This window comes from Oncorhynchus masou, chromosome 5, assembly GCF_036934945.1.
Source record: "Oncorhynchus masou masou isolate Uvic2021 chromosome 5, UVic_Omas_1.1, whole genome shotgun sequence".
NCBI classification, from domain to species: domain Eukaryota; kingdom Metazoa; phylum Chordata; class Actinopteri; order Salmoniformes; family Salmonidae; genus Oncorhynchus; species Oncorhynchus masou.
In genome coordinates this window covers 58,728,285-58,848,916 of record NC_088216.1, presented here as the reverse complement: position 1 = coordinate 58,848,916, position 120,632 = coordinate 58,728,285, and the positions used below count along the sequence as shown (strand labels likewise).

The 120,632-nt window shown below is 45.7% G+C and overlaps 1 protein-coding gene and 2 pseudogenes across 1 annotated transcript; 2 read left to right on the top strand and 1 right to left on the bottom strand.

Annotated features, from left to right (window-relative positions):
* Window positions 1-11,639: 11,639 nt before the first annotated feature.
* Window positions 11,640-29,496, top strand: LOC135539964 (scm-like with four MBT domains protein 1; annotated as a pseudogene).
* Window positions 29,497-40,193: 10,697 nt separating this feature from the next.
* On the bottom strand, window positions 40,194-48,260 carry LOC135539963 (ruvB-like 1). The gene is made up of 11 exons (XM_064966241.1): window positions 47,946-48,260; window positions 47,687-47,773; window positions 47,275-47,407; window positions 46,054-46,205; window positions 45,762-45,851; window positions 41,872-42,021; window positions 41,532-41,595; window positions 41,139-41,337; window positions 40,907-41,009; window positions 40,713-40,804; window positions 40,194-40,624 (listed from the first exon to the last, which is right to left on the bottom strand). Exons 1-11 carry the CDS (start codon window positions 48,084-48,086, stop codon window positions 40,465-40,467), a joined length of 1,371 nt encoding a protein of 456 aa, XP_064822313.1. The 5' UTR covers window positions 48,087-48,260; the 3' UTR covers window positions 40,194-40,464.
* Window positions 48,261-53,686: 5,426 nt separating this feature from the next.
* Window positions 53,687-99,843, top strand: LOC135529498 (selenocysteine-specific elongation factor-like; annotated as a pseudogene).
* Window positions 99,844-120,632: the final 20,789 nt, after the last annotated feature.

Sequence of the window (120,632 nt, the reverse complement as noted above, 5' to 3'; positions counted from 1 at the left end):
TACAAAGGCAAGTCCCTGTTTTTTGATAAATGGTTCCTAAACAATCTCCTATTGGTGAGTCAACTGTTTGTTCAATGATAAAGGTGTTTTCTTTTATTATGTCAAATTGTTTAGCTTTTCATAAGATACTGATAACTCCAAAGGAATTTACTGTAGTTTTTTATGCAATCCCCTCTGTAGTTATTTAACTTTTTAAGGATGTATCCAAATCTATGCCCTCTTCTTTACCTCTTTATCTCTTGATCGAGCTGACTCACCAGCAGGCAAGATATGTTTCTCTCCTACTGTTTTTAACAACGTTAGGAAAATACACGCCTTATTTTAATGTAATATTGTTTCAGTCCCATACGTCATGTCTTTCTGGAATGGGCCTTTTAGGAAATATTAATTTAAAAAAATGTCTCTCAGAAGTTTATTTTAACTAATAAGATGACATACGTTTCATATAAATTAGTCCACAAGTGCTACCCTACTAAACATGATCTTGAAAAGTTAGAAAAATACATTAATATTTATTGTACCTTCAATAATTAACAACCGGAGACTTTTTTACATTTAGTTTGGCTTTGCTCTTATACCCAAAAGATGTGGCAAGATACAGTATCTGTACATTTCTTTTAGATATATACATGTTAATTTTTCTCTTCTCCTTAAAAATGTGATATTTTGTTTTACAATGTAAACCAAAGTCTATGCAAAGCCTTTCTTTTTAATCCAAGTCATTGTTATTTTAGCTAAATTCCATATTCACAAATGTAAATGTAAGCGTCAAAAGCCTCTGTTATTTTTGAGAATGAAATTGAACAATATATAAACACAATTTCTTCTTTCATAACATAAAAGAAATAAAAACTTTGAATGTTTGTAATTTTTACAAGGTCTTTATATAATGTATTGACTTTATTCCCTTGACTGTTGTTTGTAATGTGTGTATACTCTGTTGAATACTATTTAAGAAAATGTATCTTCTTAAAATGTGATTTTAAACCTTAACCACACTTCTAACCTTATGTCTACCCCTATCCTTAAATGAAAAAAAATAAAAATTCAATTGTTTTCATACATTTTGACGATATAAGTTAACTGCGCTATGTAGTGAAATCAACGTAATGACGTTCCATGTATACGGATGTTGGTTGCATGAAGCAGAAATCTCTCTAACTAGCTGTTGTCAGATATGTTCAAACCAACCACCAGAAAAGACCAATGGCACTAAAAAAGCTACAGATTTTAACTGTCCATATCTTTGATTATGACCCTTTTCACGGTCCACTCTCAGGAGAAACCTCATCATACAGGCAAGTAAGGAGGAGGACTAGTTAACTGCAAGATGAGTTCCCAAGATGTGCTGAAATGTCTTGCTTCGGGTAATGTAATTATTATATTTAGCTATGATGTCAAACTAATTTTTGCACTTGATGACAGCCATCTAGTGTCCTTGCTGAAATTCCTTATATCCACTCCCTCAGAGTAATGTGTGGAGGACAGTTTTAAGTGCTTTGTAGAAGAAAGATTCGGCTTGTGTAGCTACTTTTTCTGAATGCCTTTCTGCTGAACGTGTTCACGCTGCGCTTTATGTCCAAAGAGCTGATTGGCGTGGTTAACGTCAGGAAAGACTGGTTTACTACACCTGGGGTGTATTCATTACTCGGTTTCCGTTGCAAAACGTTTGGCAAGGGAAACTGTTTACTCCAAACAGAACACATTTTACAACGAAAACGAGAGTTTCTATAGGACAAATTTCAGGGAGGTCCCTCCCCGTTTAGTTCGTTTGCTCTTTTTGCTTCCATTTGTTTCTTTAACAGTTACCATGTTACCATGATGAATACACTCCTGTTGCAGTATGAGCTGCTGTGAACCTGCATTGAAACAAATACTAACACCACAGTGTGTGTGTGTGTGTGTGTGTGTGTGTGTGTGTGTGTGTGTGTGTGTGTGTGTGTGTGTGTGTGTGTGTGTGTGTGTGTGTGTGTGTGTGTGTGTGTGTGTGTGTGCGCACAGGTTGACTCTGCTGTACTCCATGCTGGTCCTCTTATCCAGAGAAGCCTTCAGGAGAGCCTGTTTGTGTGGCGGAACAGATCACAACTGGAGACACGTCATCAACCTGCTATGGCTGCCACGAGTGGGACTATAGGGGAGCTACTGCTGCAGTGTTGTTGGCTCTTTCATCAGCACTATCTGCTCTACATCTTCTCTGCTGCTCAGGTACAGGTTGGATGATGCTGCCTCATCCCCTACACACTGATCTCATGTCAGTTTTGTCTACATTAGGATTTTGGGTAGTGTAATCGGATCCATCTTTGAGCACTCAGGTACAGAGTAGGAGGGACAGGGAAAGAGGATAGGTGCAGAGGGTGTAGTCAGAGGAAGCTGTAGACAGTGAAAGAGAATATATACAGTACCAGTCAAAAGTTTGGACACACCTACTGATTCAATGGTTTTTCTTTATTTTTACTATTTTTCTACATTGTAGAATAATAGTGAAGACATCGCACCTATGAAATAACACATATGGGATCATATAGTAACCAAAAAAGTGTTAAACAAATCAAAATATATTTTATATTTGAGATTGTTCAAAGTAGCCACCCTTTGCCTTGATGACAGCTTTGCACATTCATGACATTCTCTCAACCAGCTTCATGAGGTAAACCCCTACAACTCATCCAGAACGCCGCAGCCCGTCTGGTGTTCAACCTTCCCAAGTTCTCTCACGTCACCCCGCTCCTCCGCTCTCTCCACTGGCTTCCAGTTGAAGCTCGCATCCGCTACAAGACCATGGTGCTTGCCTACGGAGCTGTGAGGGGAACGGCACCGCAGTACCTCCAGGCTCTGATCAGGCCCTACACCCAAACAAGGGCACTGCGTTCATCCACCTCTGGCCTGCTCGCCTCCCTACCACTGAGGAAGTACAGTTCCCGCTCAGCCCAGTCAAAACTGTTCGCTGCTCTGGCCCCCCAATGGTGGAACAAACTCCCTCACGACGCCAGGACAGCGGAGTCAATCACCACCTTCCGGAGACACCTGAAACCCCACCTCTTCAAGGAATACCTAGGATAGGATAAAGCAATCCTTCTCACCCCCCTTAAATGATTTAGATGCACTATTGTAAAGTGGCTGTTCCACTGATGTCAGAAGGTGAATTCACCAATTTGTAAGTCGCTCTGGATAAGAGTGTCTGCTAAATGACTTAAATGTAAAATGTAATGTAAATGGAGTCACCTGGAATGCATTTCAATTAACAGGTGTGCCTTGTTAAAAGTTAATTTGTGGAATTTCTTTTCTTCTTAATGCGCTTAAGCCAATCAGTTGGGTTGTGACATAGTAAGGGTGGTAAAAGGAAGATAGCCCTATTTGTTAAAATACCAAATCCATAGTATGGCAAGAACAGCTCAAATAAGCAAAGAGAAACAACAGTCCATTACTTTAAGACATGAAGGTCAGTCAAGCCGGACATTTTCAAGAACTTTGAACGTTTCTTCAAGTGCAGTCACAAAAATCATCAAGCGCTATGATGAAACTGGTTCTCATTCGTGGAGCAGGCCTTCATGGTCCAATTGCTGCAAAGATACCACTACTGAAGGACACCAATAAGAAGAGACTTTCTTGGGCGAAGAAACACGAGCAATGGACATTAGACCGGTAGAAATCTGTCCTTTCGGTCTGATGAGTCCAAATTTTAGATTCCAACCCCTGTGTCATTGTGAGACGCAGAGTAGGTGAACGGATGATCTCTGCATGTGTTTGGCCCACCGTGAAACATGGTGGAAGAGGTGTGGTTGTGCTTTGCTGGTGACACTGTGATTTATTTAGAATTCAAGGTACACCTAACCAGTATGGCTACCACAGCATTCTGCAGTGATATGCCATCCCATCTGTTTTGCATTTAGTGGGACAATCATTTGTATTTCAACAGGACAATGACCAAACACACCTCCAGGCTGTGTAAGGGCTATTTGACCAATTAGGAGAGTGGTGGAGGGCTGCATCAGATGACCTGGCCTCCACCCAATTGAGATGGTTTGGGATGAGTTGGACCGCAGAGTGAAGGAAAAGTAGCCAACAAGTGCTGAGCATATGTGGGAACTCCTTCATGCTAGTTGGAAAAGCATTCCTCGTGTAGCTTGTTGACAGAATTTTGGGGTGTGCAGAACTGTCATCAAGGCAAAGGGTGGCTACTTTGAAGAATCTCAAATATAAAATATATTTTGATTTGTTTAACACTTTTCTTGATTACTACATGATTCCATATGTGTCAATTCATAGTGTTGATGTAAGGTTTTTCCTCTGGTGAAGGGGACCAAAATGCAGCATGGTGGTTATTCATGTCCTTTAATAAAAGGAACTAGACATGAAATAACAAAACAATGACTGACCGAAAACCTAAACAGTCCTATCTGGTGCAGAGACAGGAACAATCACCCACAAACACACAGTGAAACCCAGACTACCTAAATATGGTTCCCAATCAGAGACAATGACTAACACCTGCCTCTGATTGAGAACCATATCAGGGCAGACATAGAAATAGACAAACAAGACATCCAACATAGAATGCCCACTCAGATCACACCCTGACCAACCAAAACATAGAAACATACAAAGCAAACTATGGTCAGGGTGTGACAGTTGATGTCTTCTCTATTATTCTACAATGTAGAAAATAGTACAAATAAAGAAAAACCCTTGAATCAGTAAGGGTGTCCAAACCTTTGACTGGTACTGTATTTTAATTTTTTTTAATGCTTTGTTTATTGACTTTTCAGCACCAGCATTTAGAAAATAATTGCCCTTGTAAGTTATTTGGTAGTAGTATAAAACAACACATCAAAGACAACAATACAGCAGAACATAGAGAGACAGACATTTAAAATATATATATATATTAAAACGGGTTCTCAGAGTAAAATAAAAATAATAAGGACAAATATATATTTTGATACAGTTGTTATAGGTCAACTAGTACAGATAATACCGTCCTTAACATCTGAGATGTCGTGTATGCACATACCAGGCCTCTTACCTCACCAATATATAAATATACATCACTCTGGAACAGCAGGGAAATGTATTCGTATAAAAAAAGAAGGGAGCCCATATTGCATAGAATTTGTTTACAGACCCATTGAGTGTGCGTTGAATTTTTTCCAACTTTATGCAATTCAAAACAGATTATATTTTTGGTGAAGGAGGAGTAAGGGCCTGTAATGGAGGAGTGAGCGAGGGAAGACAATGATGCCAGTATAGACGAGGCAGCCTCCATTCTCTTGCCAAATTGGGGGTGGGAATATCTCTCTGCTCTGCAACCAGTAGTGAATGATCCTAAGGTTAGCGGCCCAATAATAGATTCTGAAATCCGGTAGAGCTAGACCGCAGTCTGGTTTGGGCCTCTGCAAAAGCTGTTTTCGCATCCTGGGAGGCTTTTTGTCCCATATAAAGGGTAGTATTAGGCCGTCAATCTTTTTGAAAAATGTATTGGGAAGAAAAATCGGAAGGCATTGATAGAGATATAAGAATTTTGGGAGAGTATTCATTTTAATATAATTAATTATTGCGACTAAGGAGAGTTGTAGCAAAGACCAGTGTTCCAAATCGTCCTTAGTATGGGTTAAAAGAGGAGCAAAGTTGGCTTGAAAAAGGTTTTCAAATCTGATTGAGACATGTACCCCGAGATAAATAAAACTACTGTGAGCAATTTTAAATGGCAAGTTATGTAAAGGGGAATTTTTTTGCGGCCATATTCAGCAGCATCAATTCGCTTTTACTGAGATTCAGTTTATACCCTGATAAGTGACCAAAGGATGTGAAAGTGGCAAGGGCAGCAGGAACAGAGACAGAAAGGTTGGACGTGTATAATAATAAATCATCTGCATGTAAAGACAGTTTGTGTTTGTGTCCGTATCTGACTATACCTTTGATGAGGGGGTTGGAGCGAAGTGTTATTGCAAGTGGTTCTATGGCGATAGCAAACAGTAATGGACTTGAAGGGCAACCCTGGAGTGTCGATCGTTGCAAAGGGAAGCAGTCTGATTGTGTGTTATTAGTCCTGTCAGAGGCTTGAGGGGATGAGTACAGAAGTCTTATCCAAGCCATGAATTTGGAATCAAAGCCAAATTTATTTAGAGTGTAAAAATGGTATTTCCATTCCACTCAAACGCTTTCTCCGCATCCAGAGATATTATGGCTTCAGAGGTATTGACGACAGAAAGATTATATAAAATATTAAATAATCGTCAAAGATTGAAGAATGAGTTTTTAATAAATCCTGTTTGATCCGGTAATTAATGGGAGGACTGTTTCCAGAAGCGTTGCTAGAATTTTATAGTCAATATTTAGCAGGCTAATTGGATGGTATGATGCACAGTCAAGAGGGTCTTTGTTTTTTTAAAGAATAAGACAAATGGTTGCCTGAGTGAGAGTCTGTGGGAGAGCACCATTTACAAATGCTTCATTGTACATTTCAATTAGAATAGGGGCTATTTTGGAGATAAACTTTTTATAAAACTCTGCCGAGTAGCCGTCAGGCCCTGAGCTTCTCCCAGATTGAAGGGATTTGACAGCATTAGACAATTCTTCAACAGTGATTGGCTGCTCTAATTTTTTAACCAAATCCCGGCTGACAGAAGGCACAGGAAGTGAGTGGAAGAAATCATCCAATCCCAATGTATCTGCTTTACATTCTGAAGTATATAGAGACTGGTAAAATCTCTTGAACTCATCATTGATCCCTCTAGGATCTAATGATATCCCAGATGATGCACGAATTTTAGGAATCTGAAATGATGATGATAGTTGACGTAACTTGTGAGCTAATAATTTACTGGCTTGTTCTCCTTGTTCATAGTAAGTGCTTCTCGCCTTGACAAGCAGTTCAGTAACCTGGTCTGTTAATGTGTCAAATTCTGCTTGCAGAGTCATGTCATCTAATTGGGCAATACAGTGTGTTAACATAGATAGCCTATACCTTTTCAGTTTGTTCTCATGTGCGGTGTAGGAAATAATTTCACCTCTGATATAAGCTTTCAAAGTTTCCCAGAGAGTAGACGCAGAGATGTTCGGGGTTCTATTTGTAATCATGAAAAAGTCGATTTGACTCAAAACAAAATTGACAAAGTGTTCATTGCTGAGCAGTTGGCTATTTAGCCACCAAGGCCGTCGCAGATTGTCAACATTTTGAAAGGCTACTTCCATAGTAACCGGGGCGTGGTCAGATACAACAATTGGATTATATGATCATGAAGATATGGAATGGAGGAGCCTGTCATCTACAAGGAAGTAGTCTATGCTCGTAAAAGTGTGGTGAACCGATGAGAAAAAAAAGTATGCTTTTCCAGCTGGATTAAACATTCTCCAAGGACCTGAAACTGCGAATTCAGACAAAGGTTCAGATTCAGGTTCAGCTCTAGCTGAGGTTGACAAGGTAGTAGGTTTAGTGGAGGATCGATCCAAATGTGGGTCTAACCAACAGTTAAAGTCACCATCTAAGATCAACATATGGGAAGACAGAGAAGTTTCTGGGAGTGTAGAGAAAACCGATTTAGAAAACAAATCACCATTGTCCCAATTAGGAGCATAAATATTAAGAAGTACCTTTGTATTGAGCAGCCTACCACTGACAATTATGTATCTACTATGGGGATCTGCGATCACATTGAAACATGTAAAAAGGTATGAAGTAAAATAGCCACCCCTCTTGCCTTTGAAATGAGTAGTGGAACACCTGACCCACCCATCTGCACCTAAGACTTGAGTGTTGTGATACCTTCAGATGAGTTTCTTGGAGAAAGATGTAAGCTTTCAATTGATGAAGGTGCTGTAGCACGTTACTACGTTTAACTGGGTTATTTATGCCCCTGCAGTTTCAAGTGAGAAAATTAAAGCCATTCCCTCCAGCTGGATGGGCTACACTAGGCTGAGTCATGTCTTAAGAGAGAAATGACATGTAAAGGACAAGGTACAATGTAAACTGAAGATCTGAGTAGAACCTAAAAGAGCAAATTTAGAAAACAAAGACAAGCGACGAGGCACAAAAGACAAACTAGATACGGTCACGATCGTCGTAATGAGTGGACCAAGGCGCAGCGTTGGTTAATAAAGTTCCACATCTTTATTTCTGTGAAATTTTAAACAAAAACAATAAACCAATAACGAAACGTGAAGAAGTGGTGCACATGCAAACACAAAACAATATCCCACAAACACAGGTGGGAAAAATGGCTACCTAAATATGATCCCCAATTAGAGGCATTGATTACCAGCTGCCTCCAATTGGGAACCATACAAAACACCAATATAGACATTTTGAACTAGAACCCACAAAGGTGCAGACTCCGGCCGCAAAACCCGAAACCAAATGGGGGGGGTTAGGGTGGGTGACTAGTGTCGGTGGCTGCTCCTGTGCGGGTCGTAGCCCCCCCCCCCGCCCCCTGACCCCAGATCCGACCTTGGCGCCGGGCTGAACGCCGCCCTCTGCGCTGTGGACTGGGCACCGGGGCAGAGGGCTCCGGCCCTGGACCTGGGTTGGACGCCGTGCCTGGATTGGGAATCGGCGCAGAGGAAGGCTCCGGCTTTGGAGCTGGACTGCACACCGTGCCTGGACTGGGCACCGGCGCAGAGGAAGGCTCCGGCCTTGGAGCTGGTACTGGAAGTACCTGGCTGGGGAGATGCACTGGAGGCGTGGTGCGTGGAGCTGGCACAGGTGGCATTTTTGGAAGGGTGGGGAGAACTGGCACAGGACTCACCAGACTGCTGACAGGCTCTTCTGGTCGGATGCCATGCAGAACACACCTACATAACATTTCTCTCATCTCTCTCCCAACTTCTCCATCGCCTCCCTGACGGTCTCTGGCTCTTCACGGTGAGTACGGGGAGCTGGCACAGATGGCACCAGACTGATGACCCACTCTTCCACTCACCGCTGCTCCGCCGACCACCTCTCGTGCCACCCCCCCCAAACAATCTTGGGGTTTCTGTGGCCGCGGTCCCCGGCGTCGGCGCTGTCCTTCCACCTTCCTTGGTGTCTCCTTCCAAGGAAGGGTCTCACAATCTCCCATAATTTCTTCCCAGGTCCAAAACTCCTTTACCTCCATCACACACTGCTTGGTCCTTGTTTGGCGGGATATTCTGTCACGATCGTTATGAGAGACGGACCAAGGCGCAGCGTGTGTATAGTTCCACGTCTTTATTTCGGTGAAACTTTAAACAATAAACCAATAACAAAACGTGAAAAAGTGGTGCACAAACACAAAACAATATCCCACAAAGACAGGTGGGAAAAATGGCTACCTAAATATGATCCCCAATTAGAGCAACGATTACCAACACCCTCTATTTGGGAACCATACAAAACACCAACATAGAAATGTTGAATTAGAACACCCCCTAGTCACGTGACAGATACAAATAAAGAGGGGAAAAAACCCTTCCCTCACACCCGCCCTTGCGTAAGCATCACCCCAACTGAGATGCAAGCCAACCTCTAAATACATTTGTTTTTTAGAGCAAAGCAACTCTTACTCTGTGCTACCTGTAATTTGTGACCATTTAACTAGAGTAAGCCAAGCATACATAGATTGGTCCCCAACAGAGTCTAAGGAAACCTAACCTCGGTTAAGAGAGGTTTAACAGCAATACAGATGGTAAAAATTCAAAAAAATTAATAATAATAATGGTATGGGAATAATAATGCATTTTATTTTGTAATGGGGTTTCTTGCATCAAACAACACATTTTCAGTGACCTTGTCTGAAGGACATTTGGATAAACAGGTTAATGTCAAGTCCTGCATGTTTTTAAAAGTCTTGTAGACTGAATGACAGAAAAACAATTTCCATGTTCAAATGTTATGGTATGCATTTTATCCATTGTTTTTGATGGAAGACAACTCTGATAGGCCTACAGTATGATCAAGTAGGCTACTTCACCACTGACTGACACTGTAACTTAAAACTGGTACAGCCTGTGTTCACAGCAAACGTGTACTGGAAGTTGCACAGACCTGACATTTGATCAGTGGTAAAAACAATATGAGGGAACATTGGATGTGACCACATACTTCCACGAGAAGGTGGAAAACGCTGTCTCAGGCGCTCCAGAATCTCCCATAAGTGTTCAATCGGGTTGAGATCTCATACACACCCCCTTTTGAGACCCCTCTTTCAAAGTCACTGAGATCTGCTCTTTCAGCCATGGTAGCCAAAATATTCGGTAACTGGGCATTTTTATGCATGACCCGAAGCATGATGGGATTGCTTATTTAACTCAGGAACCACACCTGTGTAGAAGCACCTGCTTTCAATATAATTTGTATCCCTCATTTACGTGTTTCCTTTATTTTGGCAGTTACCTGTATGTGAGCAAGTCTACAGTCATTGGAGCAAGCATTAAAAACACTGTTTCACCTGCACGTTTTGTAATGCTTCAGAGGTATTTTTGTATTTAATTTACTTTTATTTAACTAGGCAAGTCAGTTAAGAACAAATTATTATTTACAATGACGGCCTACAGGTGGATTTTGGCTGATTGTTTTGTTGTAGCCTAGGCCAGATAAGATACTAGTGCATTACGGCATCTTGTCGTCCCATATTGTTGTTGAAAACATAGCAAAATAGTACATTTTTAGTTTTGTAGAACGCGCATGTAATATAATGGATCTACCAATTTACTCTGCATGATGGCAGGGAATATTGTCTAGTATAAATAATGGAAATTTAATGGAAGTATTTGCATCGAGTTTCCCACCACCCCACATCTGTCCTTTAGTGAGTCTCTTGGTGCTGTTGCCATGGAAACGGAGCAGACCTAATTACTGCTTGAGTCTCCACCCTGCGAGAGAAAAAAAAGTCTATAGTCATATGGGAAAAAAAGTATATAATCCTACCTGCCGAGTCGAAACCAACGTTGTCTTTTGGCCTACAGAAATATACCATACAAATGAAAAGTTGCCTTTAGTCTTTAGAGAATTCGATGCAGACAAGTCAAAATATAGGGTATTGAATTGCATTGTTGATATATCTACTGGTCTGAATAAATATAGATAGCAAGACAGATGCACAGCACTGTAAATACAGAAAGCTAAAACATACATGGCTAAATATACGCACAATGCACAAGACAGCACTTTGCAATCCATATTGCGTTTCATACAGTTAGTGTGCTGTATAATTTATTGCCGGCACAGCCAGAAGAGGACTGGCCACCCCTCAGAGCCTGGTTCCTCTCTTGGTTTCTTCCTAGGTTCTGGCCTTTCTAGGGAGTTTTTCCTAGCCACCGTGCTTCTACACCTGCATTGCTTGCTGTTTGGGGTCTTAGGCTGGGTTTCTGTACAGCACATTGTGACATCGGCTGATGTAGAAAGGGCTTTATAAATACATTTGATTGCATGGCTCACGACGACAGCCTGTGTAGGCCTATTTTCTTTTGCTTATCCTTGACCGCGTGTCTTTGATTTTTAATTGATTTAGACATGCTGTTGTAATTTAAACAAAGACATCACAAAGTTTAGGGCAGAGTATGTTCATATTTTTCCTCTAATCGCTGAATTATATGACCAAGTCCATCGGTGCGGGACGCCTTTTCCTCTTGACAGCCCCAGTTTGAGAAAGTGAATGATCGAGCATGCGCAGTTGAGGTTTGTGACATATTGCAAGGAAGCAGAGAACAAGAGAGGCTTGCGAGGGAGATGTTTTAAATTTACTTGGAAAAACTAAGAAACGGTGAAATTCACGTAAGTTTATAAAATACTTAGCCAATATTTACAATGTACTAACGGGCAAACGTATTTTCAGCTGCCTTAGTGGCTCACGTGTGTTTTTTCCTGGTGTCAAAGAAGCTGTGTTGTGCTCTATTGAGTACGCAGCGCCATACTAATACTTGACATTTCAGCTGCAAACTTGCTCGTGGACAGTGAGAACGGCGTGCAAGCTTCGCGCACCCGATCATTTTCATTGCACAGATTGATATCCACGATCTCTTTTCAATGCTGTGAATTCAATTTTGATCACGACCACAATATAGAATTTAAAGTTGAGCTGGGCGCATGACGCCTTTGCCTGCAATATTGTGTCAACAGATTGTCATATTGCTGATGCTGACACAACCTTTCCCTGAAAAGTCTGACTAGTTTTTTTTGTAGTCAATATGTTTTATTTCATGGTTGTTTAGCTTGCGATGTATCATTGCAAGTGTCTAATGTAACATTTTAAATAATATACAGTGTAGACGATTACACCGTTCCACGCTATTCTGTGGCAAAATGTGACCTATACTGTTTATTGCAACCAAACATAAACAAAGTATCAACATATGTGTAGGCAGGCTTTAGCATTTTTGTGCTGGTTTTGCGACGCCATGGTCAACCTACCCCTTTTCTGAGATGGGACGTCGTTAACCTACTGGCGGGAACACCTGTCACTGCAGGCGGGAGGCAGAGTATGATATATATATTAGTGCAGTTTATAACCTTAAAAGTGCACACTCATCGTTTGATATCACTGCTTTGTCACATTGACGTTATCGGAGGATATCAGGCAGGGATTTCTCAGGATGAGTTCAGTTAATGACTTCTTAAATTAATAAAGATGTCAACAACTCATAGGCTGATCGAAGGCTGTGTGTGTGGTAGGAATGGGTCTAGGCCAGACAGCCTGCTTTAAGCAGGGCTCTAATTCTTCCTGAGACTGATCACCCCTGACAGAGAAGGGAGAGAGATGGACAGTCTATTGAATTGAAAGAAAGCTTAAAGGCAGGGCCGATCCTTGACGTTGAAAAGACGTATAAAATATTTTCCAGTTTAGGTTCTGAATTATGGGGGAAAAGTAAGTATTTTCCAGGACGTTGAAAAAGCATGAAAGACATTGAAAAATACATATATTCCGGATGTTGAAGTCAGGTTCATTTTTGGTTATAAATGAAAGTTTAAAATACGTGTTTCCGTATGTTGAAAATACCCATTTTCCAGACTTTTAAAATATATATTTTCCGCACGTTGAAATCCGGACCAAAAATCAATGTCCGTTGATGTTGAAATCAAGGCTGGTCTGGACCACACCAAATCTGAACCAAACATAGACGTCTATGATTGGTTCATATTTGGTCCGGACCAAATTCAATGTCCGTGGAAATCAAGGCCGGTCCAGACTGCAACAATTAAAACGACCTCCAAAAGGCGACGGCTAAGTGGTAAGCCTACAGTTTGTAAAACACCCCAAAAAATACGTCGGTTCCTGTTTACTTGGGTGTGGACTACCAAGTCTGCCCGCAATGGAATTCAATGAAGGCCCATCCATGTGGTAGGCCCACCATTTGTAAAACAGGCCGTTGCATTGACTGTATTAGTCCTTATTCCTGTGTTAAATCAATTTGACTATTTTAAGCTCTGAATATCAGCTACCCAACTTTTTAGGAGTTATGGTGAGCCTATTTGCAATGTGTTTACACAGCAGGACCAGCTTGTCAAAAATGTACAGATACCAACTTGAAACCACTGATCATGACAATGGGGTGAAACTCCTGGACAACAGTTGTGAATGGCCATTCCATATTGTCCGTTTTACTTTGACCTGGCCTGTTTTTAGGATATTTTTGTTCACATATCTTTTATTTGATTGGGCAGCATTTAGGTTAAGCTATTTGATTGGAGAAACCTGCATGATGTAAAAAGTGTCAGTCTCAATACATTCATACAGTCGATCTCCAGCCTGTAGGCTACAGAAAAGGCCATAAACCTTCCCGTAGCACGCGCTCCAGCAGGTATATTTCACTGGTCACCCCCAAAGCCAATTGCCTTTCCTTCCAGTTCTCTGCTGCCAATGACTGGAACGAATTGCAAAAATCACTGAAGCTGGAGACTCGTATCTCCCTCTCTAACTTTAAGCACCAGCTGTCAGAGCAGCTCACAGATCACTGCACCTGTACATAGCCCATCTGTAAATAGCTCATCCAACTACCTCATCCCCATACTGTTATTTGTTTTCTCTCCTTTGCACCCCAGTATCTCTACTTGCACATTCATCTTCTGAACATCGATCACTCCAGTGTTTTAATTGCTAAATTGTAATTATTTTGCCACTATGGCCTATTTATTGCCTTACCTCCCTTATCTTACCTCATTTGTACACACTGTATATAGACTTTTCTATTGTGTTATTGACTGTACGTTTGTTTATTCCATATGTAATTCTGTTGTTTGTGTCGCACTGCTTTGCTTTATGTTGGTCAGGTTGCAGTTGTAAATGAGAACTTGTTCTCAACTAGCCTACCTGGTTCAATAAAAGTGAAATACAATTTTGGGGTGGAGCACCGCAGCGATGTGTCTCTCCAACAGCATCCTGGAGGGGCGCGCTGGGAATGGACAAGCAACATATTTTGCACCCCAGCCTTTGACAAAGTGGGCACTGCTTATCACAGGGCGGCATCAATCCTCACCTAAAAAGCCCATATGCCACTGGTTGAGAGAAATTGTCATTGTTTTGGGGCAGAATTATGTTTTGTTGTTGGAGGTGCGTCTTGGTCAGTTTAGCTCAGAAAATGGCGCCCTTGTCAATCTGCCGCCATAGGCAGATGCCTCATGAGCAGGCCGGCCGTGCCTAAAGGTCCCACATTCAAAACGGACAGCTTTCCTATTGCAACTCTCCTCTCAACCTACCTAAATCTTCATGAGTGCTAACCTTTTTTTTGTCTTGGAAGTGGAACTGTATAAGTGTGTTGTAGTTACTGAGTACCAGGCACTAAACACATACATGTTTATTTAATGTCGTCTTTGTATCTTTTTCAGTTGGATCCAAAGTGGTTTTAGCTACTGCTAATAGTCTTCTGGGTGGTGTTGGGAACACAGTGGGGGCATCATGAACCCAGAGGCACAGGAATCTGGTGAGTCTCACAATGGTTCAATGGCAGTGGTGTATTTTTCTGTTTTTATAAATGAGTTTGTGTGTCTTTCAGCAGGGGGCTCTGACCTGGAGTCTGACTTCAACTGGGATGAATATCTGGAGGAGAATGGAGTATTGGCTGTTCCACATCACGCCTTCAAACATGTATGTCTTATTTCACTGCATCAGGGCCCATTTGCAGATATGGTACTTATAGTTAGGGCCCAGTGTTTTTCCTGGTCAGGGCCCTATTTATTGTATATCCACTCACACATGAATTATAGTTGTCTTTCCCCTTCCCTCCCTGTCAGGTGGACCGTAGCCTGCAGACAGGGCTGGCCCCTGGGATGATGCTGGAGGTGTCTGTGCGTTCAGAACCTGACCAACCCTACTGGGTGGCTACCATCATCACTGCCTGTGGCCAACTGCTGCTGCTGCGCTATGAGGGTTACCACGACGACCGACAAGCAGACTTCTGGTCTGACATCATGACCTCTGACCTCCACCCTCTGGGGTGGGGTAGGCAGCAGGGGCGACCAATGAGACCACCCAATGGTGAGGGGGTGACATAGGGGTTAATGGCAATATAAGTTTGTGTTGCTGTAGACCAGTTGGGCCCTGTGCTCAAATAAATGTATTGGAATACACAGTTTTTCATATACAGTTGAAGTCGGAAGTTTACTTACACCTTAACCAAATGCATTTAAACTCAGTTTTTCACAATTCCTGACATTTAATCCAAGTAGAAATTACCTGTTTTAGGCCAGTTGGCATTACCACTTTATTTTAAGAATGTGAAATGTCAGAATAATAGTAGAGCATTATTTATTTATTTCATCACATTCCCAGTGGGTCACAAGTTTACATACACTCATTTAGTATTTGGTAGCATTGCCTTTAAATTGTTTAACTTGGGTCAAACGTTTCAGTTAGCCTTCCACAAGCTTCCCACAATACAGTGGGTGAATTTTGCCCCATTCCTCCTGACAGAGCTGGTGTAACAGTCAGGTTTGTAGGCCTCCTTGCTCACACACGCTTTTTCAGTTCTGCCCACAAATTTTCTATAGGATTGAGGTCAGGGCTTTGTGATGGCCACTCCAATACCTTGACTTTGTTGTCCTTAATCCTTTTTTTCCACAACTTTGGAAGTATGCTTGGGGTCATTGTCCATTTGGAAGATCCATTTGTGACCAAGCTTTAAAACCTCTTGAAGCTAGGGGGCACTATTTTTATTTTTGGAAAAATAACGTTCCCAAAGTAAACAACCTATTTGTCAGGACCAGATGCTAGAATATGCATATAATTGACAGCTTAGGATAGAAAACACTCTAAAGTTTCCAAAACTGTAAAAATATTGTCTGTGAGTATAACAGAACTGATATCACAGGTGAAAGCCTGATAAAAATCCAATCAGGAAGTTACTCTTATTTTGAAAGCTCTGTGTTCCTATGCATCCCTATTGACCATTGAAAGGGATATCAACCAGATTCCTTTTTCTATGGCTTCCCCAAGGTGTCTACAGCCTTTAGACATAGTTTCAGGCCTTTATTTTGAAGAATGAGCGTGAACGACCACAATACGTAAGTGGTCAGGTGGGGGCTCTCCAAGTGATTTATGCTCAAAAGAGAGAGGCAGCCATTGTTCCTCCCGGTCCTAGTGAAAAGCCAACTGTCCCGGTTGATATATTATCGAATAGATACTTGAAAAATACCTTGAGGATTGATTATAAAAAATGTTTGACATGTTCCTGTCGACATTATGGATATAATTTGGAATTTTTGTCTGCGTTGCCGTGACCGCTATTTCCGGTGGATTCCTGGGCATAACGCACCAAACTAACGGAGGTATTTGGATATAAAAAATATCTTTATGGAACAAAAGGAACATTTGCTGTCTAACTGGGAGTCTCGTGAGTGAAAACATCCGAAGATCATCAAAGGTAAACGGTTAATTTGATTGCTTTTCTGATTATCGTGACCAAGCTTCCTGATGCAAAGTGTACATAATGCTATGCTAGGCTATCGATAAACTTTCACTGTAAAGCATCATTTCAAAATCTGAGACGACAGGGTAATTAACAACAGGCTAAGTAAGCTATGTTTCGCTATTTTTCACTTGTGATTTCATGAATATGAATATTTTTTGACTGTTGCGCTATGCTATTCAGTGTTGCTGATGACAAATATACCGGATCCGGGATATGTAGTTCGAAGAGGTTTTTAACTTCCTGACTGATGTCTTGAGATGTTGCTTCAATATAATTTCCACATAATTTTCCTACCTCATGATGCCATCTATTTTGTGAAGTGCACCAGTCCCTCCTTCAGCAAAGCACCCCTACAACATGATGCTGCCACCCCCGTGCTTTACGGTTGGGATGGTGTTCTTCGGCTTGCAAGCCTCCCCCTTTTTACTCCAAACATAACGATGGTCATTATGGCCAAACAGTTCTATTTTTCTTTCATCAGACCAGAGGACATTTCTCCAAAAAGTACGATCTTTGTCCCCATGTGCAGTTGCAAACCGTAGTCTGGCTTTTTTTAACGCGGTTTTGGAGCAGTGGCTTCTTCCTCGCTGAGCGGCCTTTCAGCTTATGTCAATATTTGACTTGTTTTACTGTGGGAGTGGATAATTTTGTACCTGTTTTCTCCAGCATCTCCACAAGGTCCCCTCAATGTTATTCTGGGTTTGATTTGCAGTTTTCGCACCAAAGTACGTTCATCTCTAGTAGACAGAACGTGTCTCCTTCCTGAGCGGTATGACGGCTGCGTGGTCCTGTGATGTTTAGAATTGTGTGCTACAGATGAACGTGGTACCTTCAGGCATTTGGAACTTGCTCCCAAGGATGAACCAGATTGTGGAGGTCTATTCTGAGGTCTTGGCTGATTTCTTTTGATTTTCCTATGATGTAAAGCAAATCGGCACTGAGTTGGAAGGTAGGCCTTGAAATACATTCACAGGTACACCTCCAATTGACTCAAATGATGTCAATTAGGGCACAGTCAACTTAGTGTATGTAAACTTCTGACCCACTGGAATTGTGATAGAGTGAATTATAAATGAAATAATCTCTCTGTAAACAATTGTTGGAAAAATGACTTGTGTTTCATGCACAAAGTAGATGTCCTAACCGACTTGCCAAAACTATAGTTTGTGAACAAGAAATTTGTGGAGTGGTTGAAAAACGAGTTTTAATGACTTCAAGTATGGGAACTTCTGACTTCAACTGTATACAGGAATTAACAGTTTAAAGATGCACACAATTTATGAATGTGATGTGGGTCCAGGTGTCCGTGAGAAACATGGTGACTGGGAGGCTGTCCTAGAGGAGGCTCTGGCTCAGGGAGGTAGTGCACCAGCACACCTGCTGCAGGGGGTGAGTCTGGGGGAGGGAGGAGTGGGGACACCAGGACCATAACTATAGCTAGGACCTATTCAACATCACCTCTCATGTCAGAAAAGCTTGATTATTTTTTACATTTATTTTTCAGTATTTTTTAAATAAAAAAATGTCAACATGTCCAGGCTCAGGCAGGGGGAGACCCAGCAGACCTGTTTCCCATGGGGTGGTGTGTGGAACTGCAGGACAGTATGGACCCAGGGGTGGCCTGGGGGCGCAGGTGGAGGACAACATAGGGGGCCGTCTGTGTCTGCGCTACGCTGGGACAGAGGGGCTCACCCAGTCACTGGCCAGGCGATGGGTATTCTACCTGGACCCCCTCCTGCACCCACCTGGCTGGGCTGAGGAGAACAGCTGCTCTCTCACCCCACCTGCTGGTAAGGAACAGAACTGCCTCTGCACCTTGAGATGCTGTTGACCAACCCTGGTCCTTGAATAAGGTGTATTAATGCTGGGCTGGTTGCCTGCTGACCACTATTGCCTGCTGACCACTGTTTGTATTTGTTTGGATGCTTTGTGTATGTTTAAGTAGTAATGAGAGTTACTTAGTGATAATGTCACTGCTGTGTTTCAGTGCTGTGTGGTTTGCGCAGTGAAGCAGAGTGGGAGGAGGTGAGAAAGACCATCAGACAGCCTAAAGAAGAAGCCTTCAATCGAGACTTCTTTAAGGTATGCTTTATATCTCCCCCTCTCTGCCCTCTCTGTCTCCCTCTGACATATCTTCTGTGTGTTTGTAGGACAGGCCAGTCCTCTCCCCTCACTGCTTCTCTGAGGGGATGAAGTTGGAGGCGGTGAACCCCGCTGCCCCCTTCAACATCAGCCCAGCTACTGTCACCAAGGTAATGCCCCCATGTCACCAATGGACGTTAAACACTTTTTTGCATTGAAGTGTGTAGACTACCACTGTAAGCAGTAGACCTACTGTAGACAATGTTTCAGAATTTGTGGGCAGAGCAGCATATTTAGGTTTGGGGAAAAGTATATACAAAATATTATTGATATATCAAACAATCTTTTTACTGGTCTTCAACAATTTCCAATTGGTTTTGTCTTTCTGACATGTTCAGACACAGCAAAAGCTGAAAAACATTCTGCCAACCTCTCCAAAGACAATTGATTAAGTTCGCCTTGCATTACTATTTCCTTAGAAACTGTCTTGGCCTAATTCCAATACTTCCAAAGTATACAGCAAATAAGGGCATTATTGTCACCATAGAAGGTGAATGATGGGCATTTTTCATGTGGAGTTATAATGCTCGTTCACGCATACAGTTTCACCACAGGTCTGATTTATAACGGGAAACGTGTGGTGTGCTCCCAAGTTTATAAATCTCAATATTTTTGTGCGTGCAGTCTTTTCAGAAGTGGCACTCAGCTATTTAGTGTTACATTTACACAATGGTTATAAATGGTGTCACCAAAGTAACACCCCCACCGCACCCACACAGCTTCTTCCGTGTTTATCAATTACGTATAGTGTGTGATAGGTTGCACCTAGTTGTATGGGGCTGCAACAGTGATGTCGTCATTGTGTTCCCCAGGTGTTGAATGAACAGTACTTCCTGGTGCAGATGGACAGTCTACAGGGAGACAGTGAGGGGGCGGGGCCTGGCTCATCATTCCTCTGTCACCATGGAAGCACTGAAATCTTCCCTGTCCAGTGGAGCCTTAAAAATGGGGTACCCCTCAGTCCCCCTCCAGGTGAGGCAGAATAAACCAGAGGTGTGGACTCGAGTCACATGACTTGATAGAAAATAAAGTAACTTCAGACTTGGAGCATCAAGACTCGTGACTCGACTTTGACTTGAGACTGAACTTATCTGGCCAGGGTTTTGTCACTAATTTTGTTGCAGAGAGTCTCCGGATATTCAATGTCTGCTTTTTATTTTATTTTTACCCATCTAGCAATAGGTGCTCTTTGTTGCGAGGCATTGGAAAACCTTCCTGGTCTTTGTGGTTGAATATGTGTTTGAAAATCACTGATCGACTGAAGGACCTTACAATTATCTGTATGTGTGGGTTACAGAGATGAGGTAGTCATTCAAAAATCATGTTAAACAATATTATTCCACACATACAGAGTGAGTCCATGCAGCTTTTTAAAATGTATTTATTAGGGAAGTCATTTAAGAACAAATTCTTATTTACAATGAAGGCCTACCCCGGGCTAAACCAGGACTACGCTGGGCCAATTGTGCGCTGCCCTATGGGACTCCCAATCACGGCCCGGGTGTAATACTGCCTGGAATCGAACCGGGTACTGTAGGGACGCCTCTTGCACTGAGATGCAGCACCTTAGACTGCTGCGCCACTCGGGAGCCCGTTATGTGACTTGTTAAGCAAATGTTTATTCCTGAACGTATTAAGGCTTGCCATAACAAAGGTGTTGAATACTTATTGGCTCAAGACATTTCAGCATTTTCATTTTTAATTAATTTGCCAAAATGTCTAAACGTAATTACACTTTGACAGTACGGGGTATTGTGTGTGTAAGCCAGAGACACAATCTCAATTTAATCCATTTTAAATTCAGGCTATAACACAGCAAAGTGAGACAAGTCAAGAGGTGTGAATACTTTCTGAAGGCTCTGTATAGCCTACCATTTGGATTTAATATGTATTCCTTTGTTTATCCACTAACATAGCTAACTAACATACCTACGGCATTGCACAAAATTCTTCTTTCAAAAACATCTCATCTGTACTTCAGAACCAAAAAGTGGCGCATCTTGACTGTTGACCAGTCATCAGCATTGGCGCGCAAAGACGGGCTCACATATCCAGATTAATGACCAGACAAGACAGCACTTTAATTTTCTCAGGTTTTGCCTGGCACTTTTTTTTTCTTCATATAAAATACCATTTAGCAATCTGCTACTCACGCATCTTTACCAGAACAAAAGACTAGCTGGATATTTCAGATGGGACTAGTTTGGATGGGTTAGTTATATAGCTCAGTGGTGGGTAGGACTTCTGACTACAGATAGTTCTAACCTCAATACTCATGGGATGAAGATGCAACATATTCTGGCTAACTAATTATGATATTTGTGAGGAAGAAAAAGTCTACAGACAAACCATGCTTTCCAACCGATCCTGCAACCATCGCTGGATACAGGCACGATATCCCAAGTGGATATTGAATGCTAACGTGAATGACTTTCAGCTCCAAGTGCAGGTGTCTTGTGTTTTTTGAAAATGCAGCACCGTTTATATCTGAAATGACAGGCGACATCTGAACAGAAATTGTGTGCACGTGCGTGCACGGGGCTTTGAAACACTCCGTTTGAGAAACACTAAGCTAGCGAACAGATGGCTGATTTCCTGGCCAGCTGAAGGATCGGGTGCAGCACAAACTGCACTTTGTAGGGAGAGCGGTTTGCCATAAATAAATATGCAGCTCCAAAAATAGTTTGGTGATCAAGAATATTAACGGTTTACTTTGCAAGCTCACCAGTAATAATGGGGCATCAATCAACAATGACTAACATAGGTCTGCTGGTCTTTTGGTATGTCAAAATTGCTTGAAATTGATCAATGAAAAGGGCTGCCTGGTTGCTTAAACATTTTTTTAATAAAGGTTTGTTTTTTTTACTTGTGACTTGACTTGCCCTTAGATTGCACAACTTGGACTTGACTCTGCTGGTTCTCGACTTGAGACTCGGACCTTGTGACTTAATAATAGTGACTTGGTCCCACCTGTGGAATACACTCATCTCATGCACTGTACTGCAGTTACCAGTGAAATGTTACTGTGTTCCTGGGTATGTGGGTGTGTAGGTTACCAGGGTCAGGACTTTGACTGGGCGTATTACCTGAAACAGTGTGGCGCAGAGGGAGCGCCAGAGAGCTGTTTTCCTGTGGTGAGACATGCGCACACACACACACACACACACATATATATATTATACCACTGACTGATGACAGGTGTTTTTTCTCCAGGAGCAGAGTGATCATGACTTTGTTGAGTTCATGAGGCTGGAGGCGGTGAATCCCATCTCTCCTAAATACATCCACATGGCAACTGTAACCAGGGTCAGAGGTCAGCACATCTGGCTAGGTCTAGAAGGTGAGAACAGAACAGCTGTAGAAGGGAGAGAAAGTGCTGGGTTGGAGCGATGTAAGGGTTTTGGGGGAAGGATGTTGATCTTGTGAATATTATCACTACGACCAAGTCAGTTTTGTGTGGTAATTTCAGCTACCTGAATTCTCAGTGTTCTATTTACAGTGTTTACGTGTTCCGCCACTCATAACCTCCTCCCTCTGGTCTGTGTGTTCTCTCCAGGGTTGAAGCAGACTCTGCCTGACGTCATCACGCATGTGGACTCCCTGGACATCTTTCCAGTCAGCTGGTGTGAGAGTAACGGCTACACCCTCCAACACCCCTCCAAAGCTACAGGTCAGGGTTCAAACAAGACCCTCCTGTCCATTCTGGGGATTGGTCTATGTCAGTGTTTTTATCTGTCAGTTACTGTCAAATGTAGTTTGACTTTTGACCTCTTCTGTTGCAGCTCCGAGGAAGAGCTGTGTGGCCGTGGTGCAACCAGAGAAGCAGTGAGTTTTTGCAGACTGCACATTACTGAGAGAGAGTGGGAATCGAAATGAAAAAGCTGAACCTATTCCTCTACTCTTACCCAACTTTGACTTGTCAGTTTTTATTTCTAACTGTATGTGTATTTGGGTTTGATCCGATGGCAGATCTCAACTTAAAGCCACGCCCCATGCAGCGACGCAGCAGGATCTGAGCCAATCAGAGAGCGGTGAGTGTAATACCTTGTGAAATATAATTTGTGCAAAAATAATGCGTATGAGAATCTCACATCTGTGTCTGTCAGCAGCTCAGGGGAACGGAAAGTACAGCTGCCCAAAGATCTTCTTCAACCACCTCTGTTTCTCTGGCCCCTACCTGAACAAGGGCCGCATCGCAGAGCTGCCCCAGAGCATCGGCCCCGGAAACTGTGTCCTGGTGCTGAAAGAGGTGAGCGAGACAGCAGCACACATCGACAAGCTCCTCTCAATCTAAAAATATCAGGCCAACATCCAATCTCCCCTTCCTCTCCAAGGTTTTAGAAAAAGTGGCTGCTGTACAGCTACAGGACCATCTCAGTCTGAACAACCTACAGTATTTGAGAAGTTCCAGTCAGGTTTCTGGCCGGCCCACAGCACTGAAACGGCCCTACTCAGTCACCAACGACCTGCTGGTGCAGGCTCCCCCTGTCCCCTGATCCCCCTGGACTTGAGTGCAGGATTTGACACTGTCGCCCACCCCATCCTACTTGAACGCTTCCTGGACGCCACCGGACTGTCTGGACCAGCTCTGAGCTGGTTCCACTCCTACCTCTCACAGGACTGAGTATGTGTTGCTAGGTGGGCCCAGGTCCCGGACCCACCACGTCACCTGCGGTGTACCACAAGGATCTGTTCTTGGACGCATCCTGTTCGTCCTGTACATGTTCCCCCTTGTGTCATTACCCGGCATGGAATCTCATTCCATTGTTATGCTGATGAACACATGCCTTGAGTGGATGGATGAAGGAAAACGTCCTTCAACTGAACAGCAGCAAAACCGAGGCCCGACATGTTGGCACCCCCCTCCAGGTCCAGCACTCACCAATAACACACCTCAACATTGCAGGACAGCACATCCCTCTCTCTCCCTCAGTTTCCAATCTGGGTGTAAAGCTTGATTTCTCCCTGACCTTTGACAGCCACGTAAAGCGTCATTCTATCACCTCAAGAACATTGCCCAACTCCGTCCCACCCTCACTCAGTAAGATGCAGAGAAGCTCATCCATGCCTTTATCTCCTCAGGGCTGGACTACTGCAACACACTCTTCATCAGGAGCCCTGGCAGGAGTCTTCAGAAGCCCCAATACATCCTGAACAGTGCTGCCAGGATCCTGGTCAGTGTGTGGAAACACCATCACATCACCCCCATCATGGCATCTCTGCACTCGCTCCCCGTCTCATTCCGGATTGAATTTCCGGTGTATTCGTGGCAATACCCCTCCTTATCTCAAAGAACTGCTCTCCCTCCAAAACCTCACCCGCTCCCTCAGGTCAAGACATAGCCTGCTCCGACACGCCCCCAGGATTAATCTACGCTCCTTGGGGGATTAGGCTTTCATCTCGACCTCCCCCAGCCTCTATAATGCCCACCCGGACAACCTGTAGGCACACTTTTTAAAAGGGGCCTAAAGAACTTTCTCTTTAGGAAGAAATTCAGTTGATAGCTGTGCTTCTTGGTGTCCGTGTCTCTTGTAGCATCAGCTGTGTTCTTTGTGTCAGTTTCCCTGTCTAGTTGTGTCTTTTTTTTATTCATTTGGTTCATTTTTTAAAATTGTTTTGCACTTTTAGATGATTCTGTATAATGAAAAGAGCTTTTCAAATGTAATGAATTATTAACACACGCACTCCTGTAGATGACTTCTCACTGATATCACCATACAGATACATAATCCACTCTAGTATCCTGTTTAATTCTGTGCTGTATCCTACAGTGTGTACTTCTAACCCCCTGTATCCTCCTGCCCTGTGGTCCAGGTGTTGACGCTGCTGATCAGCTCGGCCTACAAGCCCAGCCGGGTGCTGAGGGAGCTGCAGCAGGACCCAGAGCTGAGGCGGCACGGCCAGGGAGAGACTCTCAAGGCCAAGTCAGTCTACCCAACCAATAGACAGACCACAGTATACACCATAACAACGCTAACATGATAGTGATACCATGACGGTTTAGATTGTACAGTATTAGGATAAAATGAGAAATGGTAGAGAAACTGAGTTTTCTGTACGAGGTAGATTTGCTCTGTTCTGGGTCACTATGTAATCACGATAACGCCACTGTATATCAATTCAAATTTTATTGGTCACATTTAGCAGATGTTATTGTGGGTGTAGCGAAATGCTTGTATATGGTAGTAGTCACGTGACACTGAGGATATACGTTCTCTCTGCTCCATGAACATCATACTGGATGCAGGAACTGGGAGAGATGCTCTCTGCCACATTGGTCTCTGACAGACCGTATTAATGGGTGTACCTATCCTGCTCTGGACGGTGGTGTGTAGGTACAAAGGGAAGAGTTACCGGGCCACTGTGGGGATTTCCCGTACGGCTGACCAGGTGGCTGAGTTCTGCAGGAAGACATGTGTGAGGCTGGAGTGCTGCCCCAACCTGATCACACCTCACATGGTGTTGGAACACTGCTCAGAGAACTGTTCCCTGCTCACCAAGACTAAATACAGTACGTGCTACCTTACATACACGTATGCATGTATAGACAGACACACACCAATTTGTATTTACAATGTACTTATCAATATTTAGCTATACAGTCATGAATACCACTCCTGTTATTATTTTTCTAAGATAGTTTCCTTGGTGTCTGTCTATGTACTCTATAGCTCATCACTACGGTAAGAAGAAGACCAAGCGTATTGGCCGTCCCCCTGGCGGTCACACTAACCTGGATATCAGCACCAAAGAGGGGAGCAGGAGGAAGAAGAGGAAGCCCCTGTCTGTCTGCAAAAAACGCCTGTTTACCTCTGTGGACAGCACCCCTGCTTGCTCCCCACTGGTACTGCATATACTGACATTCAACACATTAAAGTAACTGTTCAGTGAAAATCTCACTTTGAAAAGACTATTCTGTTGACCAGTGGCGTTGATGCTGTTTAAAGTTTTTTTCATGCCCCTTTTTTTCAATTACAGCATATTGGCTGACTGTCATTCATATTCCAGTTACCCAGTTCAGCGATCGGTTTAGGTTACTACATGAAACTCTAATTTTTCCCTATACCCATCATGAGGTTGCTACAACCTTGCCTAAGAATGAAAGTTTACAACGTAGGCGCACACAGGTCGAGAGACAAATTTGAGGTGACATTAAATACTGCCTTGCACACTCTTGCCTGCATCTAGCTGATATAGGGTGTAATTGTTAGTCCAACGGTTGCAAACAAGTTTCTGTTGGACAAATCCAGTTTTGGTTATACCTGTTTCGTTCTGTGTGCTTCTGTTTGAGAAACGTTTTTACAACAGAATTGGCGGAATGAATACATCCCTGATCACACGTGAACATAGTTCACTTTCATAGCAGCCACGTTGTAATCCTTCTCACTTCTATGCGCTCTCCTCCTCTCACCTTGTCCTTTTGCTTGTGGACTTCATTGCGCAACGCTGTATGTGACCAGGCGTGAACCTTTCCAAGCCAAACCATATTAGAACCGCTACACACAGCCGACATTGTTGTCACCATACTAGCTAAGGTAACGTCATAATCACCATAGCTAATGACGCATTAGTAAACCCACTACAATCATGCAGTAATTTTAGTGTACAGTCATTAAGCAGTTTAGCAGTTACAGCAGCGGGCCCCGGTGGCAATAAATCAGTAAAACCAAAAGCTTACCTTGACTTGGAAGAGTTCCAGTGTTGTATTGGATAGTCATAGCATCCCTCTGTTTGAGCCTGGTGTTTGAGTAGGCTAAACTAGCTAGCTGCATTTGCTAACTAAGTAAGTGAAACTTAAATAGATTTTTTTTCTTGAAATATCTCTCTCGACATCTCTTGCTTCTCCTTCATTTTTGAAGAAATTAATTTGTTCAAAACTCTGAGTCAACTAATCACCACATTTTATGCAGTGCTAGCTAGCTGTAGCTTGTGCTTTCAGTACTAGATTCATTTTCTGATCTTTTGATTGGGTGAATAACATGTCAGTTCATGCTGTAAGAGTTCTGATAGGTTGGAGGACGTCCTCCGGAAGTTGTCATAATTACTGTGTAAGTCTATGGAAGGGAGTGAGAACCATGGGCTTCCTAGGTTTTGTAGCTGTCTTAGCTGTACATTTCTGGAAGAGAAGCTAGAAGTTTAGTTTCCCTCAACCACTGGTCCAAGGTCAGATCTTTGAATAGTTAAGGTTAGGATTTGGGGTAGGACGCAGTGCGATCTGATTCTACATCTGATTTTATGGGCAACTTTTACATGGAAAGTAATCAAACAGGTAGCCTAGTGGTTAGAGCGTTGGACTAGTAACCGCAAGGTTGCAAGTTCAAACCCCCCGAGCTGACAAGGTACAAATCTGTCGTTCTGCCCCTGAACAGGCAGTTAACCCACTGTTCCTAGGCCGTCATTGAAAATAAGAATTTGTTCTTAACTGACTTGCCTAGTTAAATAAAGGTAAAAAAAATAAAAAAAATAACTGTACTCTTTCTTTGCACCCCAGGGTAGTGGAGAGGAGGAGGAGGACCTGGATGAGGACTACTCTCTGAGTGAGGAGGATTCGGGCTCAGAGCAGCAGGGTGACTCTGAGGTGTTAGAGAGGAAGTCCCAGCCCGCCTCTCCCTGTCCCACCCCTCCAGAACCTCGCCCTCGGGAAGGACCCCAATTAACCTCCTACTCAGATGATGATAACCAGCCCCCCTCACCTATGGTAGTGGCTGTTGCATAATTACACACACACACACACACACACTGATCCTAGAACTATATATGTGGAACTCCTTGTTTTTGTGTTCTGTCTCAGAGTGTGCGGGTGGAGGTGCAGGAGAAGCTGCATCTGGACAGCAGTCCTCTGGGCTGGAGCATCACTGACGTGACTCACTTCATCAGAACCACTGACTGTTCCCCGCTGGCGCGCATATTCAGGGACCAAGTAGGAGTGACACACACACACACACACACACTTCGGTGTGGAGAAGGCAATACACATGTATACACACGCACAGTGCACTGAGCCATGTTGTTGTGTGTGTTGACAGGAGATAGATGGTCAGGCCCTGCTGTTGCTGAGCCTGCCCACAGTACAGGAGTGTATGGGGCTGAAGCTGGGCCCTGCCATCAAACTGTGTCACCTTATAGAGAGGATCAAACTGGCCTTTTACCAGCACTTTGCCAGCTGATGAGTGTGTGTCTGTGCGTATGCATTATGTACACTGTTGTTTTCAATTATGTGTATAAACCCTGGATGACTGATAGCTGTGGGGTGGCTTCAATACAACGCCCCCTATCTCTGTACATCTCCATTGTAAAAAAAAGATGTTGGAAGCTATATAATCATTTTTGACATGAGGCCAATACATAGCATCAGCAATCCAGGGTTTATATACATCATCGGTTGTTATGTACATTATATGCTGCTCCAGGATGGACACAGCTTATAGCCTCAGCTGTTCACCCCTGGAATATGTGACTGAATTCTGTATCTTTCAGGGATTTCATGTTTGTTTATCATTTGTTTGTACACAGTGGATGGGAATTGAAAAGCACAAGATAATTGAACAAAGTCATGATGGAATTATTTTCCATCCATTCATCACTTAAGCCTTTGGTTGAAATGAAAACCCAAGGTAAAGCATATAAACAAAATAGATCTGGATACCTGTTTAGGTACTAGTTTACCTCTTATTAATGCAAAGCCCCCTCATTGTGAAACCCTAGACATGGTGAATCTGTAATCTGAATAACAGCACCTTATGTGGGGAGACATATTTGCACGATCATCACCAGGTTTTTACATCGGTCTACAAGGTTAGGGTAATCAATTTCACTGACTTCAGACTTTTGGGGCTGGTTTTCCACACAGATTAAGCCTGGTCCTGGACTAAAAACCATCTTCAGTGGAGATTCCAGGAATAGTCTTAATCTCTGTCTGTGAAATGAATCTTAAATGCATCCTATTAGATTCTCAATGGGTTAGGCTGTTTCTCAATGGGTTAGGCTGTTTCTCAATGGGTTAGGCTGTTTCTCAATGGGTTAGGCTGTTCTTTACCTTTTTGTCTATGATGACTATGATCACTTTAGTTGTTTACTATAGTAAGTCAATCACTGGTTATGGGTGTTCATGGAGTGGTCGACAGGGTTATAAGATGGTCCTGACAATTATGGACGTCTCCGATCAAAAAGTATTTTATTATTGAGGACCTGTTTGGCCTCATTTTACCTCTTGTATATTGCAGCTTGATCAAAGTATAAACTGAACAATTTTTAAAGTATTTGTAAAGATTGAATGTCAACTATGTTTAAAAGCGTTTTGCAGATTGCTTTGAGTAAAACATTTATTGATTTATATAAAATAATGTAGGATAATACTCACACTATCTCTAAAAAATGAACTGTACTCAAGGCAAAACTGTTCCATGTTTGAGACATTCCCTGTTATTTATGCTCATTATCACCTTCCACATCAGCTTGTGATTTCATTCAGGGCTGTCATTGAAAGTCTTCATGTTTCTATTCCCGTTCACTTTATCGATTACTTGATTTTACATTCCTGTTGCTCATGTTGAAAATAAGTTCTGGTAGTTAAGTCAACTAAATGGGTTTCTCATGAAACAATGTAAATGGTTTGTGGATGTTTCCAATGTGAATATGTTTCCAGAATGATTATTGCTTTTAAAAGTAATAAGATGTGGTCTAGGGCACTGGATCGCAGTGCTAGCTGTGCCACCAGAGACTCTGGGTTCGCGCCTAGGCTCTGTCGCAGCCGGCCGCGACCGGGAGGTCCGTGGGGCGACGCACAATTGCGTCGTCCGAGTTAGGAAGGGTTTGGCCGGTAGGGATATCCTTGTCTCATCACGCACTAGCGACTCCTGTGGCGGGCCGGACGCAGTGCACGCTAACCAGGTCGCCAGGTGCACGGTGTTTCCTCCGACACATTGGTGCGGCTGGCTTCCGTGTTGGATGCGCGCTGTGCTAAGAAGCAGTGCGGCTTGGTTGGGTTGTTTTGGAGGTTGCATGGCTTTCGACCTTCGTCTCTCCCGAGCCCGTACGGGAGTTGTAGCGATGAGACAAGATAGTAACTACTAACAATTGGATACCATGAAATTGTGGAGAAAGGGGGGTAAAATTCAACAACAAAAAAAGTAATAAGATGATAAAATTGCAGTTTTTCTTACCAGTGTAGTTTTTTTCTTCCCAGGAAGAAATCTTCTTCACTGAATGATCTCATTCATATTTAGTGAAATTAGGGTCCACCGTCAAACCATTTCCTAGCAGCACTGAATGATAACATGAAGATTGTATTGGCTCTCAGATGTAAGGTGGAAAATGTCTACTGTCGCTCCAGCTGTTCTCTCCATGATTTAGTGTTAAAGGTCTTACCTACCAGGTTTTATATTGGACTTCTCTCAGCCACACTCATCCAAAATCCAGAGGAACAGAATAATAACAGAACCGGGGGGGGGGGGGGGTGTATGACACATCTCCGTTGCCATGTAAGTGACTTGTTTGCCCATTGAATGACTGTCGAGTGTTGAGCGTAACCATTAGATTGGTCCCTTCAGTTGTTACTGTTGTGGACAGAAAGATGCGTCTTGAACTCATTTCATTTTTGGCCTAGTGACAAGTAGAGGACGAGGAGGGCCATGAAAGAATGTGATCATAGTTGAGGAGTTGAGTTTTAGACTTTGATTTGTGATATTTTATTAGTCTGTGAAGAGTTACTTTAAAAGAATGCAAGACCATTCCAACTGTAGACAAGGTCACGTCATTCACTCCCCAATGATCATCCCCACATGCTTCACTGTGGGGATAGGGTTCTTGGGGTGATGAGGTGTTGGGTTTGCGCCAGACATTGTTTTCCTTGGTCAAAAAGCTCAGTTTTAGTTTCATCTGACCGGAGTACCATTCTTCCATATGTTTGGAGAGTCTCCCACGTGCCTTTTGGCGAACACCAAATGTTTGCTTATTTACTTCAATCTCCGCTGTGGAGGTTTGCAGCTCCTTCAGTGTTATCTTTAGTCTCTTTGTTGCCTCTCTGATTAATGCTCTTCTTGGCTGGTCCGTGAGTGTTGGTGGGCGGCCCTCTCTTGGCAGGTTTGTTGTGGTGCCATATTCTTTCCATTTTTTTTAAATAATGGATTTAATAGTGCTCTGTGGGATGTTCAAAATTGTGGATATTTTTTTACAACTCAACCCTGATCTGTACTTCTCCAACTTTGTCCCTGACCTGTTTGGAGAGCTCCATATATATATATATTTGGTTGCATCATATCTTATTTAGGGGCTTCATAGCAAAGGGGGTAAATACATATGCATGCACCACTTTCCCATTTTTTAAATTTCTGACACGTAATTTTTTTCACTTCACCAATTTGGAAATATGTCCATTACATGAAATCCAAACAAATCTATTTAAATTAGGTTGTAATGCATAAAAAGGAATAACACCAAGGTGGATGAAAGTATTTGTAAAGCCCTTCTTACAGCTGATATATCAAAGTGCTGTACAGAAACCAAGCCTAAAACCCCAAACAGCAAGCAATGCAGGTGTAGAAGCACGGTGGCTAGAAACTCCCTAGAAAGGCCAGAACCTAGGAAGAAACCTGGAGAGGAACCAGGCTACGAGGGTTCACCAGTCCTCTTCTGGCTGTGCGGGATGGAGATTATAACAGAACAGGGCAGAGATTTTCAAATGTTCATAGATGACCAGCAGGGTCAAATAATAATCAGTGATTGTCGAGGGTGTAACAGGTCAGCACCTCAGGAGTAAATGTCAGTTGGCTTTTCATAGCCGATCATTCAGAGTATCTCTACCACTACATTTACATTACATTTAAGTCATTTGGCAGACGCTCTTATCCAGAGCGACTTACAAATTGGTGAATTCACCTTATGACATCCAGTGGAACAGCCACTTTACAATAGTGCATCTAAATCATTTAAGGGGTGGGGGGTGAGAAGGATTACTTTATCCTATCCTAGGTATTCCTTAAAGAGGTGGGGTTTCAGGTGTCTCCGGAAGGTGGTGATTGACTCCGCTGTCCTGGCGTCGTGAGGGAGTTTGTTCCACCATTGGGGGCCAGAGCAGCGAACAGTTTTGACTGGGCTGAGCGGGAACTGTACTTCCTCAGTGGTAGGGAGGCGAGCAGGCCAGAGGTGGATGAACGCAGTGCCCTTGTTTGGGTGTAGGGCCTGATCAGAGCCTGGAGGTACTGCGGTGCCGTTCCCCTCACAGCTCCGTAGGCAAGCACCATGGTCTTGTAGCGGATGCGAGCTTCAACTGGAAGCCAGTGGAGAGAGCGGAGGAGCGGGGTGACGTGAGAGAACTTGGGAAGGTTGAACACCAGACGGGCTGCGGCGTTCTGGATGAGTTGTAGGGGTTTAATGGCACAGGCAGGGAGCCCAGCCAACAGCGAGTTGCAGTAATCCAGACGGGAGATGACAAGTGCCTGGATTAGGACCTGCGCCGCTTCCTGTGTGAGGCAGGGTCGTACTCTGCGGATGTTGTAGAGCATGAACCTACAGGAACGGGCCACCGCCTTGATGTTAGTTGAGAACGACAGGGTGTTGTCCAGGATCACGCCAAGGTTCTTAGCGCTCTGGGAGGAGGACACAATGGAGTTGTCAACCGTGATGGCGAGATCATGGAACGGGCAGTCCTTCCCCGGGAGGAAGAGCAGCTCTGTCTTGCCGAGGTTCAGCTTGAGGTGGTGATCCGTCATCCACACTGATATGTCTGCCAGACATGCAGAGATGCGATTCGCCACCTGGTCATCAGAAGGGGAAAGGAGAAGGTTAATTGTGTGTCGTCTGCATAGCAATGATAGGAGAGACCATGTGAGGTTATGACAGAGCCAAGTGACTTGGTGTATAGCGAGAATAGGAGAGGGCCTAGAACAGAGCCCTGGGGGACACCAGTGTTGAGAGCGCGTGGCGAGGAGACAGATTCTCGCCACGCCACCTGGTAGGAGCGACCTGTCAGGTAGGACGCAATCCAAGCGTGGGCCACGCCGGAGATGCCCAACTCGGAGAGGGTGGAGAGGAGGATCTGATGGTTCACAGTATCGAAGGCAGCCGATAGGTCTAGAAGGATGAGAGCAGAGGAGAGAGAGTTAGCTTTAGCAGTGCGGAGCGCCTCCGTGATACAGAGAAGAGCAGTCTCAGTTGAATGACTAGTCTTGAAACCTGACTGATTAGGATCAAGAAGGTCATTCTGAGAGAGATAGCGGGAGAGCTGGCCAAGGACGGCACGTTCAAGAGTTTTGGAGAGAAAAGAAAGAAGGGATACTGGTCTGTAGTTGTTGACATCGGAGGGATCGAGTGTAGGTTTTTTCAGAAGGGGTGCAACTCTCGCTCTCTTGAAGACGGAAGGGACGTAGCCAGCGGTCAGGGATGAGTTGATGAGCGAGGTGAGGTAAGGGAGAAGGTCTCCGGAAATGGTCTGGAGAAGAGAGGAGGGGATAGTGTCAAGCGGGCAGGTTGTTGGGCGGCCGGCCGTCACAAGAAGCGAGATTTCATCTGGAGAGAGAGGGAGAAAGAGGTCAGAGCACAGGGTAGGGCAGTGTGAGCAGAACCAGCGGTGTCGTTTGACTTAGCAAACGAGGATCGGATGTCGTCGACCTTCTTTTCAAAATGGTTGACGAAGTCATCTGCGGAGAGGAAGGAGGGGGGAGGGGGAGGAGGATTCAGGAGGGAGGAGAAGGTGGCAAAGAGCTTCCTAGGGTTAGAGGCAGATGCTTGGAATTTAGAGTGGTAGAAAGTGGCTTTAGCAGCAGAGACAGAGGAGGAAAATGTAGAGAGGAGGGAGTGAAAGGATGCCAGGTCCGCAGGGAGGCGAGTTTTCCTCCATTTCCGCTCGGCTGCCCGGAGCCCTGTTCTGTGAGCTCGCAATGAGTCGTCGAGCCACGGAGCGGGAGGGGAGGACCGAGCCGGCCTGGAGGATAGGGGACATAGAGAGTCAAAGGATGCAGAAAGGGAAGAGAGGAGGGTTGAGGAGGCAGAATCAGGAGATAGGTTGGAGAAGGTTTGAGCAGAGGGAAGAGATGATAGGATGGAAGAGGAGAGAGTAGCGGGGGAGAGAGAGCGAAGGTTGGGACGGCGCGATACCATCCGAGTAGGGGCAGTGTGGGAAGTGTTGGATGAGAGCGAGAGGGAAAAGGATACAAGGTAGTGGTCGGAGACTTGGAGGGGAGTTGCAATGAGGTTAGTGGAAGAACAGCATCTAGTAAAGATGAGGTCGAGCGTATTGCCTGCCTTGTGAGTAGGGGGGGGAAGGTGAGGGGGTGAGGTCAAAAGAGGAGAGGAGTGGAAAGAAGGAGGCAGAGAGGAATGAGTCAAAGGTAGACGTGGGGAGGTTAAAGTCGCCCAGGACTGTGAGAGGTGAGCCATCTTCAGGAAAGGAGCTTATCAAGGCATCAAGCTCATTGATGAACTCTCCGAGGGAACCTGGAGGGCGATAAATGATTAGGATGTTAAGCTTGAAAGGGCTGGTAACTGTGACAGCATGGAATTCAAAGGAGGCGATAGACAGATGGGTAAGGGGAGAAAGAGAGAATGACCACTTGGGAGAGATGAGGATCCCGGTGCCACCACCCCGCTGACCACTCCTGCTGTCTCTAGAGAGTTGAAAACAGCAGGTCTGGGACAGGTAGCACGTCCGGTGAACAGGTTAGGATTCCATAGCCACAGGCAGAACAGTTGAAACTGGAGCAGCAGCACAACCAGGTGGACTGGGTACAGCAAGGAGTCATCATGCCAGGTAGTTCTGAGGCATGATCCTAGGGCTCAGGTCCTCCGAGAGAGAAAAAAGAAAGAATTAGAGAGAGCATACTTAAATTCACACAGGACACCGGATAAGACAGGAGAAGTACTCCAAATATAACAGACTGACCCTAGCCCCCTGACAAACTACTGCAGTATAAATACTGGAGGCTGAGACAGGAGGGGTCAGGAGACACTGTGGCCTTGTCCGACGATACCCCAGGACAGGGCCAAACGGGCAGGATATAGCCCCACCCACTTTGCCAAAGCACAGCCCCCACACCACTAGAGGGATATCTTCAACCACCAATATACCACCCTGAGTCGAGGCCAAGTATAGCCCACGAAGATCTCCCCCACGGCACAACCCAAGGGGGGGCGCCAGCCCGGACAGGAAGATCACTTCAGTGACTCAACCCACTCAAGTGACACACCCCTCCTAGGGACGGCATGGAAGAGCACTAGTAAGCCAGTGACTCAGCCCTGTAATGGAGTTAGAGGCAGAGAATCCCAGTGGATACAATGCATTTGGGAAAGTATTCAGACCCCTTGACTTTTCCACATTTTGTTATGTTACAGCCTTGTTCTAAAATGTATTCAATTGTTGTTTTTTTACCCTTTAATTATTTATTTTTTTAGCAAATGTATTAAAAATAAACTGTTCACATTTACATAAGTATTCGGACTCAGTACTTCGTTGAAGCAACGATTACAGCCTTGAGTTTTAGGTATGATGCTACAAGCTTGGCACACCTGTATTTGGGACGTTTCTCCCATTCTTCTCTGCAGATCCTCTCAAGCTCTGTCAGGCTGGATGGGGAGCAGCGGGGCACAGCTATTTTCAGATCTCTCCAGAGATGTTTTGATCGGGTTAAAGTCCGGGCTTTGGCTGGGCCACTCAAGGACATCAGAGACTTGTCCTGAAGACACTCCTGCGTTGTCATGGCTGTGTGCTTAGGGTCGTTGTCCCGTTGGAAGGTGAACCTTTGCCCCAGTATGAGGTCCTGAGCTCTGATTGTACTTTCCCTTGATCCTGGCTGGTCTCCCAGTCCCTGCCACTGAAAAACGTCCCCACAGCATGATGCTGCCACCACCGCGCTTCACCGTAGGGATGGTGCCAGGTTTCCTCCATACATGACACTTGGCATTCAGGCCAAAGAGTTCAATTTTGGTGTCATCAGACCAGAAAATCTTGTTTCTCATGAGTTAGGTGCCCAAACTCCAAGCAGGCTGTCATGTGCTTTTACTGAGGAGTGGCTTCCATCTGGACACTACCATAAAGGCCTGATTGGTGGAGTGCTGCAGAGATGGTTGTCCTTCTAGAAGATTATTTCATCTCCAGAGTGGAGAGGAACTCTGGAGCTCACCACCAAGGCCCTTTTGCCCCGATTGCTCAGTTTGGCCTGGCGGCCAGCTCTAAGGAGAGTCTTGGTGGTTCCAAACTTCTTCCATTTAAAGAATGATGGAGGCCACTGTGTTCTTCAATGCTGCAGACATTTTTTGGTACCCTTCCTCAGATCTGTGCCTCCACACAATCCTGTCTCGGGGTTCTACGGGCAATTCCTTCGACCTCATGACTTGATTTTTGCTCTGACATGCACTGTCAACTGTGGGACTTTATATAGACAGGTGTGTGTGCCTTTACATTCAATTGAATTTACCACAGGAGGACTCCAAGTTGTAGAAACATCTCAACGATGATCAATGGAAACAGGTGCATCCATTGAGCATCCTTGATGTTTCTCAATTTCAAGTCCTATAGTAAAGGATCTGAATACTTATGTAAATAAGTTGTTTTTTATTTGTAATAAGTTTGCTAAAATGTCTAAATCTGTTTTTGCTTTGTCATTATGGTGTGTTGGGTGTAGCTGGATTCAATTTTAGAATCGGACTAACTTTACAAAATGTAGAAAGTCAAGGGGTCTGAATACTTTCCGAATGCACAGTATGGAGAAGTGTTATAAAACAAGAAGTTAGTGTGAGTAGAGTTCCTTACCATGATTACGTTTCCACTCCATATACGGGACAGTTGAGGATGGTCAAAGACAAGAGGGAGACCCACTTTACTGTCAAACACCTCCCCTCTCCCTGCTGCATGAACTATAGATGTTTATCCAGTACATATCCACAGTCTGACATACTGTAGATCCATCACCCACTCGCACTGAAGTCAAGTAGCTCCAGTCAAATAATGATGTTGTATTGACAGAGCGTGCTTGTAAAGTTGCCCCGTCTGTGTTCAATGGCGAACATTCAGGGCGAGAGAACGACTAATCAGGAAGAGGCAGCGGCAGCAAAGCAGCTTCTTATACTCCAGCCTGGCCTACATCGAAAACCACACTGGTGTGACTGAATGTGCCTTGTTTTGGTCAAGTATTTCTTAACGTTTTTATTAAAAGCTTGAACCCTCATTCTATAAGAAGTCAGAAGGTCAAGAAATTGAGTTTAAGTGGGCATTAACTGGGTGTCAAGTTGAGTAGGTGTAACATAACTTTAGTCTGTCCCCTCGCCCCGAACCAGGGACGCTCTGCCCACATCAACAGTCACCCTTGAAGCATCGTTACCTACCGCTCCACAAAAGTGGCAAGGGGAACCACTACTTCAAGCTCTCAGCAAGTGACGTCACTGATTTGAAATGCCACTAGCGCGCACCACCGCTAACTAGCTAGCCATTTCACATCGGCTACATAGGCACTATTGATTCTTTATGAATATACACTGAACAAAAATATAAATGCAACAATTTCAAAGAATATATTGAGTTACAGTTCATATCAGGAAATCAGTCAATTTAAATAATGTCATTAGGCCTTAATCTATGGATTGTATGACTGGGAATACAGATATGCATCTGTTGGTCATAGATACCCCCATTTGCTTCATACGGTGTTTAAAAAAATACATATATATTTTACCTTTATTTAACTAGGCAAGTCAGTTAAGAACAAATTCTTATTTTCAATGACGGCCTAGGAACAGTGGGTTAACTGCCTGTTCAGGTGCACGACGACAGATTTGTACCTTGTCAGCTCGGGGGTTTGAAATTGCAACCTTCCAGTTACTAGTCCAACGCTCTAACCACTATGCTACGCTGCTACACTCTCCTTCGCATAGAGTTGATCAGGCTGTTGATTGTGGCCTATGGAATGTTCTACTCCTCCTCAATGGCTGTGCGAAGCTGCTGGATATTGGCAGGAACTGGAACACACTGTTTATCCAGAGCATCCCAAACATGATCAGTGGGTGATATGTCTGGTAAGTATGCAGGCCATAGAAGAATTGGGACATTTTCAGCTTCCAGGAATTGTGTACAAATCCTTGCGACATGGGGCCGTGCATTATCATGCTGAAACTTGAGGTGACGGCGCCAGATGAATGACTTGACAATGGGCCTCAGGATCTCATCACGGTGTCTCTGCATTCAAATTGCTATTGATAAAATGCAATTGTGTTTGTTGTCCGTTCCTTATGCCTGCCCATACCATAACCCCACCGACCACCACGGGGCACTCACAACGTTGGCATGCCATACATGCTACGCTGTCTGCCATCGAAACCAGAATTCATCTGAAGAGCACACTTCTCCAGCGTGGCAGTGGCTATCTAAGGTGAGCATTTGCCCACTGAAGTCGGTTACGATGCCGAACTGCAGTCAGGTCAAGACCCTGGTCAGGACGACGAGCACGCAGATGAGCTTCCCTGAGACGGTTTCTGACTGTTGTGCAAACCCAGTTTCATCAGCTGTATGGGTGCCTGGTCTCAGACGATCCCGCAGGTGAAGAAGCCGGATGTGGTTACACATAGTCTGCGATTTTGAAACCGGTTGGATGTATTGACAAATTCTCTAAAACATCATTGGTAGAGAAATTAACATTCAATTGTCTGGCAACAGCTCTCTGGTAGACATGGTTGCAGTCAGCATGCCAATTGCACACTCCCTCAAAATTTGAGGCATCTATGGCATTACGTTGTGTGGCACAACTGCTCCTTTTATTGTCCTGGCACAAGGTGCACCTGTGTAATGATCAGAGTTGTGGACTCAAGTCACATGAATTGAGTCTGACTCAAGTCACAAATTTGATGACTTGGAGCCTCAACTCGACTTTGATTGGAGACTTATATGTACATATTCATTCCGTTACACTTGTGTGTGTATAAGGTAGTTGTTGTGAAATTATTAGATTACTTGTTAGATATTACTGCATGGTCGGAACTAGAAGCACAAGCATTTCACTACACTGGCATTAACATCTGCTAACCATGTGTATGTGACCAATAACATTTGATTTGATTATCTGTCAAGATTTTGTAACGGTTTGTCACTAATATTTTGGCACAGAGGCTAGGTGGATTACGTTACACACAGCCAGAGACAGTAGTCGCAGCGTCACTCTTGCCAAAAACCTTTAACTAATTTGGCTATTGAAAAGCAATTTCGGCACTCTGACTGGACCAACAAACTCAATCAACACATAATGTACTTACTTTGATTTGTTGTTCAAATTAATTATTACTGTGGAGAAAACGTGCGGCTCTTCACATGCGCTCTCCAAACTCCCGACAGTGGAGGGTGTTTTTTTTTTCTATTTAAAAAAAAAGTTTGTTGCTTTCACACGTTTAAATACATAGACCCTATGTGGTACATCAATATTCCATATAATATGACAAATTCTAGTGTTTCATCATTACATCAACGTACAGTTTATTCCAGCAGGTAGACATTTCTGTTCCATGTCGGAACTCTGATTTAACCCGGGACATATGAACAAAGGAAACCATGCATGAATGAATGAAATAAACATAACTTCTACCTCATGAGTCTTACGAACGTCCATGTGCACTTTGAACATCACGCCAATTTAGAGCAGGGTAACACATGGTTTGCTAAATATCAAACATGAAATAGAAATGTCTATGTAGGACTATCCAACATTCCGTGTGTATGTGTCCTATTTCTATGTCGTTTTTGTTGCTGGAGAGCGCAACAGGGCCGGCGCAACACGCTTTAGTCAGAACGTAACTTAAGAGAAAATGATTGTTCCATGTATGCATGATGTTTAAATATCATTAAGTCTGATTAAGACAAAGGTACCAATGTAACAGTGGATGTGAAAAGTGCCTTTTATATTGTAGAACCCGTTTATTGGTTATAGTTGCCAATTGGGTAATTGTATGGTTCTGGGGACCGTGCTTATATTATGCAGGCCTACCTGTTTGACAGATTCGATTTGGTTTCTTAAGGGGAGGCTGTGCATTCTTGCCCTCTACCTGTGTCAGTTCAGACAGGTCAGGTAAACCCTTATACAGAGGAGATTTCTTTTGGGCTATTGCCCGTGTATATTTGGATCACCAAGACCTGTAAATAAATGTACACATAGCTAGTGCAGTATAGTTAATCTAGCAGTGTCTATTCTATGTATCTGAGAATAAGTCTGCGAGCAACAATGACAAACAAATCTATTTCTTTTTTATTAACAAGCAAATAACCTTAAAATGTTTATCAGAACATTACAAACTACTACAGTCTGAGGCAGGGGGGGGGGTGATGAACAAGAGACAGGATGTAATACAGGACAAAAGAAAGAAGAGGGATGAACTTTACATGGAGAACTGGGAGATTTTTAAAAGAACTGCCAGGGAAAACATGATGCTTAGCCCTGTGATAGAAACTGCAGCTGAGGGATGTAGAGAAGGGTGGATGAACTGGATAAGGGGTGTTCTTTATTTCATGTACTTGTGCTGCTGGTCCTGGAGGATCTTAGCGGAGGACTTGGCATCGTAGAAGAGTTCGTTGATCTCCTCCACCTGCTCCCTCTCTACTCCCTCCTTCCCCTGGACTCTGCCTAACAGACTGGCTGGGGTCAGCAGCTGTGCCGCATACCTGACAGAGGAGGGATAGGTGAGTCAATACACACACAAGACAAGTGGAGTGTGTGCACGCATGTGCAGAGTAACAGATTGAGTGTTACCTGAGGGTGGTCTTAGTTCCAATCTCTCCCAGGTGACTGAGGGCCTCCTCGCTGATGTTGATCCCCTCAGTCTGAGCTCGGATTTTAATGATCTACAGAGACCACACACACTGTCAGCATCACACCAGTGACCACACATAAACATAGCATCTCTTAAACACACACTTCATATATAGGAATGCCATCACACACACCTGCTTCATCTCTTGTGGGGTGTAGAGCATGGTGCGGATGATCATGACCCTGTCCAGCAGGTCCAGAGGAATGCCATGAGGAGAGCTGATGTCCTCTGTCCCCCTGAGAAACCAACCACACAGAAGGGTCAGTGAACAGAGCAAAGTTGGCTTCCAAAACAAACAGATTATCACTGACTCATATTCAAACTGACTGAGTTGCAATCACGTGCATGCACATTAGCACACCCACCTGATGAGGCAGTTGCCCCTGTTGGAGGCGAATACTACGATGGGTGCGATGGTGCTCTCCAGGGCTCGGTGCAGGTAGGTGAAACACTCAATGTCCAGCATGTGCACCTCATCCACAAACAGCACCCCCGGGACCAGCTCAGCCACACCCTGGTCAATGTAACGGTTTACCACCTTGTTGATCTCAGCTCGCAGCTTGTCTAATGGACAGCCGGAAGAGCCAGGGGTCAGGCAAGGGAGCCAAGCAACAGGTAGAGAGAGCAGAAAGAATGGGTTTCTTTTGAGTGATGTTTATTGTGGGGGAGGTTGGGGTTTTGAAAGTACAAGCTGCTATTTCAACAAGGATAAGGGAAGTGGGTTTTAAAGAAGTTAGACTCAGTTGTTCAGGTCTTACCTGTGATCTCGGTCTTCTTGGGCTTCATCAGTTGTCCCATCATAGACAGGATATCTTGACCTCCCTGAGAGGAGAGCAATCACACTTTATTCCTTAAGAGTAAGTTGGGGGGAGGGGGGTCATACCAACGATCATTTAGATTTCCATTAGGCGCAGAAATAGACTCTAGGTGGTTAACAACCAAAGATCAAGTTTTTTTTTTTTTGCACATAATTGTTTTCAGAGCAACAGTTATTTTCCTGAAGTGTGTATCTGCAGTGCAGTCTTATTCACTTTAACCAGGCTCTAGGGGAGACTGTCTGTGTGTACCTGTGGTCTAGGAGAGACTGTCTGTGTGTACCTGTGGTCTCGCGTTGGCAATATCCAGGTCGTGTAGCGTGACGTCTTGGATTATTTCTTTCTTCTTGTGGACGTCCCCCTTGGGCAGCGGCACGTACTCCTCAGCCTCCAGGTCAAACTCTGTGGCAAATGTGTCACACCGACCTTGTCTCTGAGCACACGCCACACACAGATGGAATGGTTAAACACAGAACAAAAGCATACTCAGCAAAAATACAAACGCAACATGTAAAGTCTTGGTCCCGTGCTTCATGAGCTGAAATAAAAGATACCAGAAATGTTTAATACGCACAAAAAGATTATTGCTCTCAAATTTTGTGCACATATGTTTACATCCCTATTAGTGAGCATTTCTCCTTTGCAAAAATAATATGTTTAATGCTGATTAAAAAACATTATCATTACACAGGTGCACCTTGTGCTGGAGACAATAAATGGGAACTCATATTTTGTCACAACACAATGCCATAGATGTCAAGTTTTAAGGAAGCGTGCAATTGGCATGCTGACTGCAAGAATGTCCACCAGAGCATTTGCCAGATAATTGAATGTTAATTTCTCTACTATAGACCGCCTATGTCCTTTTAGAGAATTTGGCAGTACGCCCAACCGGTCTCAACCACAGACCACGTGTAACCACGCCAGCCCAGGAACTCCACATCTGGCTTCTTCACCTGCAGGATCATCGGAGACCAGCCACCCTGCCAGCTGATGAAACTGTGGGTTTTCACAACCAAAGAATTTCTGCAGAAACCATCTCAGGGAAGCTCATCTGTGTGCTTGTCGTCCTCACCATGGTCTTGACCTGACTGCGGGTTTGGCATCGTGACCGACTTCAGTGGGCAAATACTCACCTTCCATGGCCACTAGCACGCTGGAGAAGTGTGCTCTTCACGGATTAATCCCAGTTAACTGTACCGGGCAGATGGCAGACAGCGTGTATGGCGTCGTGTGGGCGAGTGGTTTGCTTATGTCAACGTTGTGAACAGAGTGCCCCATGATGGGGGTGGGGTTATGGGAAAGCATAAGTTAGACACAATTGCAATTTAACGATAGCAATTTGAATGCAGAGATAACGTGACGAGATCCTGAGGCCCATTGTCATGCTATTAAGCTGCTGCTATCACCTCATGTTGCAGGATAATGCATGGCCATGTCGCAAGGATCTGTACACAATTCCTGGAAACTGAAAATGTCCCAGTTCTTCAATGGCCTGCATCCTCACCAGACATGTCACCCATTGATCATGTTTGAAATGCTCTGGATTGACATGTACAACAGAGTGTTCCAGTTCCCATCAATATCTAGCAACTTTGCACAGCCATTGAAGAGGTGTGGGACAACATACCACAAGCCACAATGAACAGTCTGATCAAGTCTATGCAAAGGAGATGGGTCGCGCTGCCTGAGGCAAATGGTGGTCACACCTAGGGCTGTGGTGGTCAGGACATTTGTCAGCAGGTGATTGTCAAGAAAATAACTGCTTGTCTCAACAGTAATTGACCATTAAACACATTTAAATCTTCTGGCTTCCACACACAGCCTACAAGCCACTGATACAGACCTTTGGAACATCTACATTTTTAAAAAGTCTAATAAATCCATGTAAAACATCCTACACAATCACAATAAATCCATTATTATTTTAGACGGGTCTAAAGAAACAGGATATGAAGATAATGTAGTCTATTTCAGAACAGAATACTGAGTTGTCCTTATGTTAGGTCCTGATCTGACTATGCCATATGACTGTGGGCTACACTAGTTCATTCAGCAGACAAGATTTGCTTCGAATTCCATGCCATTATTTTGTATTTTATTGCATGAAGAATACAATCGAACATAGCTTAATAAAAAAGAGAGGATATTTTCTCTAAACAATTTCAAAATGAAGTGTGCACATGTGGCTATTCTGTGTTGAGCAGTTAACAAAGAACTGGTCCTCCTACATGCTTAATTTAGAGTTATTTATTTAACTTTAGTTGCAATACAAACGTTGGGCTATATGTTGATGTGTAATACATTCTAAGGCTGCATGATGGGACTGATGATTTGAGAAAAGTCAAAAGCTGCACATACTTCAGTCTCTCATTCACAATTTGACAAGCACTTGATAATATTCTCACCAAATCTTGAATTTCCCAGCGGCCCACCTTGTGTGGCCATAATGCCTCTAAAAAAATCCATGTAATTTGCTGACAAAGTGGCCGTTGTGCCCTTGGGCTGAATATAATAGGCTAATTATACTTCCCTTCTCCCGGCTGCCGGGCTGCTCCAAAGCACCCTTCACTCACATGGCTCTCTCAGATGTAGCCAATGCCAGTCACATGATCGGATCCTTCTCACAGGCATTTCAGCTACAAGTGAACGAGTAGGCTACAAGTGAACGAAGACCGAAACATCGGTGATGCAAGTGCGCGCGTATATTGAAGATGTTAGAACTGTCCACATTTAGCCTACTTTTCGTCAGCCACAAAGCTGAGTAGGCCTAACGAACCGCAAAAGCATTAGCTTATGTCAATCTAATACCCCCATAGTACAAACGTTGACCTATTCTATTGGTAAACTCGTCATTCTCTGCAAGGAATAAATATTAGAAACATACTCTGGGACTGCAGGGGTGCGATGCGATAGAGACCAAATTAATACCACCACTTGCATTAAAAAAATGTTTAAAAGCAATGAGGCTGATCGTTTAGGTTAAAATGTTGATAAACTATTAGGCCATTTTTTTCACATTATAAGAACAACAATGCGCACACGGCAGTGGGCTATTAGCGCGAATGTTCCAAAATGCAAGAAATTAGCGGGAAAACACCGTTCTAGAAAGTGACGGCAAATTCGATTTATGCATGCAATGCTTTATTTTAAAAGGTACATTTTTAATGGTGAAACTTATCGTCCCCAAACGTGAAAATACATTTGCATTGATGGGAGAGTGATAAGAGGGACAATAACAGCAACATAGCTTGAAAAAGCCTAATTACTGTGACTAAACGGTCACGTGGAATTTGACTGCGTTCATGACTCGTGACCGCCGGTGTGACAGTAATACGGGACCAGCCATAGTCACACCAGATACTCACTGGTTTTATGATCCACGCCCCCCTATTTTTATTTTATTTTTTATAAGGTTTCTGTATTCCCAGTCATGCGCAATCCATAGATTAGGGCCTAATGAATGTATGCAAATTGACTGATTTCCTTATATGACCTGAACTAAATCTTAGAAAATGTTGCTTTTATATTTTTGTTCAGTGTATTAACTCAATCCCATCAGCGGTGTGGTGGCTGAAACTATGCCCATCACTTCATAGGGGAATAAGATGAAGGGAGGAGGCGGAAAGCAGGGGTATGACTGGACTCAATGCCAACTCGAGGAGGGCATGAAAGAGGCAGGGGGATGAAAGAGAGACTCAGGGAGGGTCCTGCAAGGGCTGTCAACAGCAAGAAATGTAAGGACCACCCCTCCCCACCTGCAACCTCAGCCCACCTGCAACAATTAAAGAGGCCGTCAACACACGTGTCAACACAGGCCACGAGGCCCGTCCTCCAGAACAGAGGGAGAGATGGAGAGATAGGGGGAATAAAACCCAGTGCCGATGAAGAGCTGGAAGAATTCCAGTGTACAGTAGAGAGATGAAACAGAGCGGGAGGACTGACGGAGATGAAACAACGCCGGCATGGAGGACTGGGGCATAAGGGCACAGCGTTTAGTGTAGTTTAAGAATATTCTTCGTTTGTGTACTTGCTTGTTAGTTTTTGTAGTATGTCAATTACTTTGACTTTGAATTGTTTGAGCCACTGTAAATATGTAATTTGTGTATGGGAGCCTTTTCAAGGGGAGTGTTTGTATAGAAGTGTATTAAATAGGTGGAAGTGTATTGATACCTTGACGGCTCCACTGTTTGATTCAATATAGATGACGTCTCCCGCCTCCACACGCTCCTTCTGCAGGCTCTCATAAATACTGGGATCCAGCTACACACAAACACAGACAGTAAGATAAAAAAGAGTTTTTACAGAGTGCTTCGTGCCCATTCATGAGTAGAATGAAGTTGTCGCTACACTGAGCTCGGGCCAGTTGTGTCCCCCACCCTCCCTAACTGTTATAGCTGATCCTAGATCTGTGTCTAAGGCCAACTTCTACATGGACTGGTCTAGCCTCCGACAGGTGCCTGACCTTGAGCTGCTTGGTGCCCTTGCCCGTCTTCAGTCCGATGATGACATGGCTGATGGTCTTCCCGTAACCACCCATGGGGTTCTCCGTCTCACAGGGGGTCAGCTCCGTGACCTCCCCCTCATACACCTCCTTGGTCTCCTTGATACGCAGCCCTGGAGGATGAAGAACAGGGTCACACATACTGAATGAAGACTCTGTAAAGCCTTTAGTCCTGTGTGGCTCAGTCGGTAGAGCATGGCGCTTGCAACGCCAAGCGTCGTGGGTTCGAACCCATATGTAAAAGTAGTGGCCCCAGCCGACTTGTAAGTCGCTTTGGACAAAAGCCTTTGGGATTCTCTTGAACCAATAATACCATCCTTTATTCTACCTGGCAGATCATTTATTGGAGAATGTGAGAGGAGAGCGAGTGTGTGTACAGTGCATGGTCCTCTTTCTGTGTAATGTGATCACACTGTAGCCCTTGTTCCTTCTGCATACAGCCTCTCAGTGTGTGAGCGGTGCACAGGTGACTGGGCTATTGTTGGGGTGGGGGTGGGGGTGGGTGTGAGAGCCACGCTTCTGAGGGAGAGGCTGTTTTTCAGAGTGTACTTATCAGGGGGGTGTCGACATGCTCAGAATGTACCCTGCCCTTTCCCTCCATCGTAACACTCGTTCTGTCCTAGGGGAGGGGTGAGGGTGTTGACCACCACCTCTCAACCCAAGCTCCATTCCCTTCTCTGTGACGGTGAATAATAATAATTTGGCGTGGTGCTTATGTTTGTCCTGCTACACACAAGTATGTAATGGAAATTAGTTTTTTTGCATATTCCAACTCTCCCCGAGACACCTGCAGGGAGTGGGCCATGGCCACCAAGTTAAGTGCTTTGCTCAAGGGCACAGTAATACATTTTTCACCTTGTCGGCTCCGGTATTCAAACCAGTCACCTCTTGGTTACTGGCCCAACGCTCTAACCTCGAGGCTACCTGCCATAATGTGAACACTCAAACAAACCCCTTCCCCCAATGCCCCTTTCAAGCGTTTTCCCCAATGTCAACAGCCACACTGATCCCGAACCCTAGTCAGCCTAGTAGGAGGGGCGTGGAAGAGAACCCCTGACTTTTCTGATGGTGGTGTAGCTGGTGAATGAAGGGTGCAGCGTTATCTGGTCTCCAATTGACCCAGGTATGTGTGCATGTATGTAATTCATTCCCAGTGGCCCGTGTTTGTGTGTGGCCCCTCACCTATTGCCCTCCTGAAGTTCTCCATCAGCACCTCTGTTTTCTTGATCTCTGAAGAGTAGACCTCACTACCCACCATGGGGCAGAATGGCACCTTGTTGCCCAGTTCCTGTGCCATAGCCAAAGCCAGGGCAGTCTGCAAGGGGGAGAAGTAGGGTTGGTTAAAGTCTCAAGTCTCATAGTATTTCTATTAATGTGGAGGTCAAAGGTATAATCATCAGTCCAAAAGTATGTTTTGCAACAAAAAACAAGTTTCTATTGGACACATTCAGGTAGGTCTCTCCCCATTTTGTTCACTTCCATTTGGTTCTAGTTGGTTCCTAGTGAATACACCCCTGGAGACACAGTAAGCATATTAGACATTTCACAATTACTTTCAGGTGTCATTGAAGTACTGCAGTAACATTTGATCTACCTTTCCTGTACCGGGAGGTCCAGCCAGTAAAACTGCCCTTCCTGACATCTTCTTTGAGCGGATCAGTTCCACAATAATACCGCAAGCCTGTTGACAGAAAAAAACATAACATAAAATATTGAAAGACATAAAATAAAGAACATTCCAAAGGACAATGGCCTGCAAAGCCACGTGATATCACAAATACCGTGGCTAAATAACTAAAAGTAGCCAACTTCAAGACTTACGTTCACGTAACTAGCTTGCTAGGCTAACTTACCTCTCTTGCAGCCTCCTGCCCCACAAGACCTGACGCATTTTGCTTTGCATTCCCGGCCTCGTCTAGCCCGAGTCCTTTCACATGGCTGTGAGAGGCGACGCGCTGCGTTTTCGTGGTGCTTTTCACTTCTTCGATCTTCATGGCTGTGTTATGTTTATTAAAGTCTTATAAGTAACCAATAACATCTAACAATAATGCCCCCTTGCTCGTTATTTCTTCAATGTTTGAATCTGTTATAATCGGCGCGTTAACTCTAAACACACATAGAACCGGTCTGTTTCCATGTGGGTTACCAAGGAAGTACAACCGTAACGTTATCTGTTCTGGGGGTACACTATTGGACAATTATGCTTTTCTGTTATAAAGCGATTGGATAGAAACACTGTCACTCTCACTCATAAGAAAACACCACGCCTCTCTTTGGCTTTTATTTCCGCTTGTGTTTACGTCACTTTGACGTTACGGAAAATGGTACAGACTTTGAGATTGGTTCCATCCGATGAGCATTCCATCGCCTATATTCTCTTATCGAAGTTCGAGACGGATATTTCTTCACATCTCACATTTATTTTGTAGCTATGCTTGCGAGAGGGACTAAAACGTGACCCCAACCGGCATATTTTCCAGATGACTGTTTTTATTGATACACAGTTGACAGGAACATTTTGTGTAATTCGACAGCTAACGTTAGTGTTTAGCTAAAGTAAACTATATTTAATAAAAAATATGAATGAATTGTAAGATTAAGAGTTTAATGAATTACTTAGTTTAACGTAAAAGTAGTCAATTTGCCACAAAGTTGGAAGCACAGACTTGTCTAGAATGTCATTGTATGCTGAAGTGTTAAGATTTCCCTTCACTGGAACTAAGCGGCTTAGCCCCAAACCATTAAATAAAGTGACACAATGACTTCTTACGTTGAAAGTCACTGAGCTTTTCAGTAAGGCCATACTGCTAAAAATGTTTGTCTATGGAGATTGCATGGTGGTGTGCTCGATTTTATACACCTGTCAGCAATGGGTGTGGCTGAAATAGCCGAATCCACTATTTTGAAGGGGAGTCCACATACTTTTATTTATATATAAACATGAAGAATAAATACACAATTAGTAACGATAACTTGGCTATATACACGGGGTACCGGTACCGAGTCAATATGCAGGGGTACGAGGTAATTGAGGTGGATACAGTGCATTCGGAAAGTATTCAGACCCCTTGACTTATTCCACATTTTTGTTACGTTACAACTTTGTTCTAAAATTGATTAAATAGTTTTTTTCTTCATCAATCTACAAACAATACCCCATAATGACAAAGTGAAAACGTTTTTATCTTATGTAAATTTTAAAAATAGTTACTTAAGTATTCAGACCCTTTGCTATGAGACTCAAAATTGACTTCAGGTGAATCCTGTTTCCATTGATCATCCTTGATCATTCTGTGGTAAATTCAATTGATTAGACATGATTTGGAAAGGCACACACCTGTCTATATAAGGTCCCACAGTTGAAAGTGCATGTCAGAGCAAAAACCAAGCCATGGGGTCGAAGGAATTGTCTGTAGAGCTCCGAAACAGGATTGTGTCGAGGCACAGATCTAGTGAAGGGTACAAAAAATGTTCTGCAGCATTGAAGTTCCCGAAGAACACAGTGGCCTCCATCATTCTAAAATGGAAGAAGTTTGGAACCACCAAGACTCTTCCTAGAGCTGGCCGCCCAGCCAAACTGAGCAATCGGGGGGAAAAGGTCCTTGGTCAGGGAGGTGACCAAGAACCCGATCATCACTCTGACAGAGCTCCAGAGTTCCTCTGTGGGGATGGGAGAACCTTCCAGAAGGTCAACCATCTCTGCAGCACTTCACCAATCAGGCCTTTATGGTAGATTGGCCAGACGGAAGCCACTCCTCAGTAAAAGGCACATGACAGCCCGCTTGGAGTTTAAAAAGGTACATAAAGGACTCTCAGACCATGTGAAACAAGATTCTCTGGTCTGATGAAACCAAGATGGATCTCTTTGGCCTGAATGCCAAGCGTCACGTCTGGAGGAAACATTGTACCATCCCTATGGGGAAGCTTGGTGGTGGCAGCATCATGCTGTGGGGATGTTTTTCAGCTGCAGGGACTGGGAGACTAGTCAGGATCGAGGGAAGATGAATGGAGCAAAGGACAGAGAAATTCTTGTTGAAAACCTATCCCAGAGCGCTCAGGACCACAGACTGGGGTGAAGGTTCACCTTCCAACAGGACAACGATCCTAAGCACACAGCCAAGACAATGTAGGAGTGGCTTTGGGACAAGTCTCTGAATGTCCTTGAGTGGCCCAGCCAGAGCCTGGACTTGAACCCAATCAATCATCTCTGGAGATGAAAATAGCTGTGCAGCGACGCTCCCTATAAAACCTGGCAGAGCTTGAGAGAATCTACAGAGAAGAATGGGAGAAACTTGCCAAATACAGGTGTGTCAAGATTGTAGCGTCATACCCAAGAAGACTCAAGGCGGTAATCGCTGCCAAAGGTGCTTCAACAAAGTACTGAGTAAAGGGTCTGAACATTTCTAAAAACATTTTTTGCTTTGTCATTATGGGGTATTGTGTATAGTTTGATGAGGGGGACAAAAACAATTTAAGTCATTTTAGAATAATGCTTTAATGTAACAAAATGTGAAAAAAGTCAAGAGGTCTGAATACTTTCTGAATGCACCATATGTACAGTGTAGGGGTAAAGTGACTAGGCAATAGGATAAGTAATAAACAGTAGCAGATGTGTGTGTGATGAGTCAAAATAATTAGTGCAAAAAGGATCAATGCAGGTAGCTATTTGGTTAATTATTTGGTTGTCTTATGGCTTGGGGGTAGAAGCTGTTCAGGGTCATGTTGGTGCATCAGTACTGCTTGCCGTGCTGTAGCAAAGAGAACAGTCTGTGACTTGGGTGGCTGGAGTCTTTGAAAAGTTGTAGAACCTTCCTCTGACCGCCTTATATAGAGTGCTTGGATGTCAGGGAGATCAGCCCTAGTGATGTACTGGGCCGTGCGAACTACCCTCTGTAGCGCCTTGCGGTCGGAGGCCAAGCTGTTGCCCGTTAGGAAGTCCAGCATCCCGTTGCAGAGGGAGGTGTTCAGTCCCAGTGTCCTGAGCTTAGTGATGAACTTGGAGGGCACTATGTTGTTGAATAGCTGGGTTTCTTTTTGTAATCTGTCATAGTTTGCAAGCCCTGACACATCAGATGAGTGACAGAGCTGGCGTAGTAGGATTCGATCTTAGTCCTGTATTGACCCTTTGCCTTTTTTATGGCTCGTCGGAGGTCATAGCGGGATTTCTTATAGGCGTCCATATTAGTTTCTTACTCGTTGAAAGCGGAAGCTTTCGCTCAGTGCGGATGTTCCCTGTAATCCATGTATTTTGGTTGGGAAATGAAACGGGAAAGTCAGCTGACTGACAGCTGGTACTCGAGCCCTGAAGTTTGATAGTCAGGTACAGGAATGGCAAGTGGCAACATACAATGATTTCATAAGATAAGGACAACATGTTCATGGATAATTGATTGAGGGTGGTAACTTCCGATACTGTAGAGTTTACTGTATTGTCTGTGAACTCAGGAAATGCTGTCAGAGTTCAGCTCTAGATCCAGCCAGCAGAGGGCGAATGAGGACTGCAGAATACAGACTACACAAACACCCTTACAAATACAGTACAGGTCAAAAGTTTGGACACCCCATCTCATTCAAGAGTTTTTCTTGATTTTTACTATTTTATACATTGTAGAATAATAGTGAAGACATCAAAACTATGACATAACATGTGGAATCATGTAGTAACCAAAAATGATTTAAACAAATAAAAATATATTTTAGAGACTTCAAAGTAGTCACCCTTTGCCTTGATGACAGCTTTGCACACTCTTGGCATGCTCACAACCAGTTTCATGAGGTAGTCACCTGGAATGTATTTCAATTAACAGGTGTGCCTTGAAAAAAGTTAATTTGTAGACTTTCTTTCCTTAATAAGTTTGAGCCAATCAGTTGTGTTGTTACAAGGTAGGGCTGGCATACAGAAGATGGCCCTATTTGATAAAAGTTAAGTCCTCATTAATTTAAGGCATGAAGGTCAGTCAACTCGGACAATTGCAATCGCAAAAACCATGAAGTGCTATGATGAAACTGGCTCTCATACCATCACTCATTCATATATTTTTTATGTACATATTCTTATTCATTCCTTTACACTTGTGTGTATAAGTTAGTTGTTGTGAAATTGTTAGGTTAGATTACTTGTTGGTTATTACTGCATTGTCGGAACTAGAAGCACAAGCATTTCGCTACACTCGCATTAACATGCTAACCATATGTATGTGACAAATAAAATTTGATTTGATGAGGACCGCCACAGGAAAGTAAGGCCCAGAGTTACCTCTGCTGCAGAGGATAAGTTCATTAGAGTTAACTGCACCTCAGATTGCAGCCCAAATAAATGCTTCACAGAGTTCAAGTAACAGACACATCTCAACATCAACTGTTCAGAGGAGACAGGGAATCAGGCCTTCATGGTCGAACTGCTGCATAGAAACCACTTCTAAAGGACACCAATAATAAGAAGAGACTTGCTTGGGCCAAGAAACACGAGCAATAGACATTAGACCGGTGTAAATCTGTACTTTGCTCTGTAGAGTTCAAATTTGAGATTTTTGTTTCCAACTGCCATGTCTTTGAGAGACGCAGAGTAGGTGAACGGATTATCTCTGCATGTGTGGGGCCCCGTGAAGCATGGTGGAGGAGGTGTGGTTGTGCTTTGCTGGTGACACTGTGATTTATTTAGAATCCAAGGCTACCACAGCATTCTGCAGTGTTACGCTATCCCATGTGGTTTGCGCTTAGTGGGACTATCATTTGTTTTCAACAGGACAATGACCCAACACACCTCCAGGCTGTTTAAGGGCTATTTGACCAAGGATAGTGATGAAGTGCTGCATCAGATGACCTGGCCTCCACAATCACCCGACCTCAACCAAATTGAGATGGTTTGGGATGAGTTGGACCCCAGAGTGAAGGAAAAGCAGCCAACAAGTGCTGAGCATATGTGGGAACTCCTTCAAGACTGTTGGAAAAGCATTCCTCATGAAGCTGGTTGATAGAATGCCAAGAGTGTGCAAAGCTGTCGTCAAGGCAAAGGGTGGCTACTTTAAAGAATCTAAAATCGATTTTGATTATTTCTCGAATCAACCATGCATAGCAGCCATTACATGGTTAATGCAGACTGACTGACTGGCCCCTCCACTATCCTGAGAGAGAGGAGGAATGGGTAGAACTCTCCAGGAGGACGAGAGAGATTTCCTTATCCTTACGGCTCAGTTGAACTCAGCTCACTCATTTCCCCTCTCTTCTTTCTTGCTACTATCCCCCCCCCATGAGTGTTTGTAGGGTTGATCCACTTTGTTTTATTATTTCTATTAATATCAGGAGTTGACAATATGTATCCTGTAAGAGGAGACTGCTTTGACAGGCCTGAGAGGTGAGGGTGAGCAAACTGGGCATTGGTGGGAGAAGAGAACAGAGGGAGTCGCAGTAGAAGGAAAGCAGGATAAGGCGAATATACACACACACACACAGGAGTGCAGCCTGAGTCGGTGTATATGGCTGGTAGATTGCTATATAAAGCCAGTGTGTCCCTGTGGATGGCACATGCTGTGGATTAGGGCGGAAGGAAGGTGTGGGGAACGGGGTATGTAATAAGCTTCCCCTCCTATCCCCAATGGGGAGAGCACAGGAAAGAAAGGGAGCCAAAGAGAGGCAGAGCAAAGAGGGGAGCACAGGAAAGAAAGACTGCCAAAGTGAGGGGAAGAAAAGAGGGAGGAAAGACAACCAAGCGAGCTGGGGCTCTAATTTCAGCCCTCTAGCCCTTCTCCCTTCTTTACATCCCTTTGTACCCTCCCTCCCTCTTTCCCTCTCTTCTTGTTCTGTTGTTATTCTTGGTTGTCTGTTCCTGTTGCTCCATTGGTTGCTCAACTTATGAATTTGGTCATTTGGCCCTCCAGGAGTCCTGTGTAGAGGAGCTGTAACCATGCAGTGCTGAGTGTGCACAATCACTTCACTGCAGTAGTTTTGGACTGCAGTGTTTATTATTGACAAGTCATATGGCATAAATGAAAGTATAATTATGCGTGTGTGTTCCAGGGACTCAGATCATAGACCTGATGATGCTGGTGGTAGATGTGGTGAAGGGTGTCCAGACCCAGACAGCAGAGTGTCTGCTGATAGGAGAGCTGACCTGCAACCCGCATGGTGGTCATTCTCAACAAGACTGACCTGCTGCAGCCCAACAAGAGACAGACCGCCATCGACAAGATGACCAAGAGACTGCACAAGACCCTAGAGAACACCAGGTAACACACACACACACACACACACACACACACACACACACACACACACACACACACACACACACACACACACACACACACACACACACACACACACACACACACACACACACACACACACACACACACACACACACACACACACACACACACACACACACACACACACACACACACACACACACACACACACACACACACACACACACACACAGTCATTCTAAACCCTGTTTCATCCCTTGTTGACCAGATTTAAAGACTGTCCTGTGATTGCCATGGCAGCGAAGCCTGGGGGTCCTGAGGCCCCTGAAACAGAGGAACACCAGGGAGTGCCTGACTTAATGGAGGTAAAAACTCTGAACACACTGGTGCCCCAGGATGTGCCTGCACTATTAGCGGTATGGGTTAATATTCTGACGAGACAGGACAAACCCGTTTTCCCGATCTCTGGTATATCATCAAGATAAATTAATCACAGCACATTTTTGGAGTCATTCAGCCATTTGTTCCTGGTTAATTAGAATGTTGTTGGAAATGAATGTTGAAAGCAAACATTTTGTATTCTTAAAACATACAAAATTATGCTATCACTGATTCCTGTTGACAAGAACTGTTCATACATAGGCCAATGTCAAAACACAGTTTTGAAGTGTCCAAATCAATAGATACAAAAACTATTTGCGATATTGAAAACCTAAACATGAAATGTACTACCTACATATACAGTTGAAGTCAGAAGTTTACATACACTTATGTTGGAGTCATTAAAACGTTTTTTGAAATTGTCTTGTTAACAAACTATAGTTTTGGCAAGTCGGTTAGGACATCTACTTTGTGCATGACACAAGTAATTTTTCCAACAATTGTTTACAGACAGATTATTTAACTTATAATTCAAGGTATCCCAATTCCAGTGGATCAAAGTTTACATACACTAAGTTGACTGTGCCTTTAAACAGCTTGGAAAATTCCATAAAATTATGTCATGGCTTTAGAAGCTTCTGATAGGTTAATTGACATCATTTGAGTCAATTGGAAGTGCACCTGTGGACGAATTTCAAGGCCTACTGTCAAACTCAGTGCCTCTTTGCTTGACATTATGGGAAAATCAAAAGAATCAGCCAAGACCTCAGAGAAAAGTAGACCTCCACAAGTCTGGTTCATCCTTGGGAGCAATTTCCAAACGCCTGAAGGTACCACGTTCATCTGTACAAACAATAGTACACAAGTATAAACACCATGGGACCACGCAGCCATCATACCGCTCAGGAAGGAGACACGTTCTGTCTCCTAGAAATGAACATACAGAAAAACAGCAAAGTACCTTGTGAATATGCTGGAGGAAACAGGTACAAAGTATCTATATCCACAGTAAAACTAGTCCTATATCGACATAACCTGAAAGGCCGCTCAGCAAGGTAGAAGCCACTGCTCCAAAACTGCCACAAAAAAGCCAGACTACGGTTTGCAACTGCACATGGGGACAATGATTGTACTTTTTGAAGAAATGTCCTCTGGTCTGATGAAACAAAAACAGAACTGGTTGGCCATAATGACCATCGTTTGGAGGAAAGAGGGGGAGACATGCAAGCCGAAGAACACCATCCCAACCGTGAAGCATGGGGGTGGCAGCATCATGTTGTGGGGTGCTTTGTGAAGGAGGGACTGGTGCACTTCACAAAATAGATGGATTCATGAGGTAGGAAAATTATGTGGATATATTGAAGCAACATCTCAAGACCTCAGTCAGGAACTTAAATCTTGGTCGCAAATGGGTCTTCTAAATGGACAATAACCCCAAGCATACTTCCAAAGTTGTGGCAAAATGGCTTAAGGACAACCAAGTCAAGCTATTGAAGTGACCATCACAAAGCCCTGACCTCAATCCTACAGAAGATTTGTGGGCAGAACTGAAAAAGCGTGTGCGAGCAAGGAGGCCTACAAACCTGACTCAGTTACATCAGCTCTGTCAGGAGGAATGGGCCAAAATTCACCCAACTTATTGTGGAAAGCTTGTGGAAGGCTACCTGAAACGTTTGACCCAAGTTAAACAATTTAAAGGCAATGAACCCAAATACTAATTGAGTAAACTTCTGACTCACTGGGAATGTGAAAAAATTAAAGCTAAAATAAGTCACTCTCTCTACTATTATTCTGACATTTCACATTCTTAAAATAGCAGTGATCCTATCTGACCTAAGACAGGGCGTTTTTAAAGATGATTAAATGTATTTGGCTAAGGTGTACGTAAACATCCGACTTCAACTCTACATCTGCCCAACAGTAATATATTACTTGTATTATAATTTTTTACGAGCACCTTATAAACTGCATATGCACCAAAAACAAGTGGCAATAAATCACTCATATTTATTTAGGGGGAATCAGGTTGATGCACAACAAAAAACACACAGGAACTGTACATATTGTTTACATCACTGGTTAGAGGACAAGCTATTGAAGACAGCCTGCTACATTTTGGAGTGATGCATTTTAATTTGGTGCTCACCAAAACGGAAAGAGAAACACAGCACTTATTTGCCAATCACTCATAATCGATATCACGTTGAAATCAATAGAACGAGAGGGGGGAGTCAGGTTGCACGTCCTGTTCGAACACTACTGAAAAACCACACTGAATCTGGGAACAGTATGTATACTGTATCACTGGTTAGAGGACAACTTGTAAAAAAAACATCCAGCTACCTTTTCCATTGTTGCATTTTGTTTCAAGTGGATTGCCAATGCAGAAAGGTAAACGTAGCACTATTTTGTTAAAGGGATACTTCGGGATTTTGTCAATGAGGTCCTTTATGTACTTCCCTGGAGTCAGATGAACTGCTGGATACCATGCTAGTAGATACCTATAGATTTCCAGTAAATTGCTTGGGAAGTAGATGAATAGTCAATAGCCCGAAGTATCCCTTTAGTCACTCATATCAATATCACATTAAAATCAATAAAGCGAAGCAAACGTCTGGTTGGTAGGCGCTGTTTGAACTAACACTATTGAAAGGCCACATTGAGTCTGAGGATATTTGTTTTATATATCACTGGTACAGAAGTTAATTTGCTAAAGACAGCGGTCTACATATTGATTTGTTATTTAACTTACATGAATCACGCCCCTGCATATGATATCAACACTGACAATGTTTGGCTGTTATTTCAGTGATAGTTTGAATCTGGTGTGAGGCTAGCAACTTTTATAGAGAGACCACCCCAAATTCTCCATGCTGTTTGAGTTCGAAAATGAGAGCACAGTTCTAACTCCTGTGACCCACAGTGCGTATGTCTTAATCACAGGACAAAACCAAAGAGATTGATCTGTTTTAAGCAAATGATCTCGTGCCATCATGCTGACTATAAACTTTTATACTAACCTCACCAATCTGAGGTAAAAAAGGATGTTTCATTCCCCCCCAATTTGATTCACTGCTAATGTAGGGAAATTCCACGGTAATGGAATTACTGAAAATTGTACCAAAACACATTTACAAGAAGATCTGTGCTGATGCAAAGTTTGGACATCTGCACAGTTTTTCCAGTAGATGTGTTTTTGTACAATTTTCTGTTGAATTTGTTAAAGTAGTCCTTGTGCATAGAGCTGTATGGTTTGTTAAACTTTGAAATCAATAGTTTGAGTTTGATATACATTTTGAAGTGAAAAATCGGTCTCAGAGTAATTCGGTTAACTTGGAATTGCCCTGTGGTCAAACGTGAGCTTGTGTAATGTAGTAACACATACTGTCCACATCATGGAATGTAGCGTCATGGAAATTCATTAAATGTGGCATAAAAATTCAATATTTTAATTTAGGGTTATAGTTAGTTAACTCACAATAATCACCATATCTTTCTCACTAAGTTTACCCATTTAGAGAGTTAAGTGCTCTCAAACACATTTGAACCGGGTGCTCTAGACTATAGCTTCCATAGTGCCTGTGCAGCAGCCTGAACGTTCCATGCCGCGTTTCTTACTGATGTGAAGACCACTTCAATGACACCTACAGTATCCTTTTAATTGAAATGACACAGTAAAAGGTAGATGCCATAGAACAAAGAGGCATATGACAGACACTGTCATAGGTCAGGGGGTTCTGCCCTATGATTAAAACACAAGAGCCACTCTCAGGAAGTCTTTATGAAACCACAGGATACACAGACTCAACACTAAGATATGCTTCTGATTAGGACGGGCCCTCTAGTCTGTGTGTGTGTGTGAATCACACTCATGCCTACGGTGACCGTACAATGTTATGACAGCAGTTTTGACTTTGCTCTGTATGCACGTCTCCCCGAGCTGTTGAAGAGCCAGACATGCCTCCCTCACAGAGACCCGGGGGGAGCCCTGCTGATGGCGGTGCACCACTGCTTCTCCAGCCGCGGTCAGGGCACGGTCATGACCGGAACCATCCTACAAGGGGCGCTAGCTGTCAACGACACCGTGGAGATCCCAGCCCTCGAGCTCCGGTCACTGACCACAGACCGTTGATTTGCATGACCACTGAAAGAAGTCCTGGTCAGTGGTTCTCAACCCGCTTAATTCTATTGACCAGCAACAATTATTTGTGATATTGCTGATTTATTATAGTGCGTTAGACAGTTGAATTAGTTCCATGGCACGCTCTTAGTCCCTGCTTCCAGAAAGGTGGAGAGTCGTTGTTGCAGTAGAACAACCCTGATTCAGATGACCTGGACAGCACAAGGCTGACGTAGAATCTACAGAGTTCATAAGTTGACTGGAAGAGGAGGGAGGGGAAAGAGGGATGGTAGTGTGGGGGTGGAGGATGTGTGTGTGTGTTTTGGAAAGGGCAGGATGGGGAGACTGGAGAAGAGGGGTGGGGGTTGACAGTACAGGAGCTGACTAATTTAGACCAGATGCAGTCACTCACATTTGTTTGTAGGCCAGCCTAGTCTAAACACCAGCTTATTGTATTCAACCTTACTATCAACTGGTGTCATTATAACATCCTCCATCAGGTGGCAGCAAAAGCCTGAAAAAAACAGGCTTTTGTCTCAGCATTCAGTGTCAGAGAAGAATGGTGGTTAGGCCACAACAACCATATTCTCCGTCACAACACTACAGTGGACAACAAAAACAACACAGTGATGGGTAGGATAATTGGCCCTGTAACCGAATGGTTCCTGGGTCAAATCCCTGAGCCGACAAGGTAAAAATCTGCCGCTCTGCTCTTGAGCAAGGCAGTTAACCCCATGCCAATTGCTCCCCGGGTACTGATGATGTGGATGTCCATTAAGGCAGCCCCCAGCACCTCTCTGATTCAGAGGGGTTGGGTTAAATGCGTAAGATGCATTTCAGTTGAATGCATTAACTGAATGCAACTGAATAGGTATTCCCCATTCCCTGTTCTGTTGTATATTGTACATGGTAATACCTCGTAATTTGTCAATTGCAAAGCTAACCTTTTGCACAAACAAGCAAGAGTCGGTTAGTTTGATTGTCTCTCTGTGTTTGTCTTTTAACCCCTAGGAGACCAAGAAAGTGAAGTTGATTCAGATGTTCCGGCAGCCGGTGTGTGGGGCCATGCAGGGTGACTGCATATGTGTGTGTGACCCAGTTTGGCCCCAAATTGCTAGAACGGGGGTGGAGTGTACCCCTGGCTCCCTACACACCCTCCACGCTGCCCTCATCTCCGTCAGAAAGATTGGCTAAAGATTGGCCACCCGTGCCAAGTTCCACATCACCGTGGGCCACAAGACCGTCATGGTCAGGGTCACCTTCTTCGGTCTGCCCCCTGGGGAGACCCCCCAGACCCCCAACACGGACCCCCAACCACCACCCTCCGACCCCCACTCCCCACTCCCCTCAGCCAGAACCCAGCCCCCTGAGCTCACCCTTCTCCTTTGACCGGGAGTACTTCCACCAGGACGAGTATGTGATTGGTCAGCGGGAGGCCGGAGGAGCTAGGCCAGACCCGAAGCAGTGGGCGATGCTGGAGTTTGAGCGTCCGGTCACGTGTCCCCCTCTATGCCTGGTGATAGGCTCCAAGCTGGACACAGACATCCACGCCAACGCGTGCCGGCTGGCGTTCCAGGGGCGTCTGCTGGAGGGCTTTGAGGAGAAGAGCTATTCTGAGACTACGCTACCCAGACTACGCATCTACAAGACCAAACGCAAGGAGGGAGCGGTGGAGAGGGTGAGTGGACGCCCTGCTCGCCTCTCTCTGACACCCTGCCCTCCCATCACCGTTCACGGATCTCTGTCCTTGCTCCTTTGCCCTCTCTCTCACCCCTCTTCTCCCTCTTTCTCTTTCTCTCTAGTCTTTGTTTGGATTTTTCATTGCTGGTGGTGCTGGAGCGTGTTGCAGGGACTGAGCTCCCATTGTGCGCACACACACAGAGTCCCTGGGGCGGTGCGGGAGGGCAGCGTGGAGAAGTATGCGAGGCCTTGACCTGTGCTGGGCTGTGACACAGGCGTGTGGTCCCCTGATGCCAGAGGCAGCAGCCAGACAGACTGGTGCTGTTTGGACACACCTGAGTTGCACAGAAATATACCCACATGGCTCTCTGCATTCCTCCCGACCCGCACTCTAGCCTCTGCTCTCTCGCGCTCTCTGCTCTCTCTTTCTCTGTTCGCTCTCTCTGCTCTCTCTGCCTACTCTCAGCTCTCTCTCTGCTCTCAGCTTTCTCTGCTCTCTCTCTCTCTCTGCGCTCTCTCTCTGCTCTCTCTCTGCTCTCTCTCTCGCTGCTCTCCCTGCTCTCTCTGCTCTCTCGCTCTGCTTTCTCTCGCTCTCTCTCTCTGCTCGCTCTCTCTGCTCTCTCTCTCTCTGCTCGCTCTCTCTGCTCTCTCTCTCTGCTCTCTCTCTCTCTGCTCGCTCTTTCTGCTCTCTCGCTCTGCTCTCTCTCTGCTCTCTCTCTCTGCTCTCTCTGCTCTCTGCTCTCTCTGCTCTCTCTCTCTGCTCACTCTCTCTGCTCTCTCTCTCTCTCTCTGCTCTCTCTCTGCTCTCTCTCTCTCTCTCTGCTCGCTCTCTGCTCGTTCTCTCTCTCTTTGTGTACTCGTTCCGTCATGTTTTTTGTCTCTCACTTTCAGCCTCTTTCTCCCTGGCTCCATCTCACTCTTGTAATATATTTCTATGTTCCTCAGTTTGTTTTTCCCCTTTTGGCTCATAAGAGTCTTATCTGCCTCTCGTTGCTCCTGTCTGTCTCTGTCTGTTTGAGTGTTGTCTGCCACCCAGCAGCAGCCAGCAGTCTGTCTGTGTGTACACACCCTCAGTCAGGGTCGCTAACAGGTCAGAGGTCAAGTGTGTGGACAAGTTTTACTGCTGATAGCACCTCAGGCTGTCGACAGCCAACCCCACAGTTACACAGCAGTCCTTGACCCTCTCCCTGTGAGGTCAGACTCTGTTCATGTGGGTGTGTGTGGGTTCCCCTCACATAATGAGGAAGTGCTGTTTTGTTTTTTGTCTTCTAAGAGGACACATACCTGAGATGTTGGAATGTTTGAGATATGACTGTGTCTTTATGTCATGCCTTTGTCACAGTGTTGTCTGACATGTGTACCAACTGTAGCTTATCTGTGGTCACGCTTCAGTCAGAACCCAACGTCAGAGAGAGAAAGGGAGCGAAGTGGGGAGGGTTCAGGAATGAGTGAGGGGGAGAAGTAGAGAGAGAGACAGAGCGGTGCCCTCCCTTTATCGGATCAGTGACGGTTGAGAGAGTCTCAGTGATGGAGAGAAAATACAAACAACAAACAGAAGAAGAATGTGTAGAGGAACGAAAGAGGAGATACAGACAAGCTGGTGGCAGGCCTAGGGCAATGTGGCTCGTTGGGTTGGGACGGGGTACAGAACAGTGTCATGGTGGGGTCAGCCACCCTCCACTATGGCGACAGAGTGGCAGCATGGTAACACGAGGTCATGCACCAGTGTCTGTTAAATCAGAGAGAGGAACATAGAAAACAAACACACACTGACCTCTATATGCTGGAGGAAGTTTACTGTCAGACTCAATAAATAATTAAAGGATATGCTGGATAGTTTTAGGAGATTTTCCACGTGTATTATTTGCTTTTATCATTAACCAGAAGCTGTTCATTGAATAATAATATTATTTAAGCTTATTACATTAGAATAATTATATTTTCTTATATGATTTCTTTGTGTCTGTCATTGGTGCCCCTCATGTCTCTTTAGTCACATCTCTAATATTTATATATTCCTAAATTCCGTTCTTTTACTTTTAGGTTTGTGTGTATTGTTGTGAATTGTTAGATATTACTTCACTGTTGGAGCAACACAATCATTTTGTTGCACCCTCAATAACATCTGCCAAACACGTGAATGTGACCAATAACATCTGATTGGATTTGGTCAGGTAACAGATGACTACACTGTGATTGGGCGAAACCTGTTTAAGGAGTAGACCAACCTGCAGTTGTTTTTGGGGTTAAAGGTCACTCTCAATCGGCGGGGCAGGGATCATCGAGGGCGGCTTCAGACAAAGCGGCAAGTTTACGATCTGGGTGCCAGGTAAGTAGTGGTGGGGCTGGAGAGGAAGTTGGAGGTTGTGAATGAATCTGTTTAGGAAGAAAAGGACCGAGCCGACGATTGGTTAAAATCAGCGGACCCATGGGCGTCCTATCACATTTTACCATCAGATACCACCCATCATTTTCTATTCATTTCCTGGCGATTCTACATGTTGATCTGCCACTGTTCGTTGACAGCAGGTGATCTACTGTGCACAGCCAACGTTCCCTATGGTGTCTCTCCTTCATATGCTCCATTAACAGTCAAGATAAGGACTGTATCATTTGATTTTCTTACTGCGTTTGTTGCCAATTTCTTATTCCATCTGTTTATTAGTCAGAATTATGCAATTACATTTATAGTACAGCCAAAGAATGAAAGGGGCCTTCTCCTTTTTTCCTGTATCTCTCTCTCTGGTTCCTGTGCTCGCAGTACGTTCCTTATCAGGATTAGGATGTGGTTAGAGTGGTGGGCTGGGAATCCCACTCCAGCATTCCCAGGATTCCTCTGGGGGTAGCTCTGGGTCCGAGGGAAGTCTGCTCCCTGTTTATTTTACCTTGTGTCTCTCCGCTCCCCTCCGACCCACAGCTAGGCTCCACACCGGGCCGGGCAGGAAGAGAAACCAAAAACATTTAGAAAGAGAAGCCTACCTATATCCTCTCAACTCACTCACATTCACGTACACACACTCACACACATGCTCTTACATACACACTGACATACTTGGCTAGTCACTTAAGACATTCAGTATGCTCATTGCTCGTACACACTCATAGTATGACGGTGCTGTGTGATCCTCTGACCTCTAGCTACCCCAGGTGTGTATGTGTTGTGTGTGTGTGTGTGTGTGCTCCCTTTATCTCGTTGTTGTTCTTTTCTTCTCCCCTCAAACCCCTTCATGGCAAATGATTAAAGACAGAGAAAGCCACGGAGAGAGGGAGAAATGGAAAGAGGAGGGCTAGTTAGATTTGAAGGGCTTCTTTGAAGGCCCTCCAGGCCTCTCCACAACCTCCCCCCTCTCACACAGGCACTACTGTCCAATCCCCCCGCTATCCGCCCTCCCCTGGACCTGACCCCAAACTCATCCCCTGCAAGCCCCTAAAGGCCACCAGCCTGGCACCAGACAGTTATTCTGTCTCTCCAGAGAGGGATGGAGGGATAGATGGAGGGAACGGAGCAGAGGAAGATAGGGGAGTAGTGTGGTTTGTACGTGATGTCCGCTTGGATAGAACAAATGTTTTCATTATGTGGTTTAAATCAATACCACAGCTTGTTATACATGTGTGAAGGTGGCTTCAGGAGGGTAATTCACTGTGTGTGTGTGTTTGCAAATGAGTTGTATTTTACTCAAACCTTGAACTAGATTTGACCGTTTTATTGGACACTATCACATGATTCATTCTAGTTTGTATTTACTGCTATTTATCTAAGTGCTTCCCTTTGTGTGATTGTTTGCGTGAGTGTTTGTGTGAGTAAGTGAATGAGAGAAAGCGAGAGAGAGAAGTGGGGTAAGGCCAAGCGAATAGATCGGAGATATCCATCCCTGTAATCCTAACAACCCTCATGCTGGCATAACCATAACAATCTCCTCGGTGGCGCCGTGTGACGCGGGTAGGCGAGGTCAGCCGATGCAGAGGTTTGCTCAGGGAACATTTCTCAGCTACACGTGAGCAGAAACACAAACAAACCACACACACACACACACACACACACACACACACACACACACACACACACACACACACACACACACACACACACACACACACACACACACACACACACACACACACACACACACACACACACACACACACACACACACACACACACACACACACACACACACAGGAATAGATACCCCAGAGGAATCCAGAGCACGCACACAACCGCCTGACGACTGTCAGACACCAGCGTAAATGTCAGCCAGGACAGGACCGCCACAGAGAACCCTGACAGAGACACGCTTCTTCTACAACTATAGGAACCGTGAGACAAGACCAGCACAACAGATCTACACTATATAAACAAAGTATGTGGACATCCATTCAAATGAATGGATTAGTCTATTTCAGCCACACCCGTTGCTGACAGGTGTATAAAATGGAGCATGCAGCCATGCAATCTCCATAGACAAACATTGGCAGTAGAAGGGCCTCACTGAAGAGCTCAGTGACTTTCAGCATGGCACCGTCATAGGATGCCACCTTTCCAACACGTCAGTTTGTCAAATTTCTGCCCTGCTGGAGCTGCCCCGGTCAACTGTAATAGTTGAAGTGCTGTTATTGTGAAGTGGAAGCGTCTAGGAGCAACACCAGCTCAGCCGCAAAGTGGTAGGCCACACAAGCTCACAGAACGGCACTGCCGATTGCTGCAAGAGTGCTGTAAAAGAACGCTACCTGCCCGACTGCATCGTGCCAACTGTAAAGTTTGGTTGAGGAGGAATAATGTTCTGGGTCTGTTTTTTGTGGTTTAGGCCCCTGAGTTCCATTGAATGGAAATCTTTTTGTAGCAACAGCTTGGGGAAAGGCCCTTTCTCGTTTCATCATGGCAATGCCGCCGTGCACAAAGTGAAGTCCATACAGAAATGGTTTGTCGAGATCGGTGTGGAAGAACTGCTCTTTTGGCTGAATGGAAGCAAGTCCCTGCAGCAACGTTCCAACATCTAGTGGAAAGCCTCCCAGAAGAGTGGAGGCTGTTGTAGCAGCAAAGGGGGAACTCCATGTTAATGCCCATGATTTTGGAATGAGATGTTCATAAAAACAGGTGTCCACATACTTATGGTCATGTAGTGTTTCTGTTCTCTCTCCCATCTCCATCTCTGTCATCAACACTCTAAAGAGCAGATATATACCGTTGACCCTGATTCACCAATGGAGAGAAGTCATAACAGGTCTGGTGGTGTGGCTTCAGCTGGTCTAGTGGTCTAAGCCATTGCCTCCAGATCACATATAACGCAACAGCATGGGTACGAATCTGGCCCACTGCTATTTCAGCACACTCGCTCTTCTATATTTTCTCTCTACCTCTGTCCAATCCTTTGTTTAATTTTGATCATTTAAAATGTATTTTTTTTGTATTTGTTAAATACCTATGTGACTTGTATAAACTACCAGAAATTCTAATGCTCATATGATTTCTCTTTATCTCTCCCTTCCCCATTCCCTCTTTCATCTCTTCAGAGGGTCTCAGTCTAGAGACTAAGCAGCTCCTCTCCTCCACCTCCAAGAAGAAAGGAAAGGGTGGGGCTAAGGGGGAACTAGCCAAAGAGGAAGATGCCAAGATGGACACTCAGCCAATCAACATCAGCCTCCGATTCAAGAGATACGTTTTTGACCCCCACAAGAAGATGGTTCAGTCTCGAGGTGCGTTCAGTTCACTTGAACGTTTGCTACGTTGTGGAGCGGTTTGTACTGAACAACACGTTTCCCCAAAACGTTCTTGTATGTTCTTGAACAGACTTTGCGCTACGTTTGGTGGGTATGAAGAGGTGTGGCTTGAAGCAATGAGTGACGAATTGAAAGGGCAGCGGTCATGCTGACAGCGTTCCCAAACCCACAACCCCTCCCCATTTTTCAACTGGTTGTTCAGTACAGCACCGTTTCCGTTCAATTGAACGTTCCAGAATGTAAAAACCAACAGACCGCAGCCCTGACCTTTGCAGCAGTAGCTCGAGGATGAGAACAGAGTGGTTAAAAAAAGTGGCTACACTGTTCTCCTTTTCGAGTTGAAAGTAACGATTACTATATTTTCAATACATTTTTCCATGATAGGTGAATAAATGCTTGCACAAAATAAAAGGTGTGTCTGCCATGTTACAGTAATGATGGAAAGATGAGAGAGTGGTTCAGAGACGGTGTAAAGGCTGGCCTCTGTATCTGGAGCACACAGTGCCTTCAGAAAGTATTCATACCTCTTGACCCATTCCACATATTGTTGTGTTACAGCCTGATTTCAAAATAATGACAAAGTGAAAATGTTTTTAGAAATGTTTGCAAATGTATTGAAAATGAAATACAGAAATATCTAATTTACATAAGTATTCACACCCCTGAGTCAATACTTTGTTGAAGCACCTTGCTGTGAGTCTTTCTGGGTAAGTCTCTATGAGCTTTCCACACCTGGATTGTGCAACATTTGCCCATTTATTTATTTCAAAATTCCTTGCCAGACAATCATTTTCAGGTGTTGCCGTAACTGTTTTAAAGTCACCATTGGACTCATGGTGAAATCCCTGAGCGGTTTCCTTCCTCTCCGACAACAGAGTTAGGGAGGACGCCTTTATCTTTGTAGTGACTGGGTGTATTGATACACTGTCCAAATGTAATTAATAAACCAGAAAGCCATTGCAATGCTAATTATAGCCTAATGTTAGCTAACTAACTAACATTGAATCTAGTTGGTTAGCTTTAGCTACCTGCAGATTCATACTCCAGCATTTCATGCATGGTGGCTAGCTATGACAATCCATTTTGCACTGTAGCTATGGGTTGGGATTATGGTTAATTGTTTAGCTAGCTAGCTAACATAACTTTATTTCTGCTAGCTAGCTACATGTCTAAACAAAATACTCCACTTCGCAAGAGAATGATTACGTGACCCATCAATTTAGCCTGGTGTGTCTGGGGGTGATTACGGCCATCTATTGTATTTGTACACGTACATCTCCCCAATTTCGTGGTATCCAATTGTTAGTAGCTACTATCTTGTCTCATCGCTACAACTCCCATACGGGCTCGGGAGAGACGAAGGTTGAAAGCCATGCGTCCTCCGATACACAACCCAATCAAGCTGCCCTGCTTCCCAACACAGCGCGCATCCAACCCGGAAGCCAGCCGCACCAATGTGTCGGAGGAAACACTGTGCACCTGGCAACCTTGGTTAGCTTGCACTGCGCCCGGCCCGCCACAGGAGTCGCTGGTGCGCGATGAGACAAGGATATCCCTTCCGACCAAACCCTCCCTAACCCGGACGACGCTAGGCCAATTGTGCGTTGCCCCACGGACCTCCCGGTCGCGGCCAGTTATGACAGAGCCTGGGCGTGAATTGTGGTTCATTTTCATGCCAGCCAGGTAGGCTATACTCCTGCTGTAAAGAGAAGCAATGTGCTTAATATTCAGAAAGTCGAGAAATAAATATAGTAGGCGTAGCCTATAGAAAGCTGATAGGATACTCCTCTTTTTAGTAGAAACCATCACTCTGTTTTCTCACACAATTGCATAGCCTATAGAAATGTTCCGCAACATGAGCTCATGGGCTCTCATGAAGTGTTTGATTAGATTTTCGATTACATTTGCATTGATGTCAGAGTGATTAGAGGGACAATAGAGTGCTGAGTACCAGGTAGTTAGCAAGTTTGGTAGGCTACTATTGACCATCAGCAGCATCAGAGCTTGGAGAAACCTAATTACCGTGGTCACATGGAATTTGACTGTCAGCATGATTCGTGACCGCCAGTGTGGCGGTAATATGACCACTGTGACAGCCCTACTCCTGCCCAATAACATCATCATGATAGAAAGGTGACAGAGTTAGCGTGGGTTAATTCTGTTTTATTTCAGCTGTGTGTGTGTGTGTGTGTGTGTGTGTGTGTGTGTGTGTGTGTGTGTGTGTGTGTGTGTGTGTGTGTGTGTGTGTGTGTGTGTGTGTGTGTGTGTGTGTGTGTGTGTGTGTGTGTGTGTGTGTGTGTGTGTGTGTGTGTTTCACCAGGCCTTAGAGGAATGCCAGTGGGGTATTGAGGATGTAGTGTGTGATGTCAGCAAACTGTCTCTGTGGACCCGTTCTGTATCTGAGCTGGAATCAGTGGAAATAGGAGGGAGGGAGAATGAGAAGGGGATACTACCAGGATTGTTCCTCTGACTGACATTCCTTTTAGTCTTATCTCCTCCTGTTCCTCTTATAGAAAACCTTCTCCCTGTTCCTCTTATAGAAAACCAGACGAAGGGTAAAAAAAACAACCTCTGCCTGTTCCTCTCCTTACTCCTCTCTTTCTCCAATTTCTCCCTTGCTCATGTCTCTCCACCCAGCGTTTTATTTTTGCCTGTATGTCAATCATTCAACCCCCTTTCACATTTTGTCTTCCTAACTTCCCACTCTCACATTGTGTCAATTATTCCTCAGTAGCACCTCACAGCTCTTGTGTGAAACCTCTCTACTCACATAGATAACGAGAACGATTTACCAGAACATGGATGCGTGTATGTTCATGTACACATTATTTGCACAGCTGTATATATGTAGTGAATATGTGTGTGTTTGTACACAGATGCATGTGTATACTAATGTATGTTTGTATGTGTACCCAATAACATTTCCTCAGGCGGAGACAGTGCGGCTCAAGGAGGATTGTGGGAATGGAGAAATCTTTACATATATTGCTTTATTGTGTTGGTGTTGATCTGTGTGGTAATGTGACAAATGTGACTAGGTGTTCATTTGTATACATGCCTCAGATATGAGCACACCAACCAGACAGGGAATAACAGTGTTACCGGAGTAATAAACCATTGTCATTGGCCGTCAGACTGTCATCATCATCATCCATCCATTTTATCTCGTCTCTGTAGTTCTGCTTATCACGCAGATTTATCAGTCAATTACATCAATAACGAACAGGGGTTTTCCCTGTATAATCTGTCATACTGTATAGATCTTAAATACTCATACGACCTAATTGGTTTTTAGTATGTCTATTCTGTTTTTGCAAAGCAAGACAGAAACCCTACAGAACGGAGAGAATTGAGGCAGCATTTGTTGGGGAACAGAGGAACAGTTAGAGATGGAGAGAAAATGTATAAGTGATCCTCTTGTTTCAATCCCTCTCTTCATTCTTTTCTCCCGCCGTGATAAAGATCTTTTCGCGCTTCATTAAGACAGACAAGCCAGTGTGGGCTGCTTTCTTCCCTGTGTGTGTGTGTTATAAGATGCATGCTAATCCTGTTGGCCAACTTGGCCTGTGTGTGTGTGTGCTTGGCTGATTGCGTGTGTGTGGTGCTGGGAGCATCACTGGAGCCCTATCTAGGCTTAGGTGAGGAGGGTTAGAGGGGGTGGGGGTATAATCTGGTTTTAGAACCATGGCTGATTGTGGCAAGAGGAGGAGAGGAGCCAGACAGGGAGGCGATGTGACTTGGGCTATGGGGTAACATTCTCACCCCAGACCCTCTTAATACACCTGACAGACAGACAGGTGAACAGACAGACAGGAGAAGAGAGACACCAGATGGAGCGATCACACCTTTTAGGTACCTTTCCCTTTTCTTTCCTCTCAGACCAGCACACAGACGCCCACACTCAATAAGTGATATTACTAGATTACTTGTATGTATGTGTAAGTCTATGCTCACTTTCTGTATTTAACCACGTTTAATCCAGTGACTGAGATAATCAATCTGATGGAGAGGTTTTTGCCAGGTCCTCTCTCCACACAGAGATAACAATGACGTGTTTCAATTTAGGTCTCCATTCACCCTAGTATCGTCAAAGATGGTGGATAATGAAGCTATTTCACTCAGGTCGTTTACCATTATAAAAAAGGTATGTTCTGGTCTACTTAAATGGGTGTCTCCCCCATAGACACCAATGCAATAGCAGCTTGTTCTGGTCTACTTAGTTTGACTTTCAATGAACCAGAAAAAAACTGTGAATTACGTGTCTCACTTCGTCCTCCATATCTGGTATCGTCTCTGTCCACCTCAGGGTCACGACGGGGCCAAGGGTCAACCGCTGAGCAAACATGTTTACAGACAGAGAGGGATGGAGGAGACAGAGAGCGAGAGGGATGGAGAAGGAGACAGAGAGAGAGAGAGAGAGAGAGGGATGGAGGAGACAGAGAGAGAGAGAGGGATGGAGGAGACAGAGAGAGAGAGAGGGATGGAGAAGGAGACACAGAGAGAGGGATGGAGAAGGAGACAGGGAGAGAGAGAGGGGGGGATGGAGAAGGAGACGGGGAGAGAGAGAGGCAGGGAGAAGGAGACAGGGAGAGAGAGGGGGATGGAGAAGGAGACAGGGAGAGAGAGTGGGATGGAGAAGGAGACAGGGAGAGAGAGTGGGATGGAGAAGGAGACAGGGAGAGAGAGAGGGATGGAGAAGGAGACAGGGAGAGAGAGGGGGGATGGAGAAGGAGACAGGGAGAGTGAGGGGGGGATGGAGAAGGAGACAGGGAGAGAGAGGGGATGGAGAAGGAGACAGGGAGAGAGAGGGGGATGGAGAAGGAGACAGGGAGAGGGATGGAGAGGAGACAGGGAGAGATGGAGAAGGAGACAGGGAGAGAGAGAGGGATGGAGAAGGAGACAGGGAGAGAGAGAGGGGGGATGGAGAAGGAGACGGGGAGAGAGAGAGGGATGGAGAAGGAGACGGGGAGAGAGAGAGGGATGGAGAAGGAGACAGGGAGAGGGATGGAGAAGGAGACAGGGAGAGAGAGAGGGATGGAGAAGGAGACAGGGAGAGAGGGAGAGGGATGGAGAAGGAGACAGGGAGAGAGAGAGGGATGGAGAAGGAGACAGGGAGAGAGAGAGGGATGGAGAAGGAGACAGGGAGAGAGAGAGGGATGGAGAAGGAGACAGGGAGCGAGAGAGAGAGAGAGAGGCTGTAGAGGAGTGGTGAAAGAAAGGGAGCTGAAGGGAGGGGGATGGTAGGAGGGTAATTGGCAAGGGAAAGAGAGAGAGGAGAAGGAGAAAGTGGCAGGAGGCAGAGGAAGGAGATTAAAAATAATAATTAGCAGGCATTTGACTGATAAATGAGCATGTGGTTAATTAACAGCCTTTTAACAGTGTGGATGTGGTTAGGCTACTAACGTCCTCTGTTTCTCCTAACTCTTCTTCACTCTCTCTCACCCTCAATCTCTCTCATTTACTTTTGTAGCGCTGGTATCTGTCTTTTAACTCCATGATTTTTTGGATCATGTGCGTATTCTTCTCTGTCACTCGCTGCGTCTTTCGATCATGGCTTGTACAAGGTTCGCTCAGAAGATAGAATTTGTTGTCAAGTGCCATGGCAGGCCTATAGTACATGACCCTATTCTCAAAGCGCTGTATTCACATGAAGCCATCCATGTTTATGTTATTGATGATATGAAGAAGGACATATGGTTGCTGTTTCTATTGAAAAGAAAGCCTCCGCATTGTGTAGATGAGCCTGAGTGATCAAACCATGCGAGTGCAGATGACATCACCCTCTCCTCCTCTCTCGCCTTTCGCTCGCCTTCAAATGGAATTGACTGTGGTTTAAAATGGCCATTCTTAAATAAATGCCACACCGCCTCTTTTCTCTCTACCTCTCCATTTCCTGTCTCTCCTATTTCTCATCTGTCCATCTGCCTTTTCTTTCCCCTTGTAGCTGCTGTTTTGTTCTCTCATTCTGTCCCTCTACTGCTTGTGTCATCCTCATCATTGATTGATGAGAATTGTGAACATTAATGTACATGTGCAGATTCAGCAATTTCTTCATTGTTTCGCTTTAAAGGTCTTATTTTGCCGGCAAAAGGACGCTAACGGTAAAGAGCTTAGCAAAGTCAGAATCTCATTCATTTATACTGCTATTTGGCCAAAGGATGGCTGGATCTAAATACATATGTATACTGTTGTACTGTAGCCTATGGGAATACATTTAAATGATGGGCTCATAGGATTGTTTTAACAAATAAACATGTGTTGCCATGGCCTCTGCCCTGCTAACAGGCCTAATGCCCACAATGTTACTGTCTAAGCAGAATGGGGAAGAAAAGTAAGTCCTTCTGACTGAATGTATACATGAATATGGAAACTATGTTGTTTTGGATTAGCTTTCTTCGGGAACATGAGAACTGAGTATGGTTTCAATAAAGCAGGGCACTGGTCATCATGGGATCCAGCATACTGCCGTTTTCACCCTCCCTCCTCAAAATCCTGGGTCTCAGAGTGCCTTAAATGGGGGAGAGGAAGAGAAGGGAGGTGTTTAGGATTTGGTCCAAGTTGAATGGGAAGAATGACAGGTGGGGGAGTTAAGAACTTTCAGTATTGTATTATAACATAACTTCATATGAGCCATTCTAAGGGTGATGCATCTTCAAAGTCCATGAGGCTTTTTATAGCTCTATGGGTCGTTCTACGGGTCGTTCTACGGGTCGTTCTACGGGTCGTTCTACGGGTCGCTCTACGGGTCGCTCTACGGGTCGCTCTACGGGTCGCTCTACGGGTTGTTCTACGGGTCGCTCTACAAAAAGAGTGCCTTTTGTGTTTCTTTGATATTTTAAGTAGGAATTGTGCACCAATATTTCATTTTAAAATCCTGTTATAGTCAACAAAGGCCCCTTTAATGTAGACCACATGGAGAATTAAATAAATCTGATTTTTAATATGAAGACCGGCTTGTTTTATTGGAGTGTTATGGGTGTTTTTTGGGTTGGCTTCGTCCTGACATTCATGGTTTCTAGTTTTTGCTGATTTTTTTGTATACTTTTCTGACGTTTTGAGTGTACTGTTAAGGAGTTAGTAACTCAAGCATTTCACTGCACCCGCTATAACATCTGTTAAACTGTGTGCACAACCAGTTGGAACTTTAATTTTATTTGCTGAAGTGTCCGTCAACCCTGTATCCTTTCTAGGAAGATTTTAACCCACTTATTCCTAAAATGTCTCTAAGTGTCACCATTCTAAAGTCCTACTTACATTGTTGCTTTGACAGTCATTTCTGAAGATGATTATTTAATGTGATTCATTTACGTTTGTCCCTCATTTTAAGGTCGACCCTGTTACGTGAACTGAACTCTTCTTTTAAAATGGTGATATTCTTCCTTTTTCAATATGTTTTTCAAAAGAAACATTGAGCATCTAATAGTCAAATCCTAGTGTAAAAGCAGGTGAGCTGGTTTTACTCTTTTTGGCAATTTTCTGGTGTTTTGTGGTGGAAAACTGAGTGGGTCGATCATAACACGTCAACCCTGTTACCCATAACACGTTTTTGACTTTACAAATATTTCTGGTACCATCCCCAGGATCTGGAAGGCGGCCCATATACTCCCCCTTCAAATTGGTGGTGACGTGTGTCACGCCTTGGTCTTAGTATTTTGTGTTTTCGTTAATTAGTTGGTCAGGCCAGGGTGTGACATGGGTTTATGTTATTGTGTTGTTGTATTGGGTTTTTTGTAGGCATTGGGATTGTGGTTGATTAGGGGTGTGTTGCATAGGTTTGGCTGCCTGAGGCGGTTCTCAATCAGAGTCAGGTGATTCTCTTTGTCTCTGATTGGGAACCGTATTTAGGTAGCCTGGGTTTCCCTTTGTATTTTGTGGGTGATTGTTCCTGTCTCTGTGTTAGTGTTCACCAGACAGGCTGTATAGGTTTTTTCACGTTCCGTTTGTTGTTTTTTTGTATTTATAAGTTATTTTGTGTATCGTTATTTTGTTCCATTAAAAACATGAGTAACCAACACGCTGCATTTCGGTCCGACTCTCATTCAACAAACGAAGAACGGCCGTTACAGAATCATCCACCACACACGGACCGAGCAGCGTGTTAACAGGCAGGAGCCACAGGAGAGGCAACAGAAGCAGCTTCAGTGGGAGAGGCTACACCACTTGGAGAATTGGACATGGGAGGAAGAACTGGAAGGAAAAGGACCCTGGGCTCAGCCTGGTGAATATCGCCGCCCCAAGGAGGAACTAGAGGCGGCTAAAGCGGAGAGGCGCTGGTATGAGGAGGCAGCACGGCAACGTGGATGGAAGCCCGGGAATCAGCCCCAAAAATGTATTGGGGGGGGGGGGCTATCAGGGAGTATGGCTACGCCAGGTAGGAGACCTGCGCAAACTCCCTGTGCTTACCGGGGGGCTAGAGAGACCGGGCAGGCACCGTGTTATGCAGTGGTGCGCACGGTGTCCCCAGTGCGGGTGCATAGCCCGGTGCGGTATATTTCAGCTCCGCGTAACGGCCGGGCTAGATTGAGCGTCGAGCCAAATGCCATGAAGCCGGCTCTACGCATCTGGTCCCCAGTGCGTCTCCTTGGGCCGGCTTACATGGCACCAGCCTTGCGCTCGGTGTCTCCGGTTCGCCTACATAGCCCAGTGCGGGCTATTCCACCTCGCCGCACTGGCAGGGCGACCGAGAGTATTCAACCGGGTAAGGTTGGGCAGGCTCGGTGCTCAAGAGCTCCAGTGCGCCTGCACGGTCCGGTCTATCCAGTACCACCTCCACACCCCAGCCCTCCGGTAGCAGCTCCCCGCACCAGGCTTCCTGTGCGTGTCCTCGGCCCAATACCACCAGTGCCAGCACCACGCATCAGGCCTACAGTGCGCCTCGCCTCTCCTGCGCTATCAGAGCCTTCTCCTCTCCAGCGCTGCCGGAGCCTCCTGCCTGTTTGGAGCAGCCAGAGCTGCCAGTCTGCATGGAGCAGCTAGAGCTGCCAGTCTGCATGGAGCAGCTAGAGCTGCCAGTCTGCATGGAGCAGCTAGAGCTGCCAGTCTGCATGGAGCTGCCAGTCTGCAAGGAGCTGCCAGTCTGCAAGGAGCTGCCAGTCTGCAAGGAGCTGCCAGTCGGCAAGGAGCTGCCAAAGCTGTCAGTCAGCATGGAGCAACCAGAGCCGTCAGTCAGCATGAAGCAGCCAGAGCCGTCAGTCTGCCAGGATCCGCCAGTCAGCCAGACTCTTCCAGATCTGCCAGACAGCCAGACTCTTCCAGATCTGCCAGTCAGCCAGACCCTTCCAGATCTGTCAGCCAGACCCTTCCAGATCTGCCAGTCATCCAGACCCTTCCAGATCTGTCAGCCAGACCCTTCCAGATCCGCCAGTCAGCCAGACTCTTCCAGATCTGCCAGTCAGCCAGATTCTTCCAGATCTGCCAGTCAGCCAGACTCTTCCAGATCTGCCAGTCATCCAGACTCTTCCAGATCTGCTATTCAGCCAGACTCTTTCAGATCTGCCAGTCAACCAGACTCTTCCAGATCTGCCAGTCAACCAGACTCTTCCAGATCCGCCAGTCAGCCAGGATCTGCCGGATTCAACTGCCTGGCTGGGCTGCCCCTCAGTCCCGGGCTGCCCCTCAGTCCCGAGCTGCCCCTCAGTCCCGAGCTGCCCCTCAGTCCCGAGCTGCCCCTCAGTCCCGAGCTGCCCCTCAGTCCCGAGCTTCGCCTCAGTCCCGAGCTTCCCCTCAGTCCCGAGCTGCCTCAGTCCCGAGCTGCCCCTCAGTCACGAGCTGCTCCTCAGTTCAGTGGGGTTCTGGGTGAGGACTATTCGGCCATGGTCGGCGGCGAGGGTGGATCATCCCAGGACGCGAAGGGGAGGAACTATGACATTTATGGAGTGGGGTCCACGTCCCGAGCCGGAACCGCCACCATGGACAGACGCCCACCCGGACCCTCCCTATGGTTTTGAGGTGCGTCCGGGAGTCCGCACCTTAGGGGGGGGTTCTGTCACGCCTTGGTCTTAGTATTTTGTGTTTTCGTTAATTAGTTGGTCAGGCCAGGGTGTGACATGGGTTTATGTTATTGTGTTGTTGTATTGGGGTTTTTGTAGGCATTGGGATTGTGGTTGATTAGGGGTGTGTTGCATAGGTTTGGCTGCCTGAGGCGGTTCTCAATCAGAGTCAGGTGATTCTCGTTGTCTCTGATTGGGAACCGTATTTAGGTAGCCTGGGTTTCACTTTGTATTTCGTGGGTGATTGTTCCTGTCTCTGTGTTAGTGTTCACCAGACAGGCTGTATAGGTTTTTTCACGTTCCGTTTCTTTTTTTTTTGTATTTATAAGTTATTTTGTGTATCGTTATTTTGTTCCGTTAAAAACATGAGTAACCAACACGCTGAATTTTGGTCCGACTTTCATTCAACAAACGAAGAACGCCGTTACAACGTGATTTAAATAATTGCCCCATTTCCAAACTCTCTTGCCTAGCAAAAATTCTAGAATCCTTGCTAAAACTTCAAATGTACAACAGTCAGATTTCAGACCAGGTCATAGTTTCAAAGTTTATTCGCCACGTGCACAGGATACAACAGGTGTAAAACAGTACAGTGAAATTCTTACATTGACAGCTCTTTCTCAACAATGCAGTGATAATAAGAACATGCTGTAAATACAAGTAATAATTAAAAACTACACAAGAACTAAGATGAGAGTTAAAGAACACGAGAATACAAATACAGTACCAGTCTAAAGTTTGGACACCGACTCTCTCAAGGGTGTTTCTTATTTGTACTATTTTCTACATTGTAGAATAATAGTAATGACATCAACACTATGAAATTACACATACGGAATCATGTAGTAACCAAAAAAGGGTTAAACAAATCAAAATATATTTTATATTTGAGATTCTTTGCACACTCTTGGCATTCTCTCCACCAGCTTCACCTGGAATGCTTTTCCAACAGTCTTGAAGGAGTTCCAAATATGCTGAGCACTTGTTGGCTGCTTTTCCATCACTCTGCGGTCCAACTCTTCCGAAACCATCTCAATTGGGTTGAGGTCAAGTGATTGTGGATGCCAGCACTCCATCACTCTCCTTTTTGGTCAAATACCTCTTAAACAGCCTGGAGGTTTGTTGGGTCATTGTCCTGTTGAAAAACAAATGATTGTCCCACTAAACGCAAACCAGATGGGATGGCATATCGCTGCAGAATGCTGTGTGCCTTGAATTATAAATAAGACAGTGTCACCAGCAAAGCAAACCCACACCATCACACTACCTCCTCCATGCTTCACGGTGGGAACCACACATGCAGAGATCATCCGTTCACCTACTCTGCGTCTCGTAAAGACAGGTTGGAACCAAAAATCTCAAATTTGGACTCATCAGACCAAAGGACAGATTTCCACCGGTCTAATGTCCATTGCTTGTGTTTCTTGGCCCAAGCAAGTCTCTTCTTATTATTGGTGTCCTTTAGTAGTTGTTTCTTTGCAGCAATTTGACCTGATTCACGCAGTATCCTCTGAACAGTTGATGTAGAGATGTGTCTGTTCCTTGAACTCTGTGAAGCATTTATTTGGGCTGTAATTTCTGAGGCTGGTAACACTAATGAACTTGTCCTCTGCAGCAGAGGTAACTCAATATTAGGAATATGTACACTCAGTGTGTAGCACATCTCTGCTACTTCTTTGGTTTTAAATCATGTTAATTGTTTGGATAAGAAGAAACACCTTGTGCGGCTCTTTTTATTGACCTGTTTAAAGCCTTTGACACTGTGGATCACTCATTACTTATTCAGAGGCTTTTGTCAATAGGCCTGGCTCAGGCTACGTGTTTAAAGTACAAAATGCAGTGTGTATTTACAGATGGTGGTACATCAGGTTTTCTGAACATAACAAAGGGTGTCCCACAGGGATTGATTCTTTGTCCGGTTCTTTTCACTATTTACATTAACAATATTGGTTCACTTGTATGCAGATGACATTGTGGTGTTTGCTATTGCCTCCACAGCTGACCAGGCTCTGTCAGAGTTTCAATCTGCCTTTTGTTGCCCTGCAGAAAGCCTTTTCCCGGTATAGCAAGTTTGTTATTTCCCGAATCAAGTAAAAATGTATCTGAAGGATGGGACCAAAAACAAAAAAAGATAACTAATGTAAAATATAGTGTGTCTGTAAAATGTATATAGAATGTAGAAGCTGTAGAAGCCTAAGTGTTGTTGTGTTGTCCACTAGTTTACTCCAATTAGGGGAGGGGTTGTAGGGTTAAAAGAAAATCATATCTATATTGAAAATGATATACATTTATTAAAAAGATAGAAGGGCAATTGTAAATGATGCAGACAATTACATTGATAGAAGCCACAATCTATTTGCAGTATTATTGCTGATCCACCCTTTAAAAATACAAAACATGTGTCTGATGATGTATGCAGACATACTTTGGATGGTGCCCTCATTGATCATGCCCCCGCTTATAAATATCTCAGCAACTGGATTGATGAAATGCTCACTTTCAAAAAGCATGTTGAGTTAAATGAGTTAAGAAATTAAGAATTAAAATAGGCTTCTTCTATAGAAACTGGTCCTGTCTTTCGTTAAATAGAACAAAACACATTTTTCATTCAACATTCATTCCGGTTATTGACTATGGCAATATCGTCTATATGAATGCAGCTCCCCACTGTACTGTATTGAAGCCATTGAATGCAGTTTAGCATACTCCGTTACTCTTTATTACGGGTGATTGTCACGCCCTGGCCTTAGTTATCTTTGTTTTCTTTATTATTTTGGTTAGATCAGGGTGTGACATGGGGGATTTATGTGTTTTGTCTGGTCTAGGGTTTTTTTGTATGTTTATGGGGCTGTTTCATTTCTAGGTAGTTTGTATGTCTATGGTTGCCTAGATTGGTTCTCAATTAGAGGCAGCTGTCTATCGTTGTCTCTGATTGGGAACCATATTTAGGCAGCCATATTCTGTGGGTAATTTGTGTTTGGTTGTCTTCTGTGTTTGTGTCATTGCACCAGATAGGACTGTTTCGGTTTTCACATTTGTTGTTTTGGTTTTTGTAGTGTTCTCGTGTATGATCTTTATTAAACATGTTGAACTCCAACCACGCTGCATTTTGGTCTCCTTCAACGGAAGAAAACCGTTACGTGATAGGTTCAGTGAACATCATTGCATTTTGTATCAGAAAGTAGGCTAGCCCTCCTTGAAGTCTCGTAGATTGATACACTGCGATCTTTTTGTCTATAAAGCCCTCTTGCATGAACCTCTCCCACATCTTACCTCATTGTTAACCTTCAGACGTACAAGATACCAGACCCGGACTCAGGGATGGCTGTTACGATCAACCCTGGGACTTACTATACCTCGGGATTAAATTGTGACGTTTGAACATGTACTCTTTGTGACAGGATGTTAAAATGAGGTGAATCTAATGCGTTTACACATCTCAAAAGGCACTGGAATTGGTAGAACCTCCACAGTTATCCCTATAGGCTTAAGCATTCACTGATTCATGGCAACCATCTTGAGCACCTTCCTTATGTACCTGATTTGAGTTGATGTGTTTTAATATCATCATTAGATGTAACTAGCAAAAGGAAAAGATGGCATTTCATGTGCTATTGAGTTCAACAATACTGGATCGCACACTGTTCCAATCGGCTGTGACGATAACATATGCATGAATCCAAGAATCCCTCAGAAGTTCAGTTACCAATTTCACATTTCTGTTTTATTTACATACAAAAGCAACCCATTAGCTGATCCCTCAGTAAAGCTGGTGCAAAGTAAAAAAGCAGAATACCCTTATGAAAGAAAAGCAAATGACCCTTCCAAGGCCACCATTGTTCCCCCATCACCGCCTGCTTGTTTGCATATCTATTCCTGTCTCATTACTCACACAGAGAAAGACAGTCATGCAAATTAGTGCTGGCACCCCTGCACAGCATTGTATTGATATACTGTTTCTATATCCCTGACGCACGCACACATGCACAAACACACCAACCTCTCCCACCCAAAGGTCCAGTTATTGTGTGACTGCTGTCTTTGTGTTTACCAGCCCTGTCATTCCCATGCTCGCCATGTCGCTTTAGGAAGAGGATGGCCGCAGAGAAAGAGAGAGAGTGTGTGTGGTTGTGGGTGGGGGGCTGACAGCTAAAGAATAACTGGCAATCATGGCGACTGAACAGAGCTCAGCAGAACCCAGCCACTGAGGTCAGGGGGCAGCGGAACATTGAGAAATGCCAGGCAGCCCCACTGTACCAGCGTCACTGTGTCATCCTGTCCATCCTAGACACCCTATCACCACCCCCACCAGACACCCTGGCCCTGGGTGCTTTATGATTGGCTGCATGGACACTGCCACAACCCCCCCACCCCCATCTGTCTGCAGCTGTGAGCCAGAGATTGGGACCTCTGTGACAGGGTGGTGGAGTCTGGTAGACTTGCGGGGGGGTAGAGCTTTGAGGATGGAGGGGATGAGGGTAGCCTTCTGTCAGACTCTTCTGCTTGTCTTCTTCTTCCCTTACCATGCCTGCTTCACCCCTAACTCTCTCTGTCATATCTCCCTCTCTCTCTCTCCCATTATTTTACCTCACTGCATTGAAAAAGCCTGCTGACTGCTTAAGACTGCTAGTCAGAGAGAGAGAGAGAGAGAGAGAGAGAGAGAGAGAGAGAGAGAGAGTTTTAAATACTCTTTATTGGGTCTGGGGGCCCACCACACAATAAATACTCATACAAAACCACAGTTACACATCAATAAAAAACACAACTCCAATTCCTCCTCCACAGTAACTAAACACAACAGCCTCTGAATACCCCATATACTCAAACAGATCAATATTGTTGACAAGTTTATAATAGGCAAACTCAACCCTTAGTCTCGCTGCCAACATTCCCTCCAGCATTCCCACCACATCCACAGACCCCTGTCCCCGAATACTTTTCTTTCGGGTCTTCCATATCGCTAATTTTGCTGCCCCTAACACAAAATTAAGCAACACAACTACACCTTTTTGACTGAACCTGAACTTTGGCCCAAATATATACAGCTGGGAAGAGAAAACCTCTCCCAACGTTGAGAACCAATCAGTGATCAGTTCAATCATCCCAACCAACCTGGGAAACAGTAAAAACAGATGTGCCAGAGATTCAGACTCGGCACAGAATGGGCACCCCTCCCCAACAGTAGGATCCAGGTGTACCAGATGCATATGGGTGGCTATGGCTCCATGTATTATCCTCCATTGGAGGTCAGCTGTCCTCTTATCAATAGGCAGTTTGTATAATGATCGCCAACAGCCTTTTGGAGAGGCACCTGGACCAAGCACATCCGCCCACCTCGTCGATTTGACCCCTTCCAGGGAAGAGGCATGGGACACCTTTACACATGTTCTGTACATGGCCTTCTTTCCCACATCCTTGAACTCCCCCAGCTCCGGGGTATCGAAGGAAAGCAGCATCCCCACCTCCTTGAACTCCCCCAGCTCCGGGGTATCGAAGGAAAGCAGCATCCCCACCTCCTTGAACTCCCCCAGCTCCGGGGTATCGAAGGAAAGCAGCATCCCCACCTCCTTGAACTCCCCCAGCTCCGGGGTATCGAAGGAAAGCAGCATCCCCACCTCCTTGAACTCCACCAGCTCCGGGGTATCGAAGGAAAGCAGCATCCCCACCTCCTTGAACTCCACCAGCTCCGGGGTATCGAAGGAAAGCAGCATCCCCACGTCCTCCTCGAATGCCCCCATCGCAGCACTAACAATCAGTGCAGGAAACATAGTCCAGACCCTCCTTCCACCGATCAGAATTGGAAGTGTCAGTCACATATTGCAGATGAAGTACTGGCAAGGAGTCACAGACCTCATCGACAACCTTCCTCAGTAGGCGAGATGATCGGATCCCCGCTCTTTCTCCCAGCTCCTACAACGATCTGCTCCTGCTCCGCATCAGATGACCCAGCTTGGTACAACCCACGCCTAAAAGGCATGAACGTAGGCTAGCTGAACCCAGAACACGGGACTGGATGGCAGTGTTGTGAAAAGGAGGCTTTTCAAAAAGCCACATCCCTAGTGGTGTGCAGGCCTTACGGGACTTGACAAAGACTCTCCAAGCCTGCATAACAGACTCATAAAATGGAGTCAGGCCAGTCAAATCACCCCCCTCCAGCTTTAAGAGGAAAAGATGCCTGTCTAAACCCAAACAACCTCATCATCTCCTCATCAATATGTAGGCTGTTTCAACCCAGCTAGAACAGTCACTGTACAACAATCTCTGGGCTGCTTGGAGCCGGAAAGCCATGATCCTAGAGGAAATGTCCACCAGGCCTTGCCCACACTTGTGCAGTGGCAGGTACAGGGCTGCAGCTTTAATCCAGAGTTGTCCAGACCAGAAGAAATTGACAAGGGTCCTCTGAAGCTCTTGTATCAGACCCTTTGGTGGCTGTAAAATCATTAGTCTGTGCCACAGGGTAGAAGAAGCAAGATTATAAGCTACCAGGACCCGTCCCCTATAAGACAGCTGGGGCAACACCCATTTCCATCTTGACAGTCTGGCACACACTTTCTCCGCTACACCCTCCCAGTTCTTTTTCTGAAAGACATCGGAGCCTAGAAAAACCCCCAAAGTCTTCATCCCATCTCTGCCCCACTGAAGCCCCCCTGGTAACCTTGGAGTGGACCCCATCTGAAGCTGACCTGCCCACGGCGCTTCACTCTTTCCCCAATTGACTCTAGCTGAGGAGGCCCCCTCATACACCTTTAAAGTGTTTGAGAGAACCCTAACATCCTCACCCCTTGTAATAAAAACTATCACGTCATCTGCATACGCAGACAGTGCTATCGTGGGACCCTTCATTACACCTGGCACAGAGAAACCAGTAAGCTTCGCTCTTAAAAAACAAAGCATTGGTTCAATCGCCAGACTATATAACTGCCCTGAAATTGGGCATCCCTGCCTGATGCCCCTTTCGACAGGGATGGGGCAACTTAAACCACCACCCATCTTCACCATACACCAGGCTCCAGCATACAGTAAATTCAACCAAGACAGAAAAACACCCCCAAACCCAAAGGCTTTCATTGTTTTAAACAAGTACTGGTGGTCCACACGATCAAAAGCCTTCTCCTGATCCAATGAAAGTAAACCCACATTTACATCAGACAGTTTACAAATGTCTAAAACATCTCTTATCAGAAACAAGTTGTCAACAATAGAGTGATCAGGTACACAGTAGGACTGGTCCTTGTGGATCAACAATCTCAGATACTCTTTCAACCTGTTTGAGAGACATTTAGAAACATTTTTGTATTCTGCGCACAGCAAAGCAACAGGTCTTCGATTTTTTATGAGAGGCAAATCCCCCTTTTTTGGCAACAGTGAAAGCACCGCACGTTGACAGGATACAGGAAAAGAACCCTCACGTTGACAGGATACAGGAAGAGAACCCTCACGTTGACAGGGTACAGGAAGAGAACCCTCTCGTTGACAGGGTACAGGAAGAGAACCCTCACGTTGACAGGGTTGACAGGATAAGGAAGAACCCTCACGTTGACAGGGTACAGGAAGAGAACCCTCACGTTGACAGGTTACAGGAAGAGAACCCTCACGTTGACAGGGTACAGGAAGAGAACCCTCACGTTGACAGGATACAGGAAGAGAACCCTCACGTTGACAGGGTACAGGAAGAGAACCCTCACGTTGACAGGGTACAGGAAGAGAACCCTCACATTGACAGGATACAGGAAGAGAACCCTCTCGTTGACAGGGTACAGGAAGAGAACCCTCACGTTGACAGGGTACAGGAAGAGAACCCTCACGTTGACAGGGTACAGGAAGAGAACCCTCACGTTGACAGGATACAGGAAGAGAACCCTCTCGTTGACAGGGTACAGGAAGAGAACCCTCACGTCCCTCACGTTGACAGGGTACAGGAAGAGAACCCTCACGTTGACAGGGTACAGGAAGAGAACCCTCACGTTGACAGGGTACAGGAAGAGAACCCTCACGTTGACAGGATACAGGAAGAGAACCCTCACGTTGACAGGGTACAGGAAGAGAACCCTCACGTTGACAGGGTACAGGAAGAGAACCCTCACGTTGACAGGGTACAGGAAGAGAACCCTCTCGTTGACAGGGTACAGGAAGAGAACCCTCACGTTGACAGGGTACAGGAAGAGAACCCTCACGTTGACAGGGTACAGGAAGAGAACCCTCACGTTGACAGGATACAGGAAGAGAACCCTCACGTTGACAGGGTACAGGAAGAGAACCCTCACGTTGACAGGGTACAGGAAGAGAACCCTCACGTTGACAGGATACAGGAAGAGAACCCTCACGTTGACAGGGTACAGGAAGAGAACCCTCACGTTGACAGGGTACAGGAAGAGAACCCTCACGTTGACAGGGTACAGGAAGAGAACCCTCACGTTGACAGGGTACAGGAAGAGAACCCTCACGTTGACAGGGTACAGGAAGAGAACCCTCACGTTGACAGGGTACAGGAAGAGAACCCTCACGTTGACAGGATACAGGAAGAGAACCCTCACGTTGACAGGGTACAGGAAGAGAACCCTCACGTTGACAGGGTACAGGAAGAGAACCCTCACATTGACAGGATACAGGAAGAGAACCCTCTCGTTGACAGGGTACAGGAAGAGAACCCTCACGTTGACAGGGTACAGGAAGAGAACCCTCACGTTGACAGGGTACAGGAAGAGAACCCTCACGTTGACAGGATACAGGAAGAGACCCTCATGAAAGGATTCACACACCACTTCATAAAAATCCTCCCCAATAGACCCCCAAAAGTGCTTATAAAACACAGATGGTAAACCATCAATGCCAGGGGCTCGGCCTGTTGAGAGCTGCATAACTGCTGTGGACAGCTCCTGCAGTGTAATGTCAGCGTCCAATGCGACTCTCTGCTCAGGTCCCAATTGAGGAAGACCATGTAACAACTGTTCAGTACACAGAGAGTCACAATCCTCCGCATTATAAAGGGACGAGTAGAAATCCACGGCATGTTGACGCATTTTAATATCATTCGTGGTCACCTTCCCATCAGGGAGACGAAGGCAGACCATCTGTTTACGTTGAAATGTCGACTGTCCTAGGTTTTAAAAAAAGCACTAGGAGCATCCATATCCTTGAGAGAAGCGAAACGAGACCTAATCAAGGCACCCTTCAGTCTTTCATGCAGAAACGACCTCAGTTCATGTCTCTTGTCCTGTAAGTTCATGACTAGTCCAGGGTCGTTCTGAGTGAGCAGCTTCAATTCAATAGACTTGATGTCCTGTTCAGATAGTCTCTTTAACTTCAATTTGAGACAGAGCAGTATACTGTTGACAAAATACTAGTATTTGGGCCTTCCCAACCTCCCACCATTGTCTCGAGGACTCAAAATTCCCCTTTATAACCCTCCATTTTTCCCAGAACAACAAAAACCTTTCACAAAACATGACATCATGTAACAATTTAACATTAAAATACCAGTAAGGTGATGACCTTCGTGGACAGGACAAGTGAATATCAACAGTAACAATATGATGATCAGAAAACACCACAGGAGTAACGGCACACTTTCCAACCCTACTACAGTATTGCTCAGATACATACAACCTGTCTAACCTTGCTGCACTGACACGACCTTCATTAATTTTTAGCCATGTGTACTGCCTAACTTTTGCATTCCTTACTCTCCACACATCAGAAAGCTCAAACTCAGTTAATAGGCCAGACAGGCAGGTGGCTGACCGCAGGTGAGGTTCTTCAGCGGTGCGATCAACAGTAAAATCCACTGTACAATTCCAGTTACCCCCTAAAACCATACACCCCTCTTGGTCACACTGTCTTAAGGTTTCCTTTATTTGATCAAAAACAGCAATACGCTCTGTACCCACATTAGGAGCATAAACATTTTTAAAAAAAAAAAAAAAAAAACATAACATCCACCTTGACCAATAAAACCCGACCCTTGACAATCTCTGTTGTAGATACCACAGTCACCCCTAAGCCTGAGGAAAACAAGATTGCCACCCCAGCACTGAAATTAGTACCATGACTGAGTACATGCTGCCCATCCCACCACATACCCCAGTCAACCTCATTTTCCTCATCACTATGTGTCTCCTGTAGGAAAACTGCATTAAGCCTTTTCTGTTTTATTACTTCTAATACACAAGCCCTCTTATTCCTGTCCCTTCCCCCATTAATATTAAGAAAACCTACCCTTAGTACTTCCATATAGAAAAGAGAAAAGAAAAGCAGAAGAGCCCACAGAGAAACCAATGAGAAAAACTTATCAACATCAAAATAATCTGCCAATTTGACAGATTTCCCAAAAGTCTGATCCAGAAACTCATTTACCTCCTCTAGAACATAAACTAGGTCATCATCAGCAGCTGTCATATCTGAAGAGATACCCATATCACCTCATTACTCGTAGTGGGCATCTCCTCCACTACATGGGAGCCTAGCTCTACATGAAAACCCTCCTGTACCTCATTAATCGTAGTGGGCATCTCCTCCACGCCCTGGGAGCCTAGCTCTACATGAACCTAAGCACTCGTAGTGGGCATCTCCTCCACTACCTGGGAGCCTAGCTCTACATGAACCTAAGCACTCGTAGTGGGCATCTCCTCCACTACATGGGAGCCTAGCTCTACATGAAAACCCTCCTGTACCTCATTAATCGTAGTGGGCATCTCCTCCACGCCCTGGGAGCCTAGCTCTACATGAACCTAAGCACTCGTAGTGGGCATCTCCTCCACGCCCTGGGAGCCTAGCTCTACATGAACCTAAGCACTCGTAGTGGGCATCTCCTCCACGCCCTGGGAGCCTAGCTCTACATGAACCTAAGCACTCGTAGTGGGCATCTCCTCCACGCCCTGGGAGCCTAGCTCTACATGAACCTAAGCACTCGTAGTGGGCATCTCCTCCACGCCCTGGGAGCCTAGCTCTACATGAACCTAAGCACTCGTAGTGGGCATCTCCTCCACGCCCTGGGAGCCTAGCTCTACATGAACCTAAGCACTCGTAGTGGGCATCTCCTCCACGCCCTGGGAGCCTAGCTCTACATGAACCTAAGCACTCGTAGTGGGCATCTCCTCCACGCCCTGGGAGCCTAGCTCTACATGAACCTAAGCACTCGTAGTGGGCATCTCCTCCACGCCCTGGGAGCCTAGCTCTACATGAACCTAAGCACTCGTAGTGGGCAGAGGGCATCTCCTCCACGCCCTGGGAGCCTAGCTCTACATGAACCTAAGCACTCGTAGTGGGCATCTCCTCCACGCCCTGGGAGCCTAGCTCTACATGAACCTAAGCACTCGTAGTGGGCATCTCCTCCACGCCCTGGGAGCCTAGCTCTACATGAACCTAAGCACTCGTAGTGGGCATCTCCTCCACGCCCTGGGAGCCTAGCTCTACATGAACCTAAGCACTCGTAGTGGACATCTCCTCCACGCCCTGGGAGCCTAGCTCTACATGAACCTAAGCACTCGTAGTGGACATCTCCTCCACGCCCTGGGAGCCTAGCTCTACATGAACCTAAGCACTCGTAGTGGACATCTCCTCCACGCCCTGGGAGCCTAGCTCTACATGAACCTAAGCACTCGTAGTGGACATCTCCTCCACGCCCTGGGAGCCTAGCTCTACATGAACCTAAGCACTCGTAGTGGGCATCTCCTCCACTACATGGGAGCCTAGCTCTACATGAACCTAAGCACTCGTAGTGGGCATCTCCTCCACGCCCTGGGAGCCTAGCTCTACATGAACCTAAGCACTCGTAGTGGGCATCTCCTCCACGCCCTGGGAGCCTAGCTCTACATGAACCTAAGCACTCGTAGTGGGCATCTCCTCCACGCCCTGGGAGCCTAGCTCTACATGAACCTAAACACTCGTAGTGGGCATCTCCTCCACGCCCTGGGAGCCTAGCTCTACATGAACCTAAACACTCGTAGTGGGCACCTCCTCCACGCCCTGGGAGCCTAGCTCTACATGAACCTAAACACTCGTAGTGGGCACCTCCTCCACGCCCTGGGAGCCTAGCTCCAAATGAACCTAAGCACTCGTAGTGGGCATCTCCTCCACGCCCTGGGAGCCTAGCTCTACATGAACCTAAGCACTCGTAGTGGGCATCTCCTCCACGCCCTGGGAGCCTAGCTCTACATGAACCTAAGCACTCGTAGTGGGCATCTCCTCCACGCCCTGGGAGCCTAGCTCTACATGAACCTAAGCACTCGTAGTGGGCATCTCCTCCACGCCCTGGGAGCCTAGCTCTACATGAACCTAAACACTCGTAGTGGGCACTCCTCCACGCCCTGGGAGCCTAGCTCTACATGAACCTAAACACTCGTAAGCACTCGTGGGGCATCTCCTCCACGCCCTGGGAGCCTAGCTCTACATGAACCTAAACACTCGTAGTGGGCACCTCCTCCACGCCCTGGGAGCCTAGCTCCAAATGAACCTAAGCACTCGTAGTGGGCATCTCCTCCACGCCCTGGGAGCCTAGCTCTACATGAACCTAAGCACTCGTAGTGGGCATCTCCTCCACGCCCTGGGAGCCTAGCTCTACATGAACCTAAGCACTCGTAGTGGGCATCTCCTCCACGCCCTGGGAGCCTAGCTCTACATGAACCTAAGCACTCGTAGTGGGCATCTCCTCCACGCCCTGGGAGCCTAGCTCTACATGAACCTAAGCACTCGTAGTGGGCATCTCCTCCACGCCCTGGGAGCCTAGCTCTACATGAACCTAAGCACTCGTAGTGGGCATCTCCTCCACGCCCTGGGAGCCTAGCTCTACATGAACCTAAGCACTCGTAGTGGGCATCTCCTCCACGCCCTGGGAGCCTAGCTCTACATGAACCTAAGCACTCGTAGTGGGCATCTCCTCCACGCCCTGGGAGCCTAGCTCTACATGAACCTAAGCACTCGTAGTGGGCATCTCCTCCACGCCCTGGGAGCCTAGCTCTACATGAACCTAAGCACTCGTAGTGGACATCTCCTCCACGCCCTGGGAGCCTAGCTCTACATGAACCTAAGCACTCGTAGTGGACATCTCCTCCACGCCCTGGGAGCCTAGCTCTACATGAACCTAAGCACTCGTAGTGGGCATCTCCTCCACGCCCTGGGAGCCTAGCTCTACATGAACCTAAGCACTCGTAGTGGACATCTCCTCCACGCCCTGGGAGCCCTAGCTCTACATGAACCTAAACACTCGTAGTGGGCATCCTCCACGCCCTGGGAGCCTAGCTCTACATGAACCTAAGCACTCGTAGTGGGCATCTCCTCCACGCCCTGGGAGCCTAGCTCTACATGAACCTAAGCACTCGTAGTGGGCATCTCCTCCACGCCCTGGGAGCCTAGCTCTACATGAACCTAAGCACTCGTAGTGGGCATCTCCTCCACGCCCTGGGAGCCTAGCTCTACATGAACCTAAGCACTCGTAGTGGGCATCTCCTCCACGCCCTGGGAGCCTAGCTCTACATGAACCTAAGCACTCGTAGGGCATGGGGAGCATCTCCTAAGCACGCCCTGGGAGCCTAGCTCTACATGAACCTAAGCACTCGTAGTGGGCATCTCCTCCACGCCCTGGGAGCCTAGCTCTACATGAACCTAAGCACTCGTAGTGGGCATCTCCTCCACGCCCTGGGAGCCTAGCTCTCTCGTAAGTGGGCATCTCCTCCACGCCCTGGGAGCCTAGCATGAACCTAAGCACTCGTAGTGGGCATCTCCTCCACGCCCTGGGAGCCTAGCTCTACATGAACCTAAGCACTCGTAGTGGGCATCTCCTCCACGCCCTGGGAGCCTAGCTCTACATGAACCTAAGCACTCGTAGTGGGCATCTCCTCCACGCCCTGGGAGCCTAGCTCTACATGAACCTAAGCACTCGTAGTGGACATCTCCTCCACGCCCTGGGAGCCTAGCTCTACATGAACCTAAGCACTCGTAGTGGGCATCTCCTCCACGCCCTGGGAGCCTAGCTCTACATGAACCTAAGCACTCGTAGTGGGCATCTCCTCCACGCCCTGGGAGCCTAGCTCTACATGAACCTAAGCACTCGTAGTGGGCATCTCCTCCACGCCCTGGGAGCCTAGCTCTACATGAACCTAAGCACTCGTAGTGGGCATCTCCTCCACGCCCTGGGAGCCTAGCTCTACATGAACCTAAGCACTCGTAGTGGGCATCTCCTCCACGCCCTGGGAGCCTAGCTCTACATGATGACCTAAGCACTCGTAGTGGACATCTCCTCCACGCCCTGGGAGCCTAGCTCTACATGAACCTAAGCACTCGTAGTGGACATCTCCTCCACGCCCTGGGAGCCTAGCTCTACATGAACCTAAGCACTCGTAGTGGGCATCTCCTCCACGCCCTGGGAGCCTAGCTCTACATGAACCTAAGCACTCGTAGTGGGCATCTCCTCCACGCCCTGGGAGCCTAGCTCTACATGAACCTAAGCACTCGTAGTGGGCATCTCCTCCACGCCCTGGGAGCCTAGCTCTACATGAACCTAAGCACTCGTAGTGGGCATCTCCTCCACGCCCTGGGAGCCTAGCTCTACATGAACCTAAGCACTCGTAGTGGGCATCTCCTCCACGCCCTGGGAGCCTAGCTCTACATGAACCTAAGCACTCGTAGTGGACATCTCCTCCACGCCCTGGGAGCCTAGCTCTACATGAACCTAAGCACTCGTAGTGGACATCTCCTCCACGCCCCTAGCTCTACATGAACCTAAGCACTCGTAGTGGGCATCTCCTCCACGCCCTGGGAGCCTAGCTCTACATGAACCTAAGCACTCGTAGTGGGCATCTCCTCCACGCCCTGGGAGCCTAGCTCTACATGAACCTAAGCACTCGTAGTGGGCATCTCCTCCACGCCCTGGGAGCCTAGCTCTACATGAACCTAAGCACTCGTAGTGGGCATCTCCTCCACGCCCTGGGAGCCTAGCTCTACATGAACCTAAGCACTCGTAGTGGGCATCTCCTCCACGCCCTGGGAGCCTAGCTCTACATGAACCTAAGCACTCGTAGTGGACATCTCCTCCACGCCCTGGGAGCCTAGCTCTACATGAACCTAAGCACTCGTAGTGGGCATCTCCTCCACGCCCTGGGAGCCTAGCTCTACATGAACCTAAGCACTCGTAGTGGGCATCTCCTCCACGCCCTGGGAGCCTAGCTCTACATGAACCTAAGCACTCGTAGTGGGCATCTCCTCCACGCCCTGGGAGCCTAGCTCTACATGAACCTAAGCACTCGTAGTGGGCATCTCCTCCACGCCCTGGGAGCCTAGCTCTACATGAACCTAAGCACTCGTAGTGGGCATCTCCTCCACGCCCTGGGAGCCTAGCTCTACATGAACCTAAGCACTCGTAGTGGGCATCTCCTCCACGCCCTGGGAGCCTAGCTCTACATGAACCTAAGCACTCGTAGTCTCCTCACGCCCTGGGAGCCTAGCTCTACATGAACCTAAGCACTCGTGTGGGCATCTCCTCCACGCCCTGGGAGCCTGCTCTACATGAACCTAAGCACTCGTAGTGGACATCTCCTCCACGCCCTGGGAGCCTAGCTCTACATGACCATGAACCCCTCCTCTAGCCTTCTCCCTCCACGCCCTGGGAGCCTGCTCCAACATGAACCTAAGTAACACTCATCCACGCCCGGGCATAATGAACCTAAGCACTCCATCTCCTCCACGCCCTGGGAGCCTAGCTCTACATGAACCTAAGCACTCGTAGTGGGCATCTCCTCCACGCCCTGGGAGCCTAGCTCTACATGAACCTAAGCACTCGTAGTGGGCATCTCCTCCACGCCCTGGGAGCCTAGCTCCACATGAACCTAAGCACTCTCTTGTGGGAGCAACCTGTACTTTTCCTGACATAACCTTTCCCTCTAATACAAGTTGCAACCCCGTGCCCTCAACACGGATAACAAAGCGCAACAGGTGCTTGTGGCTGCTCTAATTGCTCATCTCCCTAATCACGGTGGGCCCAGGCGTGAAATCGTGAACCCTTGTTGATCAGTGGGAAAAGCAGCAATGAACACCTGTGCTAAACATTCTGCCTTTAAGGAGTACGCCATGCTCAAGCATCCGCTTGTGACCAACATCCTTCACTCAAAACACCATTGACTACCCAAGCATAAGCCATCACATTCTATTGTCATACTTGATTTTAAACGATAAGTCTAAAGTCTGCTCCGGTGAGTCCAAAAACATAAACACCTGCCGCACTCTTCTTTAAATGACATAACCTGCTCAACCATCCGATCAACCAGACACTCTTTTTTGAACCGCTTCATGCTCAACCATCCGATCAACCAGACACTCTTCTTTAAGAAGTAACCCATGCTCAACCATACGATCAACAGACACTCTCCTTTAAGAAGTACGCCATGCTCAACCATCGATCAACCAGACACTCTTCTTTAAGAAGTACGCCATGCTCAACCATCCGATTAACCAGACACTCTTCTTTAAGAAGTATGCCATGCTCAACCATCCGATCAACCAGACACTCTTCTTTAAGAAGTGCCATGCTCAACCATCCGATCAACCAGACACTCTTCTTTAAGAAGTACGCCATGCTCAACCATCCGATCAACCAGACACTCTTCTTTAAGAAGTACGCCATGCTCAACCATCCGATCAACCAGACACTCTTCTTTAAGAAGTACACCATGCTCAACCATCATACGATCAACCATCAACCAGACACTCTTCTTTAAGAAGTACGCCATGCTCAACCATACGATCAACCAGACACTCTTCTTTAAGAAGTACGCCATGCTCAACCATCCGATCAACCAGACACTCTTCTTTAAGAAGTACGCCATGCTCAACCATCCGATCAACCAGACACTCTTCTTTAAGAAGTATGCCATGCTCAACCATACGATCAACCAGACACTCTTCTTTAAGAAGTACGCCATGCTCAACCATACGATCAACCAGACACTCTTCTTTAAGAAGTACGCCATGCTCAACCATCCGATTAACCAGACACTCTTCTTTAAGAAGTATGCCATGCTCAACCATCGATCAACCAGACACTCTTCTTTAAGAAGTACGCCATGCTCAACCATCGATCAACCAGACACTCTTCTTTAAGAAGTACGCCATGCTCAACCATACGATCAACCAGACACTCTTCTTTAAGAAGTACGCCATGCTCAACCATCCGATCAACCAGACACTCTTCTTTAAGAAGTATGCCATGCTCAACCATACGATCAACCAGACACTCTTCTTTAAGAAGTACGCCATGCTCAACCATCCGATTAACCAGACACTCTTCTTTAAGAAGTACGCCATGCTCAACCATACGATCAACCAGACACTCTTCTTTAAGAAGTACGCCATGCTCAACCATACGATCAACCAGACACTCTTCTTTAAGAAGTACGCCATGCTCAACCATACGATCAACCAGACACTCTTCTTTAAGAAATACCACCACAGCTTTATTCATCCGGGATGCATAAGCAGTATTCTCATAGCCTACCATCTCTCCTACATCTCTCCTACAGAAATTCCTCCACCGTGACAGCAGCTTCAGTAACACACCTAAAGCCGTGCCGAAGTGACAGGGACGGCATCCCCATTCGGGCTGCCATCCCCGCCAAAATCAGGGTAATTTCGGTACGAAAAACAAAATACCTAATTCTACCACAACAATAATAATAACCTTATTCATGCACAGAAGAAAACCAAAAAAATGCCACCAAGAAACAGCAAACCGAAAGAAAGTTGTGAATATCTAACTCTCCACAACACACGCACTCCTTCACTCAAACAATTCCCAGCATGCACCAATCACTCCCAGCATGCAGAGAGAGAGAGAGAGAGAGAGAGAGAGATTAACGGTAAGGGAACGTAGACTTAAGAGTACAGAGTGTTTGTGTTTACTGAGTGTAATGAGAGCGTGTGAAGAATTCAAGTCTGATATCAGTGTTTTAGTGCAGATCATTTTATCTTTTAATGTCCGGAGTTTACTGTGCTGTTGTGTATCTGACCCAAAGTGAATGAGCACCACGTTTCAGAATGCAAGTTTCAGGTAATCCTGTCTGCAATGAATGCTAAAAGGATTTCACTCGTCATGCTGCTCCTGCCCTCTCCTCCTGTGTCTATCTATTCCACCCTGCATCATTACTCCACCTTAAGGCCTTGTGCCTCCCACCCGTCTCACCTACACTAGCCCTGTTGTGTGTATACTAAAGCAATAGCTCTTTGTTGTTCGAGTAGAGAGAGATGTCGTTAATTTGTCATGGACATGCAACACCAATTCTCTCCCCTGGGCCAACTACTGCACACACACATCACAGTGAAGGGAGAGAGAAATGGGGAGAGATGAAGAGAGAGATCTGTGGGAGGTAGAGTTATGGAGGGTTAGATAAAGGGGGGGGTGAAAGAGAAGAGAACAGGGATGAAAAATGTTTAAGCCAAACTTAGTTTCAGACACAAGCTGACAAGAGTCCATAAGCAGTTTGTGTTTCACAGTTATGATTAAATTATGTATTTATTTCCCTCCCTACCACAGTTTGTCAGGGAGACAACAAGAGATGGATCTCCCTTTTCCCTCTGCGGTTCGTGTTTTATTCAAATTTCTTTAACCACAGAACCATTTTACTCTTGACTTTCCTGTCCCTAATTATGCCCATGCCACATTGACTGCACACAAGTGTTGTCACAGTTAACCGTGAATGCTCTGTGTAGTAGACTGTGACCTGGCCTCAGGGAGAGGAGGGGTGTGGGGGAATTCTGTGGCCCAATCTGGCAATCCCACCATGCTGATCAGTCAATGTCACCTTTGATCGGGGGCCAGTAGGGTATCATGACAGCATGGTGACATCATGGCTCTGGACTGCCATTGTTACAGATTGAATGTTCAGAATATAACAGTTGGCAGACGTTTGTGTTAGCGCTTTCCCTCTCGCTCTCTCCCTCTCTCTATCAGTAAATGAACTTCTAACCCAACATAATCATCATCTTCATCATCATCATCATTAACTCAGTGTGGAGGTTATTTCACCATGTTCAAATAGCAGGGTTGGGGTCAGGGGTTAGGTGGCGGACAGAGGGGCTTTTACTGGCTGTATTAGGGAAGCCCCTAAGGCATTCTGTGTTTATCCCGGTTGTGGGGAGGGAGATTGGGGTACACGATGTGAGTGGGGGTCTGAGAGTGAGGGGTGGGGGTAGTCACAAGGATGTGAGATTGGAGCAAGACTTCTGCTTAGAATGAGATGTGAAAGGTCGTGTGAAAATTCCTCTTCCTCACTGGATGACCTAAAAGAGTAGGCTGCACACTCCATCCCGGAAGTGATGTCACAGAGCTTGTCAGTGTTGTCTTTGGGTCGCTCACTCCTTCTCCATGAAAACCTCATTTTCATTTGACCTTTAACCCTGAATGACAGCATTTTTAGATATGTGCTTCATGCTATTCTTATTACTTTAGTAGACGTGCATCTCTATTTAAAGGTGTAGCTCATGGATGCTCCATAGAGAGTTGTTGTTCAGCTTTACTCTTGACCTGCTGCAACCATGAAGGGTGTTTTAGGATTAGTCCTTTAAATAGAAAATATCATCTTTACTATGCCACATGTCAAAGTTGTCTGACTGTCTGTCTGACTGTCTGACCTGTCTGACTGTCTGTCTGACTGTGGATAGAGAGATATTGTTCATATGTTCCTGCAGTGAAAATACTGTAATGAAAAGACCACCGCCATAGAGACACTACATCACCAAAAGTATGTGGACCCCCATTCAAATGACCTCAACCCCATCGGACACCTTTGGAATGAATTGGATCGCCGACTGCGAGCCAGGCCTAATCGCCCAACATCAATGCCCAACCTCACTAATGCTCTTGTGGCTGAATGGATTCCGCTCCAGTCAATACCACAAGCCCGTTCTCCCCAATTAAGGTGCCACCAATCTCCTGTGTTTTATATTCTGTTGCATGTATCTCTCTAAACTACAACTGAGATGCTATTTATATGATAGCATGTTATGTGTATATGTTCAGTATGTACGTGTTGTGTTAACAGTGTTCCTGATACAGTACTTTATCATAGTGAAAGAGACTTTGTTGAAACTCTACAGTAATGTTATCAGATCAGGGCAGTAGAGGATTTATTGTGGCCTAAAGGCTGTGCTGTATGGACTGTAATAGCAGCAGACTGTATACAGAGTTAATCCTGGCCTGACAAGCTCAAACCAGCCAGGGTTCTTGTGTGTGTGTGGGGGGGGGGCTATGGTAGAGGAGGCTGTGCTGGGGACCTAAACATGGGTCTGGATCAGGGCTGTTCTGACCGTCTGTGACCCGTCTAGGGCTGTCAGGCAGGCCCAAGGAGGAGGTCTGGGGGGGGGGGGGCTCGGGAACGGGGGGGTGCTTTTAGACCGGCAAGCAGAGTGAGTGACGGAGGTTTGGAGGAGACCTGACACGCCAGACTGCAGAGCTGCTGTTTATGTATGTATGCTGGCCCTCCAAAACTGTGTTTATGAAAACAGTGGCCTACTGCCAATCAGATAGGGCTGGGATGGGGACTGAGGGAAACCGAGAGAATGGAAGAGAAAGGGAGTGAGAGAGAGAGGTGGGGAAAGAGCGGGATAGTAAAGGATGGTAAGAAGAACAGAGAGAGTAGATGGTAAATGCAAAGGATGAGAGACTAGATAAAGAGAATATATATATATAATGTTCGGTGTAGGAATCTATTCTAAAGTATATCCACTCTGCAGCACCAGCCAAACCTTTCCTAATCCATCTCTCTGTATCCATCTCTTTATCACCTTCCCTCTCCCAAGTTTCTGCGCCTCCTCTTCCTCCCTGTGTCAGCCGAGCTCAACTCTCTTACAGAAGTAACACAACTTTGTCTGTTTCACTAATCCTCTCCTGTCTCTAATTTGATTCGTCTCTCCTCTGTAATTAGATCCTCTCGTCTCCCTCTGGTTTCACAGATTGGGAGCGTTGACTCGCACACGGCGCTGCCCCAAATCAACCATATCTACCTCCTCTCAATACTTCTCCCTCTCCACTCCCCTCTTTCTACCCCATCCGTCCTGCTTCCCTGGCACTCCGGGAGCCAAAATAGCGTTGTTGTACCGACACAGCCCCCACCGCTCCCTCCCCAACTCCTACATTGCTTGCCCACTGGCTGCAATTGACTGAGTTCCCTTGTCTTTGAAGTGGCACATGCAGAATGGAGATTCTGTGGTTGTTATGCCCTGCTCCGTGCCCTCTACTATAGCCCACAGGCCGCAGTGTGCAGATCGCTGAGTCGCATTCACAGCCCATAACCGTTCCTGTGTGCATGAGATGTTTATTTGAGAACGTTTATTTGTGTGTGTGTGTGTGTGTGTGTGTGGGGGGGGGGGGGGGGGTGAATGTGCATATTCTTTCTAAATACTTTTATACTTTCTGTAATCAATGGCATATTTTGTCAATGTACTGTATATTGACAAATGTACTACATCGTTAGAATCATGTACAGTATGTGTTTAAAAAAAGTTATGTTTTATTGTCGAACACTCTAGATAGGTGCAGTGAAATGTGTTGTTTTACAGGGTCAGTCATAGTACTAGTAGCCATAGTGCTAGGAGGAAATTAGGGTTAAGTGCCTTGCTCAAGGGCACATCGACAGATTGACCCTTTTGCCCACTGGCCCAACGTTCTAACCGCTAAGCTACCTGCCACCTTAATTTACATGCCACTTACTTAGTTCATCTGACACATCTTGTGTCCATGATATTTCCTCTGTGTATGGTCTTGTCTGTCTGCATTGCGCCTGTGTATTTGTGTTTATAGGTCCACAGAGGCCTGTGTATTTGTGTTTATATGCTCCACAGAGGCCTGTGTATTTGTGTTTATATGCTCCATAGAGGCCTGTGTATTTGTGTTTATATGCTCCACAGAGGCCTGTGTATTTGTGTTTATATGCTCCACAGAGGCCTGTATATTTGTGTTTATATGCTCCACAGAGGCCTGTGTATTTGTGTTTATATGCTCCACAGAGGCCTGTGTATTTGTGTTTATATGCTCCACAGAGGCCTGTGTATTTGTGTTTATATGCTCCACAGAGGCCTGTGTATTTGTGTTTATATGCTCCACAGAGGCCTGTGTATTTGTGTTTATATGCTCCACAGAGGCCTGTATATTTGTGTTTATAGGTCCACAAAGGCCTGTGTATTTGTGTTTATATGCCCCACAGAGGCCTGTGTATTTGTGTTTATATGCTCCAGAGGCCTGTGTATTTGTGTTTATAGGTCCACAGAGGCCTGTGTATTTGTGTTTATATGCTCCACAGAGGCCTGTGTATTTGTGTTTATATGCTCCACAGAGGCCTGTGTATTTGTGTTTATAGGTCCACAGAGGCTTGTGTATTTGTGTTTATAGGTCCACAGAGGCCTGTGTATTTGTGTTTATAGGTCCACAGAGGCCTGTGTATTTGTGTTTATATGCTCCACAGAGGCCTGTGTATTTGTGTTTATATGCTCCACAGAGACCTGTGTATTTGTGTTTATATGCTCCACAGAGGCCTGTGTATTTGTGTTTATAGGTCCACAGAGGCCTGCGTATTTGTGTTTATATGCTCCAGAGGCCTGTGTATTTGTGTTTATATGCTCCACAGAGGCCTGTGTATTTGTGTTTATAGGTCCACAGAGGCTTGTGTATTTGTGTTTATAGGTCCACAGAGGCCTGTGTATTTGTGTTTATAGGTCCACAGAGGCCTGTGTATTTGTGTTTATAGGTCCACAGAGGCCTGTGTATTTGTGTTTATAGGTCCACAGAGGCCTGTGTATTTGTGTTTATAGGTCCACAGAGGCCTGTGTATTTGTGTTTATAGGTCCACAGAGGCCTGTGTATTTGTGTTTATAGGTCCACAGAGGCCTGTGTATTTGTGTTTATAGGTCCACAGAGGCCTGTGTATTTGTGTTTATATGCTCCACAGAGGCCTGTGTATTTGTGTTTATATGCTCCACAGAGGCCTGTGTATTTGTGTTTATAGGTCCACAGAGGCCTGCGTATTTGTGTTTATATGCTCCAGAGGCCTGTGTATTTGTGTTTATATGCTCCACAGAGGCCTGTGTATTTGTGTTTATAGGTCCACAGAGGCTTGTATATTTGTGTTTATATGCTCCACAGAGGCCTGTGTATTTGTGTTTATATGCTCCACAGAGGCCTGTGTATTTGTGTTTATAGGTCCACAGAGGCTTGTGTATTTGTGTTTATATGCTCCAGAGGCCTGTGTATTTGTGTTTATATGCTCCACAGAGGCCTTTGTATTTGTGTTTATAGGTCCACAGAGGCTTGTGTATTTGTGTTTATAGGTCCACAGAGGCCTGTGTATTTGTGTTTATAGGTCCACAGAGGCCTGTGTATTTGTGTTTATAGGTCCACAGAGGCCTGTGTATTTGTGTTTATAGGTCCACAGAGGCCTGTGTATTTGTGTTTATAGGTCCACAGAGGCCTGTGTATTTGTGTTTATAGGTCCACAGAGGCCTGTGTATTTGTGTTTATAGGTCCACAGAGGTCTGTGTATTTGTGTTTATAGGTCCACAGAGGCCTGTGTATTTGTGTTTATAGGTCCACAGAGGCCTGTGTATTTGTGTTTATAGGTCCACAGAGGCCTGTGTATTTGTGTTTATAGGTCCACAGAGGCCTGTGTATTTGTGTTTATAGGTCCACAGAGGCCTGTGTATTTGTGTTTATAGGTCCACAGAGGCCACCTTACTCTTTCTCTACTTTGTTTTAGTCACATGACATTCTAGTAGTGTGTACAACAGGACAGAGGTGAGGGGAAAGTAAAATGACTGCAGTACGTACTTCAAGAGCGTGTTTCAAATGTCCTTAATTGTTTTGTGCCTCTTTTATTTATATCTGTAATATGCAGAATCCCCTGAAGCTGCTTTGTGGCTGAAATACTGTTTACTTCCTTTGATTTGGAATCCTTTGGCTTTTTACTGCTAGCGTTAATTAACCTTCAATAGGAAAAATTAGCAGGGAGGCACATACTGTTTCAGGCACACATACAGTAAACACACTGTTACAGGCACACATACAGTAAACACACACACTGTTACAGGCACACATACGTTACAGGCACACATACAGTAAACACACTGTTACAGGCACACATACAGTAAACACACTGTTACAGGCACACATACAGTAAACACACTGTTACAGGCACACATACAGTAAACACACTGTTACAGGCACACATACGTTACAGGCACACATACAGTAAACACACTGTTACAGGCACACATACAGTAAACACACTGTTACAGGCACACATACTGTTACAGGCACACATACAGTAAACACACTGTTACAGGCACACATACGTTACAGGCACACATACAGTAAACACACTGTTACAGGCACACATACTGTTACAGGCACACATACAGTAAACACACTGTTACAGGCACACATACGTTACAGGCACACATACAGTAAACACACTGTTACAGGCACACATACGTTACAGGCACACATAGAGTAAACACACTGTTACAGGCACACATACAGTAAACACACTGTTACAGGCACACATACTGTTACAGGCACACATACAGTAAACACACTGTTACAGGCACACATACGTTACAGGCACACATACAGTAAACACACTGTTACAGGCACACATACAGTAAACACACTGTTACAGGCACACATACTGTTACAGGCACACATACAGTAAACACACTGTTACAGGCACACATACAGTAAACACACTGTTACAGGCACACATACAGTAAACACACTGTTACAGGCACACATACAGTAAACACACTGTTACAGGCACACATACAGTAAACACACTGTTACAGGCACACATACAGTAAACACACTGTTACAGGCACACATACAGTAAACACACTGTTACAGGCACACATACGTTACAGGCACACATACAGTAAACACACTGTTACAGGCACACATACAGTAAACACACTGTTACAGGCACACATACAGTAAACACACTGTTACAGGCACACATACAGGCACACATAAAAACACACTGTTACAGGCACACATACAGTAAACACACTGTTACAGGCACACATACAGTAAACACACTGTTACAGGCACACATACAGTAAACACACTGTTACAGGCACACATACGTTACAGGCACACATACAGTACACGCACACACAGACGCAGAACTGATGAAAGTTTTCTCAGTTTTTGATCTGACATATCCCTCCCTGCTGTTTTTATTTTCTGTCTGCAAACTCTATTACAAACATGTTCTCTCTCTCACTCTCCTCTCTTTATGTACAGTGGTCTGTAATTCCATCTAGTCTTTGTTGCGTCCTTTCACTGATTCTTTGAACTTCTGTCAGAACAGAAACAACATAACAGGTTCAAAGAATAGACACGTTCTTACTGTTTACAATGATTCCCTCTCTGCTGTTAACTTTGTCTCTCCCTTTTGGTTTCTCTCTGTCTACGCTATGTCATCATCTTCTCTCATGTTTCTAATTTCCTGTAAATGGCCCATTGTCTGGTAAAACACCCCATCGTTGTGATACAGCCTCTCATTAGCTGTTCAGTTTAATTAAAAAGCTCATTCATGTGAAAATGGGACTGATAGAGATTTCCCTCCCAATCATCTACCTCTCACAGCAACTTTTAATTAGAATCCTGTTTGATTGACATTGGGCTCGCCGACTGTTCTCTCTGTGGACACACAGGACAAGCACACACACACACACACACACACACACACACACACACACACACACACACACACACACACACACACACACACACACACACACACACACACACACACACACACACACACACACACACACACACACACACACACACACACACACACACACACACACACACACACACACACACAGAGTGACAGCCTACTAGCACTGCTCTTACTTAGTGTGAACTCTCCTTCGTCTTCTCCTTGCACCTCTCCTTCTCTCGTTCCCTCTCTCCTCTCCCCACCTGTTTTCTAAACGCGCCCGCTGGTGTCAATGTTCTGATAGGTTCATTCACTCAGTGTTTACTGTGCTGAAAAGATTCCCTTCAGGCCTTTTTCTCCCTCTCTTCTTTTCTCCTTCCCTCGCTTCGTCTCTGCATCTTAATCAGCTTCATCGTAGGAAGGCACACAGAGGGAGCGGGGGATGGTGGAGACAACAGAGGAAGAGGAGGGGATGAAAGGAGGAAGGGTGACATTGAGCAGCAGACACAGTGAGTGATGATGTAGGACAAACACATCCCATCTTCCTCCTCTGTTGTTTTTGATGGTGTACATTGATACAGATTCATATCAATATTGTGAGCTGGATCCAGCCTCACCTTTGTGTGTATTATACAGCCAGGTCAGACTGTGTGTTCGTTCTTCAGGAGGGGAAATGCAGTGAGGAAATCAGATTAGACACACTCCCAACTCAGATTCTCGTTCCGTACCGAAGGGGGGGGGGGGGGGTGGACAGACTGGGAGTTTTGAAGGAGGGGGCGCGGTGGAGTGGGTTAAACTGGGTCTCCACTGCAGTCAGGCTCAGAGCTGCAGGGTAGCGTCCCACGGAAATGAGCCATTAGAATTTATTTATTTATTTATCTCCTTTATTTTTCCTTTTCTGCGGTGGGGGGGGGGGTGTTTAGGAATGATTTGAGGGACAGACAGGATAGCCCCCACGGCAGCCCGGGTGTGGGAGTGGGATGTCATGGTGGAAATGTTTCTATTACCGTATGGCTTTTTTGTTGAATCAGGATTATTTTGGGATGTGGAGATGGAGCGTCTTGGACATGTCCGATCCCCTTACAGAGTAGACACAGAACTCTTGGTCTCAATCCACACTCGCATGCCCAGACAGTAAAGCAGGCCCAGACAGTGAGTGTCCCCTACCCCCTCCTCGCCACCAAAAACAAGATAGGAGTCGAGCAGTGGCCCAGCCATATTCCAGATCAATACTCATGTTCTTTTCCACCTCCTTGCTCTTGACTGTGGCACTTCTGAGCACTTTTTTGACACCTTTTCTAGTGGGGCTGAGGACAAGTCTCCCACTTTACTCCCCTGCCCCACCCTACTGCCCCACCCTACTCCCCTGCCCCACCCTACTGCCCCACCCTACGCCCCTGCCCCACCCTACTGCCCCACCTTACTCCCCTGCCCCACCCTACTGCCCCACCCTACGCCCCACCCTACTCCCCTGCCCCACTCTACTCCCCTCCCCACCCTACTCCCCCTACTCCTCTGCCCCAACCTACTCCCCCCCTGCCCCACTCTACTCCTCTGCCCCCCCTACTCCCCTGCCCCACCCTACTCCCCCTGCCCCACCCTACTCCCCTGCCCCACCCTACTCCCCTGCCCCACTCTACTCCACTGCCCCACCCTACTCCCCCCTGCCCCACCCTACTCCCCTGCCCCACCCTACTCCCCCCCACTGCCCCACTCTACTCCACTGCCCCCACCCTACTCCCCTGCCCCACTCTACTCCTCTGCCCCACCCTACTCCCCTGCCCCACCCTACTCCCCTGCCCCACCCTACTCCCCTGCCCCACTCTACTCCTCTGCCCCACCCTACTCCCCTGCCCCACCCTACTCACTTGCCCCACCCTACTCCCCCTGCCCCACTCTACTCCCCTGCCCCACCCTACTCCCCTGCCCCACCCTACTTCCCTGCCCCACTCTACTCCCCTGCCCCACTCTACTCCCCTGCCCCACCCTACTCCCCTGCCCCACCCTACCCTCCCCTGCCCCACTCTACTCCCCTGCACCACCCTACTCCCCCTGCCCCACCCCCTGCCCCACCCTACTCCCCCTCCCCTTCCCCACCCTACTCCCCTTCCCCACCCTACTTCCCTGCCTCACCCTACTCCCCTGCCCCACTCTACTCCCCTGCCCCACTCTACTCCCCTGCCCCACCCTACTCCCCTGCCCCACCCTACTCCCCTGCCCCACCCTACTCCCCCCCACCCTGCCCCACCCTCCCCTGCCCCACTTCCCCCTGCCCCACCCTACTTCCCTGCCCCACACTACTCCCCTGCCCCACCCTACTCCCCTGCCCCACCCTACTGCCCCACCCTACGCCTCTGCCCCACTCTACTCCTCTCCCCCACCCTACTCCCCTGCCCCACCCTACTCCCCTGCCCCACACTACTCCCCTGCCCCACTCTACTCCCCTGCCCCACCCTGCTCCAGTATTGAGGAGATGGGGCGATAAGATTGTGGTAAGAGCTGAAGGAGGTGTTTGAAGTTATGGATGAGGTGTTGTCTTATCACTGGGAGCAGGTCTGAGTCGTCCGCCAGGGCCTTCGAAGTAACGGATGAGCCAGACGGGAGTGGAGACAGCGAGGAGGTGAGGGATCGCCGTGACGATGAGGGGTGATGAAGAGCCAGGACACGCGCAGATACAGATGAGCTCCACCACACCAAAACATCAACTATCTTCCTGACAACAAACATCCACCAACACAACGCTGCCATTGTGCTGCTGCCAGGCTGTGAGGACGTCAGACAACCCTAGAGAAGAGTACTGCAGTTCCTCAGCTCAGTGAAGATGCTCATCCCAATTTATTGTCTAATGTCCGTGGTCCATATTGTAGCTAGTGCCGTTTGGCTGGTGTACTTCAGTACGACTAATGTTCAATTGGTCAACCTGAATAGCACTGTGATTACTGTGCCCACTGCCAAGCTTATAGTGCCTAGTTCATCCCCAACCCACTTGTCCATTGTCTCTATAACGTATTTATCCTTATTGATTTGGTTAACATTCCAGCATCTCTCTGTGAGGAAGACTGACTCCAATGTCAGACTCTACTTTTCACTGTGTATTAATATCCATAATCCCAGTTGTTATTGAATGGAAGGAGCAGTTGATTTAAGGCCTGAGTGAACTGGGAGGGAGGAATAGACATTAGGACTGCTTCATCTGGAAGAGGTTATCCAGCCAGGCCGCCCTCCCGCTCTCATCTGGATGTAGTTTTGACTTATGGAATAAACATTTTGGTTCATTCGTTCATTTTCTTCCCCTGCTAATCCTTTCTTTCCTATTCATCCTAATGAAGCGAAACTGTTTGCAAACACGAACACGGTTTCTCTTTCCTATGCCTCTCATTTCTGGGTCCGTCCTACTGCCAATGCCACTCTGGCGCCAGAACAGCCCCTCCCACCCCTCCCCCCACGTCCTCCTCCTCCTATCCCAACTCTATCCCAACTCCTCCTCCTATCCCAAAACCTTCTCCAAATGTATTTCTTCTCCTCATCTTTATTTTTCATGTTGACTCTCTCTGATCTTTCTGATCAAAATTGCTCCTTTGGCACCCTGTGCATCTCACCACCTGTGTGTGTGTCTGTGTGTGTCTGCGTGTGTCTGCGTGTGTGTCTGTATATGTGTGTGTGTGTGTGTTTGTGTATGTCTATCTTTGTGTCCGTCTGTTTATGAGAGGTGGGGTGTTGCGGGGTGTGTTGCTTGATTAAAGCCCTGCTGGGTCGATGCTTGCCCTGTGCATGAACAGTTGAACCATGTTTGTGTTTTAGTATTCTAATGCAGAGTGCGGTTAGATTACTCAGACGGGCCTTCTGTGTTCTCTGGCCCCCCAGGCCCATGATCGGTAGAGAGCCGTGGCCAGTGGCCCTTGGTTCTGCTCCTGTATTCCTGTTCCAATCAGGATGGAGGGATGAAAGGAGGGCGCGTGCCATTCTTGAAAGAGAGGCCTCATCTCTGCCACTCTCTTTTGCTGTTTGTCTCTTTGTGCTCTTTCTGTCTCCATCTAATTTCTCTCTCTCTTCCTTTGTGTATTTCAGTTTCTCTTTCTCTGTCTCTCTCTGTTGAATTCTGTCTGTGTTTCTCTCTCCTTCAGGTCTCTTCTACTGTATGTTCTCCTTCTCAGGTCCTTTGTGAGATGTGGTTCAAACCATTTGGAATGCTCTGGCCAGAGCCTTTGTTACGACTTCCGTTGCCGTGTTCCATTGCTGTGTAGCGTGACTGGTTCTCTCCCCGTAGGGTTCTGTCTTTCCTGTTCCCTCTGTATAAATATGAATGAATCGCCACAGTTCAGCAGAGTGCAATTTAATTAATTAGAACATGTTGAGGAAAGAAAGCTTCTTTCAGTTAGGTCAGTCTAACTGAGCTTATGAAAACACTGCAGGCAAGAGGGCCTACATACATTAGTACATGATATACATGCATATACTGACAGATACACACACACACACACACACACACACACACACACACACACACACACACACACACACACACACACACACACACACACACACACACACACACACACACACACACACACACACACACACACACACCAGCCATTTTGGCATGTACAAAGACATGCATAATCGCTCTCTAATATGTAGGTTCATACTTCCATCCCTCTTGGCCTTTATGCCCTCTCGCCTGTTCTCGTTCAGCCCATATCGGTCTCATTACTGTGGGCAAGAGTGAGCTGTAATGCCGCCTGAGATAAGTCCCACCTGGATGAGCAGGGCTTTGAACAGCAATGATTAGTCCTGCTGCAGAGATAACAGAGCCATTAGCTGAGGCTGATCATTTCATGGCTACTGCAACAACAAGAGAGGCAGCTCCACCCAAACCCTATGAATTTAGAGAGACTTTTGTTCAATGTGTGTGTGCGTGTGTGCGTCTTTCTGTCTGTAAAGTGGAAAAAGGAGGTTATTTGAGTAAACAAGCACACTGCATAAACGTTAAATGTGCCTGACGTCTTCATTACTGCAGAAAGCAGGACAGAAAACAAGAGAGAAGAGGAAAAGTATAACAGGTAGACAGAAAAGATAAGAGGAGATCAAAAGAGTGGACGATTTGATTCAGCCTCTCAGATCTTAGTGGCTCGATTAGAGACAAATATGGAGTCCTAGTCATGTGAACGTAGCTGTGACAAGTTGAACTGAGTGGTCACAAAGTAATTACAGTTAACCCCTATGGATGGAGGACACTGGGGTACACTGGGAGACACTGGGGTACGCTGGGAGACACTGGGGTACGCTGGGAGACACTGGGGTACACTGGGAGACACTGGGGTACACTGGGAGACACTGGGGTACACTGGGAGACACTTGGGGACACTGGGGTATGCTGGGAGACACTGGGGTACGCTGGGGTACGCTGGGAGACGCTGGGGTACACTGGGAGACACTGGGGCACACTGGGAGACACTGGGGGACACTGGGAGACACTGGGGTACGCTGGGAGACACTGGGGTACGCTGGGAGACACTGGGGTACGCTGGGAGACACTGGGGTATGCTGGGGTACACTGGGAGACACTGGGGGACACTGGGAGACACTGGGGGGCACTGGTAGACATTGGGGTACACTGGGAGACACTGGGAGACACCGGGGTACACTTGGAGACACTGGGGTACGCTGGGAGACACTGGGGTATGCTGGGGTACACTGGGAGACACTGGGGGGCACTGGGGGACACTAGGAGACACTGGGGTATGCTGGGGTACACTGGGAGACACTGGGGGGCACTGGGAGACACTGGGGTATGCTGGGGTACACTGGGAGACACTGGGGGGCACTGGGGGACACTAGGAGATACTGGGGTAAACTGGGAGACGCTTGGAAACACTGGGAGACACTAGGAAACACTGGGAGACACTGGGGTAAACTGGGAGACGCTTGGAAACACTGGGAGACACTTGGAAACACTGGGAGACACTGGGGTAAACTGGGAGACACTTGGAAACACTGGGAGACACTTGGAGACACTGGGAGACACTTGGAAACACTGGGAGACACTAGGAGACACTGTGAGACACTTGGAAACACTGGGAGACACTAGGAAACACTGGGAGACACTTGGAAACACTGGGAGACACTAGGAGACACTGTGAGACACTTGGAAACACTGGGAGACACTTGGAAACACTGGGAGACACTAGGAGACACTGTGAGACACTTGGAAACACTGGGAGACACTTGGAGACACTGGGAGACACTTGGAAACACTGGGAGACACTAGGAGACACTGTGAGACACTTGGAAACACTGGGAGACACTAGGAAACACTGGGAGACACTTGGAAACACTGGGAGACACTTGGAGACACTGGGAGACACTTGGAAACACTGGGAGACACTAGGAAACACTGGGAGACGGCTGCTGCTGTGCCTGCTGAGGTAGCATTCTCTGGTGCTGAATAAGTCTAGCTAAGCCATTCTGATATAGGCTTACGGTATACTGAATATACGGCCATGAACAAACCCTGTTCTCGTGAGGCACATTTCTTATGCTTTTCCTGCCATCAGGCACCTAATTGATCAATTGATGTCATGTATTGGTGCTAGAGTCCCCACACCTGTTTAGCCAGTCAAGCAGTCTGTTTAGCCAGTCAAGCAGTCTGTTTAGCCAGTCAAAGCAGTCTGTTTAGCCAGTCAAGCAGTCTGTTTAGCCAGTCAAGCAGTCTGTTTAGCCAGTCAAAGCAGTCTGTTTAGCCAGTCAAGCAGTCTGTTTAGCCAGTCAAGCAGTCTGTTTAGCCAGTCAAGCAGTCTGTTTAGCCAGTCAAGCAGTCTGTTTAGCCAGTCAAAGCAGTCTGTTTAGCCAGTCGGTGGTTGGTGGGAGGGTGGTGTGGTGGGTGGTGTGGTTGTTGGGTGGGTGGTGCGGTGGGTGGGTGGGTGGGTGGTGTGGTGGGTCCCTTTCATCTGTCTTTCACTCAGAAACCTGCTTTTTACATCACTGCAGACCAGAGAGCCATATCAGTGTGTTTGGGAATCATTTGAGGCATTTGACATTGCAGTTATGATTAAAACACACACTCTCTCTTTCTCTCAAAACACATTCCGTTGACATTGCTGCATCTTTCCTCCTGCTCCTCTTTCTCTGATTCCTCGCTGTACTTCCTGTTTGGAATCTTAATGCCTGACGGGACACTTTGATTGTCAGGTTAAGTCTGTGCATGTTGTTGTGACGGCTGATATCACTATGCCAGAGATACTACAGTAAACAACACACAGCCAGAATTAGCCTAATCAAACCCCTTTCTCCCATAAACAATGCTAGTGTGCGGACGGCCATTTTAAATTAGATGAATAAATTTGAAAGCATAATTATTTTTGGCGCTTTGAGCTATTATTTTCAGCTATGGAGGGGGGGGGAGAGAAGGGGTGCATGATCCCTAGAATTCACTTGCGCACATATTTTATTTATCTCCTTTTCTTGCCCTCTTTTTTCTTCCTCTCTAGTACTCTCCCTTTCTCTCTCTCTCTCTCTCTCTCCCTCTCTCCCCCTTCTCTCTCTCTCCCTTTCTCTCTCTCTCTCTCTCTCTCTCCCTTTCTCTCTCTCTCTCTCCCCTCTCTCCCCTTCTCTCTCTCTGTCTCTTTCCCTCTCCCTCCCAACCTCTCCCTCTCTCTCTCTCTCTCTCTCTCCCTTTCCCTCTCTCTCTCTCTCTCTCTCTCTCTCCCTTTCCCTTTCCCTCTCACTCTCTCTCTCTCCCCCTCTCTCCCCTTCTCTCTCTCTCTTTCCCTCTCCCTCCCCACCTCTCCCTCTCTCTCTCTCTCTCTCTTTTCCCTTTCCCCTCTCTCTCTCTCTCTCTCCCCTCTCTCCCCTTCTCTCTCTCTCTTTCTCTCTCTTATTTTTTTGCCCTGCATATGGAAGGCCTCTAAATAAAGCAAACTCAATTAACCTCTTTTGGCTCTCCCCTCATCCTAACCTCTCCTCTCAATTCTAACAAACACACACAGACACACACGCACACAGGGTGATATGAATAAATAACATCAAAACAAACTAAGGAGCTAAACTACGCACACTCCTGTAAACAGTCAGAAATTATCCCAACCATTCCATGTTAGACTTCACTGCTCCCCCATCCCTAAAATACTGCCGTCCAGAAGGTAATCTAATTAAGATTGGGAATAAATGGGGTCACCCTCCCTCCCTCATACCCCTTACCCCTTACCTCAATCACTTCATGTCTCTGTCTGAGCACTGCAGACAGTCTAGATTAAGCTGTGTTAACACATACACACACTGAACATGGTTGAATGATTGATGTCCATTACTGCATGAATTACTGTGCGAATAGTGTAATTGCATACCACTGTATGTCTGTAGACTGTAGACTAGATATTAACTTACAGCCTCCTCACACATGACATTTGTAGCTTGCAAAGTGGAGGCTGTTTAACTTTAATTCAGTCAATTCACAATTGCGCTCCCTTCCCTCCTGATACTCCTCCCATTATTTTCCTGCTACATTCCAGTTCATGTTCTGTGGTCCATTTTTTTTGATTGAGTCTCTCACTTGTCTGAGTGTGGAGAGGTGGCTTCCACTGGGAGAGAAGGCCTGGTCGCACTGAGACCACTCTTCCCTGGGCTGGGAAACAATTACTGCCCCCCTCTCACCTTCCTGCCTTCTTTTCCTTCTCTCTCTCGCTCTCTTTCTCTGTCTGTCAATTCAATTCAAAGGGCTTTATTGGTATGCAAAACATATGTTTACATTGCCAAAGCAAGTCAACTACATAATAAACAAAAGTGAAATGAAGAATCAAAAATAAACAGTAAACATTGCATAGAGACATTTCAAATGTCATATTATGGCTATGTACAGTGTTATAACGATGTGCAACTAGTTAAAGTACAAAAGGGAAAATAAATATGGGTTGTATTTACAATGGTGTTTGTTATTTACTGGTTGCCCTTTTCTTGTGGCAACAGTTCACACATCTTGCTGCTGTGATATTTGTGGTATTTCACCCAATAGATATGGGAGTTTATCAAAATGGGATTTGTTTTCAAATTCTTTGTGGGTCTGTGTAATCTGAGTGACACACATTTGGCAGGAGGTTAGGAAGTGCAGCACAGTTTCCACCTCATTTTGTGGGCAGTGTGCACATGGCCTGTCTTCTCTTGAGAGCCAGGTCTGCCTACGGCGGCTTCTCTCAATTGCAAAGTCTACAGTATGCTCACTGAGTCTGTACATAGTCACAGCTTTCCTCAAGTTTGGGTCAGTCACAGTGGTCAGGTATTCTGCAACTGTGTTCTCTGTTTAGTGCCAAATAGCATTCCAGTTTGTTAATTTTTTTTGTAAATTCTTTCCCAATGTGTCAAGTAATTATCTATTTGTTTTCTTATGATTTGGTTGGGTCTAATTGTGTTTCTGTCCTGGGGCTCCGTGGGGTCTGTTTGTGTTTGTGAACAGAGCCCCAGGACCAGCTTGCTTAGGGGACTCTTCTCCAGGTTAATCTCTCTGTAGGTGATGGCTTTGTTATTGAAGCTTTGGGAATCACTTCCTTTTAGGTGGTTGTAGAATTTAATGGCTCTTTTCTGGACTTTGATAATTAGTGGGTATTGGCTTAATTCCGCTCTGCATGCATTATTTGGTGTTTTGCGTAGTACACGGAAGATGTTTTTGAAGAATCCTACATGCAGAGTCTCAATTTGGTGTTTGTCCCATTTTGTGAATTATTGGTTAGTGAGCAGACCCCAGACCTCACAACCATAAATGGCAATGGGTTCTATATAACTGATTCAAGTACTTTTAGCCAGATCCTAATTAGGATGTCAAATGTTATGTTCCTTTTGATGGCGTAGAAGGCTCTTCTTGCCTTGTCTCTCAGATTGTTCACAGCTTTGTGGAAGTTACCTGTGGTGCTGATGTTTAGGCCGAGGTAGGTATAGTTTTTTGTGTGCTCTAGGGTAACGGTGTCCAGATGGAATTTGTATTTGTGGTCCTAGCAACTGGACCTTTTTTGGAACACCATTACTTTTGTCTTACTGAGATTTACTGTCAGGGCCCAGTTCTGACAGAATCTGTGCCGAAGATCTAGGTGCTGCTGTAGGCCCTCCTTGGTTGGGGACAGAACCACAGATCATCAGTAGACATTTGACTAGTAGGGTGTTGCAGACTGTTCTAGTGCATGTGCCAATTCGTTGATATACAGTGCCTTGCGAAAGTATTCGGCCCCCTTGAACTTTGCGACCTTTTGCCACATTTCAGGCTTCAAACAAAAGATATAAAACTGAATTTTTTTGTGAAGAATCAACAACAAGTGGGACACAATCATGAAGTGGAACGACATTTATTGGATATTTCAAACTTTTTTAACAATTCAAAAACTGAAAAATTGGGCGTGTAAAATTATTTAGCCCCCTTAAGTTAATACTTTGTAGCGCCACCTTTTGCTGCGATTACAGCTGTAAGTCGCTTGGGGTATGTCTCTATCAGTTTTGCACATCGAGAGACTGACATTTTTTACCATTACTCCTTGCAAAACAGCTCGAGCTCAGTGAGGTTGGATGGAGAGCATTTGTGAACAGCAGTTTTCAGTTCTTTCCACAGATTCTCGATTGGATTCAGGTCTGGACTTTGACTTGGCCATTCTAACACCTGGATATGTTTATTTTTGAACCATTCCATTGTAGATTTTGCTTTATGTTTTGGATCATTGTCTTGTTGGAAGACAAATCTCCGTCCCAGTCTCAGGTCTTTTGCAGACTCCATCAGGTTTTCTTCCAGAATGGTCCTGTATTTGGCTCCATCCATCTTCCCATCAATTTTAACCATCTTCCCTGTCCCTGCTGAAGAAAAGCAGGCCCAAACCATGATGCTGCTACCACCATGTTTGACAGTGGGTATGGTGTGTTCAGGGTGATGCGCTGTGTTGCTTTTACGCCAAACATAACATTTTGCATTGTTGCCAAAAAGTTCAATTTTGGTTTCATCTGACCAGAGCACCTTCTTCCACATGTTTGGTGTGTCTCCCAGGTGGCGTGTGGCAAACTTTAAACAACACTTTTTATGGATATCTCTAAGAAATGGCTTTCTTCTTGCCACTCTTCCATAAAGGCCAGATTTGTGCAATATACGACTGATTGTTGTCCTATGGACAGAGTCTCCCACCTCAGCTGTAGATCTCTGCAGTTCATCCAGAGTGATCATGGGCCTCTTGGCTGCATCTCTGATCAGTCTTCTCCTTGTATGAGCTGAAATTTTAGAGGGACGGCCAGGTCTTGGTAGATTTGCAGTGGTCTGATACTCCTTCCATTTCAATATTATCGCTTGCACAGTGCTCCTTGGGATGTTTAAAGCTTGGGAAATTTTTTTGTATCCAAATCCGGCTTTAAACTTCTTCACAACAGTATCTCGGACCTGCCTGGTGTGTTCCTTGTTCTTCATGATGCTCTCTGCGCTTTTAACGGACCTCTGAGACTATCACAGTGCAGGTGCATTTATACGGAGACTTGATTACACACAGGTGGATTGTATTTACCATCATTAGTCATTTAGGTCAACATTGGATCATTCAGAGATCCTCACTGAACCTCTGGAGAGAGTTTGCTGCACTGAAAGTAAAGGGGCTGAATAATTTTGCACGCCCAATTTTTCAGTTTTTGATTTGTTAAAAAAGTTTGAAATATCTAATAAATGTCGTTCCACTTCATGATTGTGTCCCACTTGTTGTTGATTCTCCACAAAAAAATACAGTTTTATATCTTTATGTTTGAAGCCTGAAATGTGGCAAAAGGTCGCAAAGTTCAAGGGGGCCGAATACTTTCGCAAGGCACTGTATATGTTGTAGAGGGTGGGGCTCAAGCTGGATCCCTGTCTCACCCCACAGCCCTCTCCAGTCTCTCTCTCCAGTCTCTCTCCCCAGTCTCTCTCTCCAGTCTCTCTCCCCAGTCTCTCTCTCCAGTCTCTCTCAAGAGTTTCTCTCTCCAGTCTCTCTCTCAATATCTTTAAAGAGTTTCTCTCTCCAGTCTCTCTCTGTCTCTCGCAAGAGTTTCTCTCTCCAGTCTCTCTCTCTGTCTCACTCAAGAGTTTCTCTCCCCAGTCTCTCTCAAGAGTTTCTCTCTCCAGTCTCTCTGTCTCTCTCAAGAGTTTCTCTCTCCAGTCTCTCTCTCAGTCTCTCTCAAGAGTTTCTCTTTCCAGTCTCTCTGTCTCTATCAATAGTTTCTCTCTCCAGTCTCTCTCTCTGTCTCTCTCAAGAGTCTCTCTCTCCAGTTTCTCTCATGAGTTTCTCTCTCCAGTCTCTCTCTCAGTCTCTCTCAAGAGTTTCTCTTTCCGGTCTCTCTGTCTCTATCAAGAGTTTCTCTCTCCAGTCTCTCTCTGTCTCTCTCAAGAGTTTCTCTCTCCAGTTTCTCTCTCTGTCTCTCTCAAGAGTTTCTCTCCCCAGTCTCTCTCAAGAGTTTCTCTCTCCAGTCTCTCTCTGTCTCTCTCAAGAGTTTCTCTCCCAAGTCTCTCTCAAGAGTTTCTCTCTCCAGTCTCTCTCTCTGTCTCTCTCAAGAGTTTCTCTCCCCAGTCTCTCTCAAGAGTTTCTCTCTCCAGTCTCTCTCTGTCTCTCTCAAGAGTTTCTCTCCCCAGTCTCTCTCAAGAGTTTCTCTCTCCAGTCTCTCTCTGTCTCTCTCAAGAGTTTCTCTCTCCAGTCTCTCGCTCAGTCTCTCTCAAGAGTCTCTCTTTCAAGTCTCTCTCAAGGCGGTCTCTCTCCAGTCTCTCCCAAGAGTCTCTCTATCCAGTCTTTCTCTACATCTCGCTCTCTCTCCATTATATTCAATTAAATTCAAAGGGCTTTATTGGTATGGGAAACATGTGTTAACATTGCCAAAGCAAGTGAAGTAGATAATATACAAAAGTGAAATAAACAATCAAATGAACAGTAAACATTACACTCACAGAAGTTCCAAAAGAATAAAGCCATTACAAATGTCATATTATGTATATATACAGTGTTGTAACAATGTGCAAATGGTTAAAGTACAAAAGGGAAAATAAAAAAAACATAAATATGGGTTGTGTTTACAATGGTGTTTGTTCTTCACTCTCTCTCTCTCCCTCTCTCTGTCTCTCTCTGTCTCTCTTCCTCACCCCACTATGGCCCTCCCTTTATTTACATATCAGGAGAAGTCCTACTCAGGGAGGAGGGGTGAGTGTGAGGTGAAGTGTGTGTTTGGTGTGTGTGAAGGGGTCATGGGAAGGTTTGTGGATGTGTTTGGTGTGTGCGAAGGGGCCGTGGGGAGGTTTGTGGATGTGTTTGGTGTGTGTGTGAAGGGGTCGTGGGGAGGTTTGTGGATGTGTTTGGTGTGTGTGAAGGGGTCGTGGGAAGGTTTGTGGATGTGTTTGGTGTGTGTGAAGGGGTCATGGGAAGGTTTGTGGATGTGTTTGGTGTGTGCGAAGGGGCCGTGGGGAGGTTTGTGGATGTGTTTGGTGTGTGTGTGAAGGGGTCATGGGGAGGTTTGTGGATGTGTTTGGTGTGTGTGAAGGGGTCGTGGGGAGTGTTTGGTGTGTGTGTGAAGTGGAGAGGTTTGTGGATGTGTTTGGTGTGTTTGTGGATGTGTTTGGTGTGTGTGAAAGGGTCGTGGGGAGCTTTGTGGATGTGTTTGGTGTGTGTGAAGGGGTTTGTGGATGTGTTTGGTGTGTGTGAAGGGGTCGTGGGGAGGTTTGTGAATGTGTTTGGTGTGTGTGTGAAGGGGTCGTGGAGAGGTTTGTGGATGTGTTTGGTGTGTGTGAAGGGGTCGTGGGGAGCTTTGTGGATGTGTTTGGTGTGTGTGAAGGGGTCGTGGGGAGGTTTGTGGATGTGTTTGGTGTGTGTTAAGGGGTCGTGGGGAGGTTTGTGGATGTGTTTGGTGTGTGTGTGTGAAGGGGTCGTGGAGAGGTTTGTGGATGTGTTTGGTGTGTGTGTGAAGGGTTTGGTGTGTGTGTGAAGGGGTCGTGGAGAGGTTTGTGGATGTGTTTGGTGTGTGTGTGAATGGGGTCGTGGAGAGGTTTGTGGATGTGTGTGGTGTGTGTGTGAAGGGGTCGTGGAGAGGTTTGTGGATGTGTTTGGTGTGTGTGTGAAGGGGTCGTGGAGAGGTTTGTGGATGTGTTTGGTGTGTGTGTGAATGGGTCGTGGAGAGGTTTGTGGATGTGTTTGTTGTGTGTGGAGGTTTGTGGATGTGTTTGGTGTGTGTGTGAAGGGGTCGTGGAGAGGTTTGTGGATGTGTTTGGTGTGTGTGTGAAGGGGTTGCTTCATAATATGTCCAGTAGGATAAGATCACTTTAATCATGTCAATGTGTGTATGTTCAGTGTACGTGTTTAACCCGATGTAGGGGCAACAATATGGAGGAAGGACTGAGGTGTGTGTGCGTGCGTGTGTGTTTGTGCGTGCGTGCGTGTGAAGCACAACCTCCTTTGTTGTCCGTCCCTTCCCCTACAACACCCAAAGATGAGAGGCGTTGCTATGACAACAGAGTAGAGTATCTAGAAGCAGAAGTCTACAGAGAGACAGGAAGCCATCCTTTGATTGATTGATGTGTGTTGTTGTCTTGTGGATTCACCCACAAATCCCCCTAAGACACACATAACCTTACTTCCCTACCATAAACCAGTCATTCTATCACTCTGTGGTTCTGTGGTTGAATTGTGATGGAGATGGACTGGTCTGGAGGAGAGGGAATCATTCTAGAGAGAGGAAGTGGTTATGTTAAGGATACTGTAACATGTATGGATGCCTACATCAGTTAGCCATTTCAGTCTGCCATTTTGCTCTGGGTCTCCCCTTTCCGGACTTAAATTTATAGGGATCTCTCTGCACACACATAGCCTTCATAAGAACAGTGTCTCAGGGACCAAAACCCTACGCCCTCTCTCTGACCCCCATGTCCACTCCCATGTCCACTCCCATGTCCCATATCCCTGGTATGATCTGGTCCCACTTCTCTGACCACTAACCCTTCCCTCCTGTCTCTACACTCTAAAAAATATGGGTTCAACAAGGGTTCTTCTAAGATCCTCAAAGTTCTTTGAAGAGCCTTAGGGTTCTTGACACTGAAAATGGCCCCCAAAACGTTCTTCCAAGAACCCCATAGGAGGTGGGGTTCATCAAGGAACCTCCTTAGTTGGTGGGGGGGTTCTTGCATGAACCTAACTGCCCAACTGAAACATTTGGATTTGAATTCGAAAGGACAGCAGGTACAGGCACATAACTGAAAAATGTAAAGATCTCCTCCATTTAAGGTTTGTCCCTTGTATGATCTAAATTAATATTGTTTTATGATGATACCCTCTATCTTTTCATATTTGTGCAAATCTTTCTAAAACAGAAAATGGACACAATTCAATGGTTATCAATCAACAAAGAGTTAAGAATATGAAGGCTACAAGAATATGTTGATGGTTAGCTGTACTGGGTGCAGATGACTGAACTGCTCACTTTTGTGTCTGTGTCTGCTGGTATACAGACGAGGAGGCATACAAAGGTATGTCTATTGGTATGTTATGTTATGCACATTTACCGTCTTCCTCCCTTAGCACTTCAATGAATATCCCAGAGGCCTCTACATTATGGACAAGGTATGTGTATGAAAACCATTACCAAAACAGGTTTTTTTTTCATTCACATTCACCGCAAAAAACAAGGTCTGGTTGTGTGTATGTTGTGTTAATCATCTGTATAATTACAATGTATTGGATTCCCAGACTTCCCCCTCCCTACACCTCTGATGAATATAACAGGAAACCTATTCGATCACCATGCACTGCTCAATCATTGTGGCTATGGATACGGAGAACATCAACACATTAACATCAACAGGCCAGAGGATAAACCCATTGGACTTGGGGCTCTGCTGCGAGTTTACCTCCTATTTGGATTTTTCTTTGCCACGAAAATTATAATAAACACTGACAACAAAAATATTGTCATTGTTATGTGAATTATTATTATTATTATTAGTAATTCTAATAATAGGGGAGGGGGGTAGTTCAAAAATGAATCCCAAAAGGTTCTTTGAGGATTCATTAAAAGGGGTTCTTTGAAGAACTTATAGGGGTTCCCCCACAGTTTCAATTTGAAGAACCCCTAAAGGATACTCCAGGAACCTTTTCTTTAAGAGTGTAGCCTCTCGCTGTGTCATATTTGTAGTTTTGTTAACACTGTAAATAGCCAACTCTCATGGTCTCCATTTTGGTTTCATCTATAAGCCGTGTTGGGGAAGCTATTCTTAAAATATATTTTAGCAAGTTAAACTACACTAAATCTACCCTTAAGAAAAATATAGTTTACTTAACCAAAGTTACTTTGAAAAAGTAGTTCACTACATCCAAACTACTTTGTGATACATTTTCATTTCTAAATCTGAAGTGTGATAGACTACAAATTGCAAAAACATATAATTCTGGAGTCAGATGTTAACAGAATATGTAATTTAGCCTTTAAAAAAAATGTTTCAAGTGAGAATAAGGTCGGTCTGATGCCGAAAACGACGGATATTCTTGCCTTCTTCACCCATATTTAATTGTATTTTTGTAAAAACTGTAATGTGTAGTTCCAGTAGTTTTCTACACCACTACATGTCAAAAAAAGTAATTAACTACTGAAAACACTACCAAGATTTTAATTTAGTTCAAGTACCACCAAGCTACTGGAAAACATAGTGAAATCACTAGTTGAACTACATGTAGTTCACTACTCCCCATCACTGTATATATAACTAACTTGCATAAGTATAACGCCATATACAAAACCAAAGGTTTCACATTCCCAGTTATGGGTGAAGACTTAACCATCGTGCCTGTGTGAAAACTCAATCCCAAGAATTCATTAGAAACAAACAGAAAAGCGAGATGGCGCCATCAGATGGGGCTGGTGATTGGGTGTCTTGCACTCCCCAGCTCCTTCCTGTACCTGACCCCCGGTTGACCCTTAGACAGCCCCTCTGAGAGGAGTAAAGGGCTTTTTTTCTGCTGGCAGGGGCTGGAGGGAGGTGGGGTGGTTGGGTTTGAGCTGCAAACGCCAGAATTCCTGTGCCGTTAGCCTGAGCGCTAGTAGTGCTATCGCCTCCATCACTCCAACTGCCGCACTGATATAATTGCAGCCTGTGATCTCTGGCGGGCCAAAACGCTCTCATTTTCCTCAAAGATCAGTTTGAAGTTCCTCAAACCCCCCACCACCCTTTTTTCACCCTTCACCCCTCCACTCCATCCTACCCCCTCCCCTCTCTTGCTCTCCCTCTTGTTCACATTCAAAAATACACACGTTCAATCCCTTTCTCTCAACTTCCCTCCTCTCCCATATTGTAGCTTGCCCCGCCTCACCTTCTCCTCTCTCACTCCAATGTTACTCATTGCATTTAAAGTTTCAAGTTGCTTCAAGGTTTTAATTCTTGATATATGTAATAAGCGCCTAATAGTTTAACTCTTGTTTGGTCTTGGAATCTCTGTGCTGTTGTTTTGGAGCGAACTGTTGAGCGTGTCCTCCTCATCCTGTTCTGGAACGGCCCATCCAGACAGAGACCATGACATCATTCTAGGACTTTCTACAGATGTTTATTACAGAGAGTTGGCCGTGCTCTGAATTCTACACCAAAACGTGTCCTCAGTCCGACTCTGTCTATGTACCTGGTCCTGGCAGGATAAAGCGCTGTGGTGAACAGTTACCATTCTGTTGGACTTGATCTGAAACAGAATCCCTGATGTGTTTAGTTATGTAAATACTTGTTACTCAACATTCCGTGCTCCTAATCATGCATCTGTTTGAGGTCAATCCATTGTTTGGAGGCTTTGGAAAACCATCAGATCATCTGTACTGAATTTCCCACTGATATATGATATGACATAATGTGATATGCTTTAATATGATGTGATGTAGTACAACCAGAGCTACAACCTCTGGAATGGGCACTTGGCATCTCCATAGACAGACTCACCCACTTCACCCTCTCCGTTGCCCAATTTGCACCCTGGCACCAGTCAATCAGAGGCTGGGATGGAGAATGTGGTCTGAAATGTAATTTTGATCAATCACACGTTGATAAGGCAGTGATGATGACCCGGTAGTGTTCTCTGAGAGAGAGAGAGAGAGAGAGAGAGAGAGAGAGAGAGAGAGAGAGAGAGAGAGAGAGAGAGAGAGAGAGAGAGAGAGAGAGAGAGAGAGAGAGAGAGAGAGAGAGAGAGAGAGAGAGAGAGAGAGAGAGAGAGAGAGAGAGAGAGAGAGAGAGAGAGAGAGAGAGAGAGAGAGAGAGAGAGAGAGAGAGAGAGAGAGAGAGAGAGAGAGAGAGAGAGAGAGAGAGAGAGAGAGAGAGAGAGAGAGAGAGAGAGAGAGAGAGAGAGAGAGAGAGAGAGAGAGAGAGAGAGAGAGAGAGAGAGAGAGAGAGAGAGAGAGAGAGCTGCCTTATATGGGCTTGATTTACTGTAGATCTCCAGTCACTCTGGGCTCGTCTGCCACGTCTTCTTCACATGGGACAAGGTCTCTCTTTCTGTGTGTGCGCACGCATACTTACATGTGTCTGCGCGGTTCTGTTTGTGTGTGTGCACGTCTGTGTGTGATAGTTAAACGGGACTAACTGAATAGCTGAGTGTGCTGTAAACATACTGTTACTGTGTGAGAAACTCTCTTTCTGAGCTAAACATTCTCCTCTGGCTGACATTCCTGTTCTTCTCTGTAAACTTCCCCTTTAAGCAGCAGTGGACATCCTACATTAAAGGTTCAGTGGTGTGAATGTCCAGTAACCAGAATAAACGAGCATTCATTC

Coding starts and splice junctions, on each gene's coding strand:
- LOC135539963 (XM_064966241.1), bottom strand. CDS start 48,086: ATGAAGATCGAAGAAGTGAAAAGCACCACGAAAACGCAGCGCGTCGCC. Junction 41,338..41,531: donor CAAGAAGACCGAGATCACAG/GTAAGACCTGAA, acceptor GCTGTCCATTAG/ACAAGCTGCGAGCTGAGATC. Junction 40,805..40,906: donor CCCCACAAGAGATGAAGCAG/GTGTGTGTGATG, acceptor TGGTCTCTGTAG/ATCATTAAAATCCGAGCTCA.